Below are 144,179 nucleotides of genomic sequence, written 5' to 3' on the forward strand. Positions count from 1 at the left end.
GATGGCAAGTCAACTGGGTGAGATGTCTTGACTCGGTGAGCCAACTTGGTGAGCAGAATTGGTGGGCGAACTTAAAGACTCAACTTGGTGGGCACACTTGAACTTTGGACTCTTGAGCCACCTTGGCGAGCTGACTTGGGGAATCAAGCCAGAAATCTGACATGGTGAGAAGACTTCAAGACATGACCAGGTGGGGCAACTTGGTAAGGAAACATGGTAAGTCAATGTGGTGAGTTGACTTGTTGAGTAGACTTAAAGAGTTAACTCATTGAGGTGACTTTCTAGGGTGACTAGGGGAGCCCACATGGTGAGATGCCTTGGTGAGAAGAGCTGGTTAGCCTAGTGGTGAGATGACTTGGCCAACAGAGTTGGTTAGCCTAAACGAACTTAAAGAGTCAATTTGGCATGAGTACTTGCTGCGACAACCTAGTGCGATGACTTGATGAACGACATTAAAGAGTCAACTTGGTGGGCCGACCTGGTGAGGTGACTTGATGAAAAACTTAAATAGTCGACTTGGTGGGTCGACCTGGCAGGGTGACTTGATGAACATTACTTAGAGAGTCGAATTGGTGAGAGTACTTGGTAACTTGGTGGGCCAACCTGGCTGGGTGACTTGATGAATGAACTTAAATAGTGCACTTGGTGGGCCAACCTGGTAGGGTGACTTAATGAACGAACATAAAGAGTTGATTTGGTGAGAGTACTTGGCGGTCAGACCTAGCAGGGTGATTTGATGAATGAACTTAAAGAGTTGACTTTGTGAGAGTACTTGGTGGGGTGACTTGATGAATGGACCTAAAGAGTCAACTTGGTGGGCTGACTTGGTAGGGTGACTTGATGAACGAACCTAAAGGGTCGACTTAGTAGGCTGACTTGGCAGGGTGACTTGATTAACAAACAAAAAGAGTTGAATTGGTGAGAGTACTTGGTGGGCCGACCTGGTGGGGTGACTTGATGAACAAACTTAAAGAGTCAACTTGGTGAGACTACTTCATGGGCTGACCTGGTCGGTGACTTGATGAACGAACTTAAAGAGTCAACTTGGTGAGAGTACTCGGTGGGCTAGCTTGGTTGGGTGACTTGATGAATGAACTTAAAGAGTCGACTTGGTGGGTCAAACTGGTGGGGTGACTTGGTGAGAGTACTCAGTGGGCTGACCTAGCAGGGTGACTTGATGAATGAACTTAGAGAGTTGACTTTGTGAGAGTACTTGGTAGGTCGAACTGGTGAGGTGACTTGATGAATGAACTTAAAGAGTTGACTTGGTGAGAGTACTTGGTGGGCCGACCTGGCGAGGTGAATTGATGAACGAACCTAAAGAGTCGACTTTGTGAGAATACTTGGTGGGTCGTCCTGGTGGGGTGACTTGATGACCAAACTTAAAAGGTCAACTTGGTGAGAGTACTTGGTGGGTCAACCTGGCGGGGTGACTTGATGAACAAACTTAAAGAGTCCACTTGATGAGAGTACTTGGTGGGCTGACCTAGTGGGGTGACTTGATGAACGAACCTAAAGAGTCAACTTGGTGGGCCAACCTTGTAGAGTGACTTGATGAACAAACTTAAAGAGTCAACTTGGTGGGCTGACTTGGCGGGGTGACTTGATGAACGAACTTAAAGAGTCAACTTTGTGAGAGTACTTTGTGGTCTGACCTGGTGGGGTGACTTGATCAATGAACTTAAAGAGTTGACTTGGTGAAAGTACTTGGTGGGCTGACCTGGGGGGTGACTTGATGAATGAACTTAAAGATTCAACTTGGTGAGAGTACTTGGTTGGGTGACTTGATGAACAGACTTAAAGAGTCGACTTGGTGAGAGTACTTGGTGGGCCGACCTGGTGGGGTGATTTGGTGAACAAACTTAAAGAGTCGACTTGGTGGGCCAACATGGTGGGGTGACTGTATAAATAGACATAAATAGTCGCCTTGGTGAGAGTACTTTGTGGGGTGACTTGATGAATGGACTTAAAGAGAGGACTTGGTTAGAGTACTTGGTGGGCCGACCTAGTGGGGTGAGTTGATGACCAGACTTAAAGAGTCGACTTGGTGAGAGTACTTGGTGGGCCGACCTAGTTGGGTGACTTGATGAAAGAACTTAAAGACTCGACTTGGTGAGAGTACTTGGTGGGCCGACCTGGTTGGGTGACTTGATGAAAGAACTTAAAAATTTGACTTGGTGAGAGTACTTGGTGTGCCAACCTGGTGGGGTGACTTGATGAACGCACTTGATGAATGCACTTAAAGAGTCAACTTGGTGAGAGTACTTGGTGGGTCAACCTGGTGGGGTGACTTGATGAACAGACTTAAACAGTCAACTTGGTGAGAGTACTTGGTGGGCCGACCTGGTGGGTTGACTTGATTAACGGACTTAAAGAGTCGACCTTGTGACAGTACTTGGTGGGATGACCTCGTGGGGTGACTTGATGAATGCACTTAAAGAGTCGACTTGGTGAGAGAACTTGGTGGGCTAACCTTGTGGGGTGACTTGATGAATGGACTTAAAGAGTCAACTTGGTGGGGTGACTTGTTGAACAGACTTAAACAGTTGACCTAGTGAGAGTACATGGTGGGTAGACCTGGTGGGATGACTTGATGAACAAACTTAAAGAGTCAACTTCATAAGAGTACTTAGTGGGCCAACCTAGCAAGGTGACTTGATGAACGGACTTAAAGAGTCGACTTGGTGAGAGTACTTTCTGGGCCGACATGGTGGGGTGATTTGATGAACAAACTTAAAGAGTCGACTTGGTGAGAGTACTTGGTGGGCTGACCAGGTGGGGTGACTTGATGAACAGACTTAAACAGTTGACTTGGTGAGAGTACTTGGTGGGGTGACTTGATGAACAAACTTAAAGTGTCAACCTGTTGAGAGTACTTGGTGGGGTGACTTGATGAACGGACTTAAAGATTCGACTTGGTGAGAGTACTTATTGGGGTGACTTGATGAACGGACTTAAAGAGTCGACTTGGTGGGGTGACATGATGAGTGGACTTAAAGGGTCACCTTGGTAGCATGAATTGATGAATGTGTTGGCGCTCAAAATTGTAGTCTAAATTTTTAGCACTATTGAAGTATTTGAGCCCTATAAACGCTTTTTGATGCCTATGTACCCGACTGTTAGTCTAAGTCTGATAAGGTGTTCAATGCTTCTAGCACCTTTAATTCAGTGCATCTAAATGTTTCATGAAGTTCAATCATCATTTTGAGTTTTTTGTTGAAGTCCTATTTTGCGAAGTTGTCAAATCTGCATTTTCATCTAAACTGTCAAACAGTGACAGGAGGCTGTGTTTGGCATTGAATATCTCGTACCCAGAAATGTTTTGTGATTCACCGCTTTGGGAGTATCTAATATCCATACCTAAGAACCTATTTTTCATAATTTAAGTCATTTTGAGTCTATTTGAATAGGTTTTGAATCCCTCAAAGTTGGTCAGTTACTATTTTTATGCTTTTGCACTTTGCACCTAATTCTGGGAAGCCCTATTTGACGAGTTATAATTGTTGACCAATTGAACCAAGTGAGAAAATTCCTTTTGCATCATATTCTAGGGGTCAAATATTTTCTACGTTCTAGATTTGAAGTCATGAAAAATTCATTTGAGTAGTTTTCAAACGTGATTCCATTTGCAATTTATAAAGTAACATTGGTAATCAAAAGTACAGATTGATTGGGAGCCCTGTTTGAGGTGTCATATCTTTGTATCCATGATTGGTAAGACCAGATGGTTTGTTCCCTTTTATTCCACTCTAAAAATACTACAATTTTGTCAGTTCTCAAGCCTTGACAAATCTATCTTCACACTTTACTAGGGTCATTTCATTTGTAAAAAATGATATTTTACTAGTATCCACTGTCCTGCAAATCCAAGTAGCCAACTTTACACCCTTTCCAAATTCGTCCCATGATTTTTCATGAGCCCAAATCATAGATTTATATTCCCCTAATGGAAATCTATCAGTGTCCCAATTTTTAGATCCCCAAGTGCCCATTTGTCCAGTTTTTTAAGGCCGAAACCAAACGCAATTTTATGCTTTCTGACATGTTTTTTCTGTAGGTAATTTTTAAATAGGCAACTTCAAAGGTTGGTATCTGTTGACCTTGATGTCTTCATGAGACAATATTTTACAAGCCTACTAAATGTGCTAGAAAGATGATATATCCAAAGTTTCAGGGTTTGATCAAATGTTTGAATCAATTTTTAGGACCAGCCTACAGGCCCTGTCATCAGAAAGTGATAGTTTGCAAAAAGTAGGATAATGTGTTTTCAATGATCAATCAGTGATCAATTTGGTTTCCAGTAAGTTCAAAATGGTCATTAGATCAATTTTTCATGTCATTTGTCCAACAATAAAATTTTTAGCTAGACCCACATTAGGGCCCGACTGATTCCATCAGATTCTACAGTATATTATGGGCTTTTTCATTAAAATCAAGTCACTTGGATTTAAGAGGGGTGGAGTATATTTTAAAAAAATCAACATGGTTGTTAGCACAAGACGCAACATTAGATCCTTGTGGGGACTTGCCTCACATTTGGAGATTTGAAATCATGTTGGAGCCTCTTGGCAACAAGGAGCAAAGCTTAAACAACAGACACGGCATGAAGTTCCAAACTAATGATTGTAGGGATGCCAATAAAATGTATTGAGATGCATGATATGGCAGGGGCATTCACATTTTTTGAAGAAAGGAGGATGGTCTTTAAAAATTAGCCCATGAGAATTCCTTCCAACTAGTGTCATGATATCAAGGCTCTAAGATGAAGTGCTATGTGCTGAATTTTAACGTGAATACACTAGTAGCCCATATGTAAAGAACGCTGGCATGTGAAGAATATGTTAAGCCAAGTCCACGTAGGATAAAATGAAGGACTCTATAGAGGAAGGCGACCCATGGACAGACTTACTTGGCATTGGAAAAGTATATGTATATGTCATTATCGTTAATGGCAATTTTCATATGATGGAAGGGTTTTTGAAAGCAATCAATTGCTTTTTCTACTGCTTTAAAGGCGTCTGATTCTGTTTGAACTCCTCCTCCTTCCAAACCTAATCATCATTTTTATGTGGTAAACAATAGAGGACGACGTCCATTCTAAAGTGAAATCATAGACTAAGGAAATGTCCAAGAAAAATGTAGGATGATTGAAAGTTTCACTCCATAAATGGAGTTGTCTGCAACAGGCACCATACAGCTAAGATGAAGCTCTTCTTCCAAGGAGTAAAGCCTACAACCAAAAATTGCCCAGTGCAGTATAAAGCATAGCAACAGTCAATGCATGAATAAAGGAACACCAGCATAGAGTAGCTCTCGTAAGGAGGCAGGGGCAATAAAAAACTAACTCACGCCATAGAGAAAATGCAAACAGTGATAACGCAAAGTGCTAGGCCGCAACAAAGGCAACGTCTTTAGCAAGGAGAAGCACATAAATAAAGCGGAGGGTGTTTCCTAAGGGTAGACACATTAGATAATGATCTCAACCACAAAGAAGAATAGGGGTAGGGTCAGTTTTAAAAAGAGCAAGGGATGTGTCAAGAATTTTTAAAAGATAGAAGCTTTGTCCCATATTCATTATGTGGGAAGGTTTCTTCTTTTTTAAATACTCTAATTCACAAATAAGAAGCGTCTTCAAAGACACAACACTTTTAAGCTTTAGGCTAGTTGTGGTCAACCCAAGCATGTGTACAGCTAGCAGGAATGATAAATCATTAATTTTCAATGGTCGACGATCAATGTAATAAGGCCCACCGTAGGGACGGGCGATGAAATAAAGAGGCCTCTGATGTGACGCCTGACGCATAGAAGCATAAGGAGAATTCATTCGCGTGAGGGAGTAGACCAAAATTTAAGGACCTTCACTCATACGCAAGTCCTGTAAGAACGTAGAGCAATCTTCAGACGTCTTCGGTGGTATGCACTTGTAAAGGCGTGAAGGGGTCTCATGCTCATATGGGCGTAAATCAAATTTCAAAGGCTCGTGATGATACGATTAAGAGAAATGGGCGCTCCAATATACTGTTGGAATCGAGAGAAGATGAATTTTTTGAATTTGGCATCAAATTTTGCAAAGGTCTTTACCAATTCAGGCTATAAGTAGATTTTCATTTTTTAGAGGCATTCTTAGTGGAATGAGTAGATTTCAGTATGGAGTGTCAGAATTAGTTGGGGGACATATGTTGATGTGTGGTGAAGCTTAAAATGAATCCTAGAGATGTTTTTCCCTTTCTTGAATTCATTTTTAGAAAATTTTTGCCATTCCAGATCAGGAATCAAATCAGTTAATTGTTCAAATCAGATATTTCAGATATTTTGTGCTAGTAGAGGCCTAATGATTGAAGATTTGATTCATCAGTTGAGGGGAGAGATAAGAGAGTTGTTTTAACTTGTTGAGAAGGTTTTCCAAGTGGGCACTTGTCAGTTACAAATCAGATCCAGAAATTAACTTCTCCTATATCTTTCTATTTTTTCTCTATTACTTGGGTTTGAGTTTGTGGGAAGAAAAGGTTCATTGCTGTGATACCATTAGGGATTCAATTTTTTGCACTGTGAGACCATTGGTTCCAGTATTTTGACATGTTTCCATGACTGTGACACCATTTTCTTCAGCAATATTCTTCTTGTATGAACAACAGTAGGAAGATAAATACAGATAGTTCAGATCTGTTAGGTTGTTTTCATGTCTTTCATTTCATGCATATGATTGTATATTTTCAAGGAAATAATGCAAAGAGTAGCAGATGATTAAGTTTCAGTTGAATCTTATCTCCATTGTCATTGATTTTCAATGTTTTACGATCTCTGAACAAAGAGTTTAGGTCATAGTTACAGTTCCCTAAGACTGTATGTTGTTTCATTATTGCTGATAGTTCAAAGAATTGTGTAAATGCTTCATAGAAATCAATAGGGTTGCAGATCTATTGAGGAGGATATCAGGTAAGAACGAGATTTTAAACTGAACATAGATGTCTATTTACAAGTTAAATAGATAGATCTATATCTGAAGATACACATATGTCTCAGATATTCGTATTTATGTTTGTGATCCATGAATTTGCCCAATGGACTAAGCACTGATCAGCTACAGGGTCATTACTTTCTCACTGGTGCATATCTAAGGGTTGTTGAAATCAACATAAAAAATAAAATTCTTTTCCCCTTTCATGTTGAAGAGCTATCATAGAATGTCGTCACTCAGCTTATGAGGTTCATAGATCTACATCTAGCTATCGTAGGTCTGTGTTATTTCATGAGTTATCAGGAGAAATAAGGGTTTTATCTGCTTCATAATAGATTAAGTGTATGCTTTGACAACTGGTACCATATAAGGAATCTATAGGTTCACCCACCTAGGTTTTTTAGAGCCTGAAGTGAAGAAGGATTGTAGCCTTATAGTTGGCCTAGTGTCTGAATGGGCATGTTTAAAATGGGAGTTAGCTGCCCCTAGATGTACTTTGTTCTCATTAGGGTAATTGGAAATGGGTAACATTTTCAAACACCAACAAAATGATGACTCTGCTGGGGACTTTATTGAATCAGATTTAAGACAAACCTTGAGAATTTGAAAAGAAGAGATTCAATACAGCAAGAGAAGTGCATTAAAAAGTTTCAGCAGTAAGTTCTCTGATGTTCTTTCCAGTTTTCTTACTCCAAATCATGCACCCAAGTAAGTTTTTATCCATTTGCAATAGTATTTTTCAATGTTGAATAAAGATTGTGTTGCTAAGAGAGTTCATCTTTAGTCATGTCAACCGGTTGTTGTTTTCATAATACTATTGTAATTTAGAGTCAGAATTGGTGAAAGATGTTTTCTCTCTTTTAAGTGTTTTTAAAGTTTTGCAAATTTTTACAAAGTTGACAATTTAGTTCAGATCTGTAGTGTTATGAATCATGTTTAAAATCTTTCTCACAATAGTGAGTGGTGACTCTATTTAAAGGATCTCTAAACCAGTATAGATCGGTTGTATAATTGCTTTCAAAGAGTTTTCAATTGAAATAAGAAGATCTAGAAGTTGTGTGAATTTTCAAGCAAGAAGAGAGATCTATATAAGTTTTTGACCAGTAAGTTTTAGAGTGTTGTTTGATTTGCTATTAAAAGTTTTTGAAATGATAAATGCAAATCACTTATGTGACTTCATTTCTCTCCTCAAGAAGATGGCAACTCTGTAAGGTTATGATCAGTGGTGTGAAGATTTCAAATTAACACCAGGCCAATTAGCATATCAGTGGTTTCATGTAGCAACACTTGAGGTATTTTATGCTTTCATGTGATTTCTTTTCAATGAAAGTGAGTTCCACATATGTGTTCTCCATCAAGTGAAGTTTTAGCACTAAGAAGAGGAGAATGATTTGATAAGTTTTGTGCACTTCATTAGATCAATTTTCAATTGGTTATATTTAAATTTTGTGAAAATGTGTTTGAAGTGTTCATTTGGTAGAGGGCTGTGAAATTTGTTTGCAAGTTATGAATTCTGAAAATGTTTAATGGTGAGTGAGTCTTGAATTTGAAGACTGCCAAGATTCATTTCACCTAAAATGCAGCCGGTTAGTGAAGTTCCTAGATCCATCTCTACCAAGCGGTATATGCCATTGAATTTTAATGGTATTCATGGTTTCCCAAATACTATGCCTTGTAACCTCAAAAAGTATTTGCCTAATTTTGGTGGAAACCACGAAAATTCAGCCAGTCATCATGTTCAGTTGTTTAGTGACTTGGTTGGTGATTTTGAAATTGCTAATGAAGACCTTCAGATGAAGTTGTTTGTTCAAACTTTAGAAGATGATGCTAGGGACTAGTTTTTTTTTTTACCAGCATGTTCAATTTCATCCTGGGATGAATTACTGTCAACCTTCATGATGTAGTTCGGGGAAAGAGTAAGCATCTCTGATTATTTTGATGAGTTTTTGAAAATTGAAATCAGGAATGGTGAGTTAGTTCCTGAATTTAATATCAGATTTGCAAAGATTTTGAGTGAATTTCCTAAAAGTTACAAGCCAAATGATCAAATGTGTTTAGTGGTTTATCTCAGTGCATTTGATAGGAAGATGAACTATTTTTTGAGAGATAAAGAACCCAAGACTTTGCATCAGGCATTCATGATAGCTATAGAGATTGAGAATAACATAAAATATGGCTTAACCCAAAGTCATTTCTTTAGAAATGTTTGTCAACAAGATGAGGTGCAAAGAATGAATCAATGTCATATAGAATGTTTAATTTCAAATCAGAAAATACGAACTCCTGCTCTTATAAATAGTTTTGTTGAAGATTCAGAAATAAAAACATGTGAACATGAAATCTCTTTGTTGCAAAGAAGAAATGATTCAATTATTGCTGAATTAAATGCACATGTTTATGGTATTACAATAGTATAACATAAAGATAGTTCACTTGATGAATTATACATGCAAGAAATAAATTTAGTTGTGTCTCCTCCTATTGATAATATGCCTTTGGTTGAGAATGTCGTAAACTTTGAAGTTGAAGGATATTCATCTCAATATGAGGAGGAAGAAATTAGAAGTGACTTATCAAGTGATAAAGGTGAAATTACTGACCCGACATGCCATGGAGAGATGACACAAAATAAAGAATGTAAATCATATGTATCTCAATCATAGTCAAAAGAACTAAGCTCATATGTTGATAATATTTCAGCAGTAGAGATGCATTCTCTTGACCAACGGGATAGGCAAGAAATGAATTATCTCATTGAGAGATTGCATCATGTTGAGAATATTATTAAATCTGAAGTTGAAAGATATTCATATCAATGTGAGTATCATAAAGCTAAAAGTCATCTTTCAAGTGATAATGAAGTTGCTGATCCAATATATTATCAAGAGGTGTCATATGAAGCTGATGATGAGAGTTATTACTCAAGTCAAGAAGAGGATAGTGCTAGTGTGTGTCCATCTTCATGTGAATCAAATATAGACTGGGAAGAAGAAAGTAATGATGAGAGTAAGTGCTCTTATGATAGTAAAGGTATGAATTCCTTTCTTAAATCTGAAAGTGAGTGTCCATTTCAGAATTGTGTAAATCAGTTTGAGATTGAAAGTTATGAAGGAAATGTGTCTACACAATATGAGGATAAAAGGATTATTTATAAAGATGAATTAGTTAGTTGTGTAGATGAATGTCTTGAAGATACATGCAGTAGTAACCAGCAGTATAGAAAAGATTTTCAGGTTAATGCATCAACACCTAAAGATGATTTGTTTGTAGGACATTTGAATCACCTATATGGAGACAATGAAAGTAACTTTGATTTGTATTCTACATGCTTCATTGACAGAGTGGATGTTGATTCTTCATATGATTCTGATTTTTCTTCTTCATATGCTGAAAGTGTCCATGATAGTGACATTAGAAATGGTTTTAAAGTTTTCACTAATCCATTATATGGTGAGGATTTTGATGTTGATCAGTACATCACTTGTCCTAATGTTTACAAACACGCTTTGCATGGAATTATCAATCCTCTTTTTGAAGAACACATGGACAATTCAGATTTAGTTGAGAATGAGTTTGATGATGATACCTTGTCTTACTGCTGTAAGAGATCAGAATGTTCTTCTTCCAAGTTTAATAGTGAAACTAATGATTATGTAGCATCTAAGGAGGTAAATGACAAGGTGTTTGACGAAGTTGTTTTTGAAAATCAGTATGCACCTTGCAATGAAATTTATGATGAACTCTCTGATGTGAAGACTAATCTATTTCCTGATTGTAAAGAACCATTTAAAGGTTATGGATTAGTTTCAAATTCTAACATTGATGACATGTGTGAGTACAAGTTAGAGTATTCATTTGAGTATCATCCAGTTATACAAAAGGATACAAATTTTGAAGGTAGGAGTGGTTCTTTTTCCCAAGTTGAATATGATGCATTCATATTCAAAACTGATAGCATGCATGAGTCATTTGTTAGACAAGGTTTTTAGTTTCAGTTTGACATTTTTGAGCATATTGATCAGAACTTTCATAATAAGCAAGTGGTTGAAGATGAACATAGTTTTTATTTGCATTGTGAAAGTCAAGGCTTAGATTCAATTTTGCTAAATGAGTTGATCCAGAATGATAATCTAATTGGTGAAACTGATAGGAGAAGAAAATTTAGTTTACCACATGAAAGTTTAGATGAGAATCATGTTTATGGTAGAGGTAAACAAGTTTATTGAAGTTCGGTGGCCCGGGGCCATCATGTGTACATAATCTTGGTAGTTGTAGTTGTTTCCTTGCTTTCAATAAGCTATTCGAGAGAAGTTTTGAAGTTTTTGGGAATGGTCTACTTACTCTAGAGATCTGAATCCTTGCCATGCCTGCAAGGGGCATGCATCCCCAGACAGAGCCACTGTTGGCGCTCAAAATTGTAGTCCAAATTTTGAGCACTATTGAAGTATTTGAGCCCTATAAACACTTTTTGATGCCTATGTACCCAGCTGTTAATCTAAGTCCTAAAAGTGGTTCAATGCTTCTAGCACCTTTCATTCAATTCATCTAAGTGTTTCATGAAGTTCAATCATCATTTTGAGTCATTTGCTAAAGTCCTATTTTGCGAAGTTGTCAAATCTGCATTTTCATCTAAACTATCAAACAACGATAGGAGGCTGTGTTTTCCATTGAATATCTCACACCCAGAAAGGTTTTGTGATTCACCGCTTTGGGAGTATCTAATATCCATACCTAAGAACTATGTTTCAGATTTCAAGTCATTTTGAGTCCATTTGAATAGGTTTTGAATCCCTCAAAGTTGGTCAGTTACTATTTTTATGCTTTTGCACTTTGCACCTAATTCTAGGAAGCCCTGTTTGATGAGTTATAATTGTTGACCAGTTGACCCAAGTGAGAAAATTCCTTTTGCATCATATTCTAGGGGTCAAATATTTGCTACATTCTAGATTTGAATTCATGAAGAATTCATTTGAGTAGCTTTCAAACGCGATTCCATTTACAATTTATAAAGTAACACTGGTAATCAGAAGTAGAGATTGATTGGGAGCCCTGTTTGAGGTGTCATATCTTTGTATCCATGATTGGTAAGACTAGATGGTTTGTTCCCTTGTATTCCACTCTGAAAATACTACAAGTGTGTCAGTTCTTAAGCCTTTACAAATCTATCTTCACACTTTACTAGGGTCATTCCATTCGTAAAAAATGATATTTTACTGGTATCCATTGTCCTACAAATCCAAGTAGCCAACTTTACACCCTTTCCAAATTCGTCCCATGATTTTTCATGAGCCCAAATCATAGATTTGTATTCCCCTCATAGAAATCTATCAGTGTCCCAATTTTCAGATCCCCAAGTGCCCATTTGTCCAATTTGCTAAGGCCGAAACCAAACACAGTTTTATGCTTTCTGACATGTTTTTTCTGCAGGTAATTTTTAAATAGGAAACTTTAGAGGTTGGTATCTTTTGACCTTGATATTTTCATGAGACAAGATCTGATAAGCCTATTGAACATGCTAGAAAGATGATATATCCAAAGTTTCGAGGTTTGATCAAATGTCTAAATCAATTTTTAGGACCAGCCTACAGGCCCTGTCATCAGAAAGTCATAGTTTGCAAAAAGTAGGATAATGTGTTTTCAATGACCAATCAGTGATCAATTTGGTTTCCAGTAAGTTCAAAATGGTCATCAAATCAATTTTTCATGTTAGTTGTCCAGTAATGAAATTTTTAGCCAGACCCACTTTGGGGCCCAGCTGATTCCATCAGAAGCTACAGTATGCTATCGACTTTTTCATTAAAATTAAGTCACTTGGATTTAAGAGGGGTGGAGTATATTTAAAAAAAAATCAACATGGTTGTTAGCACAAGTCGTAGCATTAGATCCTTGTGGGGAGTTGCCTCACATTTGGAGATTTGAAATCATGTTGGAGGCTCTTGGCAACAGGGAGCAAAGCTTAAACAATAAACATGGCATGAAGTTCGAAACTAATGATTGTAGGGATGCCAATAAAATGTATTGAGATGCATGATATGGCAGGGGCATTCACATTCTTTGAAGAAAGGAGGATGGTCTTTAAAACTTGGCCCATGAGAATTCCTTCCAACCAGTGTCATGAGATCAAGGCTCTAAGATGAAGTGCTATGCGCTGAATTTTAACGTGAACACACTAGTTGCCCATATGTAAAGAGCGTTGGCATGTGAAGAATATGTTAAGCCAAGTCCATGTAGGATAAAATGAAGGACTCTATACATAAAGGCAAGCCATGGATAGACTTGCTTGGCATTGGAAAAGTATGTGTATATGTCATTATCATTAATGGCAATTTTCATACGATGGAAGGGTTTTTGAAAGCAATCAATTGCTTTTTCTACTACTTTAAAGGCGTCTAATTCTAATTGAACTCCTCCTCCTTCCAAACCTAATCATCATTTTTATGTGATAAACAATAGAGGATGAAATCCATTCTAATGTGAAATTATAGACTGAGGAAACATCCAAGAAAAAGGTAGGATGATTGAAAGTTTCACTCCATAAATGGAGTTATCTGCAACAGGCACCATACAGCTAAGATGAAGCTATTCTTCCAAGGAGTAAAGCTTGCAACCAGAAATTGCCCAGTGTAGTATAAAGCATAGCAACAATCAACGCATGAATAGAGGAACAACAACACAAAGCAACTCACGCAAGGAGGTAGGGGCAATAAAAAACTAACTCACGCCATAAAGAAAATGCAAACAGTGATAACGCAAAGTGCCAGGCTACAGGAAAGGCAATGTCTTCAGCAAGGAGAAGCATATAAATAAAGCAGAGGGTGTTTCCTAAGGGTAGACACATTAGATAATGATCTTAGCCACAAAGAAGAATAGGGGCAGGGTTGGTTTTAAAAAGAGCAAGGGATGTGTCAAGAATTTTGAAAAGATAGAATCTTTGTCCCATATTCATTATGTGGGAAGGTTTCTTCTTTTTAAATACTCTAATTCACAAATAAGAAGCATCTTCAAAGACACAACACTTTTAAGCCATAGGCTAGTTGTGGTTGACCGTATGTACAGCTAGTAGGGATGATAAATCATTAATTTTGATGGTCGACGATCAATGTAATGAGGCCGATCGTAGGGACGAGCGATGAAATAAAGAGGCCTTCAATGTTACGCCTGACGCATAGAAGCGTAAAGAGAATTTGTTCCCATGAGGGCATAGACCAAAATTTAAAGACCTTCACTCATATGCAAGTCCTGTAAGAATGTAGAGCAATCTTCAAACATCTCTGGTGGTATGCACTTGTAAACGCATAAAGGGGTTGTGCGCTCATATGGGCATAAATCAAATTTCAAAGGCTCGCGATGATACGCTGAAGAGAAATGGGCACTCCAATATACTGTTAGAATCGGGAGAAGATGAATTTTCCAAATTTGGGGTCATATTTTGCACAGGTCTTCACCAATTCAAGCTATAAGTAGATTTTCATTTTTCAGAGGCATTCTCAATGGAATGAGTAGATTTCAGTATGGAGTGTCAGAATTAGTTGGGGGACATATGTTGATGTGTGGTGAAGCTTAAAATGAATTTTGGATATGTTTTTCACTTTCTTGAATTCATTTTTAGCAAATTTTTGCCATTCCAGATCAAGAATCGAATCAGTTAATTGTTCAAATCAGATATTTCAAATATTTTGTGTTGGTAGAGGCCTAATGATTGAAGATTTGATTCATCAGTTGAGGGGAGAGATGAGAGAGTTGTTTTAATCTATTGAGAAGGTTTTCCATGTGGGAACTCGTCAGTTATAGATCAGATCCAGGAATTAACTTCTCCTATATCTTTCTATTTTTTCCCTATTACTGGGGTTCCAGTTTCTAGGAAGAAAAGGTTCATTGCTGTGATACCATTAGGGATTCTAGTTTTTGCACTGTTAGACCATTGGTTCCAGTATTTTGACATGTTTCCATGACTGTGACACCATTTTCTTCAGCAATATTCTTCTTGTATGAACAACAGTAGGAAGATAAATACAGATAGTTTAGATCTGTTAGGTTGTTTTCATGTCTTTCATTTCATGCATATGATTGTATATTTTCAAGGAAATAATGCAAAGAGTAACAGATGATTAAGTTTCAATTGAATCTTGTCTCCATTCTCATTGATTTTCAATGTTTTACAATCTTTGAACAAAGATTTTAGGTTGTAGTTGCAGTTCTCTAAGACTGTATGTTGTTTCATTGTTGCTGATAGTTCAAAGAATTGTGTAAATGCTTCATAGAAATTAACAGGGTTGCAGATCTATTGAGGAGGATATTAGGTAAGAACAATATTTTAAACTGAACATAGATGTCTATTTACAAGTTAAATAGATAGATCTATATCTGAAGATACACATATGTCTTAGATATTCGTATGTATGTTTGTGATCCATGAATTTTCCCAATGGACTAGGCACTGATCAGCTACAGGGTCATTACTTTCTCACTGTTGCATATATGAGGGTTGTTGAAATCAACATAAAAAATCAAATGCTTTTCCCCTTTCATGTTGAAGATCTATCATAGAATGTCGTCACTCAGCTTATGAGGTTCATAGATCTACATCTTGCTATCGTAGCTCTGTGTTATTTCATGAGTTATCAGGAGAAATAAGGGTTTTATTTGCTTCATAATAGATTCAATGTATGCTTTGATAATTGGTACCATATAAGGAATCTATAGGATCACCCACCTAGGTTTTGCAGAGCCTAAAGTGTAGAAGGACTATGGCCTTATAGTTGGCCTAGTGTCTGAATGGGCATGTTTAAAATGGGAGTTAGCTGCCCCTAGATGTGCTTTGTTCTCATCAGGATAATTGGAAATGGGTAACATTTTCAAACACCAACAGAACGGACCTAAAGAGTTGACTTGGTGAGAGTACTTCATGGGGTGACTTGATGGAAGGACTTAAAGAGTCAACTTGGTGAGAGTACTTGGTGTGGTGACTTGACGAATAAAATTAAAGGGTCAACTTGGTGGGGTGACTTGATGAATGGACCTAAAGAGTTGGCTTGGTGAGAGTACCTGGTGGGGTGACTTGATGAACATACTTAAAGAGTCGACTTGGTGAGATTATTTAGTGGGGTGACTTGATGAACATACTTGAAGAATCAACTTGGTTAGAGTACTTGGTGGGGTGACTTGATGAATAGACTTAAAGAGTCAACTTGGTGAGAGTACTTGGTGGCTCGACTTGATGAGCAGACTTAAAGAGTCAAATTGGTGAGAGTACTTGGCAGGGTGAACTAATGAATGAACTTAAAGAGTCGACTTGGTGGGGGAACTTGGTGGGCCGACCTGGTGGGGTGACTTGATGAATAGACTTAAAGAGTTGACTTGATGAGAGAACTTGTTTTTGTGACTTGATGAACAGACTTAAAGAGTCGACTTGGTGGGGTGACTTGATGAAAGGACTTAAAGAGTCGACTTGGTGAGAGTACTTTTTGGGGTGATTTGATGAACAGACTTAAAGGGTCAACTTGGTGGGGTGACTTGATGAACGGACCTAAAGAGTTGACTTGGTGAGAGTACTTGGTTGGGTGAACTGATGAGTGGAATTAAAGAGTTGACTTGGTGGGAGTACTTGGTGGGCCAACTTGGTGGGGTGACTTGATGAATGAACTTAAAGAGTTGACTTGGTGGGAGTACTTGTTCTGCTGACTTGATGAACATACTTAAACAGTTGACTTGGTGGGGTGACTTGATGAAAGGACTTAAAGAGTCGACTTGGTGAGAGTACATGGTGGGTTGACTTGATGAATGAACTTAAGGGGTCAACTTGGCAGGGCGACTTGATGAACGGACCTAAAGAGTTGACTTGGTGAGAGTACTTGGTGGGGTGACTTGATGAATAGACTTAAAGAGTCGACTTGGTTAGAGTACTTGGTGGGGTGACTTGATGAATGCATTTGAAGAATTGACTTGGTTAGAGTACTTGGTGGGGGGACTTGATGAATGAACTTAAACAGTCAACTTGGTGAGAGTACTTGATGGCACGACTTGATGAGCGGACTTAAAGAATCAACTTGGTGAGAGTACTTGGTAGGGTGAACTGATGAACAGACTTAAAGAGTCGACTTGGTGAGAGTACTTAGTGGGCTGACCTGGTGGGTTTACTTGATGAACAGACTTAAAGAGTCGACTTGGTGAGAGTACTTGTTCTGGTGACTTGATGAACAAACTTAAAGTGTCAACTTGGTTGGGTGACTTGATGAAATGATTTAAAGAGTTGACTTGGTGAGAGTACTTTGTTTGGTGACTTGATGAACAGACTTAAAGGGTTGCCTTTGTGGGGTGACTTGATGAATGGACTTAAAGAGTCAACTTGGTGAGAGTACTTGTTCTGGTGACTTGATGAACAGACTTAAAGAGTTGACTTGGTGGGGTGACTTGATGAAAGGACTTAAAGACTCGACTTGGTGAGAGTACTTGGTGGGGTGACTTGATGAACAGACTTAAAGGGTTGACTTGGTGGGGTCACTTGATGAATGGACCTAAAGAGTTGATTTGGTGAGAGTACTTGGTGGGGTGACTTCATGAACAGACCTAAAGAGTCGACTTGGTGAGAGTCCTTGGTGGGGTGACTTGATGAACGCACTTGAAGAATCAACTTGGTTAGAGTACTTAGTAGGGTGACTTGATGAACGAATGTAAAGAGTCGACTTAGTGGTGTGACTTGATGAGCAAACTTAAAAAGTCAACTTAGTGAGAGTACTTGGCAGGGTGAATTGATGAACAGACTTAAAGAGTCAACTTGGTGAGATTCTTGGTGGGGTGACTTGATGAACAGAATTAAAGAGACAACTTGGTGAGAGTACTTGGTAGATCAACCTAGTGGGATGACTTGATGAATGAACTTAGAGAGTCAACTTGGTGAGAGTACTTGGTGGGCCGACCTGGTTGGGTGACTTCATGAACGGACTTAAAGAGTCGACTTGGTGAGAGTACTTGGTGTGTCGACCTTGTGGGGTGGCTTGATGAATGGACTTAAAGAGTCGACTTGGTGAGAGTACTTGGTGGGCTGACCTGGCCAGGTGACTTGATGAACAAACTTAAAGAGTCGACTTGGTGAGAGTACTTGGTGGGCCAACTTGGTTGGGTAAATTGATGAATGAACTTAAAGAGTCGACATGGTGGGTTGAACTAGTGAGGTGACTTGATGAACGAACATAAATAGTCAACTTGGTTAGAGTACTTGGTGGGCTGATCTAGTAGGGTGACTTGATGAACAAACTTAGAGAGTCGACTTTGTGAGAGTACTTGGTGAGCCAACTTGGTGGGGCGACTTGATGAACAGACTTAAAGAGTCGACTTGGTGAGAGTACTTGGTGGGCTGACCTGGTGGGGTGACTATATGAATAGACTTAAATTATCACCTTGGTGAGAGTACTTTGTGGGGTGACTTGATGAATGGACTTAAAGAGAGGTCTTGGTTATAGTATTGGTGGGCTAACCTAGTGGGGTGACTTGATAAACAGACTTAAAGAGTCAACTTGGTGAGAGTACTTGGTGGGTTGACCTGGTTGGGTGACTTTTTGAAAGAACTTAAAGACTCAACTTGGTGAGAGTACTTGGTGGGACGACCTTGTTGGGTGACTTGATGAAAGAACTTAAACATTTGATTTGGTGAGAGTACTTGCTGTGCTGACTTGGTGGGGTGTCTTGATGAACGAACTTAAAGATTCGACTTGGTGAGAGTACTTGGTGGGCCAACTTGGTGGGGTGACTTGATGAACGAACTTAAACAGTCGACTTGGTGAGAGTACTTAGTGAGCCAACCTAGTGAGATGACTTGATTAATGGACTTAAAGAGTCGACTTGGTGGGATGAACTCATGGGGTGACTTGATGAATGCACTTAAAGAGTCAACTTGGTGAGAGTACTTGGTGGGCTGACTTGGTGGGGTGACTTGATGAACGAACTTAAAGAGTCGAATTGGTGAGAGTACTTGGTGGGGTGACTTGATGAATGGACTTAAAGAGTTGACTTGGTGAGAGTACTCGGCCTGGTGGGGTGACTTGATGGACAGACTTATAGAGTCGATTTGGTGAGAGTACTTGGTGGGGTGACTTGATGAACAAAATTAAAGAGTCAACCTAGTGAGAGTACATGGTGGGCCGACCTGGTGGGATGACTTGATGAACAAACTTAAAGAGTCGACTTCGTCAGAGTACTTAGTAGGCTGACTAGGCAGGATGACTTGATGAATGGACTTAAAGAGTTTACATGGTGAGAGTACTTGGCTGGCTGACCTGGTGGGGTGAATTGATGAACAAACTTAAAGAGTCAACATGGTGAGAGTACAAAGTCGGCCAACTAGGTGGGGTGACTTGATGAACAGACTTAAACAATCAACTTTGTGAGAGTACTCGGTGGGGTGACTTGATGAATGAACTTAAAGAGTCAACTTGCTTAGAGTAAATGGTGGGTTGAGTTGATGAACAGACTTAAAGATTCAACTTGGTGAGAGTACTTGGTGGGGTGACTTGATGAATGGATTTAAAGAGTCAAATTGGTGGGGTGACATGATGAATGGACTTAAAGGGTCGACTTGGCAGTGTGACTTGATGAACGGACCTAAAGAGTTGACTTGCTAAGAGTACTTGGTGGGATGACTTGATGAACAAACTTAAAGAGTCAACTTGGTGAGAGTACTTGGTGAGGTGACTTGATGAATGCACTTAAAGAATCAACTTGGTTAGATTACTTGGTGGGTTGACTTCATGAATGGACTTAAAGAGTCAACTTGGTGAGAGTACTTGGTGGCATGACTTGATGAGCGGACTTAAAGAGTCAACTTGGTGAGAGCCCTTGGCAGGGTGAACTGATGAACAAACTTAAAGAGTCGACTTGGTGGGAGTACTTGGTGGGATGACCTGGTGATGTGACTTGATGAATGGACTTAACAACTCAACTTGGTGAGAGTACTTGGTTTGGTGACTTGTTGAATAGATGTAAAGAGTCAACTTGGTGAGAGTACTTGCTGGCGCAACTTGATGAGCAAAATTAAAGAGTCAACTTGGTGAGAGTACTTGGCAGGGTGAACTGATGAACGGACTTAAAGAATTGACTTAGTGAGAGTATTTGGTGGGCCAACCTGGTGGGGTGAACTAATGAATGGACTTAAAGAGTCAACTTGGTGAGAGTACTTGTTTTGGTGACTTGATGAATGGACTTAAAGAGTTGACTTGGTGGGGTGACTTGATGAAAGGACTTAAAGAGTCAACTTGGTGAGAGTACTTGGTGGGGTGACTTGATGAACGGACTTAAATGGTCGACTTGGTGGGGTGACTTGATAAACAAACCTAAAGAGTAGACTTGGTGAGAGTACTTGGTGGGGTGACTTGATGAACACACTTAAAGAATCAACTTGGTTAGAGTACTTGGTGGGGTGACTTGATGAATGGACTTAAAGAATCGACTTGGCGAGAGTACTTGGTGGCATGACTTGATGAGCAGACTTAAAGAGTCAACTTCGTGAGAGTACTAGGCCAGGTGAACTGATGAACAAACTTAAAGAGTCAACTTGGTGGGAGTACAAGGTGGGCTGACCTGTTGGGGTGACTTGATGAACAGACTAAAAGAGTCAACTTGGTGAGAGTACTTGGTCTGAAGACTTGTTGAAAAGATGTAAAAGGTCAGCTTGGTGAGAGTACTTGGTGGCACAAATTGATGAGCAAAATTAAAGAGTCAACTTGGCGAGAGTACTTGGCGGGGTGAACTGATGAACAGAATTAAAGAATAGACTTGGTGAGTGTTCTTGGTTGGCCAACCTGGTGGGGTGAATTGATGAACAAACTTCAGGAGTCAACTTTGTGAGAGTATTTGTTTTGGTGACTTGATGAATAGACTTAAAGAGTCAACTTGGTGTGGTGACTTGATGAAAGGACTTAAAGAGTTGACTTGGTGAGAGTACTTGGTGGGGTGACTTGATGAAGAAACTTAAAGGGTCGACTTGGTGGGGTGACTTGATGAACAAACCTAAAGAGTAGACTTGGCGAGAGTACTTGTTGGTGTGACTTGATGAACAGAATTAAAGAGTCAACTTGGTGAGAGTACTTGATGGGGTGACTTGATCAACACACTTGAAGAATCGACTTGTTTAGAGTACTTGGTGGGGTGACTTGATAAATGGACTTAAAGAGTCAAGTTGGTGAGAGTACTTGGTGGCATGACTTGATGAGCGAATGTAAAGAGTCAACTTGGTGAGAGTACTTGGCAAGGTGAACTGATGAAAGGACTTAAAGAGTTGTCTTCATGGGAGTACTTGGTGGACTAACTTGGTGGGGTGACATGATGAATGCACTTAAAGAGTCGACTTGGTGGGAGTACTTGTTCTGGTGACTTGATGAACAGACTTAAAGAGTCAACTTTGTCAATTGACTTGATGAAAGGATTTAAAGAGTCAACTTGGTGAGCGTACTTGGTGGGGTGACTTAATGAAAGGACTTAAAGGGTAGACTTGGTGGGGTGACTTTATGAACGGATCTAAAGAGTTGACTTGGTGAGACTACTTGGCGGGGTGACTTGATGAAAAAACTTAAAAAGTCAACTTGGTGAGAGTACTTGGTGGGGTGACTTGATTAAGGCACTTGAAGAATCAACTTGTTTAGAGTAATTTGTGGGGTAACATGATGAATGGACTTAAAGAGTCAACTTGGTGAGAATACTTGGTAGCTCAACTTTATGAGCAGACTTAAAGAGTCAACTTGGTGAGAGTACTTGGCAGTGTGAACTGATGAACGAACTTAAAGAGTCAACTTGGTGAGAGTACTTCGTGGGACACCCTAGTGGGGTGACTTGATGAATGGACTTAAAAAGTCAACTTGGTGAGAGTACTTGTTCTAGTGACTTGATGAACGAACTCAAAAAGTCGACTTGGTGAGAGTACTTGCTGGCTCGACTTGATGAGAAACCTTAAAGAGTCCACTTGGTGAGAGTACTTGGCGGGGTGAACTGATGAACAAACTTAAAGAGTCAACTTATTAGGAGAACTTGGTGGTTTGACATGGTGGGGAGACTTGATGAATAGACATAATTTGTCGACTTGGTGAGAGTACTTGTCCTGGTGACCTCTTGAACAAACTTAAAGAGTCGACTTGGTGGAGTGACTTGATGAAAGGACTTAAAGAGTGAACTTGGTGGGCCGAACCGATGGGGTGACTTGATGAACGGGCATAAAGAGTCAACTTGGTGAGAGTACTTTTTTTGGTGACTTTATGAACAAACTTAAAGAGTCGAATTGGTGGGGTGACTTGATGAAAGGACTTAAAGAGTCAACTTGGTGAGAGTAATTGGTGGGGTGACTTCATGAACGAACCTAAAGGGTCAACTTGGTGGGGTGACTTGATCAACGAACCTAAAGAGTTGATTTGGTTGGAGTACTTGGTGGGGTGACCTGATGAACAAACTTAAAGAGTCAAATTGGTGAGAGTACTTGATGGGATGACTTGTTGAATGCACTTGATGGGTCAACTTGGTGGGGTGACTTGATGAACAGACCTAAAGAGTTGACTTTGTGGGGTGACTTGATGAACAGACCTAAACAGTGGACTTGGTGAGAGTACTTGGTGGGGTGACTTGATGAATGCACTTGAAGAGTCAACTTGGTTAGAGTACTTGGTGGGGTGACTTGATGAACGGACTAAAAAAGTCGACTTGGTGAGAGTACTTGGTAGCTTGACTTGATGAGAAAACTTCAAGAGTCAACTTGGTGAGAGAACTTGGTAGGGTGAGCTGATGAATGGACTTAAAGAGTTGACTTGGTGAAAGTACTTGTTTTGGTGACTTGATGAATGAATTCAAAGAGTCGACTTGGTGAGAGTACTTGGTGGCTCAACTTGATGCGCAAACTTAAAGAGTCCACTTGGTGAGAGTACTTGGTGGGGTGAACTGATGAACGAACTTAAAGAGTCGACTTGGTGGGAGTACTTGGTGGGCCCACTTGGTGTGGTGACTTGATGAATGGACTTAAAGAGTCGACTTGGTGAGAGTACTTGTTCTGGTGACTTGATGAACGAACTTAAAGAGTCAACTTGGTGAACTGATGAACGGACTTAAAGAGTCTACTTGGTGGGATTACTTGGTGGGCTGACCTGGTGGGGTGACTTGATGAAAGGACATAAAGAGTTGACTTGGTGAGAGTACTTTGTGGGGTGACTTGATGAACGAACCTAAAGGGTCGACCCTGCAGGGTGACTTAATGAACAGACCTAAAGAGATGACTTGCTGAGAGTACTTGGTGGGGTGACTTGATGAATAGACCTAAAGAGTCAACTTGGTCAGAGTGACTTGATGAACGTACTTGAAGAATCAACTTGGTTAGAGTAGTTGGTGGGGTTACCTGATGAATGGACTTAAAGAGTCAACTTGGTGAGAGTACTTGGTGACTTCACCTGATGAGCATAAATAAAGAGTCAACTTGGTGAGAGTACTTAATAGGGTGAAATGATGAACGGACTTAAAGAGTTGACTTGGTGAGAGTGCTTGGTAGGCTGACCTAGTGGGGTGACTTGATGAACAGACTTAAGGAATCAAGTTGGTGAGAGTACTTGTTCTAGTGACTCGATGAATAGATTTAAAGAGTCGACTTGGTGGGGTGACTTGATGAAAGGACTTAAAGAGTCAACTTGGTGAGAGTACTTGGTGGGGTGACTTGATGAACGGACTTAAAGGGTCGACATCGCGGGGTGACTTGATGAACAGACCTAAAGAGTTGACTTGGTGAGAGTTCTTTGTGAGGTGACTCAATCAACAAACTTAAAGAGTCAACTTCGTGAGAGTACTAAGTGGGGTGACTTGATGAACACACTTGAAGAATCAACTTGGTTATAGTACTTGGTGGGGTGACTTGATGAACGAATTCAAAGAGTTGACTTGGTGAGAGCACTTGGTGACTCAATTTGATGAGCAAACTTAAAGATTTAACTTTGTGGGAGTACTTGGCGGGGTGAATTGATGAACAAACTTAAAGAGTCAACTTGCTGGGAGTACTTTCTGGGTCGACCTAGTAGGGTGACTTGATCAACGGACATAAAGAGTCGACTTGGTGAGAGTACTTGTTCTGGTGACTTGATTAATGGACTTAAAGAGTCAACCTGGTGGGGTGACTTGATGAAAGGACTTAAAGAGTGGACTTGGTGAGAGTAAATGATGGGGTGACTTGATGAGTGGACTTAAAGGGTCAACTTGGTGGGGTGACTTGATGAACAGACCTAAAGAGTTGACTTGGTGACAATACTTAGTGGGGTGACTTAATGAATAGACTTCAAGAGTCGACTTGGTGAGAGTACTTGGTGGGGTGACTTGATGAATGCACTTGAAGAATCGACTTGGTTAGAGTACTTGGTTGCGTGACTTGATGAACAGACTTAAAGAGTTGACTTGGTGAGAGTACTTGGTGGAGCGACTTGATTAGTGGACTTAAAGAGTACACTTGGTGAGAGTACTTGGCGGGTGAACTGATGAATGGACTTAAAGAGTTGACTTGGTGGGAGTACTTGGTCGGCCGACCTGGTGGGGTGACTTGATGAAAGAACTTAAAGAGTTGACTTGGTGAGAGTACTTATTCTAGTGACTTGATGAACGAACGTAAAGAGTCAACTTGGTGAGAGTACTTGACAGCATGACTTGATGAGCGAACTTAAAGAGTCAACTTGGTGAGAGTACTTGGCAAGGTGAACTGATGAACGGACTTAAAGAGTCGACTTGGTGAGAGTACTTGATGGGCTGACCTGGTGGGGTGACTTGATGAATATACTTAAAGAGTCAACTTGGTGAGAGTACTTGTTTTGATGACTTGATTAACAAACTTGAAGAGTTGACTTGGTGGGGTGACTTGATGAAAGGACTTAAAGAGTCAACTTGGTGAGAGTACTTGGTGGGGTGAATTGATGAACAGACTTAAAGGGTCGACCTGGCATGGTGACTTGATGAATGAACCAAAAGAGTTGACTTGGTGAGAGTACTTGGTGGGGTGACTTGATGAATAGACTTAAAGAGTCGACTTGGTGAGAGTACATGGTGGGGTGACTTGATGAATGCACTTGAAGGGTTGACTTGGTGGGGTGACTTGATGAATAGACCTAAAGAGTTGACTTGGTGAGAGTACTTGGTGGGGTGACTTGATGAACAGAGTTAAAGAGTCAACTTGGTGAGAGTACTTGGTGGGGTGACTTGATGAACAAACTTGAAGAATCGACTTGGTTAGAGTACTTGGTGGGGTGTCTTGATGAACAAACTCAAAGAGTCAGCTTGGTGAGAGTACTTGGTGGCATGAATTGATGAGCGAACTTAAAGAGTCAACCTGGTGAGAGTACTTAGCAGGGTGAACTAATGAACAGACTTAAAGAGTCGACTTGGTGAGAGTACTTGTTCTAGTGACTTGATGAATGGACTTTAACAGTTGACTTGGTGTGGCGACTTGATGAAAGGACTTAAAGAGTTGACTTGGTGAGAGTACTTGGTGGGGTGACTTGATGAATGGACTTAAAGGGTCAACTTGGCGGGGTGACTTGATGAACAGACCTAAAGAGTTGACTTGGTTAGAGTACTTGGTGGGGTGACTTGATGAACAGACTTAAAGAGTCGACTTGATGAGAGAAATTGGTGGGGTGACTTGATGAACATACTTGAATAATCGACTTGGTTATAGTACTTGGTGGGGTGACTTGATGAAAGGTCTTAAAGAATCAACTTGGTGAGAGTACTTGGTGGGGTGACTTGATGAACGGACTGAAAGGGTCGACTTTGTAGGCTGACTTGATGAACGAACATAAAGAGTTGACTTGGTGAGAGTACTTAGTGGGGTGATTTGATGAATAGAATTAAAGAGTTGACTTTGTGAGAGTACTTGGTGGGGTGACTTGATCAATGCACTTGTAGAATCAACTTGGTGAGAGTACTTGGTGGGGTGACTTGATGAACCGACTTAAAGAGTCAACTTGGTGAGAGTACTTGCTGGGGTGAACTATTTAATGGACTTAAAGAGTTGACTTGGTGGGAGTACTTGGTTGGCCAACCTGGTGGGGTGACTTGATGAACAAACTTAAAGAGTCAACTTGGTGAGATGACCTTTTGGGGCGACTTGATGAACAAACTTAAAGGGTCAACTTGGCAGGGTGACTTGATGAACGGACCTAAAGAGTTCACTTGGTGAGAGTACTTGGCAGGGTGAACTGATGAGTGGACTTAAAGAGTCAACTTGGTGGGAGTACTTGGTTGGCCAACCTGGTGGGGTAACTTGATGAATAGACTTAAAGAGTCAACTTGGCGAGAGTACTTGTTATGGTGACTTGATGAATGGACATAAAGAGTTGACTTGGTGGGGTGACTTGATGAAAGGACTTAAAGAGTTGACTTGGTGAGAGTACTTCATGGGGTGACTTGATGAATGAACTTAAAGGGTTGACTTGGCAGGGTGACTTGATGAGTAGACCTAAAGAGGGTACTTGGTGAGAGCACTTGGTGGGCTGACTTGATGAATAGACTTAAAGAGTCAACTTGGTTAGAGTACTTGGTGGGGTCACTTGATGAATGCACTTTAAGAATTGACTTGGTTAGAGTACATCGTGTGGGGACTTGATGAATGAACTTAAAGAGTCGACCTGGTGAGAGTACTCGGTGGTGCGACTTGATGAGCAGACTTAAAGAGTCAACTTGGTGAGAGTACTTGGCAGGGTGAACCGATGAACAAACTTAAAGAGTCGACTTGGTGAGAGTACTTAGTGGGCTGACCTGGTGGGGTGACTTGATGAACAGACTTAAAGAGTCGACTTGGTGAGAGTACTTGTTCTGGTGACTTGATGAATGGACTTAAAGAGTCAACTTGGTGGGGTGACTTGATGAAATGACTTAAAGAGTTGACTTGGTGAGAGTACTTGGTTTGGTGACTTGATGAAGGGACTTAAAGGGTTGACTTTGTAGGTTGACTTGATGAATGAACTTAAAGATTCGACTTGGTGAGAGTACTTGTTCTGGTTACTTGAGTCATGTGAAAATTTTTGAGATGACTCGAGTCGAGGTATCTGACTCTATTCGAGTTCAAAACTTTGGGACTTGACAAAACAAAGAAAAAAGAAAAAAGAAAAAGTTACTCGATTTTGGATCACGTAAGTGACTCGAGCCACTTAGAATCAAGGCAAGTGCGGTTACATGAGTCTAGCAAAAAAAAATGGAGGCAGTTAAGGCTCGAGGCAATTCGAGTTAGGGTAGTTGAGTCGATTCGAAAACTTTGGTTGTTAGTCAAAAAAAGAGTTAATTTCTTTTGGATCACATACATGACTTGGGGCACATAGAATCAAGTCAAGCACGATGACATGAGTGGTTCAAAAAAATTGTAGGCGATTAAGGCTCAAGGTGATTTGAGTCGAGGTTGCTGACACGATTCGAGTTGAAATCTTTGGGTGTTAACCAAAAAAGGAAGAAGTTAACCACTTATGGATCACGTACATGACTCAGGGCACCAAGTCGAGCACGGTGACATGAGTCTTGTAAAAAAGCTAGAGGCGGTTAAGGCTCGAGGCGATACGAGTCGGGGTTACTGACACAATTTGCACGTTAACCCAAAAAAAGAGTTGACTACCTTTGGATCATGCACATGACTCGGTACACTTAGAATCATGTTGAGCATGGTGACATGAGTCGTGAAAAAAATTGGAGGCAGTTCAAGCTCGACGCGATTCAAGTCAGGGTTGGGGTAGTTGGGGCAATTCGTGTTGGGGTTGCCGACATGGTTCGAGTTGAAAACTTTGGGCATTAACCCCAAAAAAATTTGACCTCTTTTGGACATGGTACATGACTCAGGGCACTTAAAATCAAGTCGAGCATGGTGACATGGGTTGTGCAAAAAATTTAGAGGTGATTCGAGTCAGGGTAGCCAACTCGATTTGAGTTCAAAACTTTGGGAATTAACCAGAAAAATAAGTTAACCAATTTTAGATCACGTACATGAGTCGTCTACCCTGGAAAAAATTACAAAACCCCACCTGCCTAGAATTTGTAGTCAGAAGATTTTCTTGCCCTCATGAAAATTTACAAACCCCACCTGCTTGAAATTTAGACTTGGAAGATTTTTTCACCCTCACGGAATTTACAAACCCCACCCACTCAAAATTTGGCACTTGGAAATTATGAAACCCCACCCGCCCAAAATTTGTACTTAGAAGATTTTTTTGCCCTCACAAAAATTGCAAACCCAACCCGCCTGAAATTCCACTAATTACAAACTGGACCCACATGGAAATTGTACTTGGAAGACTTTTTCACCCTCAAGGAAACTTTGACACTCGGGAGATTTTTTGGCACTCGTAGAAATCACAAAATCCCACCTGCCAAGAATTTGGCACTTGGGAGATTTTTTTGCCCTTTCTGAAAATGTCAATCCCCACCAGCTCAAAATTTGGGACTTGGGAGATTTGTTTTCCCTCTTGTGGAAATTTTACAAAACCCCACTCGCTTGAAATTGGGCACTCGAGAGAATTTTCTGCCCTGGCAGAAATTTCTACAAAACCCCTCCCTCCCGCCTGAAATTTGGCACTCGAGAGATTTTTTTGCCCTGGCAGAAATTACAAACCTCACCTGCCAAGAATTTGGCACTTGGGAGATTTTTATGCCCTCGCAAAAATTACAAACCCCACCTGCCAAGAATTTGGCACTTGGGAGATTTTTTCGCCCTTGTGGAATTTTTTACAAAACCCCACCCTTTGGGAATTTGGCACCTGAGAGATTTTTACACCCTCACAAAAAAATTTGCAAACCCCACCCATCCAAAATTTGGCACTTGGAATATTTTCTCACCCTCGTGCAAATTACAAACCCCACCCGCTTCAGAGTCAAAAAGGGTTTTACGAATCAAGGCGATAGAGGGTTGAATCTCAGTGGATCGTGGTAGCAAGGCCACTCTACCACTTACAATGCCTTGTCACTTATTTAAGTTGTCTGCAAAAGATTCTTCTCGCCGATCGCTTGAAATTAATATCAACCAAGCACAATGACCAAATGTGTTAATCAATGGTTCCTCTTGTACTAAGTTGAATTACTATCGCAGCGTGGATCATCAGTAGGGTAAAACTAACCTATCTCATGATAGTCTAAACCCAACTCACGTTTCGTATTGGTGGGTGAACAATCCAACACTTGGTGAATTCTGCTTCACAATGATAGGAAGAGCTGACATTGAAGGATCAAAAAGTAATGTCACTATGAACGCTTGGCTGCCACAAGCCAGTTATCCCTGTGGTAACTTTTTTGACACCTCTAGCTTCAAATTCTGAAAGTCTAAAGGATTGATAGTCCACGCTTTCACAATTTGTATTCATACTGAAAATCAAAATCAAATGAGCTTTTACCCTTTTGTTCCACATGAGATTTCTGTTCTCGTTGAGCTCATCTTAAGACACCTATGTTATCTTTTAATAGATGTGCCACCCCAACCAAACTCCCCACCTGAAAATGTCTTCCGCTCAGATTGGCGTGCTTAGATGAACCTTAAGGAAAAAAATAGGTGCATTGCCCCATCTCTGCCTCACAGAATAAGTAAAATAACATTAAAAGTAGTGGTATTTCACTTTTTCCCGAAAGCTCCCACTTATTCTACACCTCTCAAGTCATTTCACAAAGTCAGACTAGAGTCAAGCTCAACAGGGTCTTCTTTCCTCACTGATTCTACCAAGCCTATTCCCTTGGATGTGGTTTTGCTAGATAGTAGATAGGGATAGTGGGAATCTCATTAATCCATTCATGCGCATCACTAATTAGATGACAAGGCATTTGGCTACCTTAAGACAATCATAGTTACTCCCGCTGTTTACCCGCGCTTGGTTGAATTTCTTCACTTTGACATTCAGAGCACTGGGCAGAAATCACATTGCATCAACATCCACACGAACCATCGCAATGCTTTATTTTAATTAAACAATCAGATTCCCCTTGTCCATACCAATTTTGAGTTGATTGTTCGCCACCTGGGGAAAGCCCTCCGAAGGGGGCATCCTACATCTGTCGCCCGATTGGCACACGATGGCCTGCCCTTGCCACAGGAGTAGCTCGGGTAGGCCACCAATAGCCCACGAGTTTGGGACACAAACCCCTAGGCCCAGCCCTCAGAGCCAATCCTTTTTCCCAAAGTTATGAATCCATTTTGCTGACTTCCCTTACCTACATTGTTCTATTGACCAGAGGTTGTTCACCTTGGAAACCTGATGTGGTTACGAGTACGACTAGGCATGAATAGTACTTGGTCCTCTAGATTTTCAAGGGCTACTGAAGGTGCATCGGACATCGCAGGACGTGCGGTGCTCTTCCAGCCGCTGGACCTTATCTCCGAGTGAATCGATTTCAGGGTGGGCAAGCTGTTAAAAAGAAAAGATAACTCTTCCCGAGGCCCCCGCCGACATCTCTAGATTTCCTAACATTTTCGTCTGCTACCACATCCCGATTTGAGAATATTAACTTGATTCCCTTTTGATGATCACACAAAGTGTGCCCTTGAAATAGGGTTTCCCCATCTCTTAGGATTGACTAACCCATGTCCAAGTGCTATTCACATGGAACCTTTCCCCACTTCAGTCTTCAAAGTTCTCATTTGAATATTTGCTACTACCACCAAGATCTACACTAGGGACTGGTCCACCTAGGCTCACGCCCAAGGTTTCACAACAACCCCCACATCCTCCTACTCATCGAAGCCTGGCACTTGCCCCGACAGCCGAGTATAGGTTGCATGCTTTAGTGCCATCCATTTTTGGGGCTAGTTGATTTGGCAGGTAAGTTGTTACACACTCCTTAGTGAATTTTGACTTCTATGACCACCATCTTGCTGTCTTAATCAACCAACACCCTTTGTGCGATCTGGGTTAGCGTGCAATTTGGCACCGTAGCTCAACTTTTAGTTCATCCCACATTACCAGTTTTGCTTACCAAAAAAATCCCACTTGGAGCTTGCGATTCTGTGGTGTGGCTCAATAGAGCAACCGTGCCAACTTACCTATTTAAAGTTTGAGAATAGGTCGAGGGCATTATGCCCTCGATGCCTTTAATCATTTTCTTTACCCAACAAAAAATTGCACATGAGCTCTAGCTATCTTAAGGGAAACTTCAGAGGAAACTAGCTACTAGATGGTTTGATTAGTCTTTCGCCCCTATACCCAAGTCAAACAAACAATTTGCACGTTAGTATCACTGTGGGCCTCCACCAGAGTTTCCTTTGGCTTCGCCCTACTTAGGCATAGTTCACCATCTTTTGGGTCCCAATAGGTGTGCTCGCACTCGAATCCTTCATAGAAGATCAAGGTTAGTTGGTGGTGCACCCCCCAAGAGGGGATCTTGCCAGTCAGCTTCCTTGCACCTCATGAGTTTTCCCAACCTGCCAACTCACACACATGATAGATTTCTTGGTCCATGTTTCAAGATGGGTTAGATGGAAAGCTCGCTGGCCAGTGCCATGAGTGCACAGGTGCCTGAGAGCCCACCATAAAGGCATGCGCTTTGGTCCTCGACCACCATGATAGAAGTATTTGTGCAACTAGAAGGTCATGCTTGTGTCGCCGCAATAGCTCACGTTGGCACGTCCCCCAATCTGAGCGGCAGATTGACTCACACCATTCTGCATCCAATCGGGGCACATCGCCGGCCTCCATTTTCTTCCCTTCCAGCAATTTCAAGCACTCTTTAACTCTCTTTTCAAAGTCCTTTTCATCTTTCCCTCATGGTACTTGTTCGCTATCGGTCTCTCACCCATATTTAGCCTTGGACGGAATTTACCACTTAATTAGGGTTGCATTCCCAAACAACCTAACTCACCGATAGTGCCTCATGCTGCGATAGGCTCTGGGCCTAACGGGGCTCTCACCCTCTCTGGTGCCCCCTTCTAGGGGACTTGGGCCTAGTTTTTCACTAACAATGCTTCTACAGACTACAATTCGACAGGCGTGGCTATCAATTTTCATGTTGGGCTCTTCCTGGTTCGCTCGGTGTTACTAGGGGAATCCTAGTAAGTTTCTTTTCCTCTGCTTATTGATATTCTTAAACTCAGTGGGTATTCATGCCTAACTTGGGGACGTGGTAGAGATGCAACATGCTTGCACTACGACAGGCTATTGAACCCAGAATAAAGTTCCTCGCGAGGAATCGTTCAATCAGCGCAAACCAACATCGGCCTTTGCGAGCCACCACTCGTCATGATGGATTAACGAACCTTGTGCTCATTTCAGCTGACCATGCCACTTGCAAACATGGATAGCCATCTCCGCTCCTCGCTGGGGAGGGCAATTTTGTAGTGTGATGCCTAAGCAGATGTGCCCTTGGTTGAGGCCTCAAGTGCAACTTGCGTTCAAAGACTTGATGATTCACGGGATCCTGTAATTCACACTATGTATCGCATTTTGCTACATTCTTCATCATGGCGAGAGTCAAGATATCTATTGCCAAGAGTTTTGATTTTGTTATGTTTTTGTCTTTCGGTGACCCAAGCACACAAGGTGCTGGATCACACTTCATTCTTTGGATTTCTAAGGTGTGTGATGCACCTGTGTGTTGGGTGTTGACACATCCCAAACTCCAAGTACCCAATGGGTGCGAAAAGGAATGCTTTGGTGTGTCTCTGCCCCATCACCTCACAAAGGTGGGAGTCAACACATGGGAGAGTCGTGTCAGTGGATAGGGCCCCTGCCTTGAAAATCATGCGAGTGCATCCATCCTAAACACAGAATGCTCTAAGCGATGAGTCAACACACTTGGGCAAGGCAACGGGGGGTTGCGACAGTCCTGACTTGCCAATGTTGAAATGACGAATCCTTGGCACAGTGCCACACATGTGATCAAAACATGAAATCTCAATGGGGGATGAGGCCTAGACCCCCTCTAAACTAAAACTGAGTAGAGACCTCTTGCTCTAACATAGATGTCATTTGAAGGCACTGATCCTAGTCCAAATTGCATCTGAGTCTCTTCTTCGCCTCACGAGGAATCCATGCTTTTGATCACAAAATTCGATGTGACCCTCAACCTCAATGGTGTTGGACCCATAGCTTGGCTATCCAGCACATCTTTGTAGGGCCAAGTGTCCACACATCACTGAGATTTTGGGGGTAGGGAGGAGGCCAGCTCCATCCCCTACATGATTCAGGGTCTCGAACTGACAATGATCCTACCACAAGTTCACCTATGGTAAGCTTGTTATGACTTCTCCTTCCTCTAAATGATAAGGTTCAATGAACTTCTTGCAACATCACCGATAGGAACCACTGTCGTAGCCACGATCCGAACACTTCACCAGATCATTCAATTGGTAGGAGCAACGGGCTGTGTGTACAAAGGGCAGGGACGTAGTCAATGTGAGCTGATGACTAACACTTACTAGGAATTCCTTGTTGAAGATCAATAATTGCAATGGTCTATCCCCATCACAATGCAATTTGGCAAGATTTTCCAAACCTTTCAGGCCAAGGAGAGAAACTCATTGGTTGCATCAGTGTAGTGCGCGTGCGGCCCAGAACATCTAAGGGCATCATAGACCTGTTATTGCCTTAAACTTCCATGGCCTAGGAGGCCATAGTCCCTCTAAGAAGCTGGCCATGAAGGGGAACCTCCACGTAGCTAGTTAGTAGGCTAAGGTCTCATTCCTTAAAATAATTAACCAGACAAATCGCTCCACCAACTAAGAATGGCCATGCACCACCACCGATAGAATCAAGAAAGAGCTCTCAATCTATTAATCCTTACTATGTCTGGACCTGGTGAGTTTCCCCATGTTGATTCAAATTAAGCTGCAGGCTCCACTCCTAGTGGTGCCCTTCCATCAATTTTTTAAAGTTTCAGCCTTGTGACCATACTCCCCCCGGAACAAAAATACTCTGATTTCTCAGAAGGTGCTAGCAAAGTCCTTAGAGAAACATCCGTCGATCCCTGGTCTGCATCATTTATGGTTGAGACTAGGATGGTATCTAATCATATTCAAGCCCCCAACTTTTATTCTTGATTAATTAAAACATCCTTGGCAAATGTTTTCACAGTGGTGAAGAGTATCTCTCGCGGAACCCATGAGCCGCAGCCATTCAGATCACACAGGTAGGAAAGGGCATGTAGATTTTTCGCATCTAAACAAAAATTAACAGTAATAGTCTATGCTTCTACTAGCCTGGACCACAAAATTTGTCATGACAGTGCCATGCACTTCTATAGGATGAAACAGTGAAGAGGTGAGCACGGACTGATAATGCACTAGCGAATAAATTATGTGTCAACCAAACCTTTCACCGACCCCCCTCTCAATCCCAAGGCTCTACCAATCAGAAAAAACTTAGGGTCGAGAGTGGACCCTTGATGAAATTAGGGATGTTGACCAATGCACCTGTGCAACCATCTCTTTCCTTCTTGCCATCCACGCAGGATAAAAATGTAATGATAGAACATGCCAAGAGATGAAGCCCTTGCCTAAAAGATACAACTCCATACACTCAGCAACAAGTGCATCTTAGAATCGAACACCGAATATGCAATGTTTTGCAAGCCATGTAGACACTGACATATAGGGTATCCAACAAAACAAAGTTACAAGTACTTCCCACCAGGTCTGCCATTGTGATTATCGAATGGGATTGTACTCACTACCACAGATTAATGACCATCATTACCATCTTGGAATAGATACAAGCACATCGAGCTCATTCGATCAACTAGATGAATTTCACCTTGAAGAGGCCCAATCCAAAAGTTTCAGAGGTCATCTCCTGGAACTGTCAAGAACAAGGCCTATCTTACATGCAAACTCTACTACTGTGCAAACATAGGTTGCAATTAAAGAGAAATTTCAAGGCCGTCACAATGTCCTGAGGCCAATGCTCTGACTAAGTCAATTTTCTCTTGCAATCACCATGCCACCGTTCATAGAGAGATCTCCCCATTCACTTGTGATGACACACAATCCAAGTGCTAGATGCGAGCTCGCCCTTGAAAGACCACTTTCCAAGACATCCCGATGACACATTGGAATGACAGCCACTGTCGAACCATTCCTAATGTTGTGCCAATCGAGTTGCATAGAGGCAACCTTAGGGAGCTCCCACGTAGCAATCAAGATGTGCTTTCATACCCATCTCTCACAAAAACCAATGTTAGCTATGAACAGATTTAGAATCAAAGGCTTGTATCCATCAATATCATTAGCACTAGGTCTATATTCAAAGGCCATGGAGAGGTTTTGATAAGAGAAGCTCCCTTGCTCGCTTGTACAAACATCCCAAATGCTAGACACAAGCTCCCGCCCTTAGCATCACTCTCCAGATCACAACAATGACACATTGGAATGAAAACTATTGTCAAACAACTCCCAAATTTGTGTTAATGGTGTGAGAAAGAAGAGCAACTTTGGGGAGCCACGCATAGCAAATGGGTTGCTGCTTCATTTTGCTCTTATATAGATCCGATGTAGTTGATTTCATTTGGAATCTGAGGCTGCATTTGTCCTTGCTCACACAAGCAATGGCTATTCTAATCGAATGGCCATGAGGAGCTTCTAATAACAAAGGCTCCCTTGTCACTTGTGATGCACAACCCAACTGCTAGATGATGGCTTGCCCTTCAAATCACTGCACAGGCAACCACCACAACAGCACCATTGGAATGACAACCGCTATCAAACTATTCCAAAAATTTTGTGCCAAAGAAGTTGTTGCAAAGAAAATGACTTTGGGGAGAGAGCCCTCGAATAGCAATCAGGATGGCTTCATGGCCCTCCCAATAGAAATGATGCTGGTGCCAATAATCAAAATCCAAATAATGTCTCTTTCTCAAACACCAGCACTGATTCTATTGGGGAGGGTCACCGAGAGCTTTTGTTATCAAAGCTCCCATTGGAGCTGCAATAGGCACACAAAAATTTTCTAGAGCGCCAACCACTAACCTCATGGCTAGACAAGGGCTAGCCATTAGACCAACTTCAAAATCACTAAACAGACGTGCTATAGAATGGCAACTGTTGCCAAGTCTCTTCCATAATTGCATTGGTTGAGTGATCAAAGAAGGTGATCTAAGAGATAGTCCAAGGGTAGGCATTCATTAGGGGATTCACGCCAATAGCAAAAATTTATGCAATACCCAAGAAACATCAGACAAAGGTGCTAGATGAGGGCTCACATTTTAGATCAAGTTTTAAAATCACCAAGTAGACACGGTGAGGGCTGGCAACCACTTCCAAAACTTTTTCCAAAATTGTGCCAGCTCGGTAACAAGAAAATATGATCTAAAAGAGAGTCAAGGAATAGCTCCTCAAGGGTGGGATTCATGCCCCTCTAATTGTTTCAACATTGGCAGCCACTGTTTCAAAATCTAACATATCCATCCATGTTGACACCGGCGTTGAATCAATGAGAGCGGCATGGGAGAGGCTCATGACAACCACCTCTCACATTGTAGCCATGATAGGCACACAAAAAATTGGTAGGGCATCGAGCACCCACCTCACAGCTAGACAAGGGCTCAACATTAGATCAACTTTGAAATCACTGAACAGACATGTTGTAGAATGGCAACTACTACCAAGTCTCTTCCATAATTGCATCGGTTGAGTGATCAAAGAAGGTGATCTAAGATAGAGTCCAAGGGTAGGCATTCATTGGAGGATTCGCATCGATAGAAAAAATTTATGCAATACCTGAGCAACATCAGATGGAGGTGTTGGACAAGGGCTCCCATTTTAGATCAAGTTTTAAAATCACCAAGTAGACATGGTGAGGGTTGGCAACTATTGCCAAACCTTTTTCCAAAATTGTGCCAACTGAGTGACAAGAAAATATGATCGAAAGGAGAGTCGAGGAATAGCACCTCGAGGGTGGGCTTAATGCCCCTCTAATTGATTCAACGTCGGTGTCCACCATTTCAAAATTCAACATATCCATCCACCTTGACACTAGCATTGAATCAATTAGAGGGGCACGAGAGAGGCTCATGGCAACCACCTCTCCCATTGTAGCCGTGCTAGGCACACAAAAAATTTCTAGAGTGCTGAGCACCAACCTCATGGCTAGACAAGGGCTCGCCATTACATCAACTTCAAAATCACTAAACATATACGTTGTAGAATGGCAACCACTGCCAAGTCTCTTTCGTAATTGCATCAGTCAAGTGATCAAAGAAGGTGATCTAAGATTCAGTCCAAGGGTAGGCTTTCATTTGGGGATTTGCATCGATAGCAAAAACTTATGCAATACTCGAGTAACACCGGACAAAGGTGCTAGATGAGGGCTCCCATTTTAGATAATGTTTTAAAATAACCAAATAGATGCAGTGAGGGCTAGAAACCACTACCAAACCTTTTTCTAAAATTGCACCAACTGAGTGATGAGAAAACATGATCTAAAGGAGAGTAGATGAATAGCACCTCGAGGGTGGGCTTCATGCGCCTCTAATTGATTCAACGTTGGTATCCACCATTTCAAAATCTGACATATCCATCTACCTTGACATTGGTGTTGAATCAATGAGGGGGGTAGGGGAGAGGCTCACAGCAACCACCTCTCCCATTGTAGCTGTGATAGGCACACAAAAAATTGCTAGAGCGCCAAGCAGCCACCTCATGGCTAGACAAGGGCTTGCCATTAGATCAACTTCTAAATCGTTGAATAGATGCGCTGTAGAATGATAGCCGTTGAAAAGTCTCTTCCATAATTATGTCGGTTGAGTGATCAAAGAAGGTGATCTAAGAGAGAGTTCAAGGCTAGGCATTCATTGGGGGATTTGTGCTGATAGCAAAAATTTATGAAATACCTGAGCAACACTGGATGGAGGTGCTAGACGAGGGCTCCCATTTTAGATCAAGTTTTAAAATCACCAAGTAGATGCGGTGAGGGCTGGCAACCACTGCCAAACCTTTTTCTAAAATTTTGCCACATGAGTGACAAGAAAACATGATCTAAAGGAGAGTCAAGGAATAACACCTTGAGGGGGCTTCATTCCCCTCTAATTGATTCAACGTCGACGTCCACTGTTTCAAAATTTGACATATCCATTCACCTTGACATTGGTGTTGAATCAATGAGAGGGGCATGGGAGAGGCTTGCGGCAACCACCTCTGCTATATAAGCTATTAGTGCGAGGCTCACTCTGCATTAGAAATTAGCAGACACACCAAAAATGGCCTTAAAAATCAAAATCGTTTAAAATTGTGACCAAACAACCATCCATGACCCAATTTTTTATGAGGTCGGCAAAGGAGAAAAAGATTATCATCGGTTAGGAGATGTGAATTCATGAAGGCAAGGGGGTGAAATGGTCATCGAGCTCATCTGATCAACTGAATGAATTTCACCCTGAAGAGGCCCAATCCAAAAATTTTAGAGGTCATCTCCTGGAACTATCAAGAATAAGGCCAATCTTACATGAAAACTCTGCTACTATGCAAACATAGGTTGCAATTAAAGAGAAATTGCAAGGCCTTTACAATGGCCCAAGCCAATGCTCTGACTAAGTCAATTTTCTCTTGCAATCACCATACTATCATTCATAGAGAGATCTCCCCATTCACTTGTGATGTGATGCATAATCCAAGTGCTAGACATGAGCTCACCCTTGAAAGACCACTTTCCAAGACATCCCTCGATGACACATTGGAATGACAACCACTGTCGAACCATTGCCAATGTTGTGTCGATCGAGTTGGCATAGAGGCAACCTTATGGAGCTCCCACTTAGCAATCAAGATGTGATTTCGTACCCATCTCTCACAAAAACCAATGTTAGCTGTGAACAAATTTAGAATCCAAGGCTCGTATCCATCGATATCATCGGCACTGGGTCTATATTCAAAGGCCACGGAGAGGTTCCAATAAGAGAAGCTCCCCTGCTCACTCGCACAAACATCCCAAATGGTAGACACAAGCTCCCACCCTTAGAATCACTCTCCAAATCACCGAAATGACACATTGGAATGACAACCGCTGTCAAACAACTCTCAAATTTGTGCAGATGGAGTGAGAAAGAAGAGAAACTTTGGGGAGCCACACATACCAAATAGGCTGCTACTTCATTCTGCTCTTATATAGATCTGATGTCATTGATTTCATTTGGAATCTGAGGCTGCATTCATCCTTTCTCACACAAGCAATGGCTCTTCTCATTGAATGGTCATGGGGAGCTTCTGATAACAAAGTCTCCCTTGTCACTTGTGATGTGCAGCCCAACTGCTAGACAATGGCTCACCCTTCAGATGACTCCCTAGGAAACCACCATAATGGCACCATTGGAATGAAAACCATTACTGAACCATTCTAAAAAATTTGTGCCAAAGAAGTTGTTGCAAAGAGAATGACTCTAGGGAGAGAGCCCTCGCATAGCAATTGGGTTGGCTTCATGGCCCTCCCAATAGAAATGATGCTGGTGCCAATATTCAAAATCTGAATAACGTGTCTTTCTTGAACACCACTACTGATTCTATTGGGGAGGGTCACCAAGAGCTTTTGTTATCAAAGCTCCCATTGTAGCCACAATAGGCACACAAAAAATTGCTAGAGCGCCAAGCACCCACCTCATGGCTAGACAAGGGCTCACCATTAGATCAACTTGGAAATCGCTGAACAGACAGGCTATAGAATGGCAACCACTACCAAGTCTCTTCTGTAATTGCATCGGTCAAGTGATCAAAGAAGGTGATCTAAGAGATAGTCCAAGGGTAGGAATTCATCTGAGGATTCCCATCGATAGAAAAAATTTATGGAATACCTGAGCAACACAGAAAAAAGGTGCTATATGAGGGCTTCCATTTTAGATCATGTTTTAAAATAACCAAGTAGATGTGGCGAGGGTTGGCAACCACTGCCAAATCTTTTTTCAAAATTGTGCCAGCTGACTGACAAGAAATCATGATCTAAAGGAGAGTCGAGGAATAGCACCTCAAGGGTGAGCTTCATGCCCCTCTAATTGATTCAACATCGGCGTCCACCATTTCAAAATCTGACATATCTATCAACCTTGAAACCAGCATTGAATCAATGAGAGGGGCATGGGAGAGGCTCGCGACAACCACCTCTCTTATTTAAGCTATTAGTGTGAGGCTCGCTCTGCATTAGAAATTAGCAAACACACCAACAACTGCCTTAAAAATCCAAATCGTTGAAAAATGTGACCAAACAGCCATCCATGACCACATTTTTTATGCGGTCAGCAGAGGAGCAAAAGATTGTCATCAGTTAGGAGATGTGAATTCATGGAGCCAAGGTAGTGAAATGGCCAACTTTTTGAGATCAGGCAGAACAACTCAGCTTGGGTGGAACAACTTGGGTAGGATGACTCAACAATACCATTTGCCTCAGTGCCTTTTTTGAGGTTTACTTGAGAGGAGTGAATACAATGTCGGCCTTGATTGTCTAGGAGTCCGAGTAGGATGGCATGGTAACAAGGGCTTGGCATTTGGAGTGTCTATGGCAGCTGGATTGGATTTGTGATGTTAGCTTGATTGACATTGACAGAGGATGAGATCGGCTCAACATTTGGAGTGTCCATGGTAGACGGGTGGGGCTTGTGATGTTAGGTTGATTAACATTGATAGAGGATGAGACTGGCTTGGCATTTGGAGTTTCCTCAACAGCTTGTTGGGGATAGGTTGAATAGCAAAGACAGGGACAAAAATGGCTTGCAGGGTCGCCGAGAGCTTTCGATATTAAAGCTCCCATATAGCCAAGATAAGTAGACCATGACAAATTGCTAGAGCATCAAGCATCCATGGAAAATTTCCATTATAAAAAGCAATGCCAGAGTGCTAGAAAAGGGCTCACATTTAGATCAAGTTTTAAAATCACCAAAAAGACACGCCACGGATCGACAATCGCTGCCTCACCTTTTTTCGAAATTGAGTCATCGAAATACATGATCTAAAGGAGAGCCAAGGAAAAGCACTCAGAGATCACTTCATGCCCCTTTCATTGATTCAACATTAGCATACACCATTTGAAAATCCAACAATCCAATCTGCTTAGACACCAATGTTGAATCAATGAAAGGGGCATGGGAGAGGCTTGCGACGACCACCTCTCCTATATAAGCTATTAGTGTGAGGCTCCTTCTGCATTCAAAATCTATGGTAGCATGGAAAAATCCCTTAAAAATCCAATTCAATGAAAAATGTGACCTAATAGCCATTCACAACACCATTTTTGGAGCTTGACAAGATTGATTCGACGAAAACAGCTCAGCCAGATCGGGTCAGCTAGAATGGCTCGCCCAGATTGGGTTACCCAGCATGGCTCGGCCACCATTTTTTGTCGAGAGCTTTCAGTATTAAAGCTCCCATTTAGCCATGATAAGTACACCATGAAAAATTTCTAGAGCGTTGATTACCCATAGCAAATTGCCATTATACCAAGCAATGCCAGAGTGCTAGACAAGGGCTCACGTTTAGATCAAGTTTTAAAATCACCAAAAAGACACGCCATGGATTGGCAACCACTACCTCACCTTTTCCAAAATTGAGTCATCGAAAAAATGATCTAAAGGAGAGCTTTTAGTGCAAGGCTTACTCTACATTCGAAATGTACATTCAGTGGAAAAGTACCTTAAAACCTAATTCAATGAAAAATGTGACCGAATAGCCATCCACGACCCCATTTTTGATGAGGTTGTCAACGGAGACAAGGATTGGCATTGGTTAGGTGATTTGATTGCATCAGTTAGGGGAGTAAATTGATCAAATTTTTGAGACCAACTAGAATGGCTCGACGACCATTTTATAGCAGAAGCTACCCAATTTGAGAATTATGACTCAAGTAGAATGGCTCGGGTACCCATTTTATATCGCAAGCTACCCAAATTTGAAAATTATGGCTCGGCTTAAATTTTGTATCGTAGGCAACCCAATTTGAAAATTATGGCTCGACTAGAATGGCTCAACTTCCATTTTATATCCAAGCCTACCCGATTTGAAAATTATGACTCAACTTTATTTTGAGCACACTGCCTCTCCTATATAAGATATTAGTTGAAGGCTTGCTCTGCATTCGAAAATATGCAGTCGCATAGACAAGTGCCTTAAAAAAACCAATTCATTGAAAAATGTAACTGAATAGCCATCCACGACCCTATTTTTGCTAAATTTGACAATAGAGCAAAAAACTGACATCGGTTAGGTGGCATGATTTCATGAGCCACGAGAGTAAATTGATGGTGAGGAAAGATGGTAAGTCAACTGGGTGAGACATCTTGATTCGGTGAGATGACCTAGTAAATGGACTTGGTGGGTGAACTTAAAGACTCAACTTGGTGGGTGCACTTGAACTTTTGACTCGTGAGCCACCTTGGTGAGCTAACTTGGGGAATCGAGCTAGAAATATGACATGGTGAGCAGACTTCAAGACCTGACTGGGCGGGGCAACTTGGTAAGGTGATATGGTAGGTCAATGTGGTGAGTTGACTTGGTGAGCAGACTTAAACTGTCAACTCATTGAGGCAACTTTCTGGGGTGACTTGGCGAGCCCACATGGTGAGATGCCTTAGCGAGTAGAGCTAGCTAGCCTGGTGGTGAGATGACTTGCCCAGCGGACTTGGCTAGCCTAGATGAACTTAAAGAGTCAACTTGGTGAGAGTACTTGGTGGGCCGACCTAGTGGGGTGACTTGATGAACGAACTTAGATAGTCAACTTGGTGGGCCAACCTGGCAGGGTGACTTGATGAACGAACTTAAAGAGTTGACTTGGTGGGCCGACCTAGCGGGGTGACTTGATGAATGAACTTTGAGAGTCGACTTGGTGAGAGTAGTTGGTGACTTGGTGGGCAGACCTGGCCAGGTGAATTGATGAACAAACTTAAAGAGTCCACTTGGTGGTCCAACCTGGTGGTGTGACTTAATGAACGAACCTAAAGAGTCGACTTGGTGAGAGTACTTGGCGGTCAGACCTAGCAGGCTGATTTGATGAATGAACTTAAAGAGTTGACTTCATGAGATTACTTGGTGGGGTGACTTGATGAATGAACCTAAAGAGTCAACTTGGTGGGCCAACCTGGTAGGGTGACTTGATGAAAGAACTTAAAGAGTCAATTTGGTGGGCCGACCTGGTAGGGGGAGTTGATGAACAAACTTTAAGAGTTGACTTGGTGAGAGTACTTGGTGGGCTGACCTGGCGGGGTGACTTGATGAACAAACTTAAAGAGTAGACTTGGTGAGAGTACTCAGTGGGCTGACCTAGTCAGGTGACTTGATGAACAAACTTAAAGAGTCAACTTGGTGAGAGTACTTGGTGGGCCAGCTTGGCTGAGTGACTTGATGAACAAACTTAAAGAGTCAACTTGGTGGGTTGAACTGGAAGGGTGACTTGGTGAGAGTAATTGGTGGGCTGACCTGGTAGGGTGACTTGATGAACAAACTTAGAGAGTCAAGTTTGTGAGAGTACTTGGTGGGTCAAACTAGCAGGGTGACTTGATGAATGAACTTAAAGAGTCAACTTGCTGAGAGTACTTGGTGGGCCGACTTGGCAGGGTGAATTGATGAATGAACCTAAAGACTCGAGTTTGTGAGAGTACTTGGTGGGCCGACCTGGTGGGGTGACTTGATGACCGAAATTAAAGAGTTTACTTGGTGAGAGTACTTGGTGGGCTGACTAGGCGGGGTGACTTGATGAATGAACTTAAAGAGCCAACTTGGTGGGCTGACTTGGCAACGTGACTTGATGAACAAACTTAAAGAGTCAACTTGGTGGGCCAACCTAGCGGGGTGACTTGATGAAGGAACTTAAAGATTCAACTCGGTGAGAGTAATTTATGGGTTGACCTAGCAGGGTGACTTGATGAACGAACTTAAAGAGTCAACTTCATGAGAGCACTTCGTGGGCCAACCTGGTGGGTTGACTTGATGAACGAACTTAAAGAGTCGACTTGGTGAGAGTACTTGGTGGGCCGACCTGGCGAGGTGGCTTGATGAACAAACTTAAAGATTTGACATGGTGAGAGTACTTGGTGGGTCGATGTGGTGACGTGAGTTGATGAATGAACTTAAAGAGTCAACTTGGTGAGAGTACTTGGTAGGCCAACCTTGTGGGTTAACTTGATGAATGAAATTAAAGAATCAACTTTGTGAGAGTACTTGGTGGGCTGACCTGGCTGGGTGACTTGATGAACAAACTTAAAGAGTCAACTTAGTGAGAGTACTTGGTGGGCCGACTTGGCCAGGTGAATTTTTGAATGAACTTAAAGAGTCAACTTGGTGGGTCAAACTAGCGAGGTGACTTGATAAACGAATATAAATAGTCAACTTGGTGAGATTACTTGGTGGGCTGACCTGGCGGGGTGACTTGGTGAATGAACTTAGAGAGTCGACTTTGTGAGAGTGATTGGTGGACCAACCTGGTGAGGTGACTTGATGAACGAACTTAAAGAGTTGACTTGGTGAGAGTACTTGGTGGACCGACCTGGTGGGGTGACTGTATGAACAGACTTAAATAGTCAACTCGGTGGGAGTACTTTGTTGGGTGACATGATGAATGGACTTAAAGAGAGGACTTTGTTAGAGTACATCGTGGGCTGACCTAGTGGGGTGACTTGATGAATAGACTTAAAGAGTCAACTTGGTGAGAGTACTCGGTTGGCCAACCTAGTTGGCTGACTTGATGAAAGAACTTAAAGACTCGACTTCGTGAGAGTACTTGGTGGGCCGACCTGGTTCGGTGACTTGATGAAAGAACTTAAACATTTGACAAGGTGAGAGTACTTGGTGTGCCAACTTGGTGGGGTGACTTAATGAATGCACTTAAAGAGTCGATTTGGTGAGAGTACTTGGTGGGCCAACCTAGTGGGGTGACTTGATGAACAGACTAAAATAGTTGACTTGGTGAGAGTACTTGTTGGGCCGACCTAATGGGCTGACCTCATTAACAAACTTAAAGAGCTAACTTGGTGAGAGCACTTTGTGGGATGACTTCGTGGGGTGACTTGATGAATGCACTTAAAGAGTCAACTTGGTGAGAGTACTTGGTGGGCCAACCTGGTGGGGTGACTTGATGAACGGAATTAAAGAGTCGACTTGGTGGGGTGACTTGATCAATCAACTTAAAGAGTCAACTTGGTGAGAGTACTTGGCCTGTTGGGGTGACTTGATGGATAGACTTATAGAGTTGACTTGGTGAGAGTACTTTGTGAGGTGACTTGATGAACAGACTTAAATAGTCGACCTAGTGAGAGTACATGGTGGGCCGACCTGATGGGATGACTTTATGACCAAGCTTAAAGAGTCAACTTCATGAGAGTACTCGGTGGGCCAACCTGGTAGGGTGACTTGATGAACGGACTCAAAGAGTCAACATGGTGAGAGTACATGTTGCGCCAACCTTGTGGGGTGATTTGATAAATGAACTTCAAGAGTTGACTTGGTGATAGTAGTTGGTGGTGTGACTTGATGAATGGACTTAAAGATTCAACTTGGTGAGAGTACTTGGTGGGGTGACTTGATGAACGAACATAAAGAGTCGACTTGGTGGGGTGACATGATGAACAGACTTAAAGGGTCGACTTGGCAGTGTGACTTGATGAATGGACCTAAAGAGTTGACCTGGTGAGAGTACTTTGTGGGGTGACTTGATGAACAGACTTAAAGAGTCGACTTGGTCAGAGTACTCAAGTGGGGTGACTTGATGAATGCACTTGAAGAATCGACTTGGTTAGAGTACTTGGTGTGGTGACTTGATGAACAGACTTAAAGAGTCCACTTGGTGAGAGTACTTGGTGGCAGGACTTGATGAGCGAACTTAAAGAGTCAACTTGGTGAGAGTACTTGGCGGGGTGAAATAATGAATGGACTTAAAGAGTCAACTTGGTGAGAGTACATGGTGGGCTGACTTGGTGGGGTGACTTGATGAACGGACTTAAAGAGTCAACTTGGTGAGAGTACTTGTTCTAGTGACTTTATGAACAGACTTAAAGAGTCGACTTGGTGGGGTGACTTGATGAAAGGACTTAAAGAGTCAACTTGGTGAGAGTACTTGGTGGGGTGACTCAATGAACAAACCTAAAGAGTTGACTTGGTGAGAGTACTTGGTGGGGTGACTTGATGAACAGACTTAAAGAGTTGACTTGGTGAGATTACTTTGTGGGGTGACTTGATGAATGCACTTGAAGAATTGACTTGGTTAGAGTACTTGGTGGGGTGACTTGATGAATGGACTTACAGAGTTGACTTGGTGAGAGTACTTGGTGGCATGACTTGATGAGCGGACTTGAAGAGTCAACTTGGTGAGAATACTTGGCAGGGTGAACTGATGAACGTACTTAAAGAGTTGACTTGGTGTGAGTACTTGGTGGGCCGACCTGGTGGGGTGACATTATGAACAAAATTAAAGAGTTGACTTGGTGAGAGTACTTGTTCTCGTGACTTGATGAACAGAGTTAAAGAGTCAACTTGGTGGGGTGACTTGATGAAAGGAATTAAAGAGTCGACTTGGTGAGAGTACTTGGTGGGTTGACTAGATGAACAAACTTAAACGGTTGACTTGGCAGGGTGACTTGATGAACTGACCTAAAGAGTTGACTTGGTGAGAGTACTTGGTGGGGTGACTAGATGAACAGACTTACAGAGTCAAATTGGTGAGAGTACTTGGTGGGGTGACTTGATGAATTCACTTGAACAATCAACTTGGTGAGAGTACTTGGTGGGGTGACTTGATGAACACACTTGAAGAATCAACTTGGTTAGAGCACTTGGTGGGGTGACTTGATGAATGGACTAAAAGAATCAACTTGGTGAGATTACTTGGTGGCGCAACTTGATGAGCAGACTTAAAGAGTCAACTTGGTGAGAGTACTTGGCAGGGTGAACTGATGAACGAACTTGAAGAGTCAAATTGGTGGGAGTACTAGGTGGGTTGACTTGGTGAGGTGACTTGATGAATTGACCAAAAGAGTTGACTTGGTGAGAGTACTTGTTGGGGTGACTTGATGAACAAACCTAAAAGTCAACTTGGTGAGAGTTCTTGGTGGGGTGACTTGATGAATGGACTCAAAGAGTCAACTTGGTGAGAGTGCTTGGTGGCTCGACTTGATGAGCAGACATAAAGAGTCAACTTGGTGAGAGTACTTGGCAGGAATTGATGAACGGACCTAAAGAGTCGACTTCGTGAGAGTATTTTGTGGGTCAACCTGGTGGGGTGAGTTGATGAACGGACTTAAATAGTTGAGGTTGTGAGAGTACTTGATCTGGTGACTCAAAGACAGAACGTCAAGAGTCGACTTGGTGGGGTGATTTGATGAAAGGACTTAAAGAGTCAACTTGGTGAGAGTACTTGGTGGGGTGACTTGATGAACAGACTTAAGGGGTCGACTTGGTGCTGTGACTTGATGAATGGACCTAAAGAGTTCACTGGGTGAGAGTACGTGGTGAGGTGACTTGATGAACAAACTCAAAGAGTAAACATGGTGAGAGTATTTGGTGGGGTGACCTGATGAATACACTTGAAGAATCAACTTGGTTAGAGTACTTGGTGGGGTGACTTGATGAATAGACTTAAAGAGTCAACTTGGTGAGAGTACTTGGCTGCACGACTTGACGAGCAAACTTAAAGAGTCAACCTGGTGAGAGTACTTAGTGGGGTGAAATGATGAATGAACTTAAAGAGTTGACTTGGTGGGAGTACTTGGTGGGCTGACTTGGTTGGGTGACTTGATGAACAGACTTAAAGAGTCAACTTGGTGAGAGTACTTGTTTTGGTGACTTAATGAACATATGTAAAGAGTCAACTTGGTGAGATGTAAAGAGTTAACTTGGTGACTTGATGAATGGACCTAAAGAGTTGACTTGGTGAGAGTACTTAGTGGGGTGACTAGATGAACATACTTAGAGAGTCAAATTGGTGAGAGTACTTGGTGGGGTCAATTGATGAATGCACTTGAAGAAGTGACTTGGTGAGAGTACTTGGTGGGGTGACTTGATGAACACACTTGAAGAATCAACTTTGTTAGAGTACTTGGTGGGGTGACTTGATGAATAGACTTAAAGAGTCAAGTTGGTGAGAGTACTTGGTGGCGCAACTTGATGAGCAGACTTGAAGAGTCAACTTGGTGAGAGTACTTGGCGGGGTGAACTGATGAATGAACTTAAAGAGTTGACTTTGTGAGAGTACTTGGTGTGCCGACCTGGTGGGGTGATTTGATGAACGGATTTAAAGAGTCAACTTGGTGAGAGTACTTGTTGGGTGACTTGATGATGGGATTTAAAGGGTCAACTTGACGGGGTCACTTGATGAATGGACCTAAAGAGTTGAATTTGTGAGAGTGCTTTGTGGGGTGACTTGATTAACACACTTGAAGGGTCAACTTTGTTAGTGTACTTGGTGGGGTGACTTGATGAATGGACTCAAAGAGTCGACTTGGTGAGAGTACTTGGTAGCATGACTTTCTCAGCAGACTTAAAGAGTCAACTTGGTGAGAGTACTTGGCAGTGTGAATTGATGAATGGACTTAAAGAGTCGACTTGCTGGGAGTACTTGGTTGGCCGACCTAGTGGGGTGACTTGATGAACGGACTTAAGGAGTCGACTTGGTGAGAGTACTTGTTTTGGTGACTTGATGAACGGGCTTAAAGGGTCGACTTGGTGGGGTGACTTGATGAAAGGACTTAAAGAGTCGACTTGGTGAGAGTACTTGGTGGGTTGACTTGATGAACAGACTTAAATGGTCAACTTGGTAGGGTGACGTGCCAAACAGACCTAAAGAGTTGACTTGGTGAGAGTATTTGGTGGGGTGACTTGATGAATAGACTTAAAGAGTCGACTTGGTGAGAGTACTTGGTGGGGTGACTTGATGAACAGACTTACAGAGTTAACTTGGTGAGAGTACTAGGTGGGGTGACTTGATGAACAGACATAAAGAGTTGCCTTGGTGAGAGTACTTGGTGGGGTGACTTGATGAACATACTTGAAGAATCGACTTGGTTAGAGTACTTGGTTGGGTGACTTGATGAATGGAATCAAAGAGTCAACTTGGTGAGAGTTCTTAGTGGCTCGACTTGATGAGGAGATATAAAGAGTCAACTTGGTGAGAGTAATTGGCAGGGTGAACTGATGAACAAACTTAAAGAGTCAACTTGGTGAGAGTACTTGGTGGGTCGACTTAGTGGGGTGACTTGATGAACGGACTTAAAGAGTTGAGTTTCTAAGAGTACTTTTTTGGTGACTCGATGAATGGACTTAAAGAGTCGACTTGGTGGGGTGACTTGATGAAAGGACTGAAAGAGTCAACTTGGTGAGAGTACTTGGTGGGGTGACTTGATGAATGGACCTAAAGGGTCAACTTGGTAGGGTGACATGATGAACGGACCTAAAGAGTTGACTTGGTGAGAGTACTTGGTGAGGTGACTTGACAAACAAAATTAAAGAGTCGACTTGGTGAGAGTACTTGGTGGGGTGACTTGATGAACGCACTTGAAGAATCAACTTGGTGAGAGTACCTGGTGGGCTGACTTGATGAATGCACTTCAAGAATCAACTTGGTTAGAGTAGTTGGTGGGGCAACATGATGAATGGACTTAAAGAGTGGACTTGGTGAGAGTACTTGCTGGCACGAGTTGATGAGCAGACTTAAAGAGTCATATGGTGAGAGTACTTGGTGGGGTGAACTGATGAATGAACTTGAAGAGTCGACTTGGTGGGAGTACTTGGTGGGCCGACCTAGTGGGGTGACTTGATGAATGGACCTAAAGAGTTAACTTGGTGAGAGTACTTGGTGGGGTGACTTGATGAATAGACCTAAAGAGTCGACTTGGTGAGAGTACTTGGTGGGGTGACTTGATGAACGTACTTGAAGAATCAACTTGGTAAGAGTACTTGGTGGGGTGACTTGATGAATGGACTCAAAGAGTCAACTTGGTGAGAGTACTTGGTGGCTTGACTTGATGAGCAGACATAAAGAGTCAACTTGGTGAGAGTAATTGGTAGGGTGAACTGATGAATAGACTTAAAGAATCAGCTTGGTGAGAGTACTTGCTGGGCCGACCTGGTGGGGCGACTTGATGAACAGACTTAAAGAGTTGAGTTTGTGAGAGTACTTGTTCTGGTGACTTGATTGATGGAATTAAAGAGTTGACTTGGTGGGGTGACTTGATGAAAGGACTTAAAGAGTCAACTTGGTGAGAGTACTTGGTGGCATGACTTTATGAATGGACTTAAACGGTCAACTTTGCGGGGTGACTTGATGAACAGACCTAAAGAGTTGATTTGGTGAGAGTACTTGGTGAGGTGACTTGATGAATAGACTTAAAGAGTTGACTTGGTGAGAGTACTTGGTTGGGTGATTTGATGAATGTAATGAAGAATCGACTTGGTGAGATTACTCGATGGGGTGACTTGATGAACAAACTTAAAGAGTCGACTTGGCGAGAGTACTTCATGGCGCAACTTGATGAGCGGAATTAAATAGTCAACTTGGTGAGAGTACATGGCGGGGTGAACTGATGAACAAACTTGAAGAGGTGACTTGGTGGGAGTACTTGGTGGGCCGACCCTGTGGGGTGACTTGATGAATAGACCTAAAGAGTTGACTTGGTGAGAGTACTTGGTAGGGTGACTTGATGAACAGACGTAAAGAGTTGACTTTGTGAGAGTACTTGGTGGGGTGACTTGCTGAACATACTTGAAGAATAAACTTGGTTAGAGTACTTGGTTGGGTGACTTGATGAATGGACTCAAAGAGTCAACTTGGTGAGAGTACTTGGTGGCTCGACTTGATGAGCAGACATAAAGAGTCAACTTAGTGAGAGTACTTGGTAGGGAGAACTGATGAATAGACTTAAAGATTCAACTTGGTGAGAGTACTTGGTGGGCCGACCTGGTGGGGTGACTTGATGAGATTAATTGTTCTGATGACTCAATGAATGGACTTAAAGGGTCGACTTGGTGGGGTGACTTGATGAAAGGACTTAAAGAGTCAACTTGGTGAGAGTACTTGGTGGGGTGACTTGATGAATGGACTTAAAGGGTCAACTTGGCAGGGTGACTTGATGAATGAACCTAAAGAGTTCACTTGGTGAGAGTACTTGGTGAGGTGACTTGATGAACAGACTTAAAGAGTCGACTTGGTGAGAGTACTTGGTGGGGTGACTTGATGAATGCAATTGAAGAATCAACTTGGTGAGATTACTTGGTGGGGTGACTTAATGAATGCACTTGAAGAATCATCTTGGTTAGACTACTTGGTGGGGTGGCTTGATGAATGGACTTAAAGAGTCAACTTGGTGAGAGTACTTGGTGGCATGACTTGATGAGCCAACTTAAAGAGTCAACTTGGTGAGTTTACTTGGCAGGGTGAGCTGATGAACAAACTTAAAGAGTCAACTTGGTGGGTCGACCTGGTGGGGTGACCTGATGAACAAACTTAAAGAGTTGACTTGGTGAGTGTACTTTGTAGGGTGACTTGATGAATAGACTTAAAGGGTCGACTTGGAGGGGTGACCTAATGAACGGAACTAAAGAGTTGACTTGGTGAGAGTACTTGGTGGGCTGACGTGGTGGGGTGACGTGATGAACAAACTTAAAGAGTCAATTTGGTGAGAGTACTTGTTCTGGTGACTTGATGAACAAACTTAAAGAGTCGACTTGGTGGGGCGACTTGATGAAAGGACTTAAAGAGTCAACTTGGTGAGAGTACTTGGTGGGGTAACTTGATGAATGAACTTAAAGTGTCGACTTGGAAGGGTGACTTGATGAACGAACCTAAAAAGTTGACTTGGTGAGAGTACTTGGTGGGGTGACTTGATGAACAAACTTAAAGAGTCAACTTGGTTAGAGTACTTGGTGGGGTGACTTGATGAACGCAGTTGAAGAATTGACTTGGTTAGATTACTTGGTGGGAGGACTTGATGAATGAACTTAAAGAGTCAACTTGGTTAGAGTACTCGATGGTGCGACTAGATGAGTTGACTTAAAGAGTCCACTTGGTGAGAGTACTTGGCGGGGTGAACTAATGAACAGACTTAAAGAGTTGACTTGGTGAGAGTATTTAGCGGGCTGACTTGGTGGGGTGTCTTGATGAATGAACCTAAAGAGTTGACTTGGTGAGTGTACTTGTTCTGGTGACTTGATGAACCGATGTAAAGATTCAACTTGGTGAGAGTTCTTTGTGGCATGACTTGATAAGCAGACTTCAAGAGTCAACTTGGTGAGAGTACTTGGTAGGGTGAACTAATGATCAGAATTAAAGAGTCAACTTGGTGAGAGTTCTTGGTGGGCTAACCTAGTGGGGTGACTTGATGAACGGGCTTAAAGAGTAAACTTGGTGAGAATACTTGTTCTGGTGACTTGATGAATGGACTTAACGAGTTGACTTTGTGGGGTGACTTGATGAAAGGACTTAAAGAGTCGACTTGGTGAGATTACTTTGTAGGGTGACTTGATGAACGGACTTAAAGGGTCAACTTGACGGGGTGAGTTGATGAACGTACCTACAGAGTTGACTTGGTGAGAGTACAAGGTGGGGTGACTTGATGAACAGACTTAAAGAGTCAACTTCGTAAGAGTCCTTGGTGGGGTGACTTGATGAATGCAATTGATGAATCGACTTGGTTAGAGTAGTTGGTGGGGTGACTTGATGAACGGACATAAAGAGTCAACTTGGTGGTGTGAGTTGATGAGTGTACTTAAACAGTCAACTTGGTGTGAGTACTTGGTGGTGTGAATTGATGAACGAACTTAAAGAGTCAACTTGGTGAGATTACTTGGTTGGGTGACTTGATGAACGGACTTAAAGAGTCAACTTGGTGAGAGTACTTGGTGGGCCAACCTAGTGGGGTGACTTGATGAATGAACTTAGAGAGTCAACTTGGTGAGAGTACTTGGTGGGCCGACCTGGTTGGGTGACTTCATGAATGGACTTAAAGAGTCGACTTGGTGTGCCAACCTCATGGGATGACTTGATGATTGAAATTAAAGAGTCAACTTGGTGAGAGCACTTGGTGCACTGACCTGGGGAGCCAAGCTAGTGAGTTGAATTGGTGAGCAAGCTTAAAAAGGAAACTTGGTTGAGAAAGTTGGGAAGGCGAGATGGTAGGCTAACTTGGTGAGCCAACTTGTCAAGAAAACTGAAAGAGTCAACTTGTTGAGGCTACTTGGTGGGGTGACCTAGCGACCCCACTTGGTGAGGCAACCCAGTGAGTGAAGCTATCCAGCCCTTGGTCACCAGTTCTGAGGAGAGGCAACTTGACGAGTTGACTTGGTGAGTAGACTTAAAGAGTCAACTAGGTGAGGAAACTAGATGAGTTGAGTCATTGAGGCAACGTGGTGGGGTGACTCGATGAGCTGACCATGCGAGAAGACCTTGTGAGTGAACTAAAAGTGTTGACTTGGCAAGTGTGGTTGAACAATTAACTTGTTGAGCTGACTTGGAAAGCCGATGGTGAGCAGGGCTTAAGATGTGACTTGGTGAGGTGACGCAGGAAGGTCCCCTTAATACCATAAACTTATAAAAGAACCATAGAAATAATAGAAAATGCTAGAACAAAATGTGGTCTTGTCATTTGGACTGCAGAAGTGGAATTGCATAATTCATAAGCACAATATGCTAACCCACACGGGTGCCTTCACTGCAACAGTCTACAAGACAAGCTGCTAGCTATCACCTAGAGTTGTCCTAGACAACGTTCGAGCCTTTCTTAAATAGGCAATTATATGCCATCCGGGAAGGTTCTAGATGCTCAGACTTAATACCTATGGTTGGAAGACTTTGACAATACACATAAGTCTCCCTAATACATCTTTGACAAATTATTTTAGAAATTTCGATAGCCCAACTTTTGAAGGCCATAACTCACAAATCGTTGCTCCGATTGGCTATTATAACCACTTTTTAAAAATGCTAGCTCCTAATCTACAGGCTCAGAAGGGCACATCCACCCTTCCCTAAATTTTTTGGACCTCATTCGGGCACTCTAAGGCCTCTAACAGTGAGCCTGAAGATTTTTAGCATATTTTTCCACCAAAAATTTGCAATAAATTCTTGACACTTATGCTTGAGCTAACTTGGTGAGCAGACTTAAAGAGTCAACTCATTGAGGCGACTTGGTGGGGTTGACCTAGCAAGGTGAAATCCACTTGGTGAGAAAACTGCAAGAGTCAGCTTGGTGAGCGTGCTGGAATTGTCGGCTTAGCAAGCTGACATGGTGAGTAGGCTTAACGAGGCGAGTTGGTGGGGCAACTTGGCGAGTGGAATTAAAGAGCCAACTTGGTGAGGTGACTTGGTGAGTTAGTTCATTTAGATGACATGATGAGCCAAACTGGGGAGGTGACTTGGCGAGAAAACTTGGTGAGCCAAATTAGGGAGTCAACCTAGCGAGCAAACTTGAAGAGTCAACTCATTAAGGAAACTTTGCATGTCCACCTTGTGTGCCGACCTGGGGAGATGACCTAGGGGTAGACTTGGTGAGCATGCTTGAATTTTTAGCTTGGCGAGCTGACACAGGGAGCCAATCTAGTGAACTGACATGTTGAGTGGGCCTAACGGGGCAAGTTGGTGGGGCGACTTGGCGAGTGGAATTAGAGAGCCAACATGGTGAGGCGACTCGATGAGTTGGTTGGTTGAGATGGCATGGTGAGCTGACTTGGTGAGTCGACCTCACGAGAAAACTTAAAGAGTCAACTTGGCAACATACTTGAGTCAACTTGGTGAGGCAACCTAGCAAGTGGGCCCAAAGAGTCAACATGGTGAGGCAACTCATTGAGTTAGCTCCTTGAGGTGACTTGGTGGGCCTACTTGATTAGTCGACTTAATGAGCCAGCCTGACAAGCTGATATGGTGAGCAGGCTTAAAGAGGTGACTTGGTGGGGTAACTCAGCAAGCCAACTTATCGAGGTGAGATGGTGAGTTGACTTGGTGAGCTAACATGGTGAGTGCACTTAAAGAGTCAACTTCATGAGGTGACTCAGTGAGTTAGCTCACTAATGCGACTTGGGCGGGCTGACCTAGAAAGCAAACTTAAAGAGCCCACTTGGGTGGGTTGACCTAGTGAGCAAACTTAAAGAGTTGACTTGGCAACGTACTTGAACAACTGACTTTATGAGCTGACATGGTGAGTGGGCTTAGAGAAGCAACTTGGTGGGGCAACTTGGTGAGAACACTTGCTGGGGCAAGGTGGTAAAATGACTAGGTGAGTCAACTTGGTGAGCTGACTTAGGGAGCTGACTTGGTGAGCAAACTTAAGGAGTCGACTTGGTGAGGCAACCTGAATAGTCGACTTAGTGAGCTGACTTGGGTAGCTGACATGGTGAGCGGTCTTAAAGAAGAGGCAACCTGATGAGGTGAGATGGTAAGTCATCTTGGTAAGTCAGCTTGATGAGCTATGAGCGGACTTAAAGAGTCAAATCCTCGAGGCAACTTGGTGGGGTGATTTGGCAAAGACCACATGGTCAGATGACTTGGTGAGCTGACCTAGCTAGTAAAATTGGCAAGAAAACTTATAGAATTTACTTGCTATCCCCAGCTAGGATCACATACCTAGTTCAACCCAACTTGGGTCACTCGGCTGGGTCAACCCATCTCCGTCGCCCTAGCCTCGAGCGACCTGACTGGGTTGCTAGAGTGGGTCAATAAGGGAAAAAAAAAATCATGCGAGGCCCTCTATAGAAAAAAGTGCTAAATTTTGGGCATTACAAAAAAAAAAAACAAGTTACCCACTTTTGGATCACGCATAGGTTATTGCCAAGCTGACTTGAGGCGTTATGCCTAGCTAGCCAGATTCGAGGTAGGGTAGCCAAAATGATCTGATTTGAGAATTTTCTTTATAAAAAGAGATCATGATAGGCCTCCTAAGGAAAAAAAGAATGAAATTTTGGGAGTTCAAAAAAAAATGTTACTCGATTTTGGATCGTGCAAAGGGCTCAGGTCACATAGCATGGAGGTGCCTTGGGTGACATGATTTGAGCAAAAAGTCAACGGTGACATGAGTCATGCAAAAACATTAGAGGCCATTAAGGTTCGAGGTGCTCCGAGTTGAGGTTGGCGAGGTAGGTCGAGTTGAAAACTTTGGGCATTAACCAAAAAGAAAGAGTTAACCACTTTTGGATCACGTACATGGCTCGAGGCACTTAGAATCAAGTCGAGCATGGTGACATGAGTCGTGCAAAAAATTTGGAGATGACTTGAGTCGGGGTATCCGACTCTATTCGAGTTTAAAACTTTGGGACTTGAAAAAAAAAAGAAAAAAGAAAAAAGAAAAAGTTACCCAGTTTTGGATCATGTAAGTGACTCGGGCCACTCAGAATCAAGTCAAGCATGGTGACATGAGTGGTTCAAAAAAATTGTAGGTTATTAAGGCTCAAGGCGATTTGAGTCGGGGTTGCTGACATGATTCAGGTATACATCTTTGGGTGTTAACAGGAAGAACTTAACCACTTTTGTATCATGTACATGACCCAGGGCACCAAGTCGAGCATAGTGACATGAGTCCTGCGAAAAAATTGGAGGCAGTTAAGGCTCGAGGCGATACGAGTCGGGGTTGCCGACATAATTTGGGCATTAACACAAAAAAAAAGTTCACTACCTTTGGATCACGCACATGACTCAACACACTTAGAATCATGTTAAGCATGGTGACATGAGTTGTGCAAAAAAATTGGAGGTAGTTAAGGCTCGACACGATTTGAGTTGGGGTTGGGGTAGTTGGGGAGATTCGTGTGAGGGTTGCCGACACGGTTCGAGTTGAAAACTTTGGGCATTAACCCAAAAAAAAAGTTGACCACTTTTGGACCATGTACATGACTCGGGGCACTTAGAATCAAGTTGAGCATGATGACATGGGTTGTGCAAAAAATTTGAAGGCAATTTGAGTTGGGGTAGCCAACTCGATTTGAGTTCAAAACTTTGGGCGTTAACCAAAAAAATAAGTTAACCAATTTTGGATCATGTACATGAGTCATCTGCCCTCGCAAAAATTACAAAACCCCACCCGCTTGGAATTTGTAGTCGGAAGATTTTTCTGACCTCACGAAAATTTACAAACCCCACCCACTCAAAATTTGGACTTGGAAGATTTTTCTACCCTCACGAAATTTACAAACCCCACCTGCTCGAAATTTGGCACTTGGAAATTACGAAACCCCACCTGCCTGGAATTTGGACTTGGAAGATTTTTCTGCCTTCACGAAAATTGAAAACCTGACCTACCCAAAATTTTACTAAATACAAACTCGACCCACATGGAAGTTGCACTTGGAAGACTTTTTTTCCCTTAAGGAAACTTTGGCACTCAGGAGATTTTTTTGCACTCGCCAAAATCACGAAACCCCACCCACCGAGAATTTGGCACTTGGGAGATTTTTTTGCCCTTCCAAAAATTGCAAACCCCACCAACTCAGAATTTGGGACCTGGGAATTTTTTTTTCCCCTTTGTGGAAATTTTACAAAACCCCACTCGTCCAAAATTTGGCACTCGGGAGATTTTTCTGCCTTGGTAGAAATTTCTACAAAACCCCTCCCCCCCACCCAAAATTTGGCACTCGGGAGATTTTTCTGCCATGGTAAAAATTACAAACCCCACCAACCAGGAATTTGGCACCTAGGAGATTTTTACACCCTCGCAAAAATTGCAAAACCCACCCGCCAAGAATTTGGCACTTGGGAGATTTTTTTGCCCTCGCAGAAATTGCAAACCCCACCCACCCGGAATTTGGCACTTTGGAGATTTTTTCGCCCTCGCGAAATTTTTTTACAAAACCCCACCCACCTGAAATGTTGTACTTGGGAGATTTTTCCACCCCGACAGAAATTACAAACCCCACATGCTAGGAATTTGGCACCTGGGAGATTTTTTCGCCCTCATGAAAATTGCAAACCCCACCCGCTCGAAATTTGGCACCTAGAAGATTTTCTCGCCCTCACACAAATTACAAACCCCACCTACCAGGAATTTGGCACTTGGGAGATTTTTTTGCCCTCGCAAAATTTTCTACAAAACCCCACCTGCCAAGAATTTGGCACTTGGGAGATTTTTTCGCCCTTGCAAAAATTTTCACAAAACCCCACCCCCTCAAAATTTGGCACTTGGGAGGTTTTTCCATCCTGGAGAAAATTACAAACCCCACCTACCAAGAATTTGGCACTTGGGAGATATTTTCGCCCTCGTAAATTTTTTTACAAAACCCCACCCACCGAGAATTTGGCACTTGGGAGATTTTTTTGCCCTCGCAAAATTTTTTACAAAACCCCACTCGCTAGGAATTTGGCACTTGGGAGATTTTTTCGCCCTTATAGAAATTTTTAGAAAACCCCACCCCCTCAAAATTTGGCACTTGGGAGATTTTTCCATCCTTACAGAAATTACAAACCCCACCTGTTGAGAATTTGGCACCTGAGAGATTTTTTCGCCCTCACAGAAATTTTTACAAAACCCCACCCATTGGGAATTTGGCACCTGAGCGATTTTTACGCCCTCACAAAAAAATTTGCAAACCCCACCCATCTAGAATTTGGCACTTGGAAGATTTTCTCACCCTCGTGCAAATTACAAACCCTACCCACTTCAGAGTCGAAAAGGGTTTTACGAATCGAGGCGACAGAGGGCTGAATCTTAGTGGATCGTGGCAGCAAGGCCACTCTACCACTTACAATACCCCGTCGCTTATTTAAGTCATCTGCAAAATATTCTTCTCGCCGACCGCTTGAAATTAATATCCAAGGTTGCTCCAATGGGCTAATGTGTCGATTGATGATGGCCAATAACACGAGCCCCTAGAAGTGCAAGAGCACCGCTACTACAAGTCACGATGCAGTCGGAGAGAGATATGCGCTGCATCTAGTGTGGATTCTGACTTAGAGGTGTTCAATCATAATCTGACAACTGGTAGCTTTATGCCACTAGTGGGTGAACAATCCAACACTTGGTGAATTCTGCTTCACAATGATAGGAAGAGCCGACATCGAAGGATCAAAAAGCAACGTCGCTATGAATGCTTGGCTGCCACAAGCGAGTTATCCCTGTGGTAACTTTTTTGACACCTCTAGGTTCAAATTTTGAAAGTCTAAAGGATTGATAGACCACACTTTCATGGTTTGTATTCGTACTAAAAATCAAAATCAAATGAGCTTTTACCCTTTTGTTCCACATGAGATTTATGTTCTTGTTGAGCTCATCATAGGGCACCTATGTTATCGTTTAATAGATGTGCCACCCCAACCAATCTCCCCACTTGATAATGTCTTCCACCCGAATCGGGGCACCTAGATGCACCTTAAGGCTAAAAACTCATCTCTGCCTCACGGAATAAGTAAAATAATGTTAAAAGTAGTGGTATTTTACTTGCACCCAAAAGCTCCACTTATTCTACACCTCTCAAGTCATTTCACAAAGTCGAACTAGAGTCAAGCTCAACAAGATCTTCTTTCCTCACTGATTCCACCAAGCCCATTCCCTTGGTTGTGGTTTTGCTAGATAGTAGATAGGGACAGTGGGTATCTCGTTAATTCATTCATGTGCATCACTAATTAGATGACGAGGCATTTGGCTACCTTAATAGAGTCATAGTTACTCCCGCCGTTTACCTGCGCTTGGTTGAATTTCTTCACTTTGACATTCAGAGCAATGGGCAGAAATCACATTGTGTCAACATCCGCAAGGACCATCGCAATGCTTTTTTTTAATCAAACAGTCAGATTCCCCTTGTCCATACCAGTTCTGAGTCAACTGTTTACCACCTAGGGAAAGCCCTCCGAAGGGGGCATCCTACATTTGTCGCTCGATCAGCACGTGACGGCCCACCCTCACCGTGGGAGCAGCTCAGGCAGGCTTCCAACACCCCACAAGTTTGGGGCATAGACCCCTAGGCTCAACCCTCAGAGCCAATCCTTTTCCCAAAGCTACAGATCCATTTTGTCGACTTCCCTTACCTACATTGTTCTATTGACCAGAGGTTGTTCACCTTGGAGACCTGATGTGGTTATGACTATGACCGAGCATGAATCGTACTCAGTCCTCTAGATTTTCAATGGCTGCCAAAGGCACACTGGACACCGTGAGACATGCGGTGCTCTTCCAGCCGCTAGACCCTATCTTTGGTTGAATCAATTTCTAGGTGGGCAGGCTGTTAAAAATAAAAGATAACTCTTCTCGGGGCCCCCATTGACATCTCCAAATTTCCTAACATTGTCATTCACTACCATGTCTCACTTTGAGAATATTAACCCGATTCCCTTTCAATGATCATGCAAAGTGCACCCTTGAAATAGGGTTTCCCCATCTCTTAGGATCGACTAACCCATGTCCAAGTGCTATTCACATGGAACCTTTCTTCACTTAAGTCTTCAAAGTTCTCATTTGAATATTTGCTACTACCCCCAAGATTTGCATTGGGGGTCGGTCCACCCAGGCTCACTCCCAAGGTTTTGCAAGAACCCCCATGTCCTCCTACTCATTAGAGCCTGGCACTTGCCTCGATAGCCGAGTATAGGTTGCACAATTTAGGGCCATCCATTTTTGGGGTTCGGCAGGTGAGTTGTTACACACTCCTTAGTGGATTTTGACTTCCATGACCACCATCCTGCTGTCTTAATCAACCAACACACTTTGTGGGATCTGGGTTAGCATGCTATTTGGTACCGTAACTCAGCTTTTAGTTCATCCTACATTGCTAGTTCTGCTTACCAAAAATGGCCCACTTGGAGCTTGTGATTGTGTGGCATGGCTCAACAGAGCAGCCATGTTGACTTACCTATTTAAATTTTGAGAATAGGTCAAGGGTGTTATGCCCCTGATGCCTCTAATCATTTGCTTTAATCGATAAAACTCGCATGTGAGCTCTAGCTATCCTAAGGGAAACTTCGAAAGAAACCAACTACTAGAAAGTTCAATTAGTCTTTTTCCCCTATACCCAAGTCAGACAAATGATTTGCACGTCAGTATCACTTTGGGCCTCCACCAGAGTTTCCTCTGGCTTCACCCTGCTAAGGCATAGTTCACCATCTTTTTGGTCCCAATAGGTGTGCTCGCACTCAAACCCTTCATAGAAGATCAGGGTCAGTCGGTGGTGCACCCCCCAAGAGCTTGCCATAAAGGCATGTTCTTCACTCCTCGATCACCATGATGGAAGTATTTGTACAACCAAAAGGTCGTGCTTGTGCCATTGCAACAACCAGCACTGGCACATCCTTGAATTGAGCGGAAAACTGACTCACACTGTTTCACATCTGACCGGGGCACATCGCTGACCTCCATCCCCTTCCCTCCTGGAAATTTCAAGCACTCTTTAACTCTCTTTTCAAAGTCCTTTTCATCTTTCCCTCATGGTACTTGTTTGCTACCAGTCTCTCACCTTTATTTAGCCTTGGACATAAATTACCACCCGATTAGGTCTGCAATCCCAAACAACCCGACTCGCCAATAGTGCCTCGTGGTGCAACAGGGTATGGGCTTGATGGGGCTCTCACCCTCTTTGGCACCCCCTTCCAGGTGGCTTGGGCCTAGTCTATCACTGAGGATGCTTCTACAGACTACAATTCAATAGGTGCGGTCATCGATTTTCATGCTGGGCTCTTCCCGATTCGCTCGCCATTACTAGGAGAATCCTAGTAAGTTTCTTTTCCTCTACTTATTGATATGCTTAAACTTAGTAGGTATTCTTGCCTAACTTGGGGATGCAATAGAGATGCAACATGCCTTCACTGTGGCAAGCCGTTGAACCTAGAATAAAGTTCCTCATGAGGAATCATTCAATTAGCACAAACCAACGTTGGCCTTTGTGAGCCATCGCTCATCGCGATGGATCAACGAACCTCATGCTCATTTCAGCCGACCGCGCCACTTGCGAACATGAATGGCCATCTTTGCTCCTCGCTGGGGAGGGCAATTTTGTAGTGTGATGCCCAAGAAGATGTGCCCTTGGGCAAGGGCTCAGGTGCAACTTGCGTTCAAAGACTTGATGATTCATGGGATTCTGTAATTCACACTAAGTATCACATTTCGCTACATTCTTCATCATGGCGAGAGCCAAGATATCCATTGCCGAGAGTCATGATTTTGTTATGTTTTTGTCTTTTGATGACCCAAGCATGCAAGGCACTAGATTGCACTTTATTCATTGGATTTCTAAGGTGCGTAATGCACTCGTGTGTTGGGTGTTGAATCATCCCGAACCTCAAGCACCCAATGGGTGCGACAAGGAATGCTATGGTGTGTCCCTACCCCATCACCTCGCAAAGGTGGGAGTCAACGCATGGTAGAGTTGTGTCTGAGGACGGGGCCTCTACCCTACAAATCATGCGAGTGCACCTATCCTAAACACAAAATGCTCCAAGTGACAAGTCAACACACTTGGGAAAGGCAATAGGGGGTTGCGGTAGTCCTGACTTGCCACCGTCAAAATGATAGATCCCTAGCACAGCGTCGTGCATGTGATCAGACCATGAAATCTCAATGGGAGACAAGGGCTGGACCCCCTCTGAACTACAACTGAGCAGAGACCTCTCACTTTAACGTAGACATTTTTTGAAGGCACCAATCCTAATCTAGATTGCATTCGAGTCTCTTCTTCACCTCGTAGGGAATCTACGCTTTTGATCATGGCATTTGATGTGACCCTCAACCTTGATGGCACTAGACCCATAGCTTGGACATCTAGTACATTGCTACAAGGCCAAGTGTCTGCACATCACCGAGATTTTGGGGGTGGGGAGGAGGCCAGCTCCATCTCCTACATGATTTAGGGTCTCAAATCGACAATGATCTTATCGCAGGTTCACCTACGGTAACCTTGTTATGACTTCTCCTTCCTTTAAATGATAAGGTTCAATGAACTTCTCATGACACCGCCAACATGAACCTCTGTCATCACCATAATTTGAACACTTCACCAGATCATTCAATTGGTAGGAGCAATGGGTGGTGTATACAAAGGGCAAGGACGTAGTCAATGTGAGCTGATGACTCGCGCTTACTAGGAATTCCTTGATGAAGATCAATAATTGCAATGGTCTATCCCCATCAGAATGCAATTTGGCAAGATTTCCCAAACCTTTCAGGCTAGGGAGAGAAACTTGTTGGTTGCATTAATGTAGCATGCGTGCAGCCCAGAACATCTAAGGGCATCACAAACTTGTTATTGCCTCAAACTTCCATGGTCTAGGAGGCCATAGTCCCTCTAAGAAGCTGGCTGGTAAGGGGAACCTCCGTGTAGCTAGTTAGCAGGCTAAGGTCTCATTTGTTAATAGAATTAACTAGAAAAATCACTCCACCAACTAAGAACGGCCATGCACCACCACCCATAGAATCAAGAAAGAGCTCTCAATCTGTCAATCCTTACTATGTCTGGACCTGGTAAGTTTCCCTATGTTGAGTCAAATTAAGTCGTAGGCTCCTCTCCTAGTGGTGCCCTTCCATTAATTCCTTTAAGTTTCAGTCTTGTGACCATACTCCCCCTAGAAGCCAGACACTCTGATTTCTCAGAAGGTGCTAGCAGAGTCCTTAGAGCAACATTCGTTGATCCTTGGTTGGTATCGTTTATGGTTGAGACTAGGACGGTATTTGATCATCTTCGAGCCCCCAACTTTCATTCTTGTTTAATGAAAACATCCTTGGAAAATGCTTTCCCAGTGGTTCATCTTCCATAAATCCAAGAATTTCACCTCTAACAATGAAATACAAATGCCCTCGACAGTCCCTGTTAATCATTACTCCGATCTCGAAGGCCAACGGAACACGACCAGACTCCTATCACATTATTCCATGCTAATGTATTCAGAGTGTAGGCTTTCTTTGAGTACTCTAATTTTTTCAAAGTAACAACACTAAAACTATGACCCAGCCAATTAAGGCCAAGAACATGCCACTGGCAAAAGGGACATGAGGGCCAATGCACACCCAGAAGGCAGACCGATCTTGATGACCCAAGGTCCAACTACGAGCTTTTTAACTACAACAACTTAAATATACGCTATTGGAGCTAGAATTACCATGGCTACTGGCACCATACTTTCCCTCCAATTTATCCTCATTAAGGGATTTAGATTGTACTCATTCCAATTACCAAACTTGATGAGCCCAGTATTGTTATTTATTGTCACTACCTCCCTGTGTCAAGATTAGGTAATTTGCATGCCTTCTGCCTTCCTTGGATGTGGTAGCCATTTCTTAAGCTCCCTCTTTGGAATCGAACCCTAATTCTCTGTCACCCATCACCACCATGGTAGGCCTCTATCCTACCATTGAAAGTTGATAGGGAAGAAATTCGAATGAAGTGTCTCCAACACAAAGGTCACGCGATCCGTCGAGTTATAATGAATCACCAGAATAGTGGGTGAGCCTGTTCTGGCCTTTTATCTAATAAATGCATCCCTTCCAAGAGTCAAGATTTGGTGCACATATTAGCTCTAGTGGTTATTCGAGTAGCAAAGTACCATCAAAGAAACTATAACTAATCTAATGAGCCATCCGTAGTTTCACATTCTAAAATAGTTCATACTTTGACATGCATGGCTTAATCTTTGAGACAAGCATATGACTACTGGAAGGATCGACCAGGTAGCTTCTAACAACGAGGGGACCTCCAAGACCTTCTATAGCCAAGGGATGCCTACCATGATGGGAAACCAAAATTTTCATTCGCTCCGTCATGCATCCAAACATAATACGCCACACAAGCAACAAGAATGATGTTCATAGCACATGCAGGACTCACAATGCTCAAGGATTTCACACAAGAGGAAAGTGTCCCATCATTAACTAGAGAGGGCCGAATAGGGAGCCTCGGTTCATAGGCACCTGGTAAGAACATCCCGTACGGAACCCTTTACCCTCAAACTCATTGTTTCCACTACTCGAAAAGAAGCCTCAAGTCTATACGAGATGCATCACGCACGTAGCCACCTCAATTTTAAGGCCACTCAGAGACATCCATTTCCTAGGCATATGCCTCCTACATGCCTATTGAGGGGCACCCGCATAAAAAAAATCCTTCTTGATCACAACAAACATTTTCCCATGACAAAGAGCTGGTTGCTGAAGTGCCAACAGAGACCGCCATGCTGAAGGGTAAAGGGCCATGCAAGTCGAAAACATGGCTGGTTATGCAATTGGTGGGGACGTTACTGTGCATGTGACCACCTCAATTATAAGGTCGCTCAAGGGCATTGTGTATAACACCCCCTATGCACATTTATAGGTGATGAGAGCCTACTCGCATACACAAACATATCTAACCTTTGGAAAATATCTCCTTTCCCAGCACAACCTCGCTAACCGTTCCCCATGACACATGATCTGCTAGCGCAAGTATAGAAAAGTTCCTATGGGTGAACACTCACACTAGCATTTTTGGACAAGCTTCAATCTCATGCACATGCACATATCAAAGAACTGAACCACGAGGGAACCACCCATGAGCACCCACATCTTGGCAAAAAGAATTCATGCGATTTCTTCCCATAGATAGACACGTTGGGCCTACACTTGTCAGAGCATTGCAAAGACAAGTGCTCTGGTTTGCAGGAGCTTGAGAAGAACATCTTGTACAAAACCCATTCCCCCAAAATGCTTAAATCACAAATGCTCGCAGTAGAGTCATAATGCAAAGATGTACGCTGCACACGCGATCGAGAAAGGACACTTAGAGACATGCATTTCCTAGGCATATGCCCCCTACACTTTTTGGTGCACCCCGTACAAATGGCCATACTTTGAAAAGCCCTTCCAAAATTTCACATCTAAAGAGAGATGAAATAGCTTGGGCTCTTTGTCCACACAAAGCAAACACTGAATGCTCTCTTTAGGGGGAAGTTGAAGAAGAGTATCTCTTGCAGAACCCATGAGCTATAGCCATTCAGATTGCATGGACAAGAAAGGGCATGGTGAGTTTCTGCATCCAAACAAAATTTAATGGTAATACTCTATGCTTCTACTAGCCCAGACCATAAAAGCTATCACGAAAGTGCCATGCACTTCTATAGGATGAGACAGTGAAGAGGCAAGCACGCACCAAGAATGCACTAGTGAATAAATTATGCGGCAACCAAACCTTTCGCTGGCCCCCCTCTCAATCCCAAGGCTCTACCAATCAGCAAAAACTTAGGGTGGAAAGTGGAGCCTTGATGAAATTAGGGACATTGAGCAATGCACCCATGCAACCATCTCTTTCCTTCTTGCCGTCCAGGTAGGATAAAAATGTAATTATAGAACGTACCAAGAGAAGGAGCCCTTGGCTAAAAGATACAACTCCATACACTCAGCAACAAGTGCATCTTAGAATCGAACACCAAATATGTAGTGTGTTGCAAGCCATGCAGACACCTGCATATAGGATATCCAACAAAACAAAGAACAAGTACTTCCCACCAGCTCTACCAATGCGATTACCGAATGGGATATACTCACTGCCACAAATTAATGACCATCATTACCATCACAGAATAGATACAAGCACATCGAGCTCATCTGATCAATTGGATGAATTTCACCATGAAGGGGCCCAATCCAAAAGTTTCAGAGGTCATCTCCTGGAACTATCAAGAACAAGGCCTATCTTACATGCACAACCCAAGTGCTAGACGCAAGCTTGCCCTTGAAAGACCACTTTCTAGGATATCCCGATGACACATTGGAATGACAACCACTATCAAACCATTCCTAATGTTGTGCCAATCGAGTTGCATAGAGGTGACCTTAGGTAGCTCTCATATAGCAATTAGGATGTGCTTTCATAACCATCTCTCACAAAAACCAATGTTAGCTGTGAACAAATTTAGAGTCCAAGGCTCGTATCCATTGATATCGTCAGCATTGGGTCTATATTAAAAGGCCATGGAGAGGTTCTGATAAGAGAAGCTCCACTACTCGCTTGCACAAACATCCCAAATGCTAGACACAAGCTCCTGCCCTTAGCATCACTCTCCACATCATCGCAATGACACATTGGAATGATAACCACTGTCGAACAACTCCTGAATTTGTGCCGATGGAGTGAGAAAGAAGAGAAAGTTTGGGGAGCCGCGCATATCAAATAGGCTGCTGCTTCATTCCGCTCTTATATAGATCTGATGTCACTAATTTCATTTGGAATCTGAGGCTGCATTAATACTTGCTCACACAATAAATGGCTCTTTTGATCGAATGGCCATGGGGAGCTTCTGATAACAAAGGTTCCCTTGTCACTCGTGATGCGTAGCCCAACTGCTAGACAATGGCTTGCCCTTCAGATTGCTACCTAGGCAACCACCACAATGGCACCATTGGAATGACAACCATTGCCGAACCATTCCAAAAATTTTGTGGTAAAGAAGTTGTTACAAAGAGAATGAATTTGGGGAGAGAACCCTCGCATAGCAATCGGGATGGCTTCACGGCCCTCCCAATAGAAATGATGCTAGTGCCAATGTTCAAAATCTAAATAATGTGTCTTTCTCAAACACCAGCACTGATTCTATTGGGGTGGGTCACTGAGAGGTTTTGTTATCAAAGCTCCCATTGTAGCAACGGTAAGCACACAAAAATTTTCTAGAGCGCCAACCACCCACCCCATGGCTAGACAAGGGCTCGCCATTAGATCAACTTCAAAATTGTTGAACAGACACGCTGTAGAATGGAAACCACTACCAAGTCTCTTCCATAATAGCATCAGTCGAGTGATCAAAGAAGATGACCTAAGAGATAATCTGAGGGTAGGCGTTCATTGGGGGATTTGCATCGATAGAAAAAAATTTTGCAATACCCGAGCAAGACCAGACAGAGGTGCTAGACAAGGGCTCCCATTTTAGATCAAGTTTTAAAATCACCAAGTAGATGCGGTGGGGGCTGGCAACCGCATCCAAACCTTTTTCAAAAATTTCACCAGTTGAGCGACAAGAAAAAATGATCTAAAGGAGAGTCAAGGAATAGGACCTCGAGGGTGGGCTTCATGCCCCTCTAATTGATTCAACGTCGATGTCCACCATTTCAAAATCTGACATATTCATTTGCCTTGACACCAGCATTGAATCAATGAGAAGGTCACAGGAGAGGCTCGTGGAAACCACCTCTCCCATTGTAGCTGCGATAGGCACACAAAAAATTGCTAGAGCACCGAGCACCCACCTCATGGGTAGACAAGGGCTTCCCATTAGATCAACTTCAAAATCACTGAACAAACGTGCTATAGAATGGAAATCGCTGCTAAGTCTATTCTGTAATTGTGTCAATCGAGTGATCGAAGAAGGTGATCTAAAAGAGAGTCTAAGGGTAGGCATTGGTTGGGGGATTTGTGCCGATAGAAAAAATTTATGCAATACCTGAGCAACATCGGATGGAGGTGCTAGACGAGGGCTCTCATTTTAGATCAAGTTTTAAAATCACCAAGTAGATGTAGTGAGGGCTAGCAACCACTACCAAACTTTTTTCTGAAATTGCACCATCTAAGTGACAAGAAAACATGATCTAAAGGAGAGTTGAGGAATAGCACCTCGAGGGTGGGCTTAATGCCCCTCTAATTGATTCAACGTCGACATCCACCATTTCAAAATTTGACATATCCATCTGCCTTGACACTGGCATTGAATCAATGAGAGGGGCATGGGAGAGGCTCGCAGCAACCACCTATCCCATTATAGCCGCAATAGGCACAAAAAAAATTGCTAGAGCACCGAGAACCCACCTCATGGCTAGACAAGGGCTCACCATTAGATCAACTTCAAAATCGCTGAACAAACACATTGTAGAATGGCAACTGCTATCAAGTCTCTTTCTTAATTGTGCCGGTTGAGTGATTGAAGAAGGTGATCTAAGAGACAGTCCAAGGGTAGGCATTCGTTGGGGGATTCGTGCCAATAGCTAAAATTTATGCAATACCTGAGCAACATTGGACAGAGGTGCTAGACGAGGGCTCCCATTTTAGATCAAGTTTTAAAATCACCAAGTAGACTTGGTGAGGGCTAGCAACCACTGCCAAACCTTTTTCCAAAATTGTGTCGACTGAGTGACAAGAAAACATGATCTAAAGGAGAGTCGAGGAATAACACTTCAAGGCTAGGCTTCATGCCCCTCTAATTGATTGAATGTCGGCATCCACCATTTCAAAATTTGACATATCCATCCACCTTAACACTGGCATTGAATTAATGAGGAGGGCACGAGAGAGGCTGCTAGCAACCATCTCTCCCATTGTAGCTATCGTAGGGACACAAAAAATTGCTAGAGCATCAAGCACCCACCTCATGGCTAGACAAGGGCTCGCCATTAGATCAACTTCAAAATCATCAAATAGACATGCTATAGAATGGGAATCGCTTCCAAGTCTCTTCCATAATTGCATCGGTCGAGCGATCAAAGAAGGTGATCTAAGAGAGAGTCCAAGGGTAGGCATTGGTTGGGGGATTCACACCGATAGAAAAAATTTATGCAATGCTCGAGCAACACTGGATGGATGCGCTAGATGAGGGCTCCTATTTTAGATCAAGTTTTAAAATCACCAAGTAGACATGGTGAGGACTGGAAATCACTGCCAAACCTTTTTTTGAAATTGCACCAGGTGAGTGACAAGAAAACATGATCTAAAGGAGAGTCGAGGAGTAGCACCTCGAGGGTGGGCTTCATGCCCCTCTAATTGATTCAACGTCGGCGTCCACCATTTCAAAATCAAACATATCCATCTGCCTTGACATCGACATTGAATCAATGAGAGGGGCATGGAAGAGGCTCACAGCAACCACCTCTCCTATATAAGCTATTAGTGCAAGGCTTGCTTTGCATTAGAAATTAGCAAACACACCGACAATAGCCTTAAAAATCCAAATCATTGAAAAATGTGACCAAATAGCCATCCACGACCCAATTTTTTATGAGGTCAATAGAGGAGAAAAAGATTGTCATTAGTTAGGAGATGTGAATTCATGGAGCCAAGATAGTGAAATGGCCAACTTTTGGAGATCAGGCGGAACAACTTGGCTTGGGTGGAACAGCTCGGGTAGGATGAGTCGATAATACCATTTGCCTCAGTTCCTTTTTTGAAGTTTACTTGAGAGGAGCGGACACAATGTCAGCCTTGATCATCTAGGAGTCCGAGTAGGATGGCATGGTAACAACAGCTTGGCATTTGGAGTGTCTATGGCAGTTGGATGGGATTTGTGATGTTAGGTTGATTGACATTTACAAAGGATGAGATCAGCTTGGCATTTGGAGTGTCCATGGTAGACGGGTGGGGTTTGCAATGTTAGGTTGATTAACATTGACAAAGCATGAGATCGGCTCAGCATTTGGAGTTTACTCAAAAACTTGTTGGGGATAGGTTGAATAGCAAAGACAAGGAAAAAAATGGCTTGCAGGGTCGCCGAGAGCTTTCGATATTAAAGCTCCCATGTAGCTGCGATAAGTACACCATGAGAAATTCCTAGAGCATCGAGAACCCATAGAAAATTTCCATTATACCAAGCAACACTAGAGTGCTAGACAAGGGCTCACATTTAGATCAAGTTTTAAAATCACCAAAAAGACATACTATGGATCAGCAATCTCTGCCTCACCTTTTCCAAAATTGAGTCATCAAAAAAAATGATCTAAAGGAGAGTTAAGGAAAAGCACTCAGAGATCATTCATGCCCCTTTCATTGATTCAACATCAGCATACACCATTTGAAAATCCAACAATCCGATCCACCTAGACACCAATTTTGAATCACTGAAAGGGGCATGGGAGAAGCTCACAACAACCACCTCTCCTATATAAGCTATTAGTGTGAGGCTCCTTCTGCATTTGAAATCTATGATAGCATGGAAAAATCCCTTAAAAATCCATTTCAATGAAAAATTTTACCAAATAGCCATCCACGACATTGTTTTTGGAGCTCGGCAAGATCGGGTTGATGAAAACGGCTCGGCTAGATCAGGTCGGCCAGCATGGCTCGCCCAGATCGAGTCGGCCAGTATGGCTCGGCCACCATTTTTTTTTGAGAGCTTTTGGTATTAAAGCTCCTATTTAGCTGCAATAAGTACACCATGACAAATGCCTAGAGCGCCAAGCACCCATAGCAAACTGCCATTATACAAAGCAACGCTGGAGTGCTAGACAAGGGTTCACGTTTAGATAAAGTTTTAAAATCAGCAAAAAGACATGCCATGGATCGGCAATCACTACCTCATCTTTTCCAAAATTGAGTCATCGAAAAACATGATCTAAAGGAGAGCCAAGGAAAAGCACTAAGAGATCATTTCATGCCCCTTTCATTGATTCAACATCAGCATACACTATTTGAAAATCCAACAATCTGATCTGCCTAGACACCAATGTTGAATCAGTGAAAGGGGCATGGGAGAGGCTCGCGATAACCACCTCTCCTATATAAGCTATTAGTGCGAGGCTCCTTCTACATTCAAAATCTATGATAGCACAGATAAATCCCTTAAAAATCCAATTCAATGAAAAATGTGACCAAAAAACCATCCACAACACCGCTTTTGGAGCTTGCCAAGATCGGGTCGATGAAAATGGCTCTGCCAGATCGAGTCAGCCAGAATGGCTTACCCAGATCATGTTGGGTAGCATGGCTTGGCCACCATTTTTTGTTGAGAGCTTTCGGTATTAAAGCTCCTGTGTAGCCATGATAAGTACACCATGACAAATTGCTAGAGTGCCAAGCACCCATAGCAAATTACCATTATACCAAGAAACGCTGGAGTGCTAGACAAGGGCTCACGTTTAGATCAAGTTTTAAAATCACCAAAAAGACATGCCATGGATCGAAAATCATTGCCTCACCTTTTCCAAAATTGAGTCATCAAAAAACATGATCTAAAGGAGAGCCAAGGAAAAGCACTTAGAGATCACTTCATGCCCCTTTCATTGATTCAACATCAGCATACACCGTTTGAAAATCCAACAATCCGATCCGTCTAGACACCAATGTTGAATCAATGAAAGGGGCATGGGAGAGGCTCGCAGTAACCACCTCTCCTATATAAGCTATTAGTGTGAGGCTCCTTTTGCATTTGAAATCTGCAATAGCATAGAAAAATCCCTCAAAAATCTAATTCAATGAAAAATGAGACAAATAGCCATCCACAACACAATTTTTGGAGCTCGGCCAGATCGAGTTGACAAAAATGGCTCACCCAGATTGGGTCGACTGGCATGGCTTTCCCATATCAGGTCGGCCAGAATGGCTCCCACAGATTGGGTCGACCAGCATGGCTCGACCATCATATTTTTCTGAGAGCTTTTGGTATTAAAGCTCCCATGTAGCTATGATAAGTACACCATGACAAATTGCTAGAGTACCAAGCACCCATAGCAAATTGCCATTATACCAAGCAATGCTGGAGTGCTAGACAAAGGGATCAGTTTTAGATCAAGTTTTAAAATCACCAAAAAGATACACCATGGATCAGCAATCGCTGCCTCACCTTTTCCAAAATTGAGTCATCAAAAAACATGATCTAAAGGAGAGCCGAGGAAAAGCACTCAGAGATTGCTTCATGCCCCTTTCATTGATTCAACATCAGCATACACTTTTTGAAAATCCAACAATCCATTCTGCCTAGACACCAATGTTTAATCAATGAAAGGGGCATGGGAGAGGCTCGCGGCAACCACCTCTCCTATATAAGTTATTAATACAAGGCTCCTTCTGCATTTGAAATCTATAATAGTAGGGACAAATCCCTTAAAAATCCAATTCAATGAAAAATGTTTTTGGAGCTCGGCTAGATCGGGTCAAAAAAAATAGCTCAGCTAGATCTGATTAGCCAGAATGGCTCACCCAGATCAAGTCGGCCAGAATGGCTCAGCCAGATCAGGTCAACCAGATTGGGTCGGCCAGCATGGCTCACCCAGATCAGGTCGGCTAGAATGGCTCGCCCAGATCGGGTCAGCCAGCATTGCTTGGCCATGATTTTTCATCGAGAGCTTTCGGTATTAAAGCTCTCATGTAGCCATGATAAGTACACCATGAAAAATTGCTAGAGCATTGATTACCCATAGAAAATTTCCATTATACCAAGCAACACCGGAGTGCTAGACAAGGGCTCACATTTAGATCAAGTTTTAAAATCACCAAAAAGACATGCCATGGATCGGTAACTGTTGCCTCACCTTTTCCAAAACTTAGTCATCAGAATACATGATCTAAAGGAGAGCCGAGGAAAAGCACTTAGAGATCACTTCATGCCCCTTTCATTGATTCAACATCAGCATACACCGTTTAAAAATCCAACAATCTAATCTGCCTAAACACCAATGTTGAATCAATGAAAGAGGCATGGGAGAGGCTTGTGGCAACCACCTCTCTTATATAAGCTATTAGTGTGAGGCTCCTTCTACATTTGAAATCTGTGATAGCATGGACAAATCCCTTAAAAATCTAATTCAATTAAAAATGTGACCAAACAGCCATCCACGACACTATTTTTGGAGCTTGGCCAGATTGGGTCGATGAAAATGGCTCAGGCAGATCAGGTCAGCCAGAATGGCTCACCCGAAATGGCTCACCCAGATTGAGTTGGCCAGGCTGGCTCACCCAGATCGGGTTGGCCATAATGGCTCACCCAAATTGGGTCGGCCAGGCTGGCTCACCCACTATTTTTCAAGCACACTACCTCCCCTATATAAGCTATTAGTGCAAGGCTTACTCTACATTAGAAATGTACATTCATCAATTTTTGGAGACCAACTAGAATGGCTTGACGACTATTTTATATCGGAAGCTACCCAATTTGAGAATTATGACTCAAGTAGAATGGCTCGGGTACCCATTTTATATCGCAAGCTACCCAAATTTTAAAATTATGGCTCATCTTTAATTTTGTATCGTAGCCTACCCAATTTGAAAATTATGACTCGAATTTATTTCGAGCACACTGCCTCTCCTATATAAGATATTAGTGCAAGGCTTGCTCTGCAATTGAAAATATGCATTCATGCAGACAAGTGCCTTAAAAAAATCAATTCATTGAAAAATGTAACCGAATAGCCATCCACGACCTCGTTTTTGCTAAATTTGACAACGGAGCCAAAAACTGACATCGGTTAGATGGCATGATTTCATGAGCCACGGGAGTAAATTGATGGTGAGGAAAGATGGTAAGTCAACTAGGTGAGACGTCTTGACTCGGTGAGCCAACTTGGCAAGAAAACTTGGTGGGCAAACTTAAAGACTTGACTTGGTGGGCACACTTGAACTTTTGACTCGTTAGTCACCTTGCTAAGTTGACTTAGGGAATCGAGCTAGAAATCCAACATGGTGAGCAGACTTCAAGATGTGACCGGGTGGGGAAACTTGGTAAGGTGACATGGTAAGTCAATGTGGTGAGTTGACTTGGTGAGAAAACTTAAAGAGTCAACTCATTGAGGCAACTTTCTGGGGTGACTTGGAGAGCCCACAAGGTGAGATGGCTTGGCGAGTAGAGCTGGCTAGCCTAGTTGTGAGATGACTTGGCTAGCAGACTTGGCTAGCCTAAAAAAACTTAAAGAGTCAACCTGGCGAGAGTACTTGGTGGGCCGACCTAGCGGGGTGACTTGATGAACAAACTTAAAGAGTCGACTTGGTGGGCCATCAATTTCAGACCTAGGACAATTTCATGGTTGTTTTAGGAGATCAACCTAGAGAAATCAATAGACTTTGATAAGACATGAAACAAGGAAAGACTATGGCAACCTAAAAACTCGAATGATTTCTCACCATAATTTTTCAAAAAAAAAGTTTTTGCAAGTGTGAAAAATCAGTCCAACGGTGGCTATGTCTTGGGATGATAGACTACTTGAGTCTATGAAAGAATTCAAAATCTTTGGGAGAGCAGACCACATATTTAGTAAGATGAAAACTTCTTCAAAGAGCACAAATCAAAACACAAAAACAAGGAACCAGAATGCATAAGGATATTTACAAAGATTTACAAAAAATACAAAATGTACAAAACAACAGGAAACCCTAAAACTACTGTTCATGGAAGAAAATAAGTATTTTTCAAGAAAAATACCTCTTCAAGAACTTTCCGTGAACTGGCAATTCAAGAATATTGTCAAATATATATTTGAGTATATAAGAATCTTCACCCCAAGTATTTTCAATGAGATATGGGCCTAACCAAATAGGATCAAATTTTTTATGTTTTCCTTTATCTTCAATTCTGGCATTCCACATTAAGACTAAATCTCCATTTTCAAATTTCCTGCTTACAGTTCTTTTATCATAGAGTGTCTTGACTTGCAGTTGCAACTTTTGGTTCTTTAAAGAGGCTTCTCTTCTAGTTTCAATCAGTCCTACCAATTCATCCATTCTTTCTTGCATTTCATCTGTAGTATCTTCATCATACACCTTGATGTAATTGTAGAGTCCCATCAAGTTGTTCTAAGGCATTATGGCTTGAATCCCATACACTAAATCAAATGGAGCTACACCAATTTCTTTCTTTACAGTTACTCTGTCAGCCCATATTGCCAACTGTAACTTGGAATCCCATGCCTTTTTATTATCATCCAAGGTTCTCTTAATGACCTTCAATAGGCTCTTATTTGTAGACTCAGCTTATCCATTCCCTTGTGAATGATATGGAGTAGATGATGACCTTGTCATTCCATATTTATCACAAGACTTGATGAACTCCTCAAATCTAAAGCACATAGCATTATCTATTACAATTATTTGTGGACATCCAAATCTAGAAATAATATTATTCAATAGGAAATTATTGACCACTTTACTTGTTGCATTTCTTGTGGGGATAGCCTCTACCCATTTTGTAAAGTAGTCAATAGCAACCAAAATCCAAGAATAGCCAGTGCTAGACTTTGGGAAAATCTCTCCTATGAAGTCCAGACCCCATTGTTGAAAAGGTGCTTGAATATCCACTAGCTTTAATGGGGTATTTCCTAAGAACTTTAGCTTTCCAGCAAACCTTTGACAAGGATCACACTTCCTAACCATAACTTGAGCATCCTTGAAAAGGAAAGGCCACTAGAATCCAGCCCTCATTATCTTATGTGCAGTAGTTTTGGCCATATAGTGCCCCCAACACACTCCAGCATGCATTTCTTTCAAAACCTCTTTTACCTTTTCTTTATCAACACACTTTAACAGAACTCCCTCAAAATTTCTCCACCATAGGTTGCTTTGGAAAATTACATACCTGATGGCTTGCAATTTAGTATTCCTCTTTTCATTTTCAGGTAGATGGGGAGGAGCTTCCATATTTTGCAAGTAATATATGACATTAGTGTACCAATCACATTGGTCCATGTCACATAAGTCAGCTCTGAGATCATCATTTACCAAATTTATCTGATTAGCCTCTAGATTAGTTTCAGCCATGAGTTTGGCCAAACCTTGACCTCTTACTAACTTTTTTATTTGTATATCAATGTTAAATACCTGGATTCTATTGATCCATCTACACCTCCTATCTGATACTTCTTGTTGAGAGAATATATCCTTGACTGTAGCACTAGGTACAAAAGTGATAACAGTAGCACCTACCAAGTAACTTCTGAAAGCTTTTACAGCCTTTACCAAAGCATATGCTTGCTTTTTATTTATTTCATACTTCAGTTCAGTAGGCTGTAGTGACTTATTGAAAAAGGCAATCGGCTGCTCATATCCTTCTTGATTCTTCTGCAATAAGACTGCTCCTACAATATGGAATGATGCAAAAGAGAAAATATGCATGGGTTTTGCATAATCTAGGGTCCTTAGCACTGGAGCATTCTTTATTGCAATTTTTATATCTTGGAATGCTTGTGAAGGTTCACCATTCCAATCTATAATGGCTCCCTTCTTGAGCATCTTTGAGATGGGTCTACTGATTTCAATAAAATTTGTAACAAATCTCCTTAGAAAATTGACTTGGCCAAAAAAGGACTGAATTCCTTTCACATTTTTTGGTTTGGGGACTTTGTCAATAGCTACTACCCTTTCATGATCTATTTTTACCCCATCCTTAGATACTATGTGCCCTAATAATTTTCCTTCTATGACCCTGAATGTGCATTTCTTTGGGTTTAAAGATACTCCATATTCTAGGGGTTTAATAAAGATTTTTTCCAAATGTTTGCAGTGATCTTCAGCCTTATTAGAATACGCTGTAATATCATCCTGGTACACAACCATAAATTTGTCAATATACTCATGAAATGCTACATCCATGGCTCTTTGGAAAGTAGCTCCTGCATTAATCAAGCCAAAAGGCATCCTTACATACACATATGTTCCCCATGGGGTGGTGAAGGTTGTCTTGAACTGTTCACTTTCTTTTACTAGAACTTGATTGTATCCAGAGAAACCATCCATCATTGACATTAATTTAGAGCTAGTCACTTGCTGCAACATGGCTTCCATATTAGGTAAGCCATAATTCTCTTTTAGAGATGCAATGTTTAAATTTCTATAATCAACACAAAGCCTAATATCTCCATTCTTCTTCCTGACAGGAACCAAGTTTGAAACCCAGGTGGAATGCCTGATTGGTTTGATTATTCCACCATCTCTTAGTTTTGTCAGTTCTTCTTGCATTTTTGGGGCAAGGGTAGGATTGATTGGTCTCTGTTTTTTCCTGAAAGGTCTTACATTTTCCTTCAATGGTATGAAATGCTAGAACAGATCCTCCCTGTAAGCCCTAAGGTCATCATATGACCAAGCAAAAACATGTTTGTATTTTCTAAGTAGGTCAGTCAATGTTTTCCTGATTTCAACAGGTAGATTTTGGCCAATATAAACCCTTTTAGGAACTTCATCAGTACCCAAGTTTATTTCTTCTAACTCTTGAGGTTTGGGGTCATTTACTCCTGATTTTACTCTATCTTGGTTATCAAAAATATTTTCCAAAACTACTAACCCCTTCAGCATCTTATTTGTTTTCAATTGCATTATCTCTTGACCAAAAATGGTTTCCTTCCAATTTATGGTTTCAATCAGTCCATTGCAATCCATCTCCTGACCATGGTACTTGTCTTCATTTAACAAAAAAATTTATAATATCTTTGTCATCTTCAAAAACTTGCCAATTTTCAATGTTGTTAGGTATGGAAGGTCTGTTTTGCACCTTAATCTGGGAGATTCCTACAAATGATATCTCTTTTGGCTTGATTGCTACATTTTCCAATATATCAGCCATCTTGTTTTGGGTCCTATCTCTCCATGAGGTCCCAAATGCATCAAAGAATTCTATCTGATCCCAGATGACATTTCTATATTATTTCAATCTCCTATTCTTGGATGAGTAGGTTCCTTTGATCTGAGAGATAATTAGTTTAGAATGCCCTATGACACATAATTTCTTAATTTTATGATGCATGCCAACTTTGAGTCCTAACAACAGTGCTTCATATTCTGTAGTATTATTAGTGCAGGAAAATTTCAAGGTGAATGAATACCTAAAAGTGTTATTCTCATGGGACACAAAGACTACACCTGCCCCTGCACCCTCTTTAGAACTAGCCCCATCAAAGAACATTGTCCATAATTTTGGTGAATTCATGCAACATTCAATTTCATTTTCGATGATAGCAGGTAGGTTTTCTACTTCCTAAATAATTAATTCAGCCATGAAAGCATTAATCCTAGTATCTAAGAAACAAGTGGTATCTTTGTCAATTTTTTCACCCAAAATGTGGTTAACCCTTGGTTCCCTATTTACCCTGACAGCTTTTTCCCCTATATGAAAAGTGGCATAAGCAAGATCACATTGTAGGCTTCCCCCCATGGCAGCACTCCATTTTTTGGAGAGTAACATTCCATAATGTGGAGGTATATCTACCACAAGGATAGACATAGTTAATTCTACTTCAAGATATGCAGCCAATTTGAATGGTAAGGCATTTATGGTACCTATGACTGGGACTTCCCTAGCATCCATCCCTCTGCATCTACCTTGCTTGGTATCCACCTTCAATCCTAAGGCTTCCATCACTTTGAAAGGCATTATAGTGTTGGAAGATCCTAAGTCTATCATGCAATTTTTTAAGGTCTTCCCTTCTATGATTAGACTGAGGAAAAAAGGATCAATATCTTCTATGAATGCCACTGAGGAATCATCTAGAAACATTTGAGGAATCTGGGATATGATACCACTATCCTCTATTACTAATGGGGTTTGTTGGGATACAGTTTGATATACAATAATATTATTGTTTGCTATCCCACCCAACCATGACAAAGACTTATTTTTATGCTCTTCAATTCTAAAAAGTTTAGACAAGGGCACTTTTATAGTAATTTGGGATAACATGGATATCATATCAACAAGTTCAACCACAGTAAGTTTTACAATAGTACTTGGAGTTAGAGTCTTTTGAGCAGTAGGCACCACATTCTGCTTGACAACATCCAGTTCTAACTTCTTTGGTTGCACAACTGGTTTTGTTGCTTCACTTATCTGAAATTGAACCTTCTTCTTTGGTTCCCATTTCTTACCCTTGTTTTCCTTGATCTTAGGCACATCTACATTGACTTTCTTGTTTTGATCATTCATCTTATGAGTGATGTCTTTGATGAATACACTAGATGGCCTTCCTGCATCATTATTTATTGCTCTATTTCTCAAATTATAATTACTATGGACTTGTGAAATCATTTTTGCTGTAATTCTATCAATTTCCTCCTTGGAGGGCATTCTTAAGCTTGTGAGACCTACATCAAAAAATGTACTGCATACCTTATCTGTATCATACCCTTCATCATCTGAAAGCACTTGCTGATGATGTAGCTAGTAAGCAATTCTCTGGCTAGTAATATCATTTTTGGGCTCTTCTTAATCAGAATCTATCAAGTCATCACACATATTCACCATATTGCAACTTATATCATCATGGGTCCTGTCTTCAGTTTCTTCTTCAAGTTGCACTCCTTGAGCTTGGGAAAATGACTGAGCAACAACACAAAAATAAATAGAATGAGGTGATTATCATATAATGCACCATGGTACATCATTATTCATATTTACAGTGTTCCTTTGCAGGGGGTCTGGAGTACCCTTATCCTTCACATTTTGGGTCTGGTTGGGAACTGGTTTACCATCTTTCCACTAAGTGGTGTAAGGGTAATTTTGCATTCTAGGCTACCTATTGAAATTGTTGTTATTCACAGGGGGTCTTTTAGCAACATTTGGCTTATTGAAACTAGTGGGATTCATCTTCTTGAGCATTTCTAAAACCTAGCCCATAGTAGGTTCTTTGGGCTTCTTTCCTATAGGAGTTTTGTCACCCTCTCTTTTATTATTGTTCTTAGGATTAAATAGCTTAGGATCATCCCTCCTACCTAGCTTGCTAGATGCCTTCCTATTATTCTCTATATTTACTGCAACTTTATAGGCATCTCTTAAAGTTTTAGGATCCTTATCCCTCAATTGATAAGCCATTTTGCTATCAAAAGCATTAAAATAGGTTGTGAGACAGACATCTTCATTTAACCTCATAACTTGAAAAAGTTTGTACATACCTTTTTGAAATCTCACATTGAAATAAAATGTGGACTCATTTGGATTCTTCTTGATATTGTTGAACTCATTCAACATGAACCCTACATTAGTGTTGTCCCCATATTTCTCCTTGAACAATTTCTCCAAATCACTCCAGGAGGTAATATTGTCACCAGGCAACCTCCTAAACCAATCCCTTGCATCTACTATTAGTGAATGCACAAACAATTTCATTACCATGTCTTCATGTTCAACTTCATAATCATTCAACATGTCAATGAAAATCCTCAAATGTTCTTCACCAACAACAACATTATTCCCAGAAAACTTAACCACTTTATCTCTCAAATCAAATGATATGGGATGTGGGGCACCAGGAATACTAGCAAATGATATTTTTCTATACTTTTGTAGGTATATAAGTTTCTTCTAGAAACTAGAAACATTTGAAGTACTAGCTATATTAGCTTGACTCAGGGGAACAACTTGGGATTGTTAAGGTGGGACAAATTTGACTTGGGTGCCAATAGTGGAAGATGAGGTAGGAGCAGATTGGGGTACTCCCTGGGTTGAAATTATGGGACCACTAACTAGTGTAGGATTTGTAGGTGGGCTAGACAAATTGGGCCACAAAGCCAATGCAGAATTAGACTTTATGAATTGGATTTTCCTTCTAGTTTCTGTAGCTTGAGCTTCATTCTCAACCTTCTCAAGTTCTTTTGCAAGATCTTCCCTCTCTTTTTGAGCCTTCTCAAGATCTACATCTAATTTCAACATGGAGAATTGTATAGGTTTTCTTGGTATAGCTTGATGCTCATTTATTTGGATTCCTATAGCCTTGCCTTTCCCTTTATCTAGAGCTTTTGTAGTGGGCTCTATAGGATCAACTTGAATAGGTTTATAGGCTTGAACTTGAGCAATAACTGGTTCTTGTCTTTGATTTAGGTGTTTCTCCTATTCTTGAAATTTAGCTCTTAGATTATCAACATCTCCAAAAAAATCCTTATGGAGAGTTGTGGTATTCTCTTCTAATTTTTTATTTTGCTCTTTCAAAGTAGCCATCCTTCTTAGCAGAGAATCTCTTTTTATTATGGCATCCAAGGTGGCTTGCTCCTTCTCTTTTTCAAGATGAATGCATTTAGCTTCTTCCTCAGCAATCCATTTCTTCAAAAATTCTATTCTAGAGTGCACTTCTTTAGGATCTACAAAAGTTGCCTCAGAATCAGCAAGGTCAACCAAATCGATAAGGTTTGGTTCTACATATGGGGCTATTCTGGGATTAAAAGGATTATCAGATGAACTCCTAAATCCTAGCCTATAATTCATATCTACTACAGGATCTGGTCTTAATGAAGCAATTCCCATAGTAGACATGTCTTTGTCTTGAAAAACTCTCTCATCTGGTAATGGGGTACTGAAAATGCCTCCTAAGAGTCTTGAAGTTTCGGATTTAGAGCTAAGCGAAGAAGACTCTCTTCCTATTACTAGTTGATAATGGGAATTGACAGATGCATTACCTTTGGGTTTCTAAGTGGGATTTGGATCTGTCTTTTTGTTATTTTGGTTCTTCCTACCACACTGGGGTAGATCAGTATACATTGATACATCAGGATTGGCTCTCATGTAAGCTCTTGTGTTTTTTCTCTTGTTAGCCATATTCACGTTTTTGTTACAATAAGCACTAGCTTCAAAACCTTGACTGAGTTGCCACCCTATTTTGGGAAAATATATAATGACACTTTCGCTGACTAAAGGAAAACAATGCACAAGTAAATACAAAAATATTTGGCACAGACAGACCAATCACTGAAGTCATAAGTTTGCAACTCTTGCTTGTTAGATAAGACACTTGGATAGGCTGGATACATCAGTGTGTAGCAATGGTACTTGGGCTCTATCTTCTTTAAAATTCTCAAGGTTTGACACTAAAAGATTCCCTTATAACCATGGGAAAAACATAGATCACATGACACACATGTACACAATAGGACCAAAGAAACTGTTGTACTTTTCACAAATGTGTTGGACAACTCCCCAGCAGAGTTGCCATTTTGTTGGTGTTTTAAATTGCACAAAAAAATACTAAGCGAAAAAATGCTTAATACCAAAATGATAGTACATACACAATCTAAAGACTAGCCTATTCTTATTAACAATTGTATATGTAAGGTATTTTGACCCAACTTCAACAAAACCATAGATGGTTTTCTACTCTTTTGGCTCTGCAAAACCAGGGTGGGTATACCCAGGGATGGTTCAAAACTAGAACAACTGTATGAGGATTATTCTTAATTTAATTTTGATTCTCATTTCACAATCCTCCAAACATATACATAATTCCTACTAACTGGATAAACACATCCCATGAAACAGATGTGGCCAAGAATTCTTCTATAGATCTACAGATATTTTCAACAACAATGGCTAACTAAAGCTAAAACATTCCATGTAGACAAGTGCTAGCCAACTTTGAAGATCTACAAGAAATAAAAGTAAAATTTGATTTGATGATGCTTTCAATAACCATTTATAATATAGTTCTCCTTCAGCTGAAGAAACTTAATCAGTGCCTAATCCATTGGGGTTCAGAGTCTATAGCAAATTCTTAGATCTAATTTGTTGCCTTACATAAAATTCTATCAGCAATTCTTATTAGAATTTATCATTCAGAATCCTTTTCAATACTTAAGAAATCTCATCACATTCATTAAAGCCTTTATTTAATCCATTGAATTAACATCAATGATAAATGGATATACAACCTAACTAGATTGCATTCAATTGCACAAGCTTTTACTCATACAACATCAAGGTAGCTAAGTATTTAAAAGGAGATAAAATTCAGAAAGAACTGATATGGGGACAATTCATAATTTGTATTCATTTCCTTTGAAAATGGTATATCCTTTACAATAGACTTAGAATGGCCTTTAGAAAGAAACACAGCTCATTCTATATTCATGTATTCTCAGAGAATTGACAAAAAAAATACATTAAAAACTTGCTTTCAAAATTTGGACCAAAAAAAGACTAAGCATAGTACTTAGAACAATAGAATTCAGACCCTTCTTTAGCCTTGGGATCTCACTTAAGTAGTGTGAGATGCAACAAGCTTCAAGCTAAAGACAAATCACAGGTGTCCTTTTACAAAAATTGGGTAAATTACCCCTTTTCAAAAGAAAACCGAACAAACAAAACAAAACAAATAAACAGAAGCCAGATGACAGCTAGAGCATAAAATCTTCAATTTTGTCCTTTTCTCTAGCTGCTCCCTATTGGTAGTGCTTTCATTTCAGCAATTGCTTCCTAGAAAAATATTTCTCTTTTAGTAGGCCAATCACATTCCTTAACTATTGTTAATTCATCTATAGTTTTCTGCCACTTGGCATCAGTAATCACCCTTCCTTCTATGATAAACCTATTCACTTCAGTTTTAATCTTGAAAAGGGTATCAATTAGTTCATTGAAAAGACATTCATCAATACCATCTTGGAGAATGGATACCACTTGTGGAAAGTCTATAATGTGATCAAAAGAATTAGACCACTCATCAAGATCTTTTAGCTTATCATTGGAATCAATAACAAAAGGAATCAAAGAATAGAAACCATTTGTTAGCATTTTCAATTTGCTTTGAATTACTGCCAGCTTCCCTGTGAAGATTTGCAATAACTCTTTCACTTTGTCCATACCCACCTTCATAGTAATAACTTTATCTAGGAGATCTGGCTTCTTGGCTAACAAGGGTATCAACCTATCAAAAAATTGCATATACGGTCCCCACTATTGGAAAATAGGCTCAAGCCATCTAACTGCACCCATGCATAGCTATTCAGCAGATTGTAGACTGATGAATGTATTATAAATATCCTAAGATATTCTTTTTAGAATGCTAATTCTATGATTTAATACATTCATCAAAGAATTTTTCTTGGTATTATTGCCAACTTGGGAAACTTTTGTTTCCACACTAATCACAGGCACTGACATTGTTGTTCCCATAAGTATTCCTTCTATTTGGGCCTCTTCTTCTACTACATGCCTTCTTTCTTCCTCTTGCCTTGGTGCATGCTCTGCCTCTGCTACTATCTTGAGTTGTTCTTTGAGGGATTTTATTTCTGTTCCCAGAATCTTAATTTTTTCCTCCAACTCCTCTATTCTTTGTTTCTGTACATGTCTCTTTTTGAGCTCTTCTTCATATGTTCTCCTAATATCAAGGCATTCATTGAACATTGTAGCTAACTTATCCTCAATTTCATCAACCTTTTCCTCATTCATAAGAGCAAATTTTTTTACCAAACTGGAGATTTCCTTCCCAGTAGTGCCCTCCAATGTCCATGCACTCATATTGCCCTGAGAAATTTCTTCTATATCCATCATCTTAGGGTTCTTGGTGTCAGGGGCTACACTCCATACTGCTAGGGTTTTAGTGTCCACATTAAAACCTAACCCTCTTTTAAAGCCTTCACTGCTAGTGGCTTCATAAATAATGGCCTTATCTTGTCTTCTCATTTGGTCCAACACAAAGGCTTTCTCAATATCCCAATTTGGTATTAGAATCATGCCACTCCTATGTACTAATTCCCTAGCTTTTGCAACAATCATTGTTTCACTTTCAGGGTCATAAGCCAATAGTTTTTCAACTAACTCTTTATTTTTCTCCGGATCTTCTCCTGAGATGAGACTCAATGTGAGTTCATTTTGTTTGATTTTATAGAGAAAACTTTTAAATTTTGATGATTTAATAAAATCATCATCTTCCATGAATTTCTCAGATTGAATGAGCCTGTCATCCAACCTTGATGCTGCAATTTGCATGTCAGTAGAAGTTTTTCCTGCTTCAGTAGCCCTTTGGTGAAAATAATTTTGCCTAATATCAAAAAAATACTCACTACTTCCAGACATGACTTGTAAAGCTCTGCTTACCACCATTTCAGGGATGTGCATTTACTTTTGTCTCTTATTTCCTTGTGGCACCCAGGCTGAAGTTGATGGCTAATCTTCTTCTAAATCAATTTCTAATTGTGTATCTGGTTCAAGGGATTCTCTATCTACAATGGCTTCTTCTCCGTCTGGCTCATGAGGCATTTGTAACATAATACAGTCAAAATTCTCAATCATTTTCCTCAGATTATTAGGATATGGAACTTCTGTATAAAAACCCTTAAAATCAGGGTTGGTCCTCTTCAAAGCATTCTCCACTTTCCTTATTTCTTCATACTTCCTCAATAACTCATTTTCCTCCCCTATTGCTACTATGTTGGCAATTAGGTCCTCTATAGGGATAGGCTTACTTGGAGGCAGAGCAAAACCCCTAATGGCCTTAACATCATTTGCAATATAACTGTCAGGATCATACATCCTATAGGGCCTAGTAGAAAACTTGTACTGACCTAAATAGTCACTCAATTCCTCAAAAGCATTCTTGTCTATTTCAAAGTCTCCTACCTTAAATGTTCTACATACAAAAGTAGGCTTATGTAGAGAGGGAGGGATCATTTCTTTATTCATCAATAAGTATTGCCAAAAGAATTTAATAATGGCCAATCTAGGGGGTAGATATTTAGGCAATAGATGAGGAGGCTGTGGGCATGCAAAAACTCTAATTAAAGTACATTCTTTAAAAAATAATATGCTTCCCCAGTTATGATCTAATTTTGTTTTTTCATCTAAGAAAGAGGGCCTAAGTAGAGTCTTCAAAACATTGGGTGCCCTAAAGAAAGTATGATCTAGCTGCCTCATAATAATAGAACTGAACAAATTGAAAAATACTAGGGCATTTAAATAGAAGAAATCTTTATGCTGAATATGAGTCCAGAGTTGCACAGGTAACTCACCAAATTCATCAGAATTTTGATCAATGAAGTCTCCACTGATGTACCCAATGTTTCTATACATGATAAGGTGCATTAATAATGAATAATGGTGGAACTTGAAGTCTTTTAGTTCTCCTTTCTTAGCATCACAAATCTTCATGTGCATACTGTCAATGATAAAGGCCACATAATCATACTCCTTATGATGAAAAGGATCTTGTATGTCGCATGCCATCAGAAAAAGAGAACCATATACACAATCCTCTGCACCATCACTTCCCAATACTTTGTGCAACCCATACACTATGTTTTTGAAATAATTTTTGAACCTACTCAAAGGTAAAAAGTCTCCCACCTTTTTTGAAATTAACCCTACCTTCTTAACTCTGTAAGGAATGTGTGGCAACATGACATTGTTTACAAAATAGGTTTTATTCCTAGTGAATTTTCCTTGTAAGTCCGCAATGTCAATAGGTACATCCATTTGTCCCATCAATCCAAAAGCCTCAATAAAAGAAGTTTTGTCTAATGTACATAATACACTCCCATTATGCCTGTGGAAAGTCTTGGTTACTAGATTGTATGAATTTATTAGGGCCTTCAACAAGTGAACATCAACGAACACTTCTGGAAAGATTAATTTTGCCATATTTCTATTCCATGGATTACATACTGGAACATTCTCTATTCTATTCTGATAAAAGTACATGAAAAGATCATAACCAATAATTCTAGGGCATTCAACATATCGAACAAAAGAATAAGGGTCTCTAAATATATGATCGTTTGCAGAAATTGCATTTGATGACCCTGGAAGGAGTTTTAGCCAGTCTTCTACATGCTTGTTCAATTTTTTGACACTTGTCTTCTTTTGTATTTTGACAACAGATTTCTTCCTTTTTCCTTCTGGTGTGACTTCTACCACATCATCACCCTCATCTTTGACTTTGAATTCTTCTACATGTACCTCTTCAACTTCTTGGTTGACCATTTTTTTTTACTATACTTTGAATTCTTCTACAATTTCATAGGATATACAAAGCTCTGTAGCTTTCAAAACTTCAAAACAACACAGAAACAAGCTTCTTGAGGCTGGAAATTCAATTAAATCTTGATGTTTTAATTATATATCTCCCAACCTTTTTAATAAATTTTTCATGCATGAGCTTTAAAACTTATGATCACAGGTCACCATCAGGGTATATCAGCTGCAAAATTGGATTTTGATTGTACTTTTCAAAGCCTTATTTTGCTTGGCTACAGTAATTTTGTCCTTTTTTGCTTATCTGTCGTGACACATCAAAGGTTCTTTCTTATATGACTATCTTCCATTCTTACGCTGAGTCAAACCTTCAATCTTCGTGATGACAGAAATGCTCTTGAGGGATCTCTACGCTCACTCGGAGAAGCTTCAAAATGCCCTAATCGTAGGAACGTAATGATTCTTTTACACTATTTTGCAATTCCCTTTTTTGTTCCTACGGAACCTTTTACCCCATAGGATCTCAAGCCCTTTTACTATATGTTTCTGCTTTTACGATTTAATCTTCTTCCATATAAGCGTAAAGATCCTTAACTCTGTCTTATTACCTTTTATGCTTATAAGTAACCCTTTACACTTGAACATTGAAAACCTTTCTACTAAAATATCCATTCTTATGATTCAACATTCCTCATGTGAGCGTAAAACCCTCACTCAACCCGTCCTTCTATCCTTTATGCTCCTATGTGCACGTATTTGTTGAGACCTTGGAAATTCCCTCTATGTTGTTCCACTTACTTCATTTCTTGGGACACCATAAGGCTTCAAAAATTATCTTCTTCTCTTATGACTTAGCTTTATTCATATCACCAGAGAGCCCTCTCAACTGCTATTGCGGTCTCACATTTTCCTTTTATCATATAAGCATAAAGCCCTTTTTCTTGATCTTCCTTTTCACCTCTTTATGCTTACACGTTGAGACTAGACCTGTATCCACAAAAAAAGGAAAAAACAACTCTTCGTTCATATGCTTAACTTACAAACGTAAGGGTGTAAAATCAAAAACTTAAGTCATGTGCCATGAGGGATGGGCCCATCTTACATTAAATGTCATACCTTCATATGATTTGCTGCAACTGGGCCATTCTGACACTACAACAGGTCCCACATGATTCCTTTACTACTAAAACAAAGCTTTATGGTTGTCTGCAAACCCAAGAATCATAGACACGTAAACACCATGGAATCTTTCCTTCGCTATTAAAAAAAATCCTTTACTCGTAACACCATAATACCCTCATGTGCCCTTCAGATCATGCTTTATCCCTTTATGTTACCCATTGAAACGTATATGTGTAGATCATACTATAGGCTTCCCCACTCCTTCGCTCAAGGTGTTTACTCGTAAGCTCATAACAAGAGCTTTTCAAAGCACGATAAATCCTTTATGCCTCTTCGTTGTATTAGAAAGCGTGGCCACAAAAACCAAAAGTAAAAGGCATTCCATTGTTACATGAAACCTCACACTGTAAGAACCTAAAAGACTAACTTAAAAAACTTTACAACTCCTAAGAAATTCAAAAGGGATGCCATCAATTTCAGACATGGGACAATTTCATGGCTATTTTAGGAGATCAACCTGGAGAAATCAATAGACACTGATAACACATTAAACAGGGCAAGACTAGGGAAACCTAAAAATTCAAATGATTTCTCACCATAATTTTTCAAAAAAAATAATTTCGCAAGTGTGAAAAATCAGTCCAATAGAATGGACCTAAAGAGTTTACTTGGTGAGAGTAGTTGCTGGGGTGACTTGATAAATAGACTTAAAGAGTCAACTTTGTGAGAGTACTTGGTGGGGTGACTTGGTGAACACACTTGAAGGGTCAAATTGGTGGGGTGACTTGATGAATGCACTTGAAGAATCGAAATGGTTAGAGTACTTGGTGGGGTGACTTGATGAACGGACTTAAAGGGACAATTTGGCGGGGTGACTTAATTAACAAACCTAAAGAGTTGACTTGGTGAGAGTACTTGGTGGGGTGACTTGATGAACAGACTTAGAGAGTCGACCGGGTGAGAGTACTTGGTGGGGTGACTTGATGAACACACTTAAAGAATCGACTTGGTGAGAGTACCTGGTGGGGTGACTTGATGAATGCACTTGAAGAATCGACTTGGTTAGAGTACTTGGCAGGGTGACTTGATGAACGAACTTAAAGAGTCAACTTGGTGAGAGTACTTGGTGGCGCAACTTGATGAGCGGACTTAAAGAGTCAACTTGGTGAGAGTACTTGGCAGGGTGAATTGATGAACAAACTTAAAGAGTCAACTTGGTGGGAGTACTTGGTCGACCGACCTAGTGGGGTGACTTGATGAATATACATAAAGAGTTGACTTGGTGAGAGTACTTGTTCTGGTGACTTGATGAACGGACTTAAAGAGTTGACTTGGTGGGGTGACTTGATGAAAGGAGTTAAAGAGTCAACTTGGTGAGAGTACTTGGTGGGGTGACTTGATGAACGGACTTAAAGGGTCAACTTGGTAGGGTGACTTGATGAATGGACCTAAAGAGTTTACTTCGTGAGAGTACTTGGTTGGGTGACTTGATGAAAAAACTTAGAGAGTCAAATTTTGTGAGAGTACTTGGTGGGGTGACTTGATGAACACACTTGAAGAATCGACTTGGTGGGGTGACTTGATGAACGTACTTGAAGAATTAACTAGGTTAAAGTACTTGGTGGGGTGACTTGATGAATGGACTTAAAGAGTCAACTTGGTGAGAGTACTTTGTGGCACAAATTGATGAGCGGACTTAAAGAGTCAACTTGGTGAAAGTACTTGGCAGGATGAACTGATGAACGAACCTAAAGAGTCGACGTGGTGGGAGTACTTGGTGGGCTGACCTGGTGGGCTGACTTGATGAATGGACTTAAAGAGTCAACTTGGTGAGAGTACTTATTCTGGTGACTTGATCAACAGATGTAAAGAGTTGACTTGGTGAGAGTTCTTGGTGGCGCGAGTTGATGAGCGGACTTGAAGAGTCAACTTGGTGAGAGTACTTGGCGGGGTGAACTAATGAATGGACTTAAAGAGTCGACATGGTGAGATTACTTGGTGGGCCAACCTAGTGGGGTGACTTGATGAATAGACTTAAAGAGTCAACTTGGTGAGAATACTTGTTCTCGTGACTTGATGAACGGACTCAAAGAGTGAACTTGGTGGGGTGACTTGATGAAAGGGCTTAATGTGTCAACTTGGTGAGAGTACTTGGTGGGGTGACTTGATGAACTGACTTAAAGAGTTGACTTGGTGAGAGTATTTGGTGGGGTGACTTGATGAACACACTTGAAGGTTCGACTTGGTTAGAGTACTTGGTGGGGTGACTTGATGAACGGACTCAAAGAGTCGACTTGGTGAGAGTACTTGGTGCTGCGACTTGATGAGCCGAATTAAAGAGTCAACTTGGTGAGAGTACTTGGTGGGGTGAACTAATGAACGAACTTAAAGAGTCAACTTGGTGGGAGTACTTAGTGGGTCAACCTAGTCGGGTGACTTGATGAACTGACATAAAGAGTCATCTTCGTGAGAGTACTTGTTTTGGTGACTTGATGAACGAACTTAAAGAGTCGACTTGGTGGGGTGACTTGATGAAAGGACTTAAAGACTCAACTTGGTGACAGTACTTGGTGGGGTGAATTGATGAACGGACTTAAAGGGTTGACTTAGAGGGGTGACTTGATGAAAGGACCTAAAGAGTTGACTTGGTGAGAGTACTTTGTGGGGTGACTTGATGAATAGACTTAAAGATTTGACTTCATGAGAGTAATTGGTGGGGTGACTTGATGAACGCACTTGAAGAATTGACTTGGTTAGAGTACTTGGTGGGGTGACTTGATGAACGGACTCAAAGAGTCAACTTGTTGAGAGTACTTGGCAGGGTGAACTAATGAATGGACTTAAAGAGTCAACTTGGTGAGAGTACTTGTTCTAGTGATTTGATGAACAGACTTAAAGAGTCCACTTGGTGGGGTGACTTGATGAAAGTTCTTAAAGAGTCAACTTGGTGAGAGTACTTGGTCAGGTGACTTGATGAATGGACTTAAAGTGTTGACTTTCTGGGGCGACTTGATGAATAGACCCAGAGAGTTGACTTGGTGAGTGTATTTGGTAGGGTGAACTGATGAACAGACTTAAAGAGTTGACTTGGTGGGAGTACTTGGTGGGCCGACCTGGTGGGGTGAATTGATGAATGAACATAAAGAGTCGACTTGGTGAGAGTACTTGTTCTAGTGACTTGATGAACAGACTTAAAGAGTCAACTTGGTGGGGTGACTTGATGAAAGGACTTTAACAGTCTACTTGGTGAGAGTACTTGGTGCAGTGACTTGATGAACGGACTTAAAGGGTCAACTTGGCAGGGTGACTTGATGAACGGACCTAAAGAGTTGACTTGGTGAGAGTACTTGGTGGGGTGACTTGATGAACATACTTAAAGAGTCAACTTGGTGAGAGTACTTGGTGGGGTGACTTAACGAATGCACTTGAAGAATCAACTTGGTTAGAGTACTTGGTGGGGTGACTTGATGAACAGACTTAAAGATTCAACTTGGAGAGAGTACTTGGTGGTTCGACTTGATGGGCAGACTTAAAGAGTCGACTTGGTGAGAGTACTTGCTAAGTTGAACTGATGAATAGACTTAAAGAGTCGACTTGGTGGGAGTACTAGGTGGGCCGACCTGGTGGGGTGACTTGATGAACGGACTTAAACATTCGACTTGGTGAGAGTACTTGTTTTGGTGACCTCATGAATGGACTTAAAGAGTCGACCTAGTGGGGCGACTTGACAAAATTAATTAAAGAGTCGACTTGGTTAGAGTACTTGGTGGGGTGACTTGATGAATGAACTTAAAGGGTCGACTTGGTAGGGTGACTTGATGAACAGACCTAAAGAGTTGATTTGGTGAGAGTACTTGGTGGGGTGACTTGATGAACGCAATTGAAGAATTGACTTGGTGAGAGTACTTGGTGTGGTGACTTGATGAACGCACTTGAAGAATCAACTTGGTTAGAGTACTTGATGGGTTGACTTGATGAATGGACTTAAAGGGTCAACTTGGTGAGAGTACTCGGTGGTGTGACTTGATCAGTGGACTTAAAGAGTCAACTTGGTGAGAGTACTTGGTGGTGTAAACTAATGAACGAACTTAAAGAGTCAAATTGGAGGGAGTACTTGGTGGGCCGACCTGGTGGGGTCACTTGATGAACGGACTTAAGGAGTCGAATTGGTGAGAGTACTTGTTCTGGTGACCTGATGAATAGATGTAAAGAGTTGACTTTGTGAGAGTTCTTGGTTGCATGACTTGATGAGAAAACTTAAAGAGTTAACTTGGTGAGAGTACTTGGTGGGGTGAACTGATGAAAAGACTTAAAGAGTGGACTTGGTGAGAGTACTTGGTGGACCGACCTGGTGGGGTGACTTGATGAATGAACTTAAAGAGTCAACTTGGTGAGAGTACTTATTCTGGTGACTTGATGAATGGACTTAAAGAGTCAACTTGGTAGAGTGACTTGATGAAAGGACTTAAAGAGTCGACTTGGTCAGAGTACTTGGTGGGGTGACTTGATGAATGGACTAAAAAAGTTGACTTGGCGGGGTGACCTGATGAATGGACCTAAAGAGTTGACTTGGTGTGAGTACTTGGTTGGGTGACTTGATGAACAGACTTAAATAGTTGACATGGTGAGAGTACTTTGTGGGGTGACTTGATGAACACACTTGAAGGGTCGACTTGGGCAGAGTACTTGGTGGGGTGACTTGATGAACGAACTAAAAGAGTCAACTTGGTGAGAGTACTTGGTGGTTCGACTTGATTAGCAGACTTAAGGAGTCAACTTGGTGAGAGTACTTGGTGGGGTGAACTGATGAACGGACTTAAAGAGTCAACTTGGTGGGAGTACTTGGTGGGCTGACCTGGTGTGGTGACTTGATGAATGAACATAAAAAGTCGACTTGGTGGGAGTACTTGTTCTGGTGACTTGATGAACAGACTTAAAGAGTCAACTTGGTGGGTTGACTTGATGAAAGGACTTAAAGAGTCGACTTGGTGAGAGTACTTGGTGCGGTGACTTGATGAACGAACTTAAAGGGTCAACTTGGCGTGGTGACTTGATGAACAGATCTAAAGAGCTGACTTGGTGAGAGTACTTGGTGGGGTGACTTGATGAACATACTTAAAGAGTTGACTTGGTGATAGTACTTTGTGGGGTGACTTGATGAATGCACTTGAAGAATCGACTTGGTTAGAGTACTTGTTGGGGTGACTTGATGAATAGACTTAAAGAGTTGACTTGGTGAGAGTACTTGGTTGCTCGACTTGATGAGCAAACTAAAAGATTCAACTTGGTGAGAGTACTTGGTGGGGTGACTTGATGAACGAACTTAAAGGGTCAACTTGGCAGGGTAACTTGATGAACAGACCTAAAGAGTTGACTTGGTGAGAGTACTTGGTGGGGTGACTTAGTGAACAGACTTAAAGAGTCAACTTGGTTAGAGTACTTGGTGGGGTGACTAGATGAACGCACTTGAAGAATCGACTTGGTTAGAGTGCTTGGTGGGGGGACTTGATGAACAAACTTAAAGAGTCAACTTGGTGAGAGTACTTGGTGGTGCGACTTGATGAGCAGACTTAAAGAGTCAACTTGGTGAGAGTACTTAGTGGGCCGACCTAGTGGGGTGACTTGATGAATGTACTTAAAGAGTTGACTTGGTGAGAGTACTTGTTCTAGTGACTTGATGAACGGACTTAAAGTGTTGAGTTGGTGGGGTGACTTGATGAAAGGACTTAAAGAGTCAACTTGGTGAGAGTACTTGATAGGGTGACTTGATGAACGGACTTAAAGGGTTGACTTGGTGGGGTGACTTGATGAACAGACCTAAAGAGTTGACTTGGTGAGAGTACTTGGTGGGGTGACTTGATGAATAGACTTAAAGAGTCAACTTGGTGACAGTCCTTGGTGGGGTGACTTGATGAATGCACTTGAAGAATCGACTTGGTTTGAGTACTTGGTGGGGTGACTTGATGAACAGATTTAAAGAGTCAACGTGGTGGCGCGACTTGATGAGTGTACTTAAAAAGTCAACTTGGTGAGAGTACTTAGCGGGGTGAATTGATGAACGGACTTAAAGAGTCAAGTTGGTGAGATTACTTGGTGGGGTGACTTGATGAACGAACTTAAAGAGTCGACTTGGTGAGAGTACTTGGTAGGCCGACCTGGTGGGGTGACTTGATGAACAAACATAGAGAGTCGACTTGGTGAGAGTACTTAGTGGGCCGACCTAGTCGGGTGACTTCGTGAACGGACTTAAAGAGTCAAATTGGTGAGAGTACTTGGTGTGCCAACCTTGTGGGGTGGCTTGATGAACGGACTTAAAGAGTCAACTTGGTGCACCAACGTTGTGAGGTGACTTGATGATCAAACTTAAAGAGTCAACTTAGTGAGAGCACTTGGTGCACCAACCTAGGGAGCCAAGCTGGTGAGTTGAATTGGTGAGAAAGCTTAAAAAGGAAACTTGGTTAGGAAAGTTCGTGAGGCAAGATGGTAGGCCGACTTGGAGAGCCAACTTGTTGAGCAAATTGAAGGAGTCAACTTGTTGAGGCTACTTGGTGGGTTGTCCTGGCGACCCCACTTGGTGAGGTGACCCAGTCAGTGAAGCTATCCAACCCTTGGTCGCCAGCCCTGAGGAGAGGCAACTTGATGAGCTAACTTGGTGAGCAAACTTAAAGAGTCAACTTGGTGAGGCAAATAGATGAGTTGTGTCATTGAGGTGACTTGGTGGGGTGACTCGATGAGCTGACCATGTGAGAAGACCTTGTGAGTGAACTAAAAGTGTAACCTTGGCAAGCTTCATTTAATACCATAATACACATAAACTTATAACAGAAGCATAGAAATAATAGAAAATGTGAGAAAAAAATGTGGTCTTGTCATTTGGACTACAGAAGTGTAATTGCATAATTCATAAGCACAATATGCTAACCCACACGGGCGCCTTCACTGCAACAGTCTGCAAGACAAGCTATCAACTATCACCCAGAGTTGTCCTAGACAATGTTCAGGCCTTTCTTAAATAGGCAATTGTATGTTGGCAGGGAAGGTTCTAGATGTTCAAACTTAATACCTATGGCTGGAAGAGCTTGAAAATACACATAAGTCTGCCTAATACATCTTCGAAAAATTATTTTAGAAATTTTGGTAGCCCAACTTCCGAAGGCCATAACTCACAAATCGTTGCTCCAATTGGTTATTATAACCAGTTTTTGGAAATGCCAGCTCTTGATCTATAGGCTTAGAATGGTGCATCTGCCCTTCCCTCAATTTTTTGGACCACATCTAGTCACTCTAAGGCCTCCAATAGTGAGCCTGAAGATTTTTAGCATATATTTCCATCGAAAATTTGAAATAACTTCTTGACACTTATGCTTGAGCTAACTTGGTGAGAAAACTTAGAGAATCAACTCATGGAGGTCACTTGGTGGGGTTAACCTGGCAAGGTGAAACCCACTTGGTGAGAAAACTACAAGAGTCAGCTTGGTGAGCACGCTGGAATTGCCAGCTTGGCAAGCTAGCATGGCGAGTGGGCTTAAAGAGGCAACTTGGTGGAGTAACTTGGTAAGCCAACTTATCGAGGTGAGATGGTGAGTCAACTTGGTGAGCTGACTTGGTGAGAACACTTAAAGAGTCAACTTTGTGAGGTGACTCAGTGAGTTAGTTCGCTAATGCGACTTGGGCAAGTTGACCTAGCAAGTGAACTTAAAGAGCCGATTTTGGTGGGCTGACCTGGTGAGAAAACTTAAAGAGTTGACTTGATAATGTACTTGAACAACATACTTGGTGAGCTGACATGGTGAGTGGGCTTAGAGAACCAACTCAGTGGGGCAACTTGGTGAGCACACTTGTTGGGGAAAGGTGGTAAAATGACTAGGTGAGTCGACTTGGTGAGCTAACTTAGGGAGCTGACTTGGTGAGCAAACTTAAGGAGTCGACTTGGTGAGGCAACTTGAATAGTCAACTCGGTGAGCTAACTTGGGGAGCTAACATGGTGAGCAGTCTTAAAGAAGAGGTGACTTGGTGGGGCAACCTAGTGAGGCAAGATAGTAATTCATCTTGGTGATCCAGCTTGACGAGCTATGAGTAGACTGAAAGAGTCAATTCTTTGAGGCAATTTGGTGGGATGATTTGGTAAAGACCACATGATCAAATGACTTGGTGGGTTGACCTGGCTAGCAAAATTGGTAAGAAAACTTATAGAATCGACTTACTATCCCCAGCCAGGATCACACGCCTAGGTCAACCCAACTTGGGTCACCCGACTAGGTCAACCCATCTCCGTCACCCCAGCCTCAGGCGACTCAACTGGGTCACTAGAGTGGGTCAACAAGGAAAAAAAAATCATGGGAGGCCCTATACAACAAAAAGCACTAAATTTTTGGCATTACAAAAAAAAAAAACAAGTTACCCACTTTTGGATCACACACAAGTTTTAGTTCACGTATTGCCAAGCTGACTTGAAGTGTTATGCCTAGGTAGACAGATTCGAGGTAGGGTAGCCAAAACAATCCGATTTGAGAATTTTCTTTATAAAAAGAGATCATGATAGGCCCCGTAAGGTGAAGAAGAATGAAATTTTGGGAGTTCAAAAAAAATGTTACCCAATTTTGGATCGTACACAGGGCTCAAGTCACGTAGCATCGAGGTGCCTAGGGTGACATGATTCGAGCAAAAAGTCTACGATGGCATGAGTCATGCAAAAAAATTAGAGGCCATTAAGGTTTGAGGTGCTTCGAGTCAGGGTTGCCAAGGTAGGTCGGGTTGAAAACTTTGGGCGTTAACCAAAAAGAAAAAGTTAACCACTTTTGGATCATGTACACAGCTTAGGGCACTTAGAATCAAGTCGAGCATGGTGACATGAGTTGTGCAAAAAATTTGGAGATGACTCGAGTTAGGGTATCTGACTCTATTTGAGTTCAAAACTTTGGGACTTGACAAAAAAAAGAAAAAGAAAAAAGAAAAAGTTACTCGGTTTTGGATCACGTAAGTGACTCGGGCCACAGAGAATCAAGGGGAGTGCGGTTACATGAGTCAAGTGAAAAAAAATGGAGGCGGTTAAGGCTTGACGCAATTCGAGTTGGGGTATCTGAGTCGATTCGAAAACTTTGGTCGTTAGCCAAAAAAAGAGTTAATTGCTTTTGGATCACGTACATGACTTGGGGCACATAGAATCAAGTCAAGCACGGTGACATGAGTGGTTCAAAAAAATTGTAGGCGATTATGGCTCGAGGTGATTTGAGTCGGGGTTGCTGACACGATTCGGGTTGAAATCTTTGGGTGTTAACCAAAAAAGGAAGAAGTTAACCATGTTTGGATCACATACATGACTCAGGGCACCAAGTTGAGCACAGTGACATGAGTCCTGCAAAAAAATTGAAGGCGGTTAAGGCTCAAGGCAATACGAGTTGGGGTTGCCGACACAATTTGGGTTGAAAACTTTGGGCGTTAACCCAAAAAAAAAGTTGACCGCCTTTGGATCACGCACATGACTCGGTGCACTTAGAATCATGTCGAGCATAGTGACATGAGTCGTGCAAAAGAATTGGAGGTAGTTAAGGCTCGACGCGATTCGATTCGGGGTTGGGGTAGTTGGGGCGATTCGTGTCGAGGTTACTGACATGGTTCAAGTTGAAAACTTTGGGCATTAACTCAAAAAAAAATGTTGACCTCTTTTGGACCACATACATGACTCAAGGCACTTAAAATCAAGTCAAGCACGGTGACATGGGTTGTGTGAAAAATTTGGAGGCGATTTGAGTCAGGGTAGCCAACTCAATTTGAGTTCAAAACTTTGGGCATTAACCAAAAAAATAAGTTAACTGATTTTGGATCACGTACATGAGTCGTTTTCCCTCAAGAAAATTACAAAACCCCACCTGCATGGAATTTACAGTTGAAAGAATTTTCTACCCTCATGAAAATTTACAAACCCCACCCGCTCAAAATTTACAAACCCCACCCGCTTGAAATTTGGCACTTGGAAATTACGAAACCCCACCGGCCCAGAATTTGGACTTGGAAGATTTTTTTGCCCTCACAAAAATTGCAAACCTGACCTACCCAAAATTGCAATAATTACAAACACGATCGACATGGAAATTGCACTTGGAAAACTTATTCACCCTCGAGGAAACTTTGGCACCAAAGAGATTTTTTTGCACTCACAAAAATCACGAAACCCCACCTACCGGGAATTTGGCACTTGGGAGATTTTTCTGCCCTTTCAAAAATTGCAAACCCCACCAGCTCAAAATTTGGGACTTGGGAGATTTCTTTCCCCCTTGTAGAAATTTTACAAAACCTCACTTGCCCAAAATTTGGCACTCGGGAGATTTTTTTGCCCTGGCAAAAATTTCTACAAAACCCCTCCCTCCCGCTTAGAATTTGGAACTCGGGAGATTTTTCTGCCCTAGCAGAAATTATAAACCCTACTTGCCAGGAATTTGGCACCTAGGAGATTTTTATGTCCTCGCAAAAATTGCAAACCCCACCCACCGAGAATTTGGCATTGTGGAGATTTTTTTACCCTTGTAGAAATTGCAAACCCCACCCAGCTGGAATTTGGCACTTGGGAGATTTTTTCACCCTCGCAAAATTTTTTACAAAACCCCACCTACCCAGAATATGGCACTTGGGAGATTTTTCCACCCCAGCAGAAATTATAAACCCCACCCACCAGGAATTTGGCACCTGGGAGATTTTTTCGCCCTCGTGAAAATTGCAAACCCCACCCACTCGAAATTTGGCACCTAGAAGATTTTCTCACCCTCGCACAAATTACAAACCCCACCTGCCAAGAATTTGGAACTTGGGAGATTTTTTCACCCTCGTGAAATTTTTTTACAAAACCCCACCTGCCGAGAATTTGGCACTTGGGAGATTTTTTTGCCCTCGTGGAAATTTTTACAAAACCCCACCCACCGGGAATTTGGCACTTGGGAGATTTTTTCGCCCTCGCAGAAATTTTCTCAGAACCCCACCCCCTCAAAATTTGGCACTTGAAAGATTTTTCCATCCTGGTGGAAATTACAAACCCCACTTGCTGAGAATTTGGCACTTGGGAGATTTTTTCGACCTCGCGGAAATTTTTACAAAATCCCGCCCGCTGGGAATTTGGCCCTCGCAAAAAAATTTGCAAACCTCACCCATCCAAAATTTGGCACTTGGATGATTTTCTTGCCCTCGTGCAAATTACAAACCCCACCCGCTTTAGAGTCAAAAAGGGTTTTATGAATCGAGGCGACAGAGGGCTGAATCTCAATTGATCGTGGCAGCAAGGGCACTCTACGACTTACAATACCTCGTTGCTTATTTAAGTCATCTACAAAATATTCTTCTCGCCAACCACTTGAAATTAATATCCAAGGTTGCTCCAATGGGCTAATGCACCGATTGGAGATGGCCAATGACACGGACCCCTGGGAGTGCAAGAGCACCCCTACTACGGGTCACGATGCAATCAGAGAGAGATATGCGCTGCATCTAGCATGGATTTTGACTTAGAGGCATTCAGTCATAATCTGACACACGGTAGCTTCACACCACTGGCTTTTCAACCAAGTGTGATGACCAAATGTGTCAATCAACAATTCCTCTCATACTAAGTTGAATTACTATCATGGCGCAGATCATCAGTAGGGTTAAACTAACCTATCTCATGACGGTCTAAACCCAGCTCACGTTCCCTATTGGTGGGTGAACAATCCAACACTTGGTGAATTCTGCTTCACAATGATAGGAAGAGCTGACATTGAAGGATCAAAAAGCAATGTCACTACAAAAACTTGGTTGCCACAAGCCAGTTATCCCTGTGGTAACTTTTTTGATACCTCTAGCTTCAAATTCCAAAAGTCTAAAGGATCGATAGGCCACGCTTTCACGGTTTGTATTCATACTGAAAATAAAAATCAAATGAGCTTTTAACCTTTTGTTTCACACAAGATTTCTATTCTCGTTGAACTCATCTTAGGACACTTGCATTATCTTTTAATAGATGTGCCGCCCCAGCCAAACTTCCCACCTGACAATGTCTTCTGCCCAGATTGACACACCTAGATGCACCTTAAGGAAATAAACAAGGGCATTGCCCCGTCTCTGCCTCATAGAATAAGTAAAATAATGTTAAAAGTAGTGGTATTTCACTTGCACCCAAAACCTCCCACTTATTCTACACCTCTCAAGTCATTTCACAAAGTCAGACTAGAGTCAAGCTCAAGAGGGTCTTCTTTCCCCGCTTATTCTGCCAAGCCCATTCCCTTGGCTGTGGTTTCGCTAGATAGTAGATAGGGATAGTGGGAATCTTATTAATCCATTCATGCACATCACTAATTAGATGATGAGGCATTTTGCTACCTTAAGAGAGTCATAGTTACTCCCTCTGTTTACCCGTGCTTGGTTGAATTTCTTCACTTTGACATTTAGAGCACTGGGCAGAAATCACATTGCATCAGCATCCGTAGGGACCATCGCAATGCTTTGTTTTAATTAAAAAGTTGGATTCCCCTTGTCTGTACCAATTCTAAGTCAACTATTCACCACCTAAGGAAAGCCCTCTGAAAGGGGCATCCTACATCCATCGCTCGATCAACACACGATGGCCCGCCCTCACCGTGGGAGCAGCTCGAGCAGGCCACCAACAGCCCACAAGTTTGGGGCGTAGACCCCTAGGCCCAGCCTTTAAAGCCAATCCTTTTCTCAAAGTTACGGATCCATTTTTTCAACTTCCCTTACATTTTCAAGGGCTGCCAAAAGACACCAGACACCGCGGGACGTGCGGTGCTCTTCCAGCCGCTGGACCCTATCTCTGGTTGAACCAATTTTAGGGTGGGTAGGCTGTTAAAAAGAAAAGATAACTCTTCTCGGGGCCCCCACTGACATCTCTAGATTTCCTAATGTTGTCATCTGCCGCCACATCCCAGTTTAGGAATATTAGCCCGATTCCCTTTCGATGATTTTGCAAAGTGCACCCTTGAAATAGGGTTTCCCCATCTCTTAAGATTGACTAACCCATGTCCAAGTGTTGTTCACATGGAACCTTTCCCCACTTCAATCTTCAAAGTTCTCATTTGAATATTTGCTACTACCACCAAGATCTGCACCAGGGGCCGGTCCACTCGGGCTCATGCCCAAGGTTTTCCAACAACCCCCGCATCCTCCTACTCATCGAAGCCTAGCACTTGCCCCGACAATCGAGTATAGGTTGCGTGCTTCAGCGCCATCCATTTTTGGGGCTAGTTGATTCGGCAGGTGAGTTGTTACACACTCCTTATTGGATTTTGACTTCCATGACCACTGTCCTCCTAACTTAATCAACCAACACCCTTTGTGGGATCTAGGTTAGCCCCCAATTTGGCATTGTAACTCAGCTTTTGGTTCATCCCGCATTGCCAATTTTTCTTACCAAAAATGGCCCACTTGGAGCTCATGATTCTATGGTGCGGATCAATAGAGCAGTCGCACTGACTTACCTATTTAAAGTTTGAGAATAGGTCGAAGGTGTTATGCCCCTGATGCCTCTAATCATTTTCTTTACTCGATAAAACTCACACATGAGCTCCAACTATCTTGAGGGAAACTTTGGAGGAAATTAGCTACTAGATGGTTCGATTAGTCTTTCACCCCTATACCCAAGTCAAAAAAACAATTTGTACGTCAGTATTGCTACAGGCCTCCACCAGAGTTTCCTCTGGCTTCACCCTGCTCAGCCATAGTTCACCATCTTTTTGGTGCCAACAGGTGTGCTCGCACTCAAACCCTTCACAGAAGATCAAATTCAGTCAGTGGTGCACCCCTCAAGAGGGGATCTCGCCAGTCAGCTTCCTTGTGCCTTGCGAGATTTCCCAACCTGCCAACTTGCACACATGTTAGACTCCTTGGTCTGTGTTTCAAGATGGGTTAGATGGAAATCCCACTAGCTAGTGCCATGAGTGCATAGGTGCTTGAGAGCTCACCGTGAAGGTGCACACTTCACTCCTCGATTTCTATGATGAAAGTATTTGTGCAACCAAAAGGTCGTGCTTGTGCTGCCATGATAGCCTACACTGGCACGTCCCTCAAATTGAGCAGCAAATCGACTCACACCGTTTCGCATCTGACTGGGGCAAATTTCTGCCCTCCATCCACTTCCCTCCTAGCAATTTCAAGCAATCTTTGACTCACTTTTCAAAGTCCTTTTCATCTTTCCCTCATGGTACTTGCTCGCTATCGATCTCTCACCTGTATTTAGCCTTGGACGAAACTTACCATCTGATTAGGGCTGCATTCCCAAACAACCCAACTCGTCGACAACGCCTCATGGTGCGACAGGGTCCAAGCTCAACGAGGCTCTCACCCTCTCTAGCACCCCCTTCTAGGGGACTTGGGCCTAGTTTGTCACTGAGGACACTTCTACAAACTACAATTCGACAGGTGCAGCCATCAATTTTCATGCCGGGCTCTTCCCAGTTTGCTCGTTGTTACTAGGAGAATCCTAGTAAGTTTCTTTTCCTCTTCTTATTAATATGCTTAAACTTAGTAGATATTCATGCCTGACTTGGGGACATGGTAGAGATGCAACATGCCTGCACTACGGTGGGCCACTAAACCCAGAATAAAGTTCCTCATGAGGAATCGTTCGATCAGCGCAAACCAACACTAGCCTTTGCGAGCCACCACTTGTCATGATGGATCGACAAACCTTGTGCTCATTTTAGTTGACCGTGCCACTTGCAGACATGGAGGGCCATCTTTTCTCCTCATTGGGGATGGTAAATTTGTAGTGTGATGCCCAAGAAGATGTGCCCTTGGCCAAGGCCTTGGGTGCAACTTGCATTCTAAGACTTGATGATTCACAGGATTCTGCAATTCACACTAAGTATCGCATTTCACTACATTCTTCATCGTGGGGAGAGCCGAGATATCCTTTTCTAAGAGTCATGATTTTTTTATGTTTTTTTCTTTTGACGACCCAAGCATGCAAGGCACTGGATCATGCTTCATTCTTTGGATTTCTAAGGTGTGCGATGCGCCCGTGTGTTAGGTGTTTACACATCCCGAACCCCAAGCACCCAATGGGTGTGATGAGGAATGTTGTGGTATGTCCCCACCCCATCACCTTGCAAAGGTGGGAGTCAACACATGGGAGATCCGTGTCAGTGGACAGGGCCCCTACCCTAAAAATCATGTGAGTGCACCCATCCTAGGCAACACTCCAAGCGACGAGTCAACACACCTAGGCAAGGCAACGGGGGGTTGTGGCAGTCCTAACTTGCCACTGTCAAAATGATGGATCCCTGCCACTGTGCCACACATTTGATTAGACCATGAAATCTCAATGGGGGATGAGGCTCAGACCCCCTTTGAACTACAACCAAGCAAAGACCTCTCGCTATGACATAGACATCATTCGAAGGCATCGATCCTAATCTAGATTGCATCCGAGTCTATTCTTCACCCCATGGGAAATCCACACTTTTGATAATAGCATTCAATGTGACCCTCAACCTCGATGGCACTAGACTCATAGCTTGGCCATCTAGCACATCACTACAGAGCCAAGTGTCTGCACATTGCCAAGATTTTAGGGGCGGGGAGGAGGCTAGCTCCATCTCCTACACGATTCAGGGTCTCAAACTGACAATGATCCTACCACAAGTTCACCTATGGTAACCCTTTTATGACTTCTCCTTCCTCTAAATGATAAGGTTCAATGAACTTCTCATGATGTCACCGACAAGAACCATTGTCGTCATTGCAATCTGAACACTTCACCGGATCATTCAATCGGTAGGAGCGATGGGTGGTGTGTACAAAGGGTAAGGATGTAGTCAACACGAGTTGATGACTCACGCTTACTAGGAATTCCTCATTGAAGATCAATAATTGCAATGGTCTATCCCCATGATGATGAAATTTGGAAAGATTTCCCAAACCTTTCGGGCTAGGGAGAGAAACTCATTGGTTGCATTAGTGTAGTGCATGTGCAGCCCAAAACATCTAAGGGCATCACAGACCTGTTATTGCCTCAAACTTCTATGGCCTAGGAGGCCATAGTCCCTCTAAGAAGCTAGCCGAAAAGGGGAACCTCCATGTAGCTAGTTACGAAGCTGAGGTCTCATTTGTTAACAAAATTAACCAGACCAATTGCTCCACCAACTAAGAAAGGTCATGCACCACCACCCATAGAATTAGGAAAGAGCTCTCAATCTGTCAGTCCTTACTATGTCTAGACCTAGTAAGTTTCCCCATGTTGAGTCAAATTAAGCCGCAGGCTCCACTCTTGGTGGTGCCCTTCTGTCAATTCCTTTAAGTTTTAGCCTTACGACCATACTCCCTCCAGAACCAAAACACTCTGATTTCTCAGAAGGTGCTGGCAGAGTCCTTAGAGAACCATTCACCAATCCCTGGTCGACATCATTTATGGTTGAGACTAGGACAGTATCTGATCATCTTTGAACCCCCAACTTTCATTCTTGATTAATGAAATCATCCTTGGAAAATGCTTTCACAGTGGTTCATCTTCTATAAATCCAAGAATTTCACCTCTGACAATGAAATATGAATGCCCCCGACAGTCCCTATTAATCATTACTCCAGTCCCAAAGGCTAACAGAATAGGACCAGACTCCTATCACATTATTCCATGCTAATGTATTTAGAGTGTAGGCTCGCTTTGAACAGTCTAATTTTTTCAAAGTAATGGCACCATATCTGTGACCTAGCCAATTAAGGCTAAGAACATGCCACTGGCAGAAGGGACGTCAGGGCCAGTGCACACCCAGAAGGTGGACTGACCATGATGACCCAAGGTCCAACTATGAGCTTTTTAACTGCAAAAACTTAAATATACACTATTGGAGCTAGAATTACCATGGCTGCTAGCACTAGACTTTCCCTCCAATGGATCCTCATTAAGGGATTTAGATTGTACTCATTCTAATTACCAGACTCGATGAGCCCAATATTGTTATTTATTATCACTACCTCCCCATGTTAGGATTGGGTAATTTGCATGCCTACTACCTTCCTTGGATGTGGTAGCCATTTCTTAGGCTCCCTCTCTAGAATCGAACCATAATTCTCCATCACTCGTCACCACCATGGTAGGCCTCTATCCTACCATTGAAAGTTGATAGGGTAGAAATTTGAATGAAGCATTACCAGCACAAAGGCTGTGTGATCCATTGAGTTATCATGAATCACCAGAATAGCAGGGGAGCTTGCATTAGCATTTTATCTAATAAATGCATCCCTTCCAAGAGTCAGCATTTGGTGCATGTATTAGCTCTAGAATTACTACAATTATTCGAGTAGAAAAGTACCATTAAAGAAACTATAACTGATTTAATGAGCCATCCATAGTTTCATAGTCTGAAATAGTTCATACTTAGACATGCATGGATTAATCTTTGAGACAAGCATATGCTTGTTGCCGAAGTGCCAACGGAGACCACCATGCTTAAGGGTGAAAGGTCGTGTGAGTCAAAAACATGGCTAGTTATGCGATTAGTAGGGGCATCACTATGCACGCGACCACCTCAATTATAAGGCTGCTCAAGGGCATCGTGTATAACATCCCCTATGCACATTTATAGGTGATGAGAGCCCACATGCATACATAGACATGTCTAACCTCTGGCAAATATCTACTTTCCTAGCACAACCTTGCTAACCATTCCCCATGACACATGATCTTCCAGTGCAGGTACAGAAAAGTTCCTACTAGTGAACACTCACACTAGCATTGTCGAAAAAGCTTCAATCTCATGCACATGCACATACAGAAGAACTGGAACACGAGGGAACCACTTGCAAGCACCCACATCTCGAAAAAAGCATTCATGTGATTTCTTCCCCTAGACAGACACGTTGGGCTTGAACTTGTTGGAGCATTGCAAAGACAAGCACTTTGGTTCACAGGAGCTTGAGAAGAACATCTCTTACGAAACTCGTTCCCCCAAAATTCTCAAATCACATAATGCAAAGATGTACACCATGCATGCAATTGAGTAAGGACACTCAGAGATATCCATTTCCCAGGCATATGCCCCCTACATGCTTTTTGGTGCAACCCATACAAATGAGCATACTTTGACAAGCCCTCCTAGAATTTCACATCTGAAGAGAGATGAAATGCCTTGGGCTTTTAGCCCACACAATTCAAACACTGAATGCTCTCTTTAGGGGGAAGCTAAAGAAGAGTATCTCTCATAGAACCCATTAGCTACAACCATTTGGATTGCATGCGCAGGATAGGGCATAGAGAGTTTTTGCATCCAAACAAAAATTAATGGTAATACTCTATGCTTCTACTGGCCTAGACCACAAAAGTTGTCACGACAGTGCCATGCACTTCTGTAGGATGAGATAGTGAAGAGGTGAGCACACACTAAGAATGCACTAGCAAATAAATTTTGTGGCAACCAAACCTTTCACCAACCCCCCTCTCAATCCCAAGACTCTACCAATCGGAAAAAACGTAGGGTGTAGAGTGGACCCTTGATGAAATTAGGGACATTGAGCAATGCACCTGTGCAACCATCTCTTTCCTTCTTGCCACCTAGGTAGGATAAAAATGCAATGATAGAACGTGAAAAGAGATAGAGCCCTTGGCTAAAAGATACAACTCCATACACTCAGAAGCAAGTGCATCTTAGATCGAACACCAAATGTGTAATGTGTTGCAAGCTATGCAGATACCTACATATAGGGTATCCAACAAAACAAAGTGACAAGTACTTCCCACCAGCTCCGCCACTGCAATTACCAAATGGGATATACTCACCGCCATAGAATAATGACCATCATTACCATCTCGGAATAGATACAACCACATCAAGCTCATTCGATCAACTACATGAATTTCACCTTGAAGGGGACCAATCCAAAAGATCTAGAGGTCATCTCCTAGAACTGTCAAGAATAAGATCGATCTTACATGCAAACTCTACTACTGCACAAACATAGGTTGCAATTAAAGAGAAATTGTGAGGCCATCACAATTGCCTGAGGCCAATGGTTCGACTAAGTAAATTTTCTCTTGCAATCACCATGCTGCCATTCATAGAGAGATCTCCCCATTCACTTGTGATGACACACAATCCAAGTGCTAGACGCGAGCTCACCCTTGAAAGACCACTTTCCAAGACATCCCGATGACACATTGGAATGACAATCATTGTCAAACCATTCCTAATGTTGTGTCAATTGAGTTGCATAGAGATGACCTTAGGGAGCTCCCACGTAGCTATCAGGATGTGCTTTCATACCCATCTCTCACAAAAACCAATGTTAGTTGAACAAATTTAGAATCCAAGGCTCATATCCATCAATATCATCGGCACTAGGTCTATATTCAAAGGCCTTGAAGAGGTTCTAATAAGAGAAGCTCCCCTGCTCACTTGCACAAACATGCCAAATGCTAGACACAAGCTCTCGCCCTTAGCATCACTCTCCAGATCACCGCAATGACACATTGGAATGACAACTGCTATCGAACAACTCCCAAATTTGTGCTGATGGAGTGAGAAAGAAGAGCAACTTAGGGGAGCCGCGCATAGAAAATGGGCTACTACTTCATTCTGCTCTTATATAGATCCAATGTTGTTGATTTCATTTGGAATCTGAGGCTGCATTCATCCTTTCTCACACAAGCAATGGCTCTTCTGATCGAAAGGCCACGGGGAGCTTCTGATAACAATGGCTCCCTTGTCACTCATGATGCATAGCCCAACTACTAGATGATGGCTCGCCCTTTAGACCACTGCCCAGGAAACCACCACAACTTCACCATTAGAATAACAACCACTTCCAAACCATTTCAAAAATTTTGTGCCAAATAAGTTGTTGCAAAGAGAATGACTTTGGGGAGAGAGCCCTCGCATAGCAATCAGGATGGCTTTACGGCCCTCCCAATAGAAATGATGCTAGTTCCAATATTCAAAATTTGAATAACATGTCTTTCTCGAACAAAAGCACTAATTTTGTTGGGGAGTGTCACCGAGAGCTTTTGTTATCAAAGATCCTATTATAGTTGTGATAGGCACACAAAAAATTGCTAGAGCACCAAGCATCCACCTCATGGCTAGACAAGGGCTCGCCATTAGATCAACTTCAAAATTGCTAAAAAAAAGCATTGTAGAATGGAAACCACTGCAAAGTCTCTTCTATAATTGCATCGGTCAAGTGATCGAAGAAGGTGATCGAAGAGACAGTCTAAGGGTAGGCATTTGTTGGGGGATTTGCACCAATAGCAAAATTTTATGCAATACTCAAGCAACACTGGACGGAGGTGCTAGACTAGGGCTCCCATTTTAGATCAAGTTTTAAAATCACCAAGTAGATGCAGTCAGGGCTGGCAACCATTGCCAAACCTTTTTCTAAAATTGCACTAGCTGAGTGACAAGAAAACATGATCTAAAGAAGAGTCAAGGAATAGCACCTCAAGGGTGGGCTTCATGCCCCTCTAATTGATTCAACGTCGGCATCCACCATTTCAAAATCTAACATATCCATCCACCTTGATACTGATGTTGAATCAATGAGAGGAGCGTGGGAGAGGCTCACGACAACCACCTCTCCCATTGTAGCTGTGATAGGCACACAAAAAATTGCTAGAGTGCCAAGCACCCACCTCATGGCTAGACAAGGGCTCACCTTTAGAATAACTTCAAAGTCACTGAATAGATGCACTGTAGAATGGAAACTGCTGCCAAGTCTCTTCCATAATTGCATTAGTTGAGTGATCAAAGAAGGTGATCTAAGAGAGAGTCCAAAGGTAGGCATTTGTTGGGGGATTCACGCCGATAGCAAAAAATAATGCAATACCCATGCAACACCAAATAGAGGTGCTAGACGAGGGCTCCCATAATAGTTCAAGTTTTAAAATCACCAAGTAGACATGGTGAGGGCTGGAAACCACTGCCAAACCTTTTTCCAAAATTGTGCCAGCTGAGTGACAAGAAAACATGATCTAAAGGAGAGTCAAGAAATAGCACCTCAAGGGTGGGCTTTATGCCCCTCTAATTGATTCAACATCGGCATCCACCATTTTGAAATTTGACATATCCATCCACCTTGACACCAGATTTGAATCAATGAGAGGGGCACAAGAGAGGCTTGTGGCAAACACCTCTCCCATTTTAGCCATGATAGGCACACAAAAATTTGCTAGAGTGCCAAGCACCCGCCTCATGGCTAGACAAGGGCTTGCCATTAGATCAACTTCAAAATTGCTGAACAGATGTGCTATAGAATGGAAACCACTACCAAGTCTCTTTTGTAATTATGTCAGTCGAGTGATCGAAGAAGGTGATCTAAGAGAGAGTCCAAGGGTAGGAATTCATTGGGGGATTTGTGCTGATAGCAAAAATTTATGCAATACCCGAGCAACATTGGATGAAGGTGCTAGACGATGTCTCCCATTTTAGATCAAGTTTTAAAATCACCAAGTAGACATGGTGACGACTGGCAACCACTACCAAACCTTTTTCCAAAATTACGCCAGCTGAGTGACAAGAAAACATGATTTAAAGGAGCTTCAAGGAATAGCACCTTGAGGGTGGTCTTCATGCCCCTCTAATTGATTCAACATCAGCGTCGACTATTTCAAAATCTGACATGTCCATTCACCTTTACACTGGCGTTGAACCAATGAGTGGGGCATGGGAGAGGCTCATGGAAACCACCTCTCCCATTGTAGCCATGATAGGCACACAAAAAATTGCTAGAGTGCCAAGCACCCACCTCATGGCTAGACAAGGGTTCGCCATTAGATCAACTTTGAAATCACTAAATAGACACACTATTGAATGGCAACCACTGCCAAGTCTCTTCCATAATTGCATCAGTCGAGAGATCAAAGAAGGTCATCTAAGAGAGAGTCCAAAGGTAGGCATTCATTGGGGGATTTGCGTCGATAGAAAAAATTTATGCAATACTCGAGCAACACCGAACATAGGTGCTAGACGAGGGCTCCCATTTTAGATCAAGTTTTAAAATCACCAAGTAGATGTGGTGACAGCTTACAACCACTGCCACACACAAAAAATTGCTAGAGTGCCAAGCACCCACCTCATGGCTAGACAAGCGCTCGCCATTAGATCAACTTTGAAATTGCTGAACAAACATGCTATAGAATGGCAACCATTTCCAAGTCTCTTCCGTAATTGCATCGATCAAGTGATCAAAGAAGGTGATTTAAGAGATAGTCCAAGGGTAGGCATTCATTGGGGGATTTGCGCTGATAGAAAAAAATTATGCAATACTTGAGCAACACTGAACGGAGGTGCTAGACGAGGGCTCCCATTTTAGATAAATTTTTAAAATCACCAAGTAAATGTGGTGAGGGTTGGCAACTGCTGCCAAACCTTTTTCTGAAATTGCACCAGCTGAGTGACAAGAAAAATGGATCTAAAGGAGATTTGAGGAATAGCACCTCAAGGGTGGGCTTCATGCCCCTCTAATTGATTCAACGTCGACGTCCACCATTTCAAAATTTGACATATCCATCCGCCTTGACACCAGTGTTGAATCAATGAGAAGGGCATGGGATAGGCTCACGGAAACCACCTCTCCCATTGTAGCCATGATAGGCACACAAAAAATTAATAGAGTGCCAAGCACCCACCTCATGGGTAGACAAGGGCTCACCATTAGATCAACTTCAAAATAATAGAATAGATGCACTGTAGAATGGCAACTGCTACCAAGTCTCTTCTGTAATTACATCGGTTGAGTGATCAAAGAAGGTGATCTAAGAGAGAGTCCAAGGGTAGGCATTCATTTGGGGATTTGTGCCAATAGCAAAAATTTATGCAATACCCAAGCAACACCGGACAGAGGTGCTTGATGAGGGCTCCCATTTTAGATCAAGTGTTAAAATCAACAAGTAGATGCGGTGAGGGCTGGCAACAATTGCCAAACCTTTTTTCAAAATTTCACCAGCTGAGTGATAGAAAACATGATCTAAAGGAGAGTCAAGGAATAGCACCTCAAGGGTGGGCATCATGCCCCTCTAATTGATTCAACATCGGCGTCCACTATTTCAAAATCTGACATATCCATCCGCCTTGACACTAGCATTGAATCAATTAGAGGGGAAAGGGAGAGGCTCGTAGCAACCACCTCTCCTATATAAGCTATTAGTGCCAAGCTCGTTGTGCATAAGAAATTAGTGAACACATCAACAACTACCTTAAAAATCCAAATATTTGAAAAATGTGACTGAACAACCATCCACGACCCCATTTTTTATGAGGTCGACAGAGGAGCAAAAGATTGTCATCGGTTAGGAGATGTGAATTCATGGAGCCAAGGGAGTGAAATGGTCATCAAGCTCATCCAATCAACTAGATGAATTTCACCTTGAAGGGGCCCAATCTAAAAGTTCCAGAGGTTATCTCCTGGAACTATCAAGAACAAGGCCAATCTTACATGCAAACTCTGCTACTGCATAAACATAGGTTGCAATTAAAGAGAAATTGTAAGGCCATCACAATGGCCTGAGTCCAATGCTCTGACTAAGTCAATGTTCTCTTGCAATCACCATGCCACCATTCATAGAGAGATCTCCCCATTCACTTGTGATTACCCATAATCCAAGTGCTAGACGCGAGCTCACCCTTGAAAGACCACTTTTGAAGACATCCCAATGACACATTGGAATGACAACTACTGTCAAACCATTCCAAATGTTGTGCTGATCAAGTTACACAGAGGCGACCTTAGGGAGCTCCTGCATAGGAATTAGGATGTGCTTTCATACCCATCTCTCACAAAAACCAATGTTAGCTAAACAAATTTAGAATCCAAGGCTCGTATCCATCGATATCGTTGGTACTAGATCTATATTCAAAGGCCACAGAGAGGTTTCGATAAGAGAAGCTCCCCTACTCGCTTGCACAAACATCCCAAATTCTAGACACAAGCTCCTACCCTTAGCATCACTCTCCAGATCACTGCAATGACACATTGGAATGACAAAAACTATCAAACAACTCCCAAATTTGTGCCGATGGAGTGAGAAAGAAGAGCAACTTTGGGGAGGCACACATAGCAAATGGGCTAATTCTTCATTCTGCTCTTATATAGATCTAATGTCATTGATTTCATTTGGAATCTGAGGCTGCATTCATCCTTGCTCACACAAGCAATGGCTCTTCCGATCGAATGGCCACAGGGAGCTTCTGATAACAAAGGCACCCTTGTCACTCGTAATGCACAGCCCAACTACTAGATGATGGCTCGCCCTTCAGATTGTTTCCCAGGAAACCACCACAATGACACCATTGGAATGACAACTGCTATCGAGCCATTCCAAAAATTTTGTGCCAAAGAAGTTGTTTCAAAGAGAATGAATTTTGGGAGAGAGCCCTCGCATAGCAATTAGGATGGCTTCACGACCCTCCCAATAGAAATGATGCTGGTGCCAATATTCAAAATTTGAATAATGTGTTTTTCTCAAACACTAGCACTAATTTTATTTGGGAGGGTCTCCGAGAGCTTTTGTTATCAAAGCTCCCATTGTAGCCATGATAGGCACACAAAAAATTACTAGAGCGCCAAGCACCCACCTCATGGCTAGACAAAGGCTCGCCATTAGATCAACTTTGAAATCGCTAAACAGACGCGTTGTAGAATGGCAACCACTGCCAAGTCTCTTCTGTAATTGCATTGGTTGAGTGATCGAAGAAGGTGATCTAAGAGAGAGTTCAAGGGTAGGAATTCATTGGGGGATTTGTGCTGATAGCAAAAATTTATGAAATACTCGAGCAACACCAGACAGAGGTGCTAGATGAGGGCTCCCATTTTAGATCAAGTTTTAAAATCACCAAGTAGATGTGGTGAGGGGCTAGAAATCGCTACCAAACCTTTTTCCAAAATTGTGCTAGCTAAGTGACAAGAAAACATGATCTAAAGGAGAGTCGAGGAATAACACCTCGAGGGTGGGCTTCATGCCCCTCTAATTGATTCAATTTTAGCATCCACCATTTCAAAATCTAACATATCCATCTGCCCTGAAACCAACATTGAATCATTGAGAGGGTCATGGGAGAGGCTCACGACAACCACCTCTCCTATATAAGCTATTCTTGGGAGGCTTGCTCTGCATTAGAAATTAGCGAACACACTAAAAACTACCTTAAAAATCTAAATTTCTGAAAATTGTGACCAAACAGCCATCCATGACCCAATTTTTTATGAGGTTGGCAGAGGAGCAAAAGATTGTCATCAGTTAGGAGATGTGAATTTATGGAGCCAAGGGATTCAAATGGTCATTGAGCTCATCCGATCAACTAGATGAATTTCACCTTGAAGGGGCCCAATCCAAAAGTTTCAGAGGTCATCTCCTGGAACTATCAAGAACAAGGCTAATCTTACATGCAAACTCTGCTACTGCACAAACATAGGTTGCAATTAAAGAGAAATTTCAAGGCTATCACAATGGCTTGAGGCCAATGCTCTAACTAAGTCAATTTTCTCTTGCAATCACCATGCCGCCATTCACACAGAGATCTCCCCATTCACTTGTGATGCGATGCACAATCCAAGTGCTAGACGTGAGCTTGCCCTTGAAAGACCACAATCTAAGACATCTCAATGACACATTGGAATGACAACCATTATCAAACCATTCCCAATGTTGTGCCAATCAAGTTGGCACAGAGGCGACCTTAGGGAGCTCCTGCATAGCAATCGACATGTTCTTTCATTCCCATCTCTCACAAAAACCAAAGTTAGCACAACAAATTTAGAATCCAAGGCTCGTATCCATAGATATCATCGGCATTGGGTCTATATTCAAAGGCCACAGAGAGGTTTCGATAAGAGAAGCTCCCCTACTTTCTTGCACAAACATCCCAAATGTTAGACACAAGTCCTCACCATTAGCATCACTCTCCAGATCACCACAATGAAACATTGGAATGAAAACCTCTGTCGAACAACTCTCGAATTTGTGTCAATGGAGTGAGAAAGAAGAGCACCTTTGGTGAGCCAGCATACCAAATGGGTTGCTACTTCATTCCACTCTTATATAGATCCAATGTCATTGATTTTATTTGGAATCTAAGGCTGCATTTGTCCTTGCTCACATAGGCAACCGCTCTTCTCATCGAATGGCCATAGGGAGCTTTCGATAACAAAGGATCCCTTGTCACTTGTGAGGCATAGCCCAACTGCTAGATGATGGCTCACCCTTTAGATTGCTACCCAGGCAACCACCATAATGGCACCATTGGAATGACAACCACTGCCAAACCATTTCAAAAATTTGGTGCCAAAGAAGTTGTTGCAAAGAGAACGACTCTAGGGAGAGAGCCCTCGCATAGCAATCGAGATGGCTTCATGGCATTCCCAATAGAAATGATGTTGGTGCCAATATTTGAAAATTGAATAATGTGTCTTTCTCGAACACCAGCACTGATTCTATTGGGGAGTGTCATCAAGAGCTTTCATTATCAAAGATCCCATTGTAGCCGTGATAGGCACACAAAAAATTGCTAGAGCACCAAGCACCCACCTCATGGCTAGACAAGGGCTCACCATTAGATCAACTTTGAAATCGCTGAACAAACGTGTTGTAGAATGGAAATTTCTACCAAGTCTCTTTCATAATTATGTTGGTCAAGTGATCGAAGAAGGTTATCTAAGAGAGAGTCCAAGGGTAGGCATTTGTTGGGGGATTCGCACTGATAGCAAAAAATTTATGTAATACCCGAGCAACACCGAACAGAGGTGCTAGATGAGGGCTCCCATTTACATCAAGTTTTAAAATCATGAAGTAGATGCAGTGAGGGCTAGCAAGCACTATCAAAGCTTTTCTTGAAATTGCACCAGCTGAGTGAAAAGAAAAGATGATCTAAAGGAGAGTCAAGGAATAACACCTCAAGGGTGGGCTTCATGCCCTCTAATTGATTCAACATTGGCATCCACCATTTCAAAATCTGACATATCCATCCACCTTAACAAAAATGTTGAATCAATTAGAGGGGCATGGGAGAGGCTCGTGGCAACCACGTCTCCTATATAAGCTATTAGTGCGAGGCCCACTTTGCATTAGAAATTAGCGAACACATCGAAAACTGCCTTAAAAATCCAATTCATTGAAAAAGGTGACCAAATAGCCATCCATGACCCCATTTTTTATGAGGTCAGCAGACGAGCAAAAGATTTTCATCAATTAGGAGATGTGAATTCATGGAGCCAAGGTAGTGAAATGGCCAACTTTTGGAGATTAGGAAAGAAAGCTCAGCTTGGGTGGAACAACTCAGGTAGGATGACTCAACAATACCATTTGCCTCGGTGCCTTTTTTGAGGTTTACTTGAGAGGAGGGGACATAATGTCAGCCTTGATCATCTAGGAGTCTATGTAGGATGGCATGGTAACAATGGCTTAAAATTTGGAGTGTCTATGGTAGCTAGATGGGATTTGTGATGTTAGGTTGATTGACATTGACAGAGGATGAGATCAGCTTGGCATTTCGAGTGTCCATGGTAGATAGGTGGGGTTTGAGATGTTAGGTTCATTAACATTGATAGAGGATGATATCAGCTCGGCATTTGGAGTTTCCTTTGTAGCTTGTTGGGGATAGGTTGAATAGCAAAGATGGGGAAAAAAAGGGCTTGCAAGGTCACTAAGAGCTTTTGGTATTAAAGCTCCCATGTAGCCGTGATAAGTACACCATGACAAATTCCTAGAGCACCGAGCACCCATAGCAAATTTCCATTATACAAAGCAACTTCAGAGTGTTAGACAAGGGCTCACGTTTAGATCAAGTTTTAAAATCACCAAAATTGAGTCATCAAAAAACATAATCTAAAGGAGAGCCAAGGAAAAGTACTCAAAGATCGCTTCATGCCCCTTTCATTGATTCAACATCAGCATACACCGTTCGAAAATCCAACAATCTGATCTGCCTAAACACCAAAGTTGAATCAATGAAAAGGGCATGGGAGAGGCTCATGGTAACCACCTCTCCTATATAAGCTATTAGTGCAAGCCTCCTTCTGCATTCAAAATCTATGATAGCACAAAAAAATCCAAATTGTGACCAAACAGCCATCCACGACACCATTTTTGGAGCTCGACAAGATCAGGTCAACAAAAATGGTTCGGCCAGATTGGGTCGCCCGGCATGGCTCGCCCAGATCGGGTCAACCAGCATGGGCTTGCCACAATTTTTTGTCAAGATCTTTCGATATTAAAGCTCCCATGTAGCCACGATAAGTACACCATGACAAGTTGCTAGAGCACCAAGCACCCATAGAAAATTTCCATTATACCAAGCAATGTCAGAGTGCTAGACAAGGCCTCACATTTAGATCAAGTTTTAAAATCACCAAAAAGACACGCCATGGATCAGCAACCACTACCTCACCTTTTCCAAAATTGAGTCATCAAAAAACATGATCTAAAGGAGAGCCAAGGAAAAGCGCTCAGAGATCGCTTCATGCCCCTTTCATTGATTCAATATCAGCATACACCGTTTGAAAATCCAACAATCCGATCGGTCTAGACACCAATGTTGAATCAATGAAAGGGGCATGGGAGAGGCTCATAGCAACCACCTCTCCTATATAAGCTATTAGTGCAAGGCTCCTTCTGCATTCAAAATCTGCGATAGCACGAACAAATCCCTTAAAAATCCAATTCAATGAAAAATGTGACCAAATAGCCATCCATGACACCATTTTTGGAGCTCGACAAGATCGGGTCGACAGAAATGGCTAGGCCAGATCGGGTCGGCCAGCATGGCTTGCCCAGATTGAGTCAGCCAGCATCGCTCGACCGCCATTTTTTGTCGAGAGCTTTTGATATTAAACCTCCCATGTAGTCACGATAAGTACACCATGTTAAATTGCTAGAGTGTTGAGCACCCATAGAAAATTACCATTATACCAAGAAATGTTGGAGTGCTAGACAAGGGCTCATGTTTAGATAAAGTTTTAAAATCACCAAAAAGACATGCCATGGATCGGCAACCACTGCCTCACCTTTTCCAAAATTGAGTCATCAGAAAACATGATCTAAAGGAGTTCCAAGGAAAAGTAGTCAAAGATTGCTTCATGCCCCTTTCATTGATTCAACATCGGCATACACCATTTGAAAATCCAACAATCTGATCCGCCTGGACACCAATGTTGAATCAATGAAAGGGGCATGAGAGAGGCTTGCAGCAACCACCTCTCCTATATAAACTATTAGTTTGAGGCTCCTTCTACATGCAAAATTTGTGATAGCATGGAAAAATCCAAAATGTGACCAAACAGCCATCCATGACACCATTTTTGGAGCTCAGCAAGATCGGGTCGACAAAAATGGCTTGGCCAGATTAGGTTGGCTAGCATGGCTCGCCCAGATCAGGTTGGCCAGCATGGCTTGGCCACCATTTTTTGTCGAGAGCTTTCGATATTAAAGCTCCAATGTAGTCATGATAAGTACACCATGACAAGTTACTAGAGCACCAAGCACCCATAGCAAACTACCATTATTCCAAGCAACGCTGGAGTGCTAGACAAGGGCTCACATTTAGATCAAGTTTTAAGATCACCAAAAAGACATGCCATGGATCGGCAACTACTACCTCACCTTTTCTAAAATTAAGTCATTGAAAAACATGATCTTAAGGAGAGCTGAGGAAAAGCACTTAGAGATCGCTTCATGCCCCTTTCATTGATTCAACATCAGCATACATCATTTGAAAATCCAACAATCTGATCCGCCTAGACACCAATGTTGAATCAATGAAAGGGGCATGGGAGAGGCTCATGGCAACCAACTCTCCTATATAAGCTATTAGTGTGAGGCTCCTTCTGCATTCAAAATCTTCGATAGCATGGAAAAATCCCTTAAAATCCAATTCAATGAAAAATGTGACCAAACTGCCATCCACGACACCATTTTTGGAGCTCGGCAAGATCGGGTCAATGAAAATGGCTTGACTAGATTGGGTTGGCCAACATGGCTTGGCCAAAATGGCTCACCTAGATCAGGTCGGCCAACATGGCTCAGCCACCATTTTTTGCCGAGAGCTTTCAGTATTAAAGGTCCCGTGTAGTTGTGTTAAGTACACCATGACAAATTGCTAGAGTGCCAAGCACCCATACCAAATTGCCATTATACAAAGCAATGCCAGAGTGCTAGAAAAGGGCTCATGTTTAGATCAAGTTTTAAAATCACCAAAAAGACATGCCATGGATCGACAACTGCTGCCTCACCTTTTCCAAAATTGAGTCATCAAAAAACATGATCTAAAGGGGAGTCGAGGAAAAGCACTCAGAGATTGCTTCATGCCCATTTCATTGATTCAACATCAGCATACACCGTTTTAAAATCCAACAATCCGATCTGTGTAGACACCAATTTTGAATCAATGGAAGCGGCATGGGAGAGGCTCGCAACAACCACCTCTCCTATATAAGCTATTAGTGTGAGGCTCCTTCTGCATTTGAAATCTGTGATAGAACGAACAAATCCCTTAAAAATATAATTCAATGAAAAATGTGACCAAACAATAATCCACGATACCATTTTTGGAGCTCGGCCAGATCAGGTCACCAAAAACATCTCAACCAGATCGGGTCAGCCAGAATGGCTCGCCTAGATCAAGTCGGCCAGCATGGCTCACCTAGATTGGGTCAGCCAGCATGGCTCGGCCACCATTTTTCACCGAGACCTTTTAGTATTAAAGCTCCCATGTAGCCGTGATAAGTACACCATGAAAAATTGCTAGAGTGCCAAGCACCCATAGAAAATTTCCATTATACCAAGTAATGCCGAAATGTTAGACAAGGGCTCATGTTTAGATCAAGTTTTAAAATCACCAAAAAGACATGTCATGGATTGGCAACTGTTGCCTCACCTTTTCCAAAATTGAGTCATCAAAAAACATGATCTAAAGTAGAGCCGAGAAAAAGCACTCAGAGATTGCTTCATGCCCCTTTCATTGATTCAACATCAGCATACACTATTTGAAAATCCAACAATCCAATCCACCTAGACACTAATGTTGAATCAATGAGAGGGGCATGGGAGAGGCTCACGGCAACCACCTCTCCTATACAAAGAGTGGCACTACATTTTTCATTTAAAACTCTATTTATCCTCATGGACGAAGCTTTCTTGTCTAATTAATACAGAGAGTGGCACTACATTTTTCATTTAAAACTGCATCGTTGATCTTCAAAAATCCTATGATCATGTGGTGCAGAGAGAACAACTAGGAGTTGCATTTGACATGTCAGTCAATTTACCCAATGAGAACTTGCCATGTACAAAATTCTTTCTTTGATGGCACTTATACCTGGACCCACTGATGACTGAGAACATGTGTCAACATGTCACTACTTTGTTATGCATAAAGAATGAGCACCTTGCCATAGTGAAGCGATGACAATCGTGGATCTGATTTGGAATTGATCGAAAGATATGTTATAGGGCTTGTTAAGAAAGAAGGCGGTGGGCCCAACTCATTATGTCGCTATAATTATCTCCCTCGCAACTCTTCGTAGTGAGGTAGCAAGCTCCATTGATCCATTCCACTCTGACGTTCAGGATCTTTTGTTCATTTGGTTAGAAAGGCATTAATGAGAATCGGATCTCTGCATAGTTGGCACATGTCAAAATTTATTGTAGTCACTTATCATTCCACATCACCAAAGATCTTTCCGACCTTTTACAATTTTATGGGGTTGCGCTACTTTGCTAACGGTGAAGTGTCTAATTTTTCTGATAGTGAGGTGGCAGAACATTTGAAAAAACCATCATTCCGGCTCTGATGTCAGATATTTCTAGTGGGTCCCTATCCTTTTTGGACGGTAACTTGCAAAGTGTACCTGCATAATAAATCATTTAATAAGCAAATCTTCGATCGTTGTATCTTCACTTTACAGTCCTGCCTCATAAAATACTCAGCATTCGTTACCTCACCATAATTAATAAGCATGCAACTTTCCATAGTGAGGTAACGACAACGGTAGATCTACTCAGATCTGACGGCTAGGACAAATAAGAAGAAAGGTAACCTAGGAGAAAAGGAAAAAAGGATATGACAATATATTCGTCTCTTTTGAAAATTCAAAATTTTGCGCCCAACAATTTATGAATAAAGAGGATATAGGGTTTACATGATTATTATTTTTTATGGATGGATTATCCAAAACCCTATGCTTCACTTAGGAATAGAACATTTGACTTTTCTATGATTTAACAGAAAACTTCTACTACACAAAAAGTTAGACCAACAACTCACATGTAGTCGTGATAAGTACACCATGACAAATTGCTAGAGCCTTGAGCACCCATAGCAAATTGCCATTATACCAAGAAATGATAGAGTGCTAGACAAGGGCTCACATTTAGATCAAGTTTTAAAATCACCAAAAAGACATGTCATGAATCGAAAACTGCTGCCTCATCTTTTCCAAAATTGAGTCATCGAAAAACATGATCTAAAGGAGAGCCGATTTAAAGCACTTAGAGATCGCTTCATGCCCCTTTCATTGGTTCAACATTAGCATACACCGTTTGAAAATCCAATAATTCAATCCGCTTAGACACCAATGTTGAATCAATGAAAGGGGCATGCGAGAGGCTCATGACAACCACCTGTCCTATATAACCTATTAGTGCGAGGCTCCTTCTGAATTTGAAATCTGCGATACCATGGACAAATCCCTTAAAAATCCAATTCAATGAAAAATGTGACCAAACAGCCATCCACGACACCATTTTTGGAGCTCAGCTAGATTGGATCGACGAAAATGGCTCAGCCAGATCGGGTCGGCTAGAACGGCTCATCCAGATTGGGTTGGCCAGCATGGCTCACCTAGATCAAGTCGGCCAGGCATCCACAACCCCATTTTTGATGAGGTTGTCAATAGAGACAAAGATTGGCATTGGTTAGGTGATTTGATTGCATCAATCAGGGGAGTAAATTGATCAATTTTTGGAGACTGACTAGAATGGCTCGACATCCATTTTATATCGGAAGCTACCCAATTTGAGAATTATGACTCAAGTAGAATGGCTCGGGTACCCATTTTATATCGCAAGCTACCCAAATTTTAAAATTATGGGCCGGCTTAAATTTTGTATCGTAGGCAACCCAATTTTAAAATTATGGCTCGGCTAGAATGGCTCAACTTCCATTTTATATCCAATTCTACCCGATTTGAAAATTATGACTCGACTTTATCTCGAGCACACTGCCTCTCCTATATAAGATATTAGTGCAAGGCTTGCTTTGCATTCAAAAATATGCATTCACACAGACAAGTGCCTTAAAAAAATCAATTCATTGAAAAATGTAATCGAATAGCCATCCACGACCTCGTTTTTGCTAAATTTGACAACGGAGCCAAAAACTGATATCGATTAGGTGGCTTGATTTCATGAGCCATAGGAATAAATTGATGGTGAGGAAAGATGGTAAGTCAACTGGGTGAGATGACTTGACTTAGTGAGCCGACCTGGTGAGCGGACTTGGAGGGTGAACTTAAAGACTCAACTTGTTGGGCACACTTGAACTTTTGACTCATGAGCCACCTTGGCAAACTAACTTGGGGAATCAAGCTAGAAATTTGACATGGTGACCAAACTTCAAGACATGACTGGGTGGGGCAACTTAATAAGGTGACATGGTAAGTCAATGTGGTGCGTTGACTTGGTGAGTAGACTTAAAGAGTCAACTCATTGAGGGGAATTTTGGGGGTAACTTGGCGAGCCCACATGGTGAGATGCCTCGGCAAGCAGAGCTAGCTAGCCTAGTGGTGAGATGACTTGGCCAACCGACTTGGCTAGCCTAAATGAACTTAAAGAGTTGACTTGGCGAGAGTACCTGGAGGGCCAAACTAGTAGGGTGACTTGATGAACGAACTTAAAGAGTCAACTTAGTGGGCTGACCTGGAGGGGTGACTTGATGAATGAACTTAAAGAGTCCACTTGGTGGGACGACCTGGCTGGGTGACTTGATGAAGAAACTTAGAGAGGAAACTTGTTGAGAGTACTTGGTGACTTGGTGGGCCGACCTGGCTGGGTGACTTGATGAATGAACTTAAAGAGTCCACTTGGTGGGACGACTTGGTGGGTTGACTCGATGAATGAACCTAAAGAGTTGACTTGGTGAGTGTACTTGGCGGTCAGACCTGGCAGGGTGATTTGATGAACAAAATTAAAGAGACAACTTCGAGAGAGTACATGGTGGGGTGACTTGATGAACAAACCTAAAGAGTCGACTTGGTGGGCTGACCTAGCAGGGTGACTTGATGAATGAACTTAAAGAGTCAACTTGTTGGGCTGACCTAGCAAGGTAACTTGATGAACAAACTTAAAGAGTCAACTTGGTGAGAGTACTTGGTGGTAGGACTTGATGAGCAGACTTAAAGTGTCAACTTGGTGAGAGTACTTGGCAATGTGAACTGATGAATGGACTTAAAGAGTTGACCTAGTGGGACTACTTGGTGGGATGACTTGGTGGGGTGACTTCACGAACAAACTTAAAGAGTCGACCTGGTGAGAGTACTTGTTCTAGTGGCTTGATGAATGGATGTAAAGAGTCGACTTGCATAGAGTACTTGGTGGGGCGACTTGATGAGTGAACTTAAAGAGTAAACTTGGTGAGAGTACATGGCAAGGTGAAATGATGAAAGAACTTAAAGAGTCGACTTGGTGAGAGTACTTGGTGGGGTGACTTTATGAATGCACTTGAAGAATCGACTTGGTTAGAGTACTTGGTGGGGTGACTTGATGAACAAACTTAAAGATTCGACTTGGTGAGAGTTTTTGGTGGTGTGACTTGATGAGTGAACTTAAAGAGTCAACTTGGTGAGAGTACTTGGCAAGGTGAGCTAATGAATAGACTTAAAGAGTAGACTTGGTGAGAGTACTTGGTGGGTTGACCTGGTGGGGTGACTTGATGAATGGACTTACAGAGTCAACTTGGTGAGAGTACTTTTTCTGGTGACTTGATGAATAGACTTAAAGAGTCAACTTGGTGGGGTGAATTGATGAAAGGACTTAAAGAGTTGACTTGGTGAGAGTACTTGGTGGGGTGACATGATGAACAGACTTAAAGGGTCAACTTGGTAGGGTGACTTGATGAATAGACCTAAAGAGTTGACTTGGTGAGAGTACTTGGTGGGGTGACTTGATGAACAGACTTAAAGAGTCAACTTGGTGGGGTGACTTGATGAACGCACTTGAAGAATCGACTTGGTGAGAGTACTTGACAGGGTGAACTAATGAACGGACTTAAAGAGTCAACTTGGTGAGAGTACTTGATGGGGTGAACTGATGAACGGACTTAAAGAGTCAACTTGGTGGGAGTACTTGGTGGGCCGACCTAGTGGGGTGACTTGATAAACGGACATAAAGAGTTGACTTGGTGAGAGTAGTTGTTCTAGTGACATGATGAATAGACTTAAAGAGTCAGCTTGGTGGGGTGACTTGATGAAAGGACTTAAAGAGTCAACTTGGTGAGAGTACTTGGTGGGATGACTTGACGAATGATCTTAAAGGGTCAACTTGGCAGGGTGACTTGATGAACGGACCTAAAGAGTTGACTTGGTGAGTGTACTTGGTGGGTTGACTAGATGAAAAGACTTAAAGAGTCGACTTGGTGAGAGTACTTGGTGGGGTGACTTGATGAATACACTTGAAGAATTGACTTGGTTAGAGTACTTGGTGGGGTGACTTGATGAATGGACTTAAAGAGTCTACTTGGTGAGAGTACTTGGTGGCATGACTTGATGAGCGGACTTAAAGAGTCAACTTGGCAAGAGTACTTGGTGGGGTGAAATGATGAACAAACTTAAAGAGTCGACTAGGTGGGAGTACTTGGTGGGCTGACCTGGTGGGGTGACTTGATGAATGGAATTAAAGAGTCAGCTTGGTGAGAGTACTTGTTCTCGTGACTTGATGAACGAATGTAAAGAGTTAACTAGGTGAGAGTACTTGGTGGCGCGACTTGATGCACGGACTTAAAGAGTCAACTTAGTGAGAGTACTTGGCAGGGTGAACTAATGAATGGACTTAAAGAGATGACTTGGTGAGAGTAATTGGTGGGCTGACCTAGTGGGGTGACTTGATGAACAGAGTTAAAGAGTCAACTTGGTGAGAGTACTTGTTTCAATGAATTGATGAATGGACTTAAAGAGTCCACTTGGTGGGGTGAATTGATGAAAGGACTTAAAGAGTCCACTTGGTGAGAGTACTTGGTGGGGTGACTTGATGAACGGACTTAAAGGGTCGACTTGGCAGGGTGACTTGCTGAATGGACCTAAAGAGTTGACTTGGGTGAGGGTACTTGGTGGGGTGACTTCATGAATAGACCTAAAGAGTCAACTTGGTGAGAGTACTTGGTGGCATGACTTGATGAATGCACTTGAAGGGTTGACTTGGTGGGGTGACTTGATGAACGGACCTAAAGAGTTGACTTGGTGAGAGTACTTGGTTGGGTGATTTGATGAACAGACTTAAAGAGTCGACTTGGTGAGAGTACTTAGTGGGGTGACTTTATGAATGCACTTGAAGAATTGGCTTGGTTACTGCACTTGGTGGGGTGACTTGATGTATGGACTAAAAGAGTTGACTTGTTGAGAGTACTTGGTGGGGTGAACTAATGAATGGACTTAAAGAGTCAGCTTGGTGGGAGTACTTGGTGGGCTGGCCTGGTGGGGTGACTTAATGAACGAATAGAAAGAGTCAACTTGGTGAGAGTACTTGTTTTGGTGACTTGATGAATGGACTTAAAGAGTCCACTTGGTGGGGTGGATTTATGAAAGGACTTAAAGAGTCAACTTGGTGAGAGTACTTAGTGGGGTGACTTGATGAACAAAATTAAAGGGTCTGCTGGTAGGGTGACTTGGTGAACAGACCTAAAGAGTTGATTTGGTGAGAGTACTTGGTAGGGTGACTTGATGAGCAGACTTAAAGAGTCAACTTGGTGAGAGTACTTGGTAGGGTGACTTGATGAACACATTTGAAGAATTGTCTTGGTTAGAGTACTTGTTGGGGTGACTTGATTAACAGACTCAAAGAGTCGACTTGGTGAGAGTACTTGGTGGCTCGACCATATGAGAAAACTTAAAGAGTCAACTTGGTGAGAGTACTTTGTGGGATGAGCTGATGAACGGACTTAAAGATTCAACTTGGTGGGAGTCCTTGGTGGGCCGACCTTGTGGGGTGACTCTATGAACGGACATAAAGAGTTGACTTGGTGAGAGTACTTTTTCTGGTGTCTTGATGAATGGACTTAAAGAGTCGACTTGGTGGGGTGACTTGATGAAAGGACTTAAAGAGTCAACTTGGTGAGATTACTTGGTGGCGTGACTTGATGAATGAACTTAAAGGGTTGACTTGGCAGGGTGACTTGATGAATGAACCTAAAGAGTTGACTTGGTGAGAGTACTTGGTTGGGTGACATGATGAACAGAATTAAAGAGTAAACTTGATGAGAGTACTTGGTGGGGTGACTTGATGAATGCACTTGAAGAATCAACTTGGTTAGAGTACTTGGTGGGGTGACTTGATGAAATAACATAAAGAGTCAACTTGGTGAGAGTACTTGGTGCCACGACTTGATGAGCAGACATAAAGAGTCAACTTGGTGAGAGTGCTTGGTGGGGTGAACTGATGAATGAACTTACAGAGTTGACTTGGTGGGAGTACTTCATGGGACAACTTGGTGGGATGACTTGATGAACGGACTTCAAGAGTTGACTTGGTGAGATTATTTTCTCTGGTGACTTGATGAGCGGATATAAAGAGTCAACTTGGTGAGAGTACTTTGTGGTGCAACTTGATGAGCGGACATAAAGAGTCAACTTGGTAAGAGTACTTGGCAGGGTGAACTGATGAACAAACTTAAAGACTCAACTTGGTGAGAGTACTTGGTGGGATGACCTGGTAGGGTGACTTGATGAATGGACTGAAAGAGTCAACTTGGTGAAAGTACTTGTTCTGGTGACTTGATGAATGAACTTAAAGAGTTGACTTGGTGGGGTGACTTAATGAAAGGACTTAAAGAGTCGACTTGGTGAGAGTACTTGGTGGGGTGACTTGATGAACAAAATTAAAGGGTCAACTTGGCTACGTGACTTGATGAATGGACCTAAAGAGTTGACTTGGTGAGAGTACTTTGTGGGGTGACTTGATGAATAGAATTAAAGAGTCAACTTGGTGAGAGTACATGGTGGGGTGACTTGATGAACACTCTTGGTTAGAGTACTTGGTGGGGTGACTTGATGAATAGACTTAAAGGGTCGACTTGGTTGGGTGACTTGGTGAATGGACCTAAAGAGTTGATTTGGTGAGAGTACTTGGTTGGGTGACTTGATGAGCAGACTTAAAGAGTACACTTGATGAGAGTACTTGGTCGGGTGAACTGATGAACAGAATTAAAGAGTTGACTTGGTGGTAGTACTTGGTTGGCCGACCTGGTGGGGTGACATGATAAATGGACATAAAGAGTCAACTTTGTGAGAGTACTTGTTCTGGTGACTTGATGAATGAACTTAAAGAGTCAACTTGCTGTGGTGACTTGATCAAAGGACTTAAAGAGTCGACTTGGTGAGAGTACTTGGTGGGGTCACTCGATGAACGGACTTAAAAGGTCAACTTCGTAGGGTGACTTTGTGAACAAACCTAAAGGGTGGACTTGGTGAGAGTACTTGGTGGCGTGACCTTATGAACAAACTCAAAGAGTAGACTTGGTGAGAGTACTTGGTGGCTTGACTTGATGAGCAAACATAAAGAGTCCACTTGGTGAGAGTACTTGGCAAGGTGAACTGATGAACAGACTTAAAGAGTTGACTTGGTGGGAGTACTTAATGGGCCAACTTGGTGGGGTGATTTGATGAATGGACATGATGAGTCGACTTCATGATAGTACTTGTTCTGGTTACTTGATGAATGAACTTAAAGAGTCAACTTGGTGCAGTGACTTGATGAAAGGACTTAAAGAGTCAACTTGGTGAGAGTACTTGGTGGGGTGACTTGATGAACAGACTTAAAGGGTCGACCCTACAGGGTGACTTGATGAACGGACCTAAAGAGTTGAATTGGTGAGAGTACTTGGTGGGGTGACCTGATGAACAAACCTAAAGATTCAACTTGGTGAGAGTACTTGGTGGGGTGACTTGATGAATATACTTGAAGAATCGACTTGGTTAGAGTACTTGTTAGGGTGACTTGATGAATGGACTCAAAGAGTCATCTTGGTGAGAGTACTTGGTGGCTTGACTTGATGAGCAAACATAAAGAGTCAACTTGGTGACAGTACTTGGCAGGGTGAACTGATGAACAGACTTAAAGATTTGACTTGGTGAGAGTACTTGTTCTGGTGACTTGATGAACAGACTTAAAGAGTCAACATGGTGGGGTGAATTGATGAAGGGACTTAAAGAGTTGACTTGGTGAGAGTACTTGGTGGGGTGACTTGATGAATAGACTTAAAGGGTCAACTTGGCGGGGTGACTTGATGTACAAATCGAAAGAGTTAACTTGGTGAGAGTACTTGGTGGGGTGACTTGATGAACATACTTAAAGAGTCAACTTGGTGAGAGTACTTGGTGGGGTGACTTAATGAATGCACTTGAAGAATCGACTTGGTTACAGTACTTGGTGGGGTGACTTGATGAATAGACACAAAGAGTCGACTTGGTGAGAGTACTTGGTGGATCGACTTGATGAGTAGACTTAAAAAGTCAACTTGGTGAGAGTACTTGGTGGGGTGACTTGATAAACAGACCTTAAGAGTCGACTTGGTGAGAGTACTTGGTGGCATGACTTGATGAACATACTTGAAGAATTGACTTGGTTAGAGTACATGGTGGGGTGACTTGATGAATGGACTCAAAGAGTCAGCTTGGTGAGAGTACTTGGTGGCTCGACTTGATGAGCAGACATAAAGAGTCAAATTGGTGAGAGTACTTGGTGGGGTGAACTAATGAACGGACTTAAAGATTCGACTTGGTAAGAGTACTTGGTGGGCCGACCTGGTGGGGTGACTTGATGAACAAACTTAAAGAGTCAACTTGGTGAGAGTACTTGTTCTGGTGACTTGATGAACGGACTTAAAGAGTCAACTTGGTGGGGTGAGTTGATGAAAGGACTTAAAGAGTCAACTTGGTGAGAGTACTTGGTGGGGTGACTTGATGAAAAAACTTAAAGGGTCGACTTGGCGGGGTGACTTGATCAACAAACCTAAAGAGTTGACTTGGTGAGAGTACTTGGTGGGGTGACTTGATGAACAGACTTAAAGAGTCAACTTGGTGAGAGTATTTGGTGGGGTGACTTGATGAATGCACTTGAAGAATCAAATTCATTATAGTACTTGGTGGGGTGACTTGATGAACAGACTCAAAGAATTGACTTGGTGAGAGTACTTGGTTGATCGACTTTATGAGCAAACTGAAAGAGTCAACTTGGTGAGAGTACTTGGCGAGGTGAACTGATGACTAGATTTAAAGAGTCAACTTGGTTAGAGTACTTGGTGGGCTGACTTGGTGGGGTAACTTGATGAACAGACATGAAGAGTCAACTTGGTGAGAGTACTTCTTCTAGTGACTTGATGAATGGACTTAAAGAGTCGACTTGGTGGGGTGACTTGATGAAAGGACTTAAAGAGTCGACTTGGTGAGAGTACTTGGTGGGGTGACTTGATGAATGGACTTAAAGGGTTGACTTGGTAGGGTGACTTGATGAACGAACCTAAAGAGTTGACATGGTCATAGTACTTGGTGGGCTAACTTGATGAACAAACTTAAAGAGTCGACTTGGTGAGAGTACTCGATCATGTGACTTGATGAACGCACTTGAAGAATTGACTTGGTTAGAGTACTTGGTGTGTCGACTTGATGAAGGGACTTAAAGAGTCGACTTGGTGAGATTACTTGGTAGCTCGCCTTGATAACCAAACTTGAAGAGTCAACTTGGTGAGAGTACTTGGTGGGGTGAACTGATGAACATAATTAAAGAGTCAACTTGGTAGGAGTACTTGGTGTGCCGACCTGGTGGGGTGACTTGATGAATGAACTTAAAGAGTCAACTTGATGAGAGTACTTATTCTGGTGACTTGATGAATGGACATAAAGAGTCGACTTGGTGAGAGTACTTGGTGGGGCGACATGATGAGCGGACTTAAAGAGTCAACTAGGTGAGGTACTTGGTAGGGTGAACTGATGAACTAACTTAAAGTGTCAACTTGGTGGGCCGACCTGGTGGGCTGACTTGATGAACGAACTTAAAGAGTCAACTTGGTGAGAGTACTTATTCTGGTGACTTGATGAACAGACATAAAGAGTCGACTTGGTGGGGTGACTTGATGAAAGGACTTAAAGCGTTGACTTGGTGAGAGTACTTGGTGGGATGACTTGATGAACAGACCTAAAGAGTTGAGTTGGTGAGAGTACTTGGTGGGGTGACTTGATGAACAGAGTTAAAGAGTCGACTTGGTGAGAGTACTTGGTCGAGTGACTTGATGAAGGCCCTTGAAGAATCAAGTTGGTTAGAGTACTTGGTGTGGTGACTTGATGAAAGAACCTAAAGAGTCAACTTGGTGAGAGTACATGGTGGCACAACTTGATGAGCGAACTTAAAGAGTCAACTTGGTGACAGTACCTGGCGGGGTGAACTGATGAACAGACTTAAAGATTCAACTTGGTAATAGTACTTGGTAGGCCGACCTGGTGGGGTGACTTATTAAACAGACTTAAAGAGTTGACTTTGTGAGAGTACTTGTTTTGGTGACTTGATGAATAGAATTAAAGAGTCAACTTGGTGGGGTGACTTGATGAAAGGACTTAAAGAGTCAACTTGGTGAGAGTACTTTGTGGGGTGACTCTATGAATAGACTTAAAGGGTCGACTTGGTGGGGTGACTTGATGAATGGACCTAAAGAGTTGACTTGGTGAGAGTACTTGGTGGGGTCACTTGATGAATAGACTTAAAGAGTCGACTTAGTGAGAGTACTTGGTGGGGTGACTTGATGAACACACATGAAGAATCAACTTGGTTAGAGCACTTGGTTGGGTGACTTGATGAACGAACATAAAGAGTCAACTTGGTGAGAGTACTTGGTGGGTCGACTTGATGAGAAAACTTAAAGAGTCAACTTGGTGAGAGTACTTGGTAGGGTGAACTGACGAACATAATTAAATAGTCGACTTGGTGAGAGTACTTGGTGGGCCGCCCTGGTGGGGTGACTTGATGAATGGACTTAAAGAGTTGACTTGGTGAGAGTACTTGTTCTGGTGACTTGATGATCGAACTCAAAGAGTTGACTTGGTGAGAGTACTTGGTGGCTCGACTTGATGAGAAAATTCAAAGAGTCCACTTGGTGAGACTACTTGGTGGGGTGAACTGATGAACAAACTTAAAGAGTTAACTTGGTAGGAGTACATTGTGGGCCGACCTTGTGGGGTAAATTGATGAATGGACTTAAAGAGTTGACTTGGTGACAGTACTTGTTCTGGTCACTTGATGAACAAACTTAAAGAGTTGACTTGGTGGGGTGACTTGATGAAAGGACTTAAAGAGTCAACTTGGTTGGCCGACCTGGTGGGGTGAATTGATGAATGGACATAAAGAGTCAGCTTGGTGAGAGTACTTGTTTTGGTGACTTGATGAACGAACTTAAAGAGTTGACTTGGTGGGGTGACTTGATGAAAGGACTTAAAGAGTGAACTTGGTGAGTGTACTTTGTGGGGTGACTTGATGAACGGACTTAAAGGGTCGACTTGGCAGGGTGATTTGATGAACGGACCTAAAGAGTTGACTTGGTGAGAGTACTTGGTGGGGTAACTTGATGAACAGACTTAAAGAGTTGACTTGGTGAGAGTACTTGGTGGGGTGACTTGATGACCACACTTGAAGGGTTGATTTGGTGGGGTGACTTGATCAACAGACCTAAAGAGTTGACTTGGTGAGAGTAATTGGTGGGGTGACTTGATGCATAGACTTAAAGAGTGAACTTGGTGAGAGTACTTGGTGGGGTGACTTGATGAATGCACTTGAAGAGTCGACTTGGTTAGAGTACTTGGTGGGGTGACTTGATGAACGGACTGAAAGAGTTGACTTGGAGAGAGTACCTGGTGGCTCGACTTAATGAGTCAACTTGGTGAGAGTACTTGGTAGGGTGAACTGATGAACGAACTTAAAGAGTCAACTTGGTGAGAGTACTTGGTGGGCTGCCCTGGTGGGGTGACTTGATGAATGAACTTAAAGAGTTGACTTGGCGAGAGTACTTGTTCTAGTGACTTGATGAATGAACACAAAGAGTTGACTTGGTGAGAGTACTCGACTTGATGAGAAAACTTAAAGAGTCCACTTGGTCAGAGTATGTGGCGAGTTGAAAAAATGAATGGACCTAAAGAGTCGACTTTGTGGGAGTACTTGGTGGGCCGACCTGGTGGGCTGACTTGATGAATGGACTTAAAGAGTCGACTTGGTGAGAGTACTTGTTCTGGTGACTTGATTAACAAACTTAAAGAGTTGACTTGGTGGGGTGTCTTGATTTAAGGACTTAAAGAGTCAACTTGGTGAGAGTACTTGGTGGGGTGACTTGATGAACAGACTTAAAGGGTCGACCCTGCAGGGTGACTTGATGAACGGACCTAAAGAGTTGACTTGGTGAGAGTACTTGGTGGGGTGACTTGATGAACATACTTGAAGAATCGACTTGGTAAGAGTACTTGGTTGAGTGACTTGATGAATGGACTCAAAGAGTCTACTTGGTGAGAGTACTTGTTGGTGCAACTTGTTGAGCAGTCATAAAGAGTCAACTTGGTGAGAGTACTTGGCATGGTGAACTAATGAACAAACTTAAAGAGTCGACTTGGTGAGAGTACTTGGTGGGCTGACCTAGTGGGGTGACTTGATGAGGTGACTTGATGAACGGACCTAAAGAGTTGACTTGGTGAGAGTACTTGGTGAGGTGACTTGACAAACATACTTAAAGAGTCAACTTGATGAGAATACATGGTGGGGTGACTTGATTAATGCACTTAAAGAATCGACTTGGTTATAGTACTTGGTGGGGTGACTTGATGAATGAACTCAAAGAGTCGACCTGGTGACCACACTTGGTGGCTCAACTTGATGAGCAGACTTAAAGATTCAACTTTGTGAGAAAACTTGGTGGGTGAACTGATGAACAGACTTAAAGAGTCGACTTCGTTGGAGTACTTGGTGGGCCAACCTAGTGGGGTGACTTGATGAACAGACATAAAGAGTCAGCTTGGTGAGAGTACTTGTTCTGGTGACTTGATGAACAGACTTAAAGAGTCAACTTGGTGGGGTGACTTGATGAAAGGGTTTAAAGAGTCAACTTGGTGAGAGTACTTGGTGAGGTGACTTGATGAACGGACTTAAAGGGTCGACTTGGTGGGGTGACTTGATGAACAAACCTAAAGAGTTGACTTGGTGAGAATACTTGGTGGGGTGATTTGATGAACAAACTTAAAGAGTCAACTTGGTGAGAGTACTTGGTGGGGTGACTTGACGAATGCACTTGAAGAATCAACTTGGTTACAGTACTTGGTGGCGTGACTTAATGAACAGACTTAAAGAGTCGACTTGGTGAGAGTACTTGGTGGTGCGACTTGATGAGCAGAATTAAAGAGTCAACTTGGTGAAAGTACTTGGCAGGGTGAACTGATGAATCGACTTAAAGAGTTGGCTTGGTGAGAGTACTTGATGGGTCAACTTGGTGGGATGACTTGATGAACAGACTCAAAGAGTCAACTTGGTGAGAGTACTTGTTCTGGTGACTTGATGAACGGACTTAAAGAGTTGACTTGGTGGGGTTACTTGATGAAAGGACTTAAAGAGTCGACTTGGTGAGAGTACTTGGTGGGGTGACTTGATGAACGAACTTAAAGGGTCGACTTGGCAGGGTGACTTGATGAACGGACCTAAAGAGTTGACTTGGTGAGAGTACTTGGTGGGGTGACTTGATGAACAAACTTAAAGAGTCTACTTTGTGAGAGTACTTGGTTGGGTGACTTGGTGGTCGCACTTGAAGGGTCGACTTTGTGGGTTTACTTGATGAATGGACCTAAAGAGTCGACTTGGTGAGAGTACTTGTTCTGGTGACTTGATGAATGGACTTAAAGATTTAACTTAGTGGGATGACTTGATGAAAGGACTTAAAGAGTCAACTTGGTGAGAGTACTTGGTGGGGTGACTTGATGAACAGACTTAAAGGGTCAAGTTGGCGAGGTGCCTCTATGAACGGACCTAAAGAGTTGACTTGGTGGGGTGACTTGATGAACAGACTTAAAGAGTCGACTTGATGAGAGTACTTGGTGGGGTGACTTGATGAACACACTTAAGGAATCGACTTGGTGAGAGTACTTAGTGGGGTGACTTGATGAACACACTTGAAGAATCGACTTGGTGAGAGTACTTGGTGGGGTGACTTGATGAACGCCCTTGAAGAATTGACTTGGTTAGAGTACTTGGTGGGGTGATTTGATGAACGAACTTAAAGAGTTGACTTGGTGAGAGTAGTTGGTGGTGTGACTTGATGAGCGAACTTAAAGAGTCAACTTGGTGAGAGTACTTGGTGGGGTGAACTGATGAACGAACTTAAAGAGTTGACTTGGTGGGAGTACTTGGTGGGCCTACCTGGTGGGTTGACTTGATGAACAGACCTAAAGAGTCGACTTTGTGAGAGTACTTGTTCTGGTGACTTGATGAATAGATGTAAAGAGTCGACTTGGTGAGAGTTCTTGGTGGCATGACTTGATGAGCGAACTTAAAGAGTCAACTTGGTGAGAGTACTTGGCAGGGTGAACTGATGAATGGAATTAAAGAGTTGACTTGGTGGGAGTACTTTGTGCGCTGACCTACTGGGGTGACTTGATGAACGGACTTAAAGAGTCAACTTGGTGAGAGTACTTGTTCTTGTGACTTGATGAACAGACTTAAAGATTCTACTTGGTGGGGTGACTTGATGAAAGGACTTAAAGACTCAACTTGGTGAGATTGCCTGGTGGGATGACTTGATGAATGGACTTCAAGGGTCAACTTGGCAGGGTGACTTTGTGAATGGACCTAAAGAGTTGACTTGGTGAGTGTACTTGGTGGGGTGACTTGATGAACATGCTTAAAGAGTTGACTTGGTGAGAGTACTTGGTGGGGTGACTTGATGAACACACTTTAAGAATCAAGTTGGCGAGGTGCCTTGATGAACAGACCTAAAGAGTTGACTTGGTGGGGTGACTTGATGAACAGACTTAAAGAGTCAACTTGATGAGAGTACTTGGTGGGGTGACTTGATGAACACAGTTAAGGAATCGACTTGGTGAGAGTACTTGGTGGTGTGACTTGATGAGCAGACCTAAAGAGTTGACTTGGTGGGGTGACTTGATGAACAGACTTAAAGAGTCAACTTGATGAGAGTACTTGGTGGGGTGACTTGATGAACACAGTTAAGGAATCAAATTGGTGAGAGTACTTGGTGGTGTGACTTGATGAGCGAACTTAAAGAGTCAACTTGGTGAGAGTACTTGGTGGGGTGAACTGATGAATGAACTTAAAGGGTCGACTTTGTGGGCTGATTTGGTGGGGTGACTTGATGAACGGACTTAAAGAGTCAAGTTGGTGAGAGGACTTGTTCTGGTGACTTGATGAACAGACTTAAAGAGTTGACTTGGTGAGGTGACTTGATAAAAGGACTTAAAGAGTTGACTTGGTGAGAGCACTTGGTGTGGTGACATGATGAACGAACTTAAAGGGTCAACTTGGTGGGGTGACTTGATGAACAGACCTAAAGAGTTGACTTGGTGATAGCACTTGGTGGGCTGACTTGATGAACATACTTAAAGAGTCAACTTGGTAATAGTACTTGGTGGTTTGACTTGATGAACGCACTTGAAGAATTGACATGGTTAGAGTACTTGGTGGGGTGACTTGATTAACAGACTTAAAGAGTCAACTTGGTGAGAGTACTTGTTCTGGTGACTTGATGAACAAACTTAAAGAGTCAACTTGGTGGGGTGACTTAATGAAAGGACTTAAAGAGTTGACTTGGTGAGAGTACTTGGTGGGGTGACTTTATGAAGAGACTTAAAGGGTCAACTTGGTGGTGTGACTTGATGAACAAACCTAAATATTTGACTTGGTGAGATTACTTGGTGGGGTGACTTGACCCACAGACTTAAAGAGTCGATTTGGTGAGAGTACTTGGTGGGGTGACTTGATGAAGGCACTTAAAGAATTGACTTGGTGAGAGTACTTGGTGGGGTGACTTGATGAACACACTTGAAGAATGGACTTGGTTAGAGTACTTGGTGGGGTGATTTGATGAATGAACTTAAAGAGTCGACTTGGTGAGAGTACTTAGTGGCGTAACTTGATGAGCAAACTTAAAGAGTCAACTTGGTGAGAGTACTTCATGAGGTGAATTAATGAACGAACTTAAAGAGTCGACTTGGTGGGAGTACTTGGTGGGCCGACCTGGTGGGGTGACTTGATGAACGAACCTAAAGAGTCAACTTGGTGAGAGTACTTATTCTGGTGGCTTGTTGAATAGATTTAGAGAGTTGACTTGGTGAGAGTATTTGGTGGCATGACTTAATTAACAGACTTAAAGTGTCAACTTAGCAGCGCGACTTGATGAACAATCCTAAAGAGTTGACTTGGTGGGAGTACTTGGTGGGACGACCTGGTGGGGTGACTTGATGAACGAACATAAAGAGTCAACTTGGTGAGACTACCTGTTTTAGTTTCTTGATGAAAAAAATTAAAGAGTCAACTTGGTGGGCTGACTTGATGAAAGGACTTAAAGAGTCAACTTGGTGAGAGTACTTGGTGCGGTGACTTGATGAACGAACTTAAAGGGTGGACTTGGCAGGGTGACTTGATCAATGGACCTAAAGAGTTGACTTGGTGAGAGTACTTGGTGGGGTGATTTGAGGAACATACTTAAAGAGTCGACTTGCTGATAGTACTTGGTTGGGTGACTTGATGAATGCACTTCAAGAATCGACTTGGTTAGAGTACTTGGTGGGGTGACTTGATGAATGGACTTAAAGAGTCAACTTAGTGAGAGTAATTGGTGGCTTAACTTGATGAGCAGACTTAAAGAGTCAACTTGGTGAGTGTACTTGGTGGGGTGAACTGATGAATGGAGTTAAAGAGTTGACTTGGTGGGAGTACTTGGTGGGTTGACCTGGTGGGGTGACTTGATGAATGGACTTAAAGAGTCAACTTGGTGAGATTACTTGTTCTAGTGACTTGACGAACAAACTTAAACAGTCGACATAGTGGGGTGACTTGATGAAAGGACTTAAATAGTTGACTTGGTGAGAGTACTTGGTGGGGTGACTTGATGAACATACTTAAAGGGTCGACCTGGCAGGGTGACTTGATGAACAGACCTAAAGATTTGACTTGGTGAGAGTACTTGGTGGGGTGAACTGATGAACAAACTTAACGAGTTGACTTGGTTGGAGTACTTGGTGGGCCGACCTGGTGGGGTGACTTGATGAACGGACTTAAAGAGTCAACTTGGTGAGAGTACTTATTCTAGTGACTTGATGAACGAACTTAAAGAGTTGACTAGGTGGGGTAACTTGATGAAAGGACTTAAAGAGTCAACTTGGTGAGAGTACTTGGTGGGGTGACTTGATGAACAAACTTAAAGGGTCAACTTGGCAGGGTGACTTGATGAATGGACCTAAAGAGTTGACTTGGTGAGAGTACTTGGTGGGGTGACTTGATGAATAGACTTAATGAGTTGACTTGGTTAGAGTACTTGGTGGGGTGACTTGATGAACACACTTGAAGAATCAACTTGGTTAGAGTACTTGGTGGGGGGACTTGATGAAAAAACTTAAAGAGTTGACTTGGTGAGAGTACTCAATGTCGCGACTTGATGAGTGAACGTAAAGAGTCAACTTGGTGAGAGTACTTGGTGGGGTGAACTGATGAAAAAACATAAAGAGTCAACTTGGTTAGAGTACTTAGTGGGTGAACCTGGTAGGGTGAGTTGATGAACAGACTTAAAGAGTCAACTTGGTGAGAGTACTTGTTCTGTTGACTTGATGAACAGACTTAATGAGTCGACTTGGATGGGTGACTTGATGAAATGACTTAAAGAGTCGACTTGGTCAGAGTACTTGGTTTGGTGACTTGATGAATGGACTTAAAGGGTTGACTTTGTGGGGTGACTTGATGAACGGACTTAAATAGTCGACTTGGTGAGAGTACTTGTTCTAGTGGCTTGATGAACAAACTTAAAGAGTCGACTTGGTGGGGTGACTTGATGAAAGGACTTAAAGAGTTGACTTGGTCAGAATACTTGGTTGGGTGAGTTGATGAACAAACTTAAAGGGTCAACTTGGTGGGGTGACTTGATGAATGGACCTAAAGAGTTTATTTGGTGATAGTACTTGGTGGGGTGAATTGATGAGCAGACATAAAGAGTTGACTTGGTGAGAATCCTTGGTGGGGTGAATTGATGAATGCACTTTAAGAATCGACTTGGTTAGAGTACTTGGTGGGGTGACTTGATGAACAGATGTAAAGAGTCAACTTGGTGGCACGACTTGATGAGAAAACTTAAAGAGTACACTTGGTGAGAGTACTTGGTGGGGTGACTTGATGAACAGACTTAAAGAGTCAACTTGGTGAGATTACTTGGTGGGGTGATTTGATGAACGGTATTAAAGAGTCGACTTGGTGAGAATACTTGGTGGGCTGACCTGGTGGGGTGACTTGATGAATGAAATTAGAGAGTCGACTTGGTGAGAGTACTTGGTGGGCTGACCTGGTTGGGTGACTTTGTGAACAGACTTAAAGAGTCAACTTGGTGAGAGTACTTGGTGTGCTGACCTTGTGGGGTGGCTAGATGAACATACTTAAAGAGTCAACTTGGTACACTAACCTTGTGGGGTGACTTGATGATCAAACTTAAAGAGTCAACTTGGTGCACTAACCTAGGGAGCCAAGCTGGTGAGTCAAATTGGTGAGCAAGCTTAAAAAGGCAACTTGGTTGGGAAAGTTGGTGAGGCAAGATGGTAGGCAGACTTGGTGAGCCAACTTGTTGAGCAAACTGAAAGTGTCAACTTGTTAAGGCTACTTGGTGGGGTGTCCTGGCAACCCCACTTGGTGAGGCAACCTGGTGAGCGAAGCTATCCAACCGTTGGTTGCCAGCCCTAAGGAGAGGCAACTTGATGAGCTGACTTGGTGAGCAAACTTAAAGACTCAACTTGGTGAGGCAACTAGATGAGTTGGGTCATTGAGGTAACTTGGTTGGGTGACTTGATGAGTTGACCATGTGAGAAGACCTTGTGAGCAAACTAAAAGTGTCGACTTGGTGACCATGCTTGAATAGTCAACTTGTTGAGCTGACTTGGAAAGCTGACATGGTGAGTAGGGCTTAAGACGTGACTTGGTGAGGTGATGTAAGAAGGTCCCCTTAATACCATAAACTTATAAAAGAACTGTAGAAATAATAGAAAATGCGAGAACAAAATGTGGTCTTGTCATTTGGACTGCAAAAGTGGAATTACATAATTCATAAGCACAATATGCTAACCCACATGGGCGCCTTCATTGTAACAGTTTGCAAGACAAGCTGCCAACTATTACCCAGAGTTGTCCTAGATAATGTTCTGGCCTTTCTTAAATAGGAAGTTGTATGCCGACCGGGAAGGTTCTAGATGCTTGGACTTAATACCTATGGCTGGAAGACCTTGACAATACACATAAGTCTTCCTAATACATCTTTGACAAATTATTTTAGAAATTTTGATAGCCGAACTTCAGAAGGCCATAACTCATGAATTGTTGCTCTGATTGGCTATTATAACCACTTTTTAAAAATGCCAGCTCTTGATCTATAGGCTCATAATGGCACATGCACCCTTCCCTCAATTTTTTAGACCTCATCCGAGCACTCTAAGGCCTCCAACGGTAAGCTTGAAGATTTTTAGCATATTTTTCCACCAAAAATCTGTAATAACTTCTTGATACTTATGCTTAAGCTAACTTGGTGAGTGGACTTAGAGAGTCAACTCGTTGAGGCATTTTGGTGGGGTTGACCTGGCAAGGTGAAACCCACTTCATGAGAAAACTGCAAGAGTCAGCTCGGTGAGCATGCTGGAATTGCTAGCTTGGTGAGCTGACATGGCGAGTTGGCTTAACGAGGTGAGTTGGTGGGGAAACTTGGCGAGTGGAATTAAAGAGACAACTTGGTGAGGCGACTCGATGAGTTAGTTCATATAGATGACATGGTGATCCTTACTGGGGAGGTGACCTGGCAAGCAAACTTGGTGAGCTAACTTGGCAAGCCGAATTGGGGAGTCAACCTGACAAGCAAACTTGAAGAGTCAACTCATTAAGGCAAAATTTCAAGTCCAACTTGTGAGCTGACCTAGGGAGATGACCTAGGGGCAGACTTGGTGAGTGTGCTTGAATTGTCATCTTGGCAAGCTAACACAGGGAGCCAACCTAGCGAACCGACATGGTGAGTGGGCCTAACGGGGCAAGTTGGTGGGGTGACTTGGCAAGTGGAATTAGAGAGCCAACATGGTGAGGTGAGATGGTGAGTCAACTTGGTGAGCTAACTTGGTGAGCACACTTAAAGAGTCAACTTCGTGAGGTGACTCAGTGAGTTAGCTCGCTAAAGCAACTTGGGTAGGCTGACCTGGTGAGCGAACTTAAAGAGCCAACTTGGGCGGGCTGACTTGGTGAGCAAACTTAAAGAGTTTACTTGACAACATACTTGAACAACCAACTTGGTGAGCTGACATGGTGTGTAGGCTTAGAGAAGAAACTCGGTGGGGCAACTTGGCGAGCACACTTGCTAGGGTAAGGTGGTAAAACGACTAGGTGAGTCAACTTGGTGAGCTGACTTAGGAAGCTAACTTGGTGAGCAAACTTAAGGAGTCAACTTGGTGAGGCAACCTGAATAGTCACTTAGTGAACTGACTTGCGGAGTCGACATGGTGAGCAGTCTTAAAGAAAAGGTGACCTAGTGGGGCAACCTAGTGAGACGAGATGGTAAGTCATCTTAGTGAGCTGGCTTAACAAGCTGTGAGTGGACTTAAAGAGTCAATTCTTTGAGGCAACTTGGTGGGGTGATTTGGCAAAGACCACATGGTCAGATGACTTGGTGAGCTAACCTGGCTAGCAAAATTGGCAAGCAAACTTATAGAATTAACTTACTGTCCCTAGCCAGGATCGCACACCTAGGTCAACCCAACTTGGGTCACCCGATTAGGTCAACCCATCTTCGTTGCCCTAGCCTCGAGTGACTCGACTGGGTTGCCAGAGTGGGTCGATGAGGGAAAAAAAAAATCATGGGAGGCCCTGTATAGTAAAAAGTTCTAAATTTTGGGCATTAAAAAAAAAAAAACAAGTTACCCTCTTTTGGATCATGCACAGGTTTCAGTTCACATATTGCAAAGCTGACTTGAGGTGTTACACCTAGCTAGCCAGATTCGAGGTAGGGTAGCCAAAATGATCCGATTTGAGAATTTTCTTTATAAAAAGAGATCATGATTGGCCTCATAAGGCAAAAAAGAATGAAATTTTGGGAGTTCAAAAAAAAATGTTATCCAATTTTCGATCACGCACAGGGCTCGGGTCACGTAGCATCGAGGTGCCCTGGCTGACATGATTCGAGTGAAAAGTTGACGGTGGCATGAGTTGTGCAAAAACATTGGAGGCCATTAAGGCTCGAGGTGCTTTGAGTCGAGGTTGCCCAAGTGGGTCGGGTTGAAAACTTTGGGCGTTAACCAAAAAGAAAAAGTTAACCACTTTTGGATCATGTACATAGCTCGGGGCACTTAGAATCAAGTCGAGCACGGTGACATGAGTCATGCAAAAAATTTGGAGACGAATTGAGTCGGGGTATCCTACTATATTCAAGTTCAAAACTTTGGGACTTGAAAAAAAAAAGAAAAAAGAAAAAAGAAAAAGTTACCTAGTTTTGGATCACGTAAGTGACTCGGGCCACTCAAAATCAAGGCGAGTGCAGTTACATGAGTTGAGCAAAAAAAAAATGGAGGCGGTTAAGGCTCGAGGAAATTTGAGTCATTATAGCTGAGTCAATTTGAAAACTTTGGCCACTAGCCAAACAAAGAGTTAATCACTTTTGGATCACATACATGACTTGGGGCACATAGAATCAAGTCAAGCATGGTGACATGAGTGGTTCGAAAAAATTATAGGTGATTAAGGCTCGAGGCTATTTGAGTCGGGGTTGCTGACATGATTCGGGTTGAAATCTTTGGGTGTTAACCAAAATAGGAAGAATTTAACCATGTTTGGATCATGTACATTACTCGGGGCACCAAGTCAAGCATGGTGACATGAGTCCTGCAAAAAAACTAGAGGCGATTAAGGCTCGAGGCGATACCAATCGGGGTTGCCGACACAATTTGGGTTGAAAACTTTGGGCGTTAACCCAAAAAAAAAGTTGACCACCTTTGGATCATGCACATGACTTGGTGCACTTAGAATCACATTGAACACAGTGACATGAGTTGTGCAAAAAAATTGGAGGCAGTTAAGGCTCGATGTGATTTGAGTCAGGGTTGGGGTAGTTGGGGCGATTTGCATCGGGGTTGCCGACACGGTTCGAGTTGAAAAATTTGGACATTAACCCAAAAAAAGTTGACCTCTATTGGACCATGTACATGACTCGGGGTACTTAGAATCAAGTCGAGAATGGTGACATGGGTTGTGCAAAAAATTTGGAGGTGATTCGAGTCGGGGTAGCCAACTCGATATGAGTTCAAAACTTTGGGCGTTAACCAAAAAATAAGTTAACCAATTTTGGATCACATACATGAGTCGTCTGCCCTCGCAAAAATTACAAAACCCAACCCACCTGAAATTTATAGTTGAAATAATTTTCTGCCCTCACGAAAATTTACAAACCTTACCCACTTGAAATTTGGACTTGGAAGATTTTTTTCCCTCATGGAATTTACAAACCCCACCTGCTCAGAATTTGGCACATTGAAATTATGAAACCCCACCTACCTAGAATTTGGACATGGAAGATTTTTTTGCCCTCATGGAAATTGCAAACCCGACCCGCCCAAAATTCCACTAATTACAAACCTAACCCACATGGAAATTGCACTTGGAAGACTTTTTTGCCCTTGAGGAAACTTTGGCACTCGAGAGATATTTTTGCACTCGCAGAAATCACGAAACCCCACCTACCAGGAATTTGACACTTCAGAGATTTTTCTGCCCTTTCAAAAATTGCAAACCCCAGTAGCTTAGAATTTGGGACTTGGGAGATTTTTTTCCCCCTCGTGGAAATTTTACAAAACCCCACTCACCCAAAATTTGGCACTCGGGAGATTTTTCTGCCCTGGCAAAAATTTCTACAAAACCCCTCCCTCCTGCCTAGAAATTGGCACTCGAGATATTTTTCCACCCTGGCATAAATTACAAGCCCCACCCACCAGGAATTTAGCACCTGGGAAGTTTTTGCGCCCTCGCAAAAATTGCAAACCCCACCCACTAAGAATTTGGCACTTGGGAGATTTTTTTTTACTCGCAAAAATTGCAAACCCCACCCACCTGAAATTTGGCACTTGGGAGATTTTTTTGCCCTCGCAAATTTTTTTAGAAAACCCCAACCACCTGAAATGTGGCACTTGGGAGATTTTTTTGCCCTGGCAGAAATTACAAACCCCACCCTCCGGGAATTTGGCACCTGGGAGATTTTTTCGCCCTCGTGAAAATTGCAAACCCCACCCGCTTGGAATTTGGCACCTAGAAGATTTTCTCGCCTTCGCGCCAATTACAAACCCCTCCCACCGAGAATTTGGCACTTGGGAGATTTTTTCACCCTCACGAAATTTTTTTACAAAACCCCACCTGCCGAGAATTTGGCACTTGGGAGATTTTTTTGCCCTCAAAAAAATTTTTACAAAACCCCACCCACCGAGAATTTGGCATTTGGGAGATTTTTTCGCCCTCGCAAAAATTTTCACAAAACCCCACCCCCTCAAAATTTGACACTTGGGAGATTTTTCCGTCCTGGCATAAATTAAAAACCCCACCTGCCAAGAATTTGGGACTTGGGAGATTTTTTTGCCCTTGCAAAATTTTTTACAAAACCCTACTTGCCGAGAATTTGGCACTTGGGAGATTTTCCTACACTCGCACAAATTACAAACCCCACCCACCAAGAATTTGGCACCCGAGAGATTTTTACGCCCTCGCAAAAAAATTTGCAAACCCCACCCATCTAGAATTTGGCACTTGGAACATTTTCTCACCCTTGTACAATTTACAAACCCCACCCACTTCAGAGTTGAAAAGGGTTTTACAAATTGAGCGACAAAGGGCTGAATCTCAGTGGATTATGGCAGCAAGGCCAATCTGCCACTTACAATACCCTGTCACTTATTTAAGTTGTCTGCAAAAGATTCTTCTCACCGACTGCTTAAAATTAATATTAACGGTTCCTCTCATACTAAGTTGAATTACTATCACGGCGCGGATCATTAGTAGGGTAAAACATACCTATTTCATGACGGTCTAAACTAGGTGAACAATCCAACACTTGGTGAATTCTGCTTCACAATGATAGGAAGAGCCGACATCGAAGGATCAAAAAGCAACGTCGCTATGAATGCTTGGCTACCACAAGCCAATTATCCCTGTGGTATCTTTTCTGACACCTCTAGCTTCAAATTCCAAAAGTCTAAAGGATCGATAGGCCACATTTTCACAGTTTGTATTCATACTGAAAATCAAAATCAAATGAGCTTTTACCCTTTTTTTCCACACAAGATTTCTATTCTTGTTGAGCTCATCTTAGGACACCTATGTTATCTTTTAATAGATGTGTCGCCCCAGCAAAACTCACCACCTAACAATGTCTTCTACCCAGATCAACGCACCTAGATGCACCTTAAGGCCAAAAATAGGGGCATTGCCCCATCTTTGCCTCATGAAATAAGTAAAATAACATTAAATGTTGTGGTATTTCACTTGCACCCAAAAGCTCCCACTTATTCTACACCTCTCAAGTCATTTCACA

The 144,179-nt window shown here is 42.2% G+C and overlaps 4 non-coding genes and 6 pseudogenes across 4 annotated transcripts; all 10 read right to left on the reverse strand.

Annotated features, from left to right (window-relative positions):
* Nucleotides 1–28,823: 28,823 nt before the first annotated feature.
* On the reverse strand, nt 28,824–32,036 carry LOC149573840 (25S ribosomal RNA; annotated as a pseudogene).
* Nucleotides 32,037–32,255: 219 nt separating this feature from the next.
* LOC149573841 (5.8S ribosomal RNA) lies at nt 32,256–32,409 on the reverse strand. Its single transcript, XR_016361321.1, has one exon. It is a non-coding gene; the product is annotated as a 5.8S ribosomal RNA (ribosomal RNA).
* A 705-nt stretch (nt 32,410–33,114) lies between these two features.
* On the reverse strand, nt 33,115–34,376 carry LOC149573842 (18S ribosomal RNA; annotated as a pseudogene).
* A 24,082-nt stretch (nt 34,377–58,458) lies between these two features.
* On the reverse strand, nt 58,459–61,548 carry LOC149573843 (25S ribosomal RNA; annotated as a pseudogene).
* Nucleotides 61,549–61,767: 219 nt separating this feature from the next.
* Nucleotides 61,768–61,921, reverse strand: LOC149573844 (5.8S ribosomal RNA). Its single transcript, XR_016361315.1, has one exon. It is a non-coding gene; the product is annotated as a 5.8S ribosomal RNA (ribosomal RNA).
* A 705-nt stretch (nt 61,922–62,626) lies between these two features.
* LOC149573845 (18S ribosomal RNA) lies at nt 62,627–64,429 on the reverse strand (annotated as a pseudogene).
* Nucleotides 64,430–99,407: 34,978 nt separating this feature from the next.
* On the reverse strand, nt 99,408–102,718 carry LOC149573846 (25S ribosomal RNA). Its single transcript, XR_016361077.1, has one exon. It is a non-coding gene; the product is annotated as a 25S ribosomal RNA (ribosomal RNA).
* A 219-nt stretch (nt 102,719–102,937) lies between these two features.
* On the reverse strand, nt 102,938–103,091 carry LOC149573847 (5.8S ribosomal RNA). Its single transcript, XR_016361310.1, has one exon. It is a non-coding gene; the product is annotated as a 5.8S ribosomal RNA (ribosomal RNA).
* A 701-nt stretch (nt 103,092–103,792) lies between these two features.
* On the reverse strand, nt 103,793–105,602 carry LOC149573848 (18S ribosomal RNA; annotated as a pseudogene).
* Nucleotides 105,603–143,461: 37,859 nt separating this feature from the next.
* Nucleotides 143,462–144,179, reverse strand: part of LOC149573849 (25S ribosomal RNA) — a 3,068-nt pseudogene continuing 2,350 nt past the window's right edge.

Source organism: Cupressus sempervirens, chromosome 2 (assembly GCF_028749045.1).
Source record: "Cupressus sempervirens isolate cs-2001-9-10 chromosome 2, ASM2874904v1, whole genome shotgun sequence".
In the NCBI taxonomy this organism is placed as follows: Eukaryota; Viridiplantae; Streptophyta; class Pinopsida; order Cupressales; family Cupressaceae; genus Cupressus; species Cupressus sempervirens.